Source organism: Neomonachus schauinslandi, chromosome 2, assembly GCF_002201575.2.
Source record: "Neomonachus schauinslandi chromosome 2, ASM220157v2, whole genome shotgun sequence".
NCBI lineage: Eukaryota > Metazoa > Chordata > Mammalia > Carnivora > Phocidae > Neomonachus > Neomonachus schauinslandi.
In genome coordinates, this window is record NC_058404.1 from 123,927,977 (window position 1) to 124,072,155 (window position 144,179).

At 36.2% G+C, this 144,179-nt stretch overlaps 1 pseudogene; it reads left to right on the plus strand.

The window, feature by feature from the left end:
- The first annotated feature begins 105,628 nt into the window (after positions 1–105,628).
- Positions 105,629–106,355, plus strand: LOC110572146 (annotated as a pseudogene).
- The last annotated feature ends 37,824 nt before the right edge of the window (positions 106,356–144,179 follow it).

Consider the following 144,179-nt stretch of genomic DNA (forward strand, 5'->3'; position numbering starts at 1 on the left):
AATATCCTTATTAAATTAGTTTGAATTATTTTATTTTATTTTTTTATTTTTTAAAGATTTTATTTATTTATTCATGAGAGATAGAGAGAGAGAGAGGCAAAGGCAGAGGGAGAAGCAGGCTCCCCGCAGAGCGGGGAGCCCGATTCGGGACTCGATCCCAGGACCCTGGGATCATGACCTGAGCTGAAGGCAGACGCTTAACCGACTGAGCCACCCAGGCGTCCCAGTTTGAATTATTTTATTTAACTTATAGTCAAAAGTAACTGTTTCTTTTAAAATAGTATAACATTGGGGCACCTGGGTGGCTCATTCAGCTAAGTAGCTGACTCTTGATTCTTGCTCAGGTCATGAGCTCACGGTCCTGGGATAGAGCTCTGCATTGGGCTCCATGCTCAGCAAGGAGTCTGCTTGAGGATTTCTCTCCCTCTCCCTCCACCCCCACCCTGCTTGCTCACGCATGCCCTCTCTCTCTCTAAAATAAATAAGTAAAATAATATAACATTAACGGGTGCTTATAATCATATGAAAAAATTAAAAATCAAAGAAAAAATCAAAGAAAATCAAAGGATCTACAACAGTGATATCTGAAGATGCCACTGTTGACATTAAGATGTTAACTGAAGTTTTTTTAGCTTTTTCAGATATAGGTTATATCTTTTTTAAGTGGATCTGAAAGGCTACATTTTTATACATTTATCAATAAATTTTGCTTTTTATGTCTTTTCTCTCTTACCCGATGAGTATTTTAATGTTTCTATTTTTGACTTGCAGATTTTTAAAATATTCTGAAAATATTTATTCAGTAAATATTTATTATTCACTACTATATGCTAGATATTTTGCTGGGCCTGAAGGTGGGAGCAGTAACATAGTAAGTGAAAACAGGTAATGTCCTTGACTTCGAGGAGCTTAGAGTTGAGAGAAGAACCTTAATTATAATGTAGTTATTAAAACAAATGCATTGTTACAAACTAAGTGTCCTGAAAGAAAGACCCAAGATGGTATAAGTGTTTCTAGTGTGGGAACACAACCTACTACTGATCAGCCATAGAAAGTTTTGGTGAAGTAACCCTTGAACCAGAACTCGAAGAATTCAGGTAGATAAGAATATCTTCAAATCTCTGTGGTTGGAGGGTGTGTGGTTTTCTGAGCGATTGAAACAAGGTCACTATGATTAGATCAGGAAGAAGAATGCTTCACAAAGGGAAGCAGGCAGGTTTTGATCATGCAGGGCTCAGAAGAAGGCTTGTTTCTGTTTTACGATCATTGGAAAACCACTGAAAGTTTGAGATTAGAGGTGCGGGTGGAGATAAAATCATGTTTTAAAAAAATGATTCTGACTTCGGTGTAGAAGCCCTGTTGGAAGAAGGGGAATGCTGGTGGGAAGAAAACTAAAGATGGGGGGGAAAAGTTGGCTTTGATAAATAATTGGGGGTTAAAATTGATCCTAAATTGGTGGAAGGGTAGTACAGATAATTCCTAGGTTCTTATTGAAAAGGAAAATGATGCATTTTCTTGAATGCATTTTCTTTTGACATTACTTCTGTGCTTCCCAAACATAATAACATAGATATTCCCTATATATTCTTTTTTGTATGTCATTTTCACTTACAAAATCTTAAACCTTTGATAAGTCACAAAATTACTCAAGTTTATAATAAGAAGCAAGGTTGCCCTTCAAAAAAATAAAATTTATAGCTGTTTTGTATGATTACACTAATTGTGGGAGTTTTTGGAGTTACACAAGTATAAAAAAGAGAATAATTGTATAAATTATTAACACATCCTTCACCTAAAGGATTACTACTGTGCTGTTTCTTTTGAATCTATTTCTATAATATAGAATATGTTTTGGAAAATTAAATCCTGTAACATATTCTTTTTAAATTGTTATTTTCACTTAATTTCATGCTGTGAGTGATTTTTATAGGATTACTCTTTAAAATGTGATATTTATTATTTGTATACTTCCACTGTAAGAATATATCTTAAATTATTACTTTATTTAGCTACTGTCACTATATCTTTAAGCACTGAACATCTTTAAGCAACAATATTTTAACACTTCTTTTGAATGGATTTTTGAAGTTACTGGGTCCAGAGGAGATTTACATGTCCAGCATAAAATGCTGATTTGTATATCTTAAAACATACTTTTTTATTCTTTACCCATAAGAAATCTTGTAGTATACAAACACATGTACTTATTATGCAGCAGTTGAGTTAATGTAAAGCTTACTTGCATTTTCTGAATTTAAACATTATAGAAAGTGAAAGGGTTATATGGCTCTTGTCCTTAAGTTCAATACATAACTTGACAGTGAACAATTTGATCATGATTTGATTGCTTCTTCTGTTTATTTTACCAACTGTCTTAGTCTGCCCAGGCTGTCTTAACGAAGTACCACAGACTGGGTGGCTTAAACAAAATAAATTTATTTTCTCACAATCTGGAGACTAGAAGTCCAAGATCAAGGTGCTAGCAAGGTAGATTTCATTGTGAGGCCTCTTATTTTGGCTTGTAAGTGGTCACCATCTTGCTATGCATGCACATGCCCTTTCTTTGATGCATGTGTGAGAAGACAGAGTGAGCTCTTTGATATCTCTTCTTATAAGGACACTAATCCTATTGGATCAGGGTCTCACCCTCGTGACTTCATTTAACCTTAGTACTTCTTTCCTTAGAAGGCCCATCTCCAAATACAGCCACACTAAGAGTAAGGGCTTCAGTGTATTTGGGAAAGTGGGCACAAACATTCAGTCCATAACACAAATCAAGTGTACAGCGTATCTCTGTACTAACCAACAAGTACAGTGAATCTCTGTCAAACAGATGTGCTATACCACCAACCACATGGATATAGAAAACAGACAAGAATTCACTGTAGGTAATATAGAAAACAAACATACAAAAAAAATGAATAAAATTAAATAAACAAAAAAAAACCCTGTAATGGCTCTGCTTCTTAAAGATTCCACTTCAGGAATTCCACTGTAGATGTAATTTCTATAAGTCTTTTCTTCTATATATAAGTATTTTGATTTTTTTCCTCTTCAACATTAAAGTCATGTACACTATGTAGTGTTTTACATGTGAGTAAAGTTTTACTTTAAATATGATACAAGCTGTTGATTTGCGTCAGTTTTTCTTGATGATGGTAAGAACACATCGTTATATTCATCATGGGCATATAGAGTTTGAATTCACCACTTCATTCAGCTAACATTTATTGGATATCTAGCATATGCCATGCACTGTTCTACTGAGGCAGACAGATAAATAATACATAAACATAAAATATGATTTCCCATGGATACATGTTATAAAGAAAATAAAGCAAGGTTGAGAAGTAACTTGATATGGGGACAAAGAAAGAAAACCATTTTCCACAGGAAGGTTTGTCTTAAGGTGTTAACTTGAGCAAAATTTGAATGAAGTGAGTGAGGAAGCAAAATAACATGAAAATATAATGAAAAGTGTTTTCAGCTGAAAAACTTCAACTACAAAGGCCCCGAGGTGTGTGTATGTGTGTTGGTTCTTAGAAGCAGATGGAAAAGAATAAGATGAAAAGTGGCTAAGAGATGAAATCAGGGGGATGATTTGGGGCCAGATCATATAAAGCCTTTCAGGACATGTAAAAACTTTGAAATTTATTCAAAGAGTGTGGGAAGCCATTGAAGAATTTTGAACAAAGGAATTCTATAATAAGTTTTATGTTTTAAAAGGATATATCTGTCTTCTGTGTAGAGCAGAAATAAATGGTAAATGTATGAAAACTGCCTTTCTACTGCCTATGATTATTACTTTTTTTTTACTTAATAATGTGATTAATTGCACTGCTATATGTCCTGATATTAAACCATCTGTGCATTCCTGGAGTAAACTGCACTTAATCACACAGGGTATCACATGCAGTTGACTTTAAGTTGTAATTATTTTCTCTGGGGTATTTACATTAATGAACGAGGTTGCTTTTCCAAGCTTTATGAGAAAGTTGGGAGAAACTGAGGTGGGTGCTGTTAAATTAAAACACAATTTAAAGTGAGCATCTTATTGATATATATTTGAAAGTTTCAATCTGTTTTAATTATTTGTGTGGGAAACATAAAATGATCAGAAGAAAGCTGACAAATGTAAAACTACCTTTGGATTAGCAAAGAGTAATTTAAAAATGAATAGGTTGTAATCAATGTTATTGACCCTTTGTTGCTGGATAGGAAGTGAAAATTCAGTTTACCTTCTGAAACAATATAGTATGAACACCACTCCAAAAACTAATGATGTACTGTATGTTGGCTAATTGAATTTAAATTTAAAAAAAGAGAGTTGGTTTCTACCCATAAAAAAAAAATGAAACAATATAGCATTTCGCGGACTTTGGTGCTCTCATTGTTTAGTAGAATGAAGCAGTCAATGAATGAAGGATGAATGGATGAATAAATCACCACCATTTGCATGGTACTTTTCACAAGACAAAACTCTTCAACAACATTACTCACAACAATTTTTTGCAATAAAAACCTAAGAAGTGAGCTATTCCAAGGTTTTAAGAGAGGCAGTACATTAAAATGGTTAAGAACACCCAGACTATCGGGGTACAAGTCTTGTGTTTGCCTCTTATCTCATGCACGATATCTCGTAAACAACCTTTTTGCTCCCAGTTTTCTCCATCTGTAAGATGGTGATAATAATATTTCATGGGTTTATTGTGAACATTAAATGAATAACACACTTAGAATAATGCCTGTAGACTAGTATGTGTTCAATAAATATTTGCTTTACAAAGATGGTGGGGGTAGCATTAATTGTATGGGGTAGAACTAGCCTTAAACTTAGAAGTTGTCTCATAGTGGTGTTCTTTCCATTAAATAAATCTAATAAACATACAATTAAAAGGGCATACTAAATAATTTGCTCTATCATCTCAATGTTCTCATACAAAGGAGAGAGAATGAATGTTTGGCATTTTGCACAGAAACTGGCACACAAATGTCACGGTTATTATGAGGGCATTTAGCTAACTTGAGGACCTAATTATTTTAAGGCTAAAGCGCTTATATAAATATAGCATGTTGTTAGAAGGACAGTAACAAGCGATACACTAGTCAGAGATTTGTTACTTGTCTCTCCATGGTTCTTTTCAAAGCACAGCTTGCTGTTATCACCTTAAAAGCCACTCAACCCAGTTTTACTCTACGTGTCCATATGGATGATGGTATTTTGCAATGTTAGTTATCTATTGGGAAACGATGTCATTTTCAGAGATTGGAGATTACTATATTATCTGGCCAGGGTTGTTCGTCAGTCCCCTACATTTTTCCGCCAGCATGGCAAGAGGCGATTCTGCATACAATGTCACCTGTGTGTTCAAAAGCTTTTACTCCCTTTTGCTCTGAGTTTGCTCAGTTTGGAAGCATGACCAAGCTCCAAAAGTCACACACCAGCTGGATGGGAGGAAAAGATAAAAACTGGGCCAGAAAAATTCATCCCAGGCCACCTGAAGATGTATTGCTAAACGTATCATCTGACCAGAAAATGTCCTACGTAAAATGAAAACATGTACTACCTAACATGAATGAATATATAATACCACACAATTTTTTTTCATAGCGTAATAAAATAAAATACAAGAATGTGAGTAGTTAGTTCTGTTTATGCTATCATCTCAAATATTTGGCAGTGGTAATTACAAAACCTGATATTTAGCAAGTTTTCGCTTGTCAAATAGTCATACAATATCTTTCTGTGTGTGTGTGGTCAAATCATAGATGGCCATTTCCAGCGAACATGTGGTCCCCAGAAGTTAGCCTCTTATGTGTGTGTGTGTGCGCATGCTGAGGTACTTTGTTTTTTATGGTATGTGCTTTACAACGTACTCTTGGTGCTGGGAAGCAGTGGCCACAAATTCTCCTTGGTGAGGGCTCAGGCCACCTTACTGCCACCTATTAACCTTATTACTATATACTCTGTTAATAATTTAAATACAATGAATGCATTTTATTTAATTTAATAAAAATGCAAGCCCAAATAGGGAAAGGTTGAAGCCTTGCAATTTTTTTAGAAATACACAAGCTAACATTTCTTGGAATTCATATCCACATGAAATACCTCTATAATATATTCCCATTACTCTACACTCTGGAGTAATAATTTATCCAATGAACTCTTCTGCAAGTATAAAGTCTGCCTCAACTACTTAGTGAGTGGCTTTTAAATTTAGTTACTTCTCATGTTCTTTTAAACGTCTTTTGTTAAAATAGTTTTAATCATAAGAAAATTGGGTGAACTCCTGACTAAAACTCTTTAGAGAATAGTCTTAAATGTCTGGCATCATATTTCCCAAGCAGTCTTTCTGCCTCAGAAAATGATTTATTAACCAGAGTTCAGCTGCCTTTTGCTTTTGTTGTTGATGACAAAAGGCATGTTTAAGCATGTTAAATAGGCTTAACATAGTGGACAGAAATGATGGTTTACCATAGCTGAATTTGCTGCCAATGCATATTTCTTCTTTGTTACGTATAAGGAATAGTTAATCTGACCTCAAAGAAAAGAAACATATGCTCCCCTAGATAAGGTTCTAGAGATGAATGAGTCTGTCTGCTATATAGCATTTGTTGGTCAGAGAGAAAGGAGAAAAAAAAGAAGGTGGAAAATAAGCGGAAAATGAGACCCACCGAAAGCCCGATTCTATAGGGAAAAAGTCAAGTAAAACAGAGAAATGACAGATAAAATGGAATAGAAGTGGGTTGTTTGGATATAAAATATCCAAATATTTGGATATTTGGATATAATATAAAGAGAATATAAAATAAGAGAATATAAAATAAGCACAGGTATATTGGCAGTCAGCAGTCTCTCTGGGGTCAGATTTGGTATTTGTCCCTTAGCAAATGATTCTAGAATGTTAAACAGTCAATGTGCCTGTTCTAATGAATTAGGCTGTCAAAAATAAATAAATAAGCTCAATTTGGGGACTACAGTCCATCAATTATATAATTCCAACAGGCACAACCATCATCCAAATTCTATTTTGGGCTATTCTATATGCCCCGCATGAATTAAGACTGCAGAGTTCTGGGCCCAGTTTGGTATGGTTCATGTAGCCGGAAGCTGAAAGTGGTGGCTTCACCTCATTCGTATCATTAGGACAATTCAGGATGGCTGTATTTGAGTTCCACTTTTGCCCTCTGTGAGACTCTCTCATGTTGTGCCTGCATCTCTTACTCACTAACCTGTTCCCATTTTCTTCAACTCTACCCCATTTTGTAATTATTTTGTTACATTTTATTTTGTTGGACATACATAGCCAGGCAAATCCTTCTTGATCTTCCAACATCACTCGATTTATTAAGCACCATTTTTTCTTAAAACTGATCCTTTTATTTTTAAGACACTTAATCTGCTTGGTTCTCTTTCTACCTTTCTGATCACTTCTTGTTTCCTTTCTCTCTCTTTCTTTCAAAATGTTTATAAGCTAATGATGGTCAGTGAGAAAAATGCTCTTTTGCCAAGTAAATGTGGAAAATACTACGTATTATCTCTCTTCTTGATAATTCACCATATTGTATTAGATTCTTTTTTCAAGTTCTAGAATGGAGAAATCTGTGTGTGTTTAACTCAGTATCTAGCACTATTTAAACTCTTTTGGTTTCTTGTTTATTGCTCTGCTTTAAAGGGTCTGCGGATAACTCTACATGATAGGCCCCAGTTTGCATATCAAGCATTAATCCAATATTTCCAGTTACCTGTTGGATATATAGGTCTGAGTATTATGCTAGAACTTTAAATTCAATATTAAAAGGCACATAATTTTTCCCTTTATTGAAAATATGTGTCAGTTGGCTTCAATGAGGCAGGTACTGGTAGGTGCTAAGGATAGAGTGACCAACAGCACCCTGTTTCTCTGGTGGAAATAAGTAAACAAAAAGTGGGCTGGGGGTTGGGAGAGATAAGGACAAGATGGGAGACAGAGAGCTAAACCAAGACTGAATCATGAAAAGTACTGAATATCAACCTATGGAGTTTGGTTTTCTTTGACAACTAAAGGAAGTCACTGAAGGATTTTGAGGTAAGCAATGATCTGGTTTTTTTTTAAGACCCATATGACTCCAGGATGAGGTATACAATAAAGCAATGCAAGACTGGACACTGTGAAATCAGTTATCATAAGCCAATGAGGTGGTAACTCAATGGAACTAATCACAATCTGCCTTATGTTATTCTTTGCTGTACTATTTTTATTTTTTCTACTAAATGTGAGATCCTTGAAGACAGTAAATTTATCTTGTTTATCCTTGTATACTTGTCCATCCTTGGCACATTTCTTTGCACATACTGGATGCTTTCTTAATGACTGCTTGGTGAGTAAATAAATACGAACTTGTTACTGTTTAAAACATGTTGCAGAGCACATTTCCTCAAAGGACTGATAAACAAAAAATATAAAGAAAGCAGTTAATGAGAACTGAGAGAAATAGAAAATTAGTGATGGGTGAAATACAATCATAAAGAAAGAAAATAAAATTTGTTGGTAGGAATTGCCCATTTAGGAGACATTTTAGTTCAAAGGCCTGGTAATTTAATACAAAGACTTTCACTGCTAAGTCATAGAATTCCAGCCTTTCCATCACCATTTTTTTTTTTTTAACAAACTATTGAGTAAGCGGTTATTGCTCAACCTGCTACCCCTCTCTACGATTGCCCAGTCTGTCCTGGGCTTGAAACATTCTCCTATATGGAAGATGGGTGCTGAGTTGCCACTTCGCCCTGGATTCTTCTGTGTTAGTAGGAGGAAACTTTCCCATGTTCTGGGTACACAGTGAATTTCCTTGTATTGCTTATGTATGTGTCATATGACACCTGGACAGCCCCACCAGTAAATCTGCCTCTCCCCCAAAGGTAAAGGGGTCTTCACCTGCAGCATGAGAAAGATGTTGCTGTCTGCTGCCCTGTGTCGGCTCTTGGGAGGGATCTGCTAGACATGCAGGCAGCGCATACTATAGATGCTGAGCTTGCTGCATCTCTTCTTTCTGTGAGTAAGGCCTGTTCCAACCAGTGCACTGTGTGTTGAGTTACTTTGAACCCATGAAGATGCGGTGAGCTGAATCTGTGGGTTCCTGCTTCTAGGTGTGGGCATTGTTATGATTTCTGCCGTCTTCCACGTGGTAGGAATCCTCATTTGGAATTGGTACAGTATCTTCCTGCTTGACATAAACACCATCATTTGTAAGAAATAGAGCATGCTGTAAAATCACTGGGCAGTCTCAATTTGGCCACTGTTCAGTAACCACACCTGAAGCGAAGCTCAGTCCAGGTGCAGGAAATGGGTAAAAGGGAAGCTTAAATTGCTGATGCCTCCCTTTTACTTCTGGAAAAAACAAAAAGTTAAAGGAATGTTTTGAATGTCCATTGGTTTTGTGTTTTTGAATGATTACCTTTAAGCTAAGAGTCTAGAACTATTACCCAATTTCAGTCGTACTTGGAGGAACTCTTCTATGCTTTTGGTAAATGTTAAGAAAATACAGCTTAGTATCAATAGTTTATTGAGCATTTATTATGTGCCAGTTTATGTTATCTGAGTCATCTTTACTTACCCTCTGTTATCCCCACTAGAGAGAGGAAAATTGAGGATCATGGGGGTTAAGTAACAGTTAGTAACTGGCAAAGCCTACCTGACTTCAAAGTTTGTGCTCTTAAATTCTGTATTTCATGCTTTGTGATTTTATTTAGAAGAGAAGAGAAGATGATTAGCTTTCTCATGAGTTCAACGGTGCCTGTGAACTCTTCTGGTCTATTTGGATTAAAACTGCTAAAAAGCCATTTACTTTAACCGTGTTTATTAAAATTCTGCCATGCTGGTCAACACATTAGTAACGGTGGAAACTATAAGCTACCATTAAAAAATACTGTTTCCTTTGGATATGTGTTCACCTAGATCAAAGATGTCATCTTCCTGATACCAGAAAGAATGATGCAGATTTGCCCAACAAAAGCCTGGGTATCCTATAAATTAATTTTCTAGTAGTAAAGAGTGACACATTTCAGTGTGAGCATACCAAAAAAATGTAAGAATATTGCTATTAGCCAGATCACCAAAATAAATTAAAATCAAGGTGCAAAATCTCTAATGATGATAATACCAAATAACCAATATTGTCCCCATGTTTGATGAGTATGTTAGGAAATGCCAGAGTTAATGATTCATATCTTGTAATAGATCTTTTAAAAATTCTTCTATTTTCAGCTTTTGAAATATTGTCTGGGCTTCTGGGTGGATAAAGCTACGTGGCTTTGTGTACTGTGCTTAAAAGGAAACATATATACCATTTTAAAGTGTCAGCAGGGATATATGTAAAGACAGGAAGTGAATTACTCCTACAAAGAGTAGAAGAGTTAGTGGCCTCAAACTGACTCATTAAAGCCAACTTCATTTGTATCAAAACCAGTAATCTGGGAAAATCTATGATATCTACTCTCTGGGCAAGAAATAGCTATGTCATATTTTAGGGGAAAACCACGGATCTGTATTTTTTCAACCTTCAAACACATAATAAAGGGCAGAAAAGAGAAAAGGAAGCTGTTCTGATTATTTTCCTCATGACATGGGGTAGAAAGGCCTGGACCTAATCAGTAGATTGTTTTGGAAAAGCTATGCCTGTATCAATTTCAAAGTAATATAAATAGATACTCAAACTTGAGCAGCTTAAACAAGACACCGAAGAACTTCTAGATGCCCAGAGAGCACATACGGAAGACTCAATGAACAAGGCCTTTTAACAGAAGTAGTTCATACATTTTCTCTTAAGTTTTCTGCTGAAGCTAAAGACTGAAGTAGAAAAGAAATAGACAATTCTCATCGTGGTGACATTTACTGACAGCAAAAATGATAGCATGAATAGAGCTCATTTGGAAACTGAGAAACCAAGCTTTTTAAACTGGGGAACATTTGTACAGGTAGAGGTTGTGTTGAATTAATACATAGAACAAGGACTAAATTCTTTTCTAAAAAAATCCTGGTCAGAACTGTACTTCTGTACAGAAGTTGTAGGGGACTTTGCTTCCCGAGCCATTAAATTTTCCACCTGCACTGCATTCAATGAAGTTTATGTTCCTTTTTTTTAAAAATTTATTTATTTATGTTTTTTATTTTATTATGTTATGTTAGTCACCATACAATACATCATTAGTTTTTGATGTGGTGATCCATGATCCACTGTTTTTGTATAACACCCTGTGCTCCATGCAGTATGTACCCTCCTTAATACCCATCACTGGGCCAACCCATCCCCCCACCCCCTCCGCTCTAAAACCCTGTTTGTTTCTCAGAGTCCACAGTCCTTCATGGCTCATCTCTCCCTCCGGTTTCCCCCCGTTCATTTTTCCCTTCCTTGTCCTAATGTCCTCCATGCTATTCCTTATGTTCCACAAATAAGTGAAACCATATGATAATTGACTTTCTCTGCTTGACTTATTTCACTTAGTATAATCTCCTCCAGTCCCATCCATGTTGTTGTAAAAGTTGGGTATTCATCCTAACTGATGGCTGAGTAATATTCCATTGTATATTTGGACCACATCTTCTTTATCCATTCATCTGTTGAAGGGCATCTCGGCTCTTTCCACAGTTTGGCTATTGTGGACATTGCTGCTATGAACATTGGGGTGCATGTGGCCCTTCTTTTCACTACATCTGGGTATTTGGGGTAAATACCCAGAAGTGCAATTGCTGGGTCATAGGGTAGCTCTATTTTTGAGGCACCTCCACACTGTTTTCCAAAGTGGCTGTACCAACTTGCATTCCCACCAACAGTGTAAGAGGGTTCCCCTTTCTCCACAACCCCTCCAACATTTGTTGTTTCTTTCCCTGTCAATTTTTGCCATTCTAACTGGTGTAAGGTGGTATCTCAATGTGGTTTTGATTTGGATTTCCCTGATGGCTAATGATGATGAACATTTTTTCATGTGTCTGTTAGCCATTTGTATGTCTTCTTCAGAGAAGTGTCTTTTCATGTCTTCTGCCCATTTTTTGACTTGATTATTTGTTTTTTGGGTGTTGAGTTTGAGAAGTTCTTTATAGATCTTGGATACCAGCCCTTTATTTGTAGTGTCATTTGCAAATATCTTCTCCCATTCTGTGGGTTGCCTCTTTGTTTTGTTGACTGTTTCCTTTGCTGTGCAGAAGCTTTTTATCTTAATGAAGTCCCAAAAGCTCATTTTTGCTTTTGTTTTACTAGCTTTTGGAGATGTATCTTGAAAGAAGTTGCTGTGGGTGATGTCAAAGAGGTTACTGCCTATGTTGTCCTCTAGGATTCTGATGGATTCCTGTCTCACATTGAGGTCTTTCATCCATTTTGAGTTTATCTTTGTGTATGATGTTAGAGAATGGTCGAGTTTCATTCTTCTGCATGGGGCTGTCCAATTTTCCCAGCACCATTTACTGAAGAGAATTTCAGACCGATATCCCTGATGAATATGGATTCCAAAATCCTCAACAAAATCCTAGCTAATGGGATCCAACAATACATTAAAACGATCATCTACCACGACCAAGTGGGGTGCATCCCCGGGATGCAAGGGTGGTTCAACATTTGCAAATCAATCAATGTGATAGAACACATTAATAAGAGGAGAGAGAAGAACCATATGGTCCTCTCAATCGATGCAGAAAAAGCATTTGACAAAATACATCCTTTCCTGATTAAAACTCTTCAGAGTATAGGGATAGAGGGAACATTCCTCAAGCTCATAAAATCCATCTCTGAAAATCCCACAGCAAATATCATCCTCAATGGGGAAAAGTTGAGAGCCTTTCCCTTAAGATCAGGAACACGTCAAGGATGCCCACTCTCGCCACTATTGTTCAACATAGTACTAGAAGTCCTAGCAACAGCAATCAGACAACAAAAAGAAATAAAAGGTATTCAAATATGGTAAAGAAGAAGTCAAACTCTTTTCACAGATGACATGATACGTTATGTGGAAAACCCAAAAGACTCCACCCCCAAATTACTAGAACTCATCCAGCAATTCAGTAATGTGGCAGGATACAAAATCAATGTACAGAAATCAGTTGCTTTCTTATACACTAACAATGCAACTGTAGAAAGAGAAATTAGAGAAACGATTCCATTTACAATAGCACCAAAAACCATAAGATACTTCAGATTAAACCTAACCAAAGAGGTAAAGGATCTATACTCTAGGAACTACAAAACACTCATGAAAGAAATTGAAGAAGACACAAAAAGATGGAAAAATATTCCATGCTCATGGATTGGAAGAATAAACATTGTTAAAATGTCTCTGCTACCCAGAGCAATCTATACCTTCAATGCCATCCCAATCAAAATTCCAATGACATTTTTCAAAGTGCTGGAACAAACAATCCTAAAATTTGTATGGAATCAGAAAAGACCCCGAATCGCCAAGGAAATGTTGAAAAAGAAAAACAAAGCTGGGGATATCACGTTGCCCGATTTCAAGCTGTATTACAAAGCAGTGATCACCAAGACAGCATGGTATTGGAACAAAAACAGACACATAGACCAATGGAACAGAATAGAGAGCCCAGATATGGACCCTCAACTCTGTGGTCAAATAATCTTCGACAAAGCAGGAAAAAATATGCAATGGAAAAAAGACAGTTTGGGCGCCTGGGTGGCTCAGTTGGTTAAGCGACTGCCTTCAGCTCAGGTCATGATCCTGGAGTCCTGGGATCGAGTCCCACATGGGGCTCCCTGCTCAGCGGGGGGTCTGCTTCCCCCTCTGCCCTCTTCCCTCTCATGCTCTCTGTCTCTCATTCTCTCTCTCTCTCAAATAAATAAATAAAATCTTTAAAAAAAAAAAAAGAAAAAAGACAGTTTATGTTCCTTTTAATGGGGTATGAGAAATTTTTGTTTCCACAATTAGAGGAATGGCCTAAGTATCTATGGAAGCATAATATATCAGCAAAACTCATTTATATTAACCCAAAGTTGATTCTTTTTTTTAACTGAGGGAGATAAGGTAAGAGAAGAAATAACTTCTTAGGGTTCAGATGTTGAATGGAAGAAGATGATAAGGAATATGAAAGCATGTGGAGAAGTTCAGCTCCTTAATATTGGGGCAGTATGTACTACTCTAATGTTTGCAGAGGTATTTCACCTGGGGAGTCTTACTTTAGTGCTGATTATAGGGCTCCTGGAACAGATGAGTTGATGGAACAGCCAAAATTCAAACTCATCTTTCCTGATGTTGATACAGGTAAGGCTTTCTTTTTTAAATGGAGGCATATCTTAATAATGTCAAGATAGTAGGAACATAGTCATGTTAGCTTAATCCCTCGGCACACTTTTTCCCATGGCAATATCACCAGGTATTCCCTAAAAGAAGTGAGCCAATACTGGTAGCCATGTGAGAACATCTTGCCCTCATCCCCACACATAAAACACAAGTTACTCCATAAGTCAGTGAGAAAAATCACAATTTCCCTTAAAATATTCAAATAGAATTCAGTGGAAAGGCAATATTTGTACTCTGTTTTAAGAAACTTACTAAGATCAGATGATCCAAATATAGTTGGAGCTTTATTAAGAATATGCCAGTCAATAGTTTTGTTTAACATTAAGAGAGAAGAAAAGTAACTTTTAATTTTTGTCCTAAAAGAAACCAGAAGAAGGTATATATGTAGGATTGTCCTAGAATCTTGTCATATTCAAAAGTGAATATGGACCCAGTTCTAAAACATTTGCTTGGCTTAGATTTGAAAAAAGGTTCCCTGTCATTCAAGTCAATTGGTCCTAAAAAAAAAAGCCAAGTTTTTAACCTCCAAGTTGCCTTTTGCTGAGGCTTGTTGCTCAATAGGCTTCCCAGCTGGTGCATCTGGCTCCATGACAGGGCGTGTCAGGTTCTATCGGTCATGATGCTCCACATGACATCATGGATCAGAGAAGAGTACAGACCATAAAAGGAGATGGTGTCACCTCACAATATGAGGTCTCAGCTGGGGAAAGTCTCAGAAACCCTCCAACCCATTATTAAAAGTAACACAAATTAGAGATGAAAAGTTGAGCTTGCTCGGCAACTTGAATTTTATTTGGCTTGAAATTTTATCTCAGAAAAAGTTAAGAGTACATGAGAGTAAACAGAGATTATAAAGTTGGGCTCAGAGATCTTGTTTAATTTGTCAGGACTACATAAAACTTTTGTGGATGGACTTGTTAGAAAAATGGCACATATTATTATTCTGATTTTTTGTAAGAGGAAACTGAGACTCAGGCCAACCAACAAACTGGGAGAACCAGGACATGAACCTAATTTTTAATTTCAAAGTCTAAGCCACCTTCTACTGTGTTGGATGTATAAGGAAGGAAAAATAATTAACAGATGATTTCTAGAGCTCAAGCTCTAGCAGATCAGTTTTATTAAAGGATTAATCTAATTTACTCTAAAAATAATCCCTGGGCATATATTATGGATTAATAAAATAAATTTATTCAAAAAAAAGTTTTATATAATTTAATCATTTTTATATTCTTAAGTGGTTACCAAAAACTTTTGAGGACTCTCCAGTCTATACATATTTTTTTTTTTTTAAAGATTTTATTTATTTATTTGACAGAGAGAGACAGCGAGAGAGGGAACACAAGCAGGGGGAGTGGGAGAGGGAGAAACAGGCTTCCCACTGAGCCGGGAGCCCGATGTGGGACTCGATCCCAGGACCCTGGGATCATGACCTGAGCCGAAGGCAGTCGCTTAACCAACTGAGCCACCCAGGCGCCCCAGTCTATACATATTTTGAGGACAAAAATTATAATCTCCCATAGTCCCTCTATAGAGATAGAAAGTAACCTAGATAATTGTTCAACTCTAGTGCTTTATTTGTTTTTTGTTTTTGGTTCTCCTTTAAATTTTATACATATGCTCTCTAAAATAAGTCATGTATTGGGTAGTTAGATATATAATTTCCTAATCAATATCATTCAAGATAAAAAAATCCCTCTGGGGTGAAAAACCTTTTGGGAAATCGCCTATCACATAATCTCTATAGAACTCTAAATCAGTAAACATTATGTTTCAATGTGTATTTATTGAACACTTCTGTAGTCAAGATGTTGTGCAAGGTAGTAGCCTTCCTGCCATGAAGAAAGTTAATAATCTGATGAGTGAGGTGGACAGAGAGAATTTTTAACTCATAAGGAACATATGGTGTTAGCACAGATAATGATTCCTTTTCCCTGCCTGGATGTGCAGGCTAAGCTTCTCCCAGCACTCTATCCATGCATTCATTCATTCAAAGCATAGTCACTGTGAGTCTACAAGATACCAGGAATTTTACTAGTCTCTAGCAATACTATCATAAACAAAATGAACATAAACTTAGAAACCTTGTCTCAAGAAGTTTGAATCTAATTGACATTAGGGACTGTGCAATGACAATATAGATTGACATCATGATGTGGGCGGTAGAAGAAGCTATTGGAACATACGGGATGAATGCTTTGCCTAGACTTGGGCACTCAGGGAAGGCTTTCTGAAAGAAGCATCATCTGAACTGCTAATTGAAGGAAGAGAGTACCCTAGCAAAGTGAGGGGAATGGAGGAAACATTCCAGCTTAGACAAGAGTACATAGGAAGAGCACCTTTAGCCTCATCTTAGAGAGCAAACAGAATTGAGCCAGTTGAATAAATTTTGAGAGAGGGAAAACCACATGTGAAGTGGAAGATGAATTAAATCACATCAAGTAGATGAGGAAGCACTAGGATTTGGGTACAATTGTCCATAACTCCACAGTCATGTTGGTAGGACATGAGCCCTGAGGAGAGAGACGGGTCAAGATTAAAATGAACCCTGGGAGGGTTCAGGGAGCACTGACAGGCATCATACAGAGTAATTGCTTAGACGGACTTCCTCAGATTTACAGATAATAAAATGGGGGTCCAGAGAGGTTCTGTGACTTGCCCAAAGGCACATAGCTACTTGAAAAAGAACTAGAAATATAATGCTGGTCTGTGGAGACCTGCTACACGTGCCTCACCTTCAGGTTTTTAAATTATTCAGGAAGTTTAAAATAATGACAAATTGATTGTCTATCAAGTAACGGATAGAAGTGGCTCCTTCTCTCAGGAAGACCCTTACAGTATGATCTTTTCAGAGTAAATTCTAGGATGATGTCTAGATAAACACAAAAATAAGGTAAAGCTTATTTGATTTGCCATGTTTTTTGGTCTCTTCTTCTATATCACTCCCTTTACACCTCACTTATTTTTGATTATTCATTGTCTCTCATCCTGAATATGAGTTTCAGAAGGGTCATTGTCATCTTGTCACAGACTGAGAGCCATCTCCCCTGTGTTGCCCAGCACCTGCAGCACTGAGTTAACTCTGATTCAGATTAGCTCTGGGTCAGCTGTGCTGCCAGGAGAGGGTTTTAACCCCTTGTAGACCTGGTTTCTTTCCTAGAGTGAGTCTGAGGAAAACACATTCACAGGATTCCTCTTTCCTGGTCTTTCCGCTTCACTCCCTGCCCTCTCTCTCCGGAGCAGGCTGCATTTTCTCCCTCAGCCTGCAAGCTTCTGTTTTCTGGCTGGCTGTGCTCACTGCCTTCCTATGGGCCCTCAGGGAATTGCCCTCTTATTACCACAATTACAATCTGTACACATTTCATTAAACTAATATCGCTTCGCACAGGCTTTCTCCACAGAACCGCACAGCTGGAGGCCCATTTCTTTTCCTCAGCTTAAACACTTTGACAGGTTAAGAAAGCTATTATGGCTGAATAACAGGTGTTGCAAAACAATGTGCATTTGATGTTTAAATGAGAGAGCTTCTTTATTGACTGCCTTTATTGCAGCGAAGGCTCTCCTTTTTCACAATGACTGGATTTTTATTGTTTTTACTGCTTTTTAAAGTGTATTCTGTTGTTTCAGAATAGGTCTGAAGTGACTGTGTGTGGTTATTTGTTATTCTGCTGTCCTTTCCTTTTTTATGATGATTATTATTTGCGTTTCTTGCTTTACTTCCCAGGTGAAGAATAGGTGCAGAAACAAAAGTGTGGCATTGGGTCTCTCTCCCTCTCCACTAAAAGCGCACCAGCTTCATGAACAACTCCCAGGGGGCCTCTAAGGGGCTCCTTCTCCATTATTTTGCCTGTTTATATTGCCTACCTCAGTCCACTCACCTCCCTTCCAATGACCCAGTGAATTGGATCTCAAATAAGAAAGTATAGAATATAGGGGCGCCTGGGTGGCTCAGTCGGTTAAGCGTCTGCCTTCGGCTCAGGTCATGATCCCAGGGTCCTGGGATCGAGCCCCACATCGGGCTCCCTGCTACACGGGAAGCCTGCTTCTCCCTCTCCCACTCTCTCTGTGTCTCTCTCTGTCAAATAAATAAATCTTTAAAAAAAAAAAGTATAGAATATAAATGGAAGGATAGTTTACTGTTACACCTCCTTATCTGAATATCACTGTCACATTCTTTGTTCAGGACCTTACTGCATAGAACTGCATGGTCTGTGTGTCATATGTGTATGTGTATGTATATATTTTTGGCATGTATGTGTATGTTTATGTATATATTTTTGGCGTTTATCCTTTATCTTTTGACATTTGGTTTATTTTTCCTTACACTCATCAATGTTAGGCAAATCTTTATTCCTTTTCTCTATTTGCTCACACAATATTATGCTCAGCAGGATATGGTCTATTTTATCATTTCAATAAGATGACTTTTGCTGAAGAGACAGTCAAGTGTTAAAATACCATTTTTCAGAGGCAAGTGCTCAGTGAGAGAGAACACATGATTATGAAAGCATAGAAATGGATGGAAATAAAAGATGGCTCTAAAATATTTAGAATTGTATCTTTATAGTATCTAGTGTAGTGCTTTTCATATTGTAGGCACTCAAAAATGCTTATTAACTCAACTATAAGCCATAACATACTTTTTTAAAAGCAAAACTTAGATTTCATGATCACCTGTATTTTATGGCAGCACAAAGCAGAAAGAAAACAAAAAGGAAAGGGAAAGAAAAAGCTCATTGTTTCTTTCAGCTGAATATTTTCAATTCTGTTACCATATTCAAAACTGTAATCATCATAATTACTTCCTATTCACTTTTGTGAAGCCAAATGAAGTCATTTGTGTGATTCAGCGAGGTAGACGGTTTACCCAAAACATGTATGTTGCCTTCTAGGATTGGGACCTATCTCCCTATGTGTCTTCAGTTCGTAGGACATTTCTTAGGAAAAAGCAAGTGCTCAGTAAGTGAGTGTTAAATGAATTAACCTTAGTCCCGTTGGGCCTGAGGAATTCTTCATCTGGATTTCAGATGGCTAGCTCTTGATATTCTAAGTATGATTTTGTTTGTATGCGCAGGAGCGGGGCAGTGAGAGATCTTGGTTTTCATTTGATTCTCAAAGGAATGTGACCCCCCAAATTTATGACCCCCTTCTTTAGAAAGAAGTGCTTTGTATGATAATTTAGTAAACATTTGCTAAATGAAGAAACAATTTATTGAGCCAGTAGCTCAAGTAAATTTTTTCTATTATAAAGTTCTGCCTAATTGAACATGGAATTTAGGAAACTGGGTAAGCTTTACTTGATCTTATAAAAATACACTTCAATTGTTTAATGGCTGCTCCCTAGAGCCAGAGACTGACTGTGATCCTCAACCTACAATTGTGACACAGATGGATATTTTTAATGATGCCCAAACTTGTACTCCCTGTAAGCTCTTTATAGTTTTAAAAGTTCTTTCTCATTTAAAAGACAACAAAAATCCGTTTTACTGAAGTATTGATTCACCAATATCCCTGGGAAAAGGTAAGGCCAGTTCTATTTTTGGGGACTTCCAAGTACAGCATGTGTCTAAATCTCTGTGATGTCTAACTCAATTTTAAAAAAGTTAGTAATCCTACATTTATGAGGCACATATCTCCTAAGAATTTTAATGAGCTTCATGATGTTCCTACAAATTTTGTATAGAACAAGGACCAAACGAGTAAGGAAACTAAAATGCAGATATTATTTGATGATATTTCTCATTGGTTGCCTGCTTCTAAAATAATAAATACAGAAAAAAAATAAAATAGATATTTATAGCTTTAGAAATATCTTTGCAAAAATATCTCCTAATATATATTTCTCTCTCTGGTTTAAAACTGAGAAAAAAATTTATGTCAGAAAATTGGTTTTAAAATGAAATAAAAAATATTTTTTTGTATAATTGAGCCAACAAATTTAAATAAAATGTTACAATTACCTATCAATATATTAAGATCTAGTAAAATACTGTATGTTGCAGCAGTTTATGGAAATCCACTGTAATCGTTTTTTAGAATTATATGCTTTCAGATAATTCCATACATGTGGGTGATGTATGAATTTTCAAGAAGTGGTTTTGTTTGGAAGGTTAATGAATGAAAGATGGCTATCAGATTGAGAGGATTTTGCTTTTGATTTTTCCTTCAAGGGTCAACGATGTTAACTAAATTATTTAATATCACATGGATTCTATTTTTCAGGTTTATACTTTGAGTCATTTTAAAACTTTGCATCTTTTGATATTTATGAGATATATGAAAGTATATGAAAAAGTTAAATTCAGGTTTTTTTTCTATACATTTCTCTCTTTTGAATATTATAACAAGGTATGACTATGTTTGTACAGATTCTCTGATTCAGCCTATTGAAAATAATAGAATCAGTTGTCCATAACGGTTCTGTCAATTAGATGGTATCTGTGCTGTCTCTTGTCCTAGAAATTCATCTTCTCGAAAGCTTCTGTGTTATTGGAAGCAACGGAGCCTGGTAATGCTGGCCATTACCTTTACTTCATTTGCATTTTTGTCCAATATTTTATCCCCACGTTCTGTTCTCTCTCCTGAAGTCTCCATCACTCCACTGCATCTCATCAGGTGCCCTCTCAGCCACACACAGGCTGCCTGCTGTGTGAAAAGGAATGGGTACAAACCAGAGGTGCCGTGTGCCTGGGTTTCTCGTGCTTGTTTCTTAAGCCAGCAGCAGCTGGGATGACCCAGATACAAGAACTGTTTTCCTCTCTCTGGGTTTCCCCATTTCCAGGAATGACCACTGTTGCATTACCTCTAGGATTTGAAAACACAGCATGATCCCTATGGGTGGTACAATTTCCTCTGTTGGAAGAATTGAGGGCACAATGGGGAATTTAAAGCCCCAAGAGCAGGAGGGCGAGTGTAGCAAAGCAGAAACTATTAGCACGGTGTTCCATTGTGCCAGCAAATATTCCTCCGTGTATGGAAACACTAAGTGAATTACACACTCACCTGCCTGGTTATGGGCACCAGGCACCAGGAATAAATGCAGTTTTCAAACACAATAGGGAAACTGGAGAAGTTATTCAGTTTGGGAATTAAATCTAAGCAGAAAAGGAAATGTCAGAGAGAAAAGAAAATCTATGATTAATTTAATGAGATTCATTTTCTACTCTGTAAATGCTAAATAACTTATACTAGAAAAGGGGGGGCACCTGGGTGGCTCAGTTCATTAGGCATCTGCCTTTGGCTCAGGTCATGATCCCAGGGTCCAGGGATGGAGCCCCGCTTGCGTCCTCAGGCTCCCTGCTCGGCCAGGGGCCTGCTTCTTCCTCTCCCTGCCCATGCTCTCTCGCTATCTCTCTTTCTCAAATAAATAAAATCTTAAAAACAAAAACAAAAACAGTCCCTAGTCATAGAATGAAAATAAGTAAATTTCTAACTTATTTTTTGGCTTTTGCTGAAAAAAGACTTCAGCTGTTAGTAAATATCCTGAAAAGATTTTTCTTTACCTAAACCAGTGGTTCTTAAACTCAAGCATGTGTTACCATCACCTGGGAAACTTGGTAAAATACAGAGGCTCAGGTGCTATTCTGCATCAATGTGCTGGCCTCTGCACTCTCTGGTAGCTTTCTAGATGATTCTGCTACACACCCAAGTTTGAGAACCACTGATCCAAACCATGAGGGGGAAGAAACAAAACACTTCAAGGCTGTACATTTATCTATTTTTAATTTTTTGTACTCTTTAAAAAAATGTAATGATAACTTTGGAGCCATTTTTGACTCCTTTATATACCATATCGAATCCTTCAACAAATCCTGTTGGCTCTCTAAAATAGAACCCAAAGCTAACTGACCATTTTTCACCACTTTCACCACCACCATCCTATTCAAAGTCACCCTGATCATTCACCTAGGTTACCACAATAGGACAGGTTCCTCAATCCCACCCATGCCATCCCAATCCAAGGTTATTCCTCCCTACAGCAGCCCGAGTGATCCTGCTAACACTTAAATAAGACCATGCTATTCACCTTCTAAGAATCTCCCATAGCTTGCAGTGTAACTCAGAGTAAGAGCCTATGAGTTCTGGAAAACATTACCCCTCTTTCCTTTACCCTCACTCACTTCTCTTAACCATGCTGCCCTCTTTGCTGTCCTTGGCATACGCCATTCTTGCTTTCAGTCTTGGAACATTTGTCATGGTATGTTGCCTTGCTGGGATTACTCTCTCCCAAGGTAACCAGCTCAGTCACTAGCTTGCCTCCTTCACACCCCTACTCAGATGGCTCCTTGTAGAGATGACCTCTTGACCACTTTTGGTAGAACAGAACCCCAGACCAAACTACCACACTGATTTAATTTGTGTGTGTGTGTGTGTGTGTGTGTTTTAAACACTTGTTATCATCTGGCATATTATATAGTTCTTTATTTGTCCACACTTATTAGAATGTGAGCTTTATGAAAGCCAAGACTTCATCCTTTTTATTCTGAGTGGTGGTGTATTATAAGCATTTAAGAAGACCCTGTTGAATGAATATAAGATTTCCTCTCAAAACATCCCAAATCACCAACTTAACAGTCTTCCCGAGAATTAGGTAAAATTGATGAGTGTCATTCTTTTAAAGGAGAAAACTAAGGCCCAGATCCATGTATTTATTTGAGTGTGTTTAACTAACTAGCATTTACCCAACTAGTCTAGAAGTACATTTCCCTTCTCCACACCCTAGACTTGTGTCTGGAATTCAGGCTTCTCATGAGACTTCCAAAATCTTATTACATGTCTCTTTTTGGACTTTGAATTTTATACTTAAAGGTGAATTTTTGAAATATTATTATACATGTCAATAATAAGATCTCTGTTGACACATAGAAAATGTATTTAATTACTTAAAATTGATGAATATGATATTCAGACTACATTTTACTTTGTTTAGAGCTCATATTGAATCTGTTCTCAGACAACATGAGTATGAGTGTATTTCCTTTTATCATTCTTGCACACATTTTCCACCCCAACCTCTCCATTTATAAATGTGTTCCCAGTGACTTCACATCCCTCACTATGTTTGTCCATATTTCATATTTCATTTCCACAAGGTCTTTGTCTCATAGTCAGAAACATCTAATTCCACATAAGACATTCATACCTGAAAGGTGTTAACATAACCTAGGACCCCCTTATATTGTGAATCAAATGCCAGACCTGTTTGACAAATGATTTTTGTGCTACTTCTGTTTAGGAGGTGTTTTATGAGCTTGATTTCAGGGTAAGTTTTTTTATTTATGACAATAATAGGGTGGACTAAAATATGGGCAATTTCAGATAATATATGATCATGATATCCCTGAATTATTTGATTTTTAACAATTTAACAATAACTATTTGAATTTCATTGTACAATTTTAGGTCCTCACAACTGGAAACTGTATTTTCAGATAGAAACAGGGGTGCCTTCAAAATATCTCTCAAATCCTACAAAATAAACAGTTGTATAGTCCACAATATTTTTACTACGACTTGAGGAATCAGTATACCAGGACAGAATATTTAACTACAGGCTTTGCTTATTTGGGAATATTCAATATAATCCCTAGATAAAATGCCATTGATATTTATGATAATAAATATGAGGAACCAAAGAAAATTACTAAACAAATATGTCAGTGAAGTCTTTACATCTATTAAATTGAGGAGCGAGTGGATTAAAAAGCAATTTATTAATGGCAATTACCTAAGTGGGTAATAATTGATTTTTTTCTCTCTAAAAGAGGTTTTCTACATAACCAGTCTTTGCTTCATAAGAGCTATTTATAACCCTTAATGTTATCCTACTGAATGCATTTAGAATGGTGAGCCTCCTGCTGAGGCCACGCCTTGACTAATGCAGGTGAGGGCCAGGGAGATGGCTTGGAAACTACACCACCAAACTAAGCATTGAGAACAAGAACTCCAGAACAGAGTGCCTGCCCTCCACCAAGAAAGTCAAAATTGGTTCCAACAATCCTTACATCCCCACTTTTCTCTTCCAGAAGTCCACATAGTCCTTGTGCACATTGAACCCAGAGAGAAGCCACAGATACATTCTCAGAAGTAATAAAAGAGTTCAGTAAGTTCCCTTAATGTAAGGTAGTGTATAAAAGCACATTCGTACATACTAAAAAAAGTTATAAAATAAAATTTATATTAAAGTTACCTACAATAATGACAAAAACTATAAAGCACTTAAAATTCTAGTAGAAGACATGTATTAAATGATAATGGTTTATTACTGTATGGCCTATTACTAGTTTTCATAAGTCTTCTATCTACTTACAATATATTTCCAAATCATTAGAGAAAATAGATATGTGCACTTTAGTGGAAACTTGTTAATTTTGTTGTTCCAATCTTCTGTACCCTTATTATTTTTTTCATGTGACATTTTCCAATACAATTTTTTTGTAAATGATTGTGATCATTTTTACCCTCATATGGAGTACTCAAAAGGAGTACACCCCAATGAATGCTATGGAGGAAACACAAATGTCAATACACTGCTGCTATCATTGGGATTATGACCTAAAATGAATCAAAATGTGGAGGCCATCACCTACAGATGTTATCCCTTGGAGAAAGGTAAGCAAGGTGAAAAAAAAATGAAGAAACAAAAAAGTAGTTTTTTGGGCACATTGTTAATAAAACCTCAGTACGATTGTATATTGGCATTTTTCCCCATTTAATGAGAAAAATCTGGCTTTGAAAATAAGCAAAAACTTACTCCCTCTTTGAACTTCAAATGTATAAGTGTTTTGAAGAGTATCTTATGCTCAGACTAAAGCAAACTCCATGCAAAGCAATTATTAAAACAGGCCTCATTTGCTTCTTATTCCAATTGCACTTTTTCAACTTCTTCCACCTATCAATGAAGAAAGTACTGCTTCTGATAATAGGTAATTACTTTAGATAATAAGTTTTAGGTGGTCTAACAAGTCTTATAGTTCAAAAATTGATTTATGTTTTAAAAGAGAACGGGTAAAGATGGCAATGAATCCTCAGGTTATCCAAGATACTTATTTTGAAGTAAGGTAAATAGGCAGAGTAATTAAGTTTGAGTAATTATTTGTCAAATTGATAAGATGCTATTTCTAGTACAAGACTATGGCATATTGCATTTTTTAAAAAGAGGGCATGGCAAAATTTCCAGTTCTATATTCTGTTCTAGAACCTAGCCACTTAATCAAGAGGTAGAGTCTGTTTGTCTGCCACTTAAATTTAGGCAGGTATTTGTGACTGTCTTGGCAGAATGCAGGGGAAGTGATGCTGTGTAACTTTCAAGGCCAGATTATCAAAGGTGATGTAGCTTCTTCCTGGCCCTCTCCCCATCCCAACTCTCTCTCTGTTCACCCTTGGAACGCAACAACCATGTCATGAAGAATGTTAGGCCATATTTAGTGGCCACAAATATGTGTTTTGACAAATACCCCAGCTAAAGTCTCAGCTGAGTGACAACATCAGCTGCCAGACAACATCAGCTTCCAAGCCTTCAGGTGATCTCCAGCCATTGAGCCACTTCACATGAGGTTAAGTAGAGCAGAGGCAAGTGTCCCTACTGAGACTGCTCAAATAACAGATTCAAGAGAAAAATAAATGCTGTTGCTTAAAGTTGCTAAGATTCAAGGTGGTTTTTTGCACATTAGATAACTAGAAATAGAAATAAGAATTTAACATCAAGAATCAAAACCACAAATTCTTCACTATTTTTCATATATTACATAAATTGATATGTTCATCTCTCATAATTCTATTAATTTTTGTTTTCTGTGTTTTGGGGTGATGTTATTAGATGCATGCATGTTTTGAATTTATATATATAATATATGGTGAGTCAATTCATATTAAATATACGCATATTTAGAATTATTATATATTACATATGACAGATCAATCAATATTTAGTATGTCAAAAGCATTGTATTTCTTTTTTAAAAATTTATTTGAGAGAGAGAGAGAGCACAATCAGGGGCTAGGGGCAAAGGGAGAGGGAGAAGCAGACTCTCCACTGAACAGGGAGCCCAACACGAGGCTTGATCCCAGGACACTGAGAGCATGACCTGAGCCAAAGGCAGACATTTAACCAACTGAGCCACCCATGTATCCCCCAAAGCATTGTATTTCTAATATTTTTTTTTTACCTTAGAGTATCATTTATTTGATGTTTATATAGCCATACCATCTATATTCTGAATAGCATATGCTTAGTGTATTTTATCCATTCTGATTTCTCAAACTTTCTGTGTCATTGTGGTATAGGTATGTATTTTATTTTTAAAAGTATTTAGCTGGGGTGCCTGGGTGGCTCAGTTGGTTGAGTGACTGCCTTCGGCTCAGGTCATGATCCTGGAGTCCCTGGATCGAGTCCCGCATCGGGCTCCCTGCTCAGCAGGGAGCCTGCTTCTCCCTCTGACCCTCCCCCCTCTCATGTGCTCTCTCTCTCTCTCTCATTCTTTCTCTCAAATAAATAAATAAAATCTTTCAAAAAAAAATAAAAGCATTTAGCTGGATTGTGTAGAAAATGTCAATCTTTGAATTTCAAATGGTAAATTTATTTATTTATTTATTTATTTTAAAGATTTTATTTATTGAGAATGAGAGCAAGAGAGACAAAGAGAGAGAGAGAGAGCATGAGCAGGCTGAGGGGTAGAGGGAGAGGCAGGTTCTCCGCTGAGCCAGGAACCTGATGTGAGGCTCGATCCTGGGACTCCGGGCTCATGACCCTAGCTGAAGGCAGATGCTTAACCGGCTGAGCCACCCAGGTGCCCCTTAAATGGTAAATTTAATCCACTTACATTTATTGTGATGATAAAGGTATTTGTATTTATTATACCATTAATTTTTTTTCTTTGAGTATAGTTGACACACAAAGTTACATTAGTTTCAGGTGTGCAACATAGTGATTCAACTTCCCTATATGTTATGCTATGCACACCAGAAGTATAGCTACCATCTGTCACCGTACAACACTATTACAATATCGTTAACTATATTCCCTTTGCAGTGCCTTTTATTCTTGTGACTTGTTCATTCCATAAGTGGAAGCCTGTATCTCCCACTCCTTTTCACCCAATTTGCCCATTATTCCTCCCCCCTTCCATCTGGCATTTTATTTTGTGATTTCTTTTTACCCAGCTATATCCATGCTTTTTTCTCCCTATCTTCCTTGCTATGAGGTTTTTTTTTTCTTTCATTTATTGATTTTTTTCTTCTTTTGATTGAAGTTACACATTCTCTTTGTATTTTTTTAGTGTATACTCACATTTTTAGTTTGCATATATAACAAAGTCTGAAATGAATCCACATCTCAACCCTCCTCTCAAATAGTACAGGAATTTAGGATGCTCTAACCCTGCTCATCTCTTGGCATTTTCATGTCATTCTTTTTCTGTATTTTAATTCTATCATTTAAAAAATTCTACAGACATCATTTTGTCATTGTTTTATGCAGTAAAAGTTTACCATTTATTAGCAAAAGTATTTGTCATTATTCCTTGCTCTATCTTAGTCCAGCTTTTGAGGTTTAATATTCATTTTCCTAAGATGGAGCTTTTATTTTTTATTTTTAAATTTTATTTATTTATTCATGAGAGAGAGAGATAGAGAGGCAGAGGCAGAAGCAGGCTCCCTGCAGAGCAGGGAGCTTGATGCGGGACTCAATCCCAGGACCCTGGGATCATGACCTGAGCTGAAGGCAGACACTTACCCATTGAGCCACCCAGGTACCCTAAGATGGAGCTTTTAGAACATCCTCAGTAAATCTGATGATAGCCAACACTAACTGTTTGTTAATTGGAAAATATCTTTTTTTTTTTTTTTTAAGATTTTATTTATTTATTTGAGACAGAGAGAATGAGATACAGAGAGCATGAGAGGGAGGAGGGTCAGAGGGAGAAGCAGACTCCCTGACGAGCAGGGAGCCCGATGCGGGACTCGATCCCAGGACTCCAGGATCATGACCTGAGCCGAAGGCAGTCGCTTAACCAACTGAGCCACCCAGGCGCCCGGAAAATATCTTTACTTTGTCTTCATTCTTGCATAATAGTGTGGCAGATATTGTCCATGTTCTCCAAATATCAAAATATTCATGGCCCCACATCCAGTTCAGCAGTTAGATCTAGCAATCCATCTGAAACATTTATCTCAAATCTGTCCATTCTGTTTCATCAAATTCCACCCTGTAGTCTAAATCCTTTCTCTTTATCATCTGGATCACTGCAGTACTCTCCTAATTATTCATCCTTGCTTGCCCCTAATTCTTGAGAGTGATCTCTTTAAAAACAATGGTGTGTAATCCTCTGTTTAAAATAATTCAATAGCTTAGGGAAAAATGCATTTAGAGTAAAATCCAAATCTTCCATTCTAGCTGATAAGGCCACTCATGGTTTATTTCCTGCTCACCACTTCTAACATACTGTTATGAGCCTCAAAATGAAAACTGAACTGTTTAAAGTACCCTAGAAAACACAGCTAGAAAAGTGAATATGAATGATTCTTTAATACTTTTTAGCCTGTACAAATGTACTATATAATGCTTTCTAATATTTCTTTTGTTTCAAACTTGGTTTCCAATACATATCATTAAGAGTAGCACTGTAACAATCCAGGTCTTAGATTGAACACAATTATATTTGGGGCAGCAAACATTCCTATTGTTGATGAGCCCACTCTTTAAAGCTTAAAGAGTATCACTGTGATCTACCAAATATGGCTACTCATCATGAATACTGAAGGATACAGTCTACATATGGAGGAGCCTAACTTCATTACTTCAGACAACCTTCAGTATATTTTTGCCTTAAAGCATCTTTCTATTTAAATTATATTGAAAAATTCCCAAGAAATTAAATGCCTAGTAGATAGTGGGCTAAAAACTTGTTATCAATTTTAATATATCTTTTTAAACTCACATAAGCAAATAACAAGAGCATCTTTTAAATAGGCAGGGCTCCCCAAATTCCATTTATACTAAGATTACATGGATATTCATCATCTAAGTGCTTTCTGATTAGGTGGCTATTGAGTTCCTTTGGTTGGTTGTGTTCACTCGTATCAGTTGGCCCTTCCAACCCTGTGACTACCTACTTCCCAGTGGAGGTAATATCTTTATAGTGGTCATTTCTAACATATGCATAGCTTTCCATTAGTATGTAATAGAGCAATGTTGTATAAACTTATTTGATCATATGAACTACGTAACAATCATATTAAAAATATTAATTCCATGTTCCTCTTCTGAAAAGTCTCTTTGGCAGACACTGTTAGTGCCCCATCCATATCTACTCTGGACTCGCTATTCTGGCACATCCACTATAAGCACTTCCAACTCTCCTCCTGGGGGCTCTTTCTTGATCATACAGGACAGAGAAGAAGTAATGAAGTATTAATGTTCCTGGAAATAGATCTCAGCCAATGACTAATGGGGGTTTGAAATTCCTTGCCTCTTGATGGAATAACTATTTGTAACTATTTACATGGCCCCAGAATTCTCCAATAATATTGAGCTCCAAATAACCTCATTGTAATCCGCTCAATGATCACAACTTCTTGTCTTCCTCTCCTTCCCTGGTCCATTTCCCCACTCCCTTATCATTGCTTCCTGGGATCCCCTTCCAAATATGTTCTTTGTACTCAAACACTTTTCTCAGGGTTTTCTTTTGGGGTCACCCAATTTAGGATAATCTGATGGGTTTGGAATAGGACCAGAAATCTGTGTTTATAACAAGCATTCCAACATGATTCTTGCAATAGATCAGAAGTGGTATTCTACTGCAGGATAACAATCTATTTTTTTTTTAATAACCTGAAGCTTTATTCTCTTTGAAACTTCTGTGTGGTACATAATGCAACTGTGAACTCTTCTATATACATATTTTCTTTGATCCCTTCTTATATTGCTTTCTAAAAGATTTTTATATTTTTGAGCTTTAATTAACTCTCACCCTGGTTATTGCAACCTCTTTACTATTTTTGCTTATTTTCATGGCAATCTATGTAATTATGAGTTTATCAAACATGTTAAAATATTTGTTGTGTAAACTCTTAACTTTATGTAACCTGTGATACGTTGCCAAGAAATCAACATTAATGGGATTGTGTTCTCACAATTTCACTAAATTCTATGTTCTTTTATGTGATAGCTCATATTTGATTACACTAAATAAATTTTGTCATTATACAGAGTAAATAGTGGTAGGGAAATGAAAGGAACTTCATACAAAATGAATATATAAAATATTCTTTTTTTTTTCAGATTTCCTCAGTAATGGATGTCATAATACATTGCCCAGATACCTCTTTAGGACTGAAAAACACATTTTTTTCAGCTACTAGGAGTGGTCCCGGCTTAAAGCCCTCATCATCACCTCTCCAGAAATAGCCTTCAGATGGGGGGAGCTTCTTCAACCCAGGTCAGGTTCCTTTTTCAGAAGCAAGCTACGCTCCATGACTGATACATGAATATGAAGGTCTGGACCTCTTACCACAAGCAGGTTAAATCTAAGGAGTTATTCCAGCTTCAGCTTTCTTTTAGAAGAAATCCCTGAAGAACCCAACCTGCAGCAATTGGTTTCATGAGCAGTCTTAAGAAAGGTGTGAGAAAGCAGATGCTAAGATGGCATTTTAGAGCTTATTGTCCTCCAGCTGTCTTGTGCTGGGGACTCCATCACTGGTGGTGCAATGGCTGCTGGTATAAAGTATCAAATGTAATTCTTAAAACTTTCATGGGTGGTGAACTGGGATGATATGACTGTAGAAGAGATTGCATTAATAGGGCCAGTGTATCAGGTGTTTGAGAACAATGCAGAAATAATAACTATAAGGATAATGGAATTGGATGCATGTTGCTAAGTACAGTTGATACTTTGGAAAAGGATAATGAAAAGCTGGGAGAATTAACTGGTAATTAAAACTATGAGTGGAAGTCAGAAGTCTTCCTGTTAGAATATAAAGAGGCTCTCACTTTTTCAAGCTTGAGGACAGAAAACTCTGCAGACCGGGTCTAGAATTTAATCATAAGCTACTAAGAGAGTTATATGCCAAACCTAGTCATGTCTGCTATCCAAAGGTCAGGGCCCAGAATGATCGAATGGGATGCCAGTGTTGAGGCACTCAAATACTGAATCACCAAGCATTCCTGAATTCTCTAAGCCTGTGAAGGTGGCTCACTCCTTATTAAGGGCTATTGCTTTCTTGGCCTTAAAGATGATGCAGAGACCTCTACCTACAAGAAAACATAGCACTGTTATCCCCTCTGAACTTCCCCTACTTCCATTCCTGGACACCAGGATAATAATTAGGGCTATCCCTTCATATAACCTGACTAGAGAAGTGCTGTGCCTGCTAATGGAGAAAAAGAACTATACTCACAAGGATATATAGAACTGAGGCAACATATATCAGTAGGAACTAGAAGGTGAGGTACTTATGGGATTGGGTTCTAAAAGTGAAATATCAATGGCTGGAAAGATCATAAAGTTGGATAAATTATCTATATGGGTGCACTGTCATGGAATGTGGGATTTAACACCCTAACAAGGGTCTCAGCAACACATTTCTAGAATAGGTCTTAAATGCTGAAAAAAATCAACAAAAAATAAACAATACAAAGGGTGGTGGAAATGCCAAAATTGTTACAACATAGAAGAGATTTAAAGCCTCAGCAAAGAGGGCATGCTAGAATGATTATACTATGTAAGGTCTGAAATATCACCAATGACTATGTTCCTTGGGACCACCCAGAGGGTTCATTCTGTCAGAGTAATAAGGAATGTGTTGGTAATAAGGGAATCAGTATCACAAAGAAGTTCAGTTATGCCTGTTCTCTGTTAAGCCAAGGTAGATGGTAGGATACGGTGTTATAGAACTGCATTCTCTGAGAGCAATGGAGAAATTAGGAGCCCAAAGCAATAAAAGACAGGTGGGGAGACTTAACCACCAGAAATGAGGTAGATGCAGTTATTGTAATTAGTGGCAAGGTCATAGCATAGAAGGGAGTAAATGGGTGGCTTGACACACAGAATTATGGAGATGATTCCAAGAAGAATATGTCTCCCTTAGGAGCAAGACAGAGATGGTAGCCAATAAGGGTATGGCTCAAACTAAATAACCAAAACCAATCAGGGATGATCAGGAGTTTAGGGCAGTTGTCCCAATAAAACTGGAGTCCTGGAAAATCTGCTCTAGGAACATATACAAAGAACTAAATCTGAGAAGCACAAGGACTGGAGAGGATGCTGAAATGTTGCCCATGTCTCCTTCTCCCAGCTGCCAGCTGATTACCCTCAGCTCTGGCAGTTGCGCTCAGCTGGAGAGCTCTGGTTTGTCCAACATCACATCCCTTCTTGGGGGGAAGCCTGTATTCAATTGACAGGTCAGTATAAGACTATAAAGGCTCAGTTCCCTTGCTGCAACTGTGACTGATTATTCCAGTTTCAGAGTTTCCCCTTGGGTCATTTGAGGCCTTTGCTGAGACAGCCTCAGAGCCCAATTTCTCCCTTTGCTCAGTCCTATTTGTTTCTCTTTCCTGCCACAGCTGTTGATCCTGAGAGCACTCCCAAATGCATTTTCTGCCCACTCTCCATCTCAGAGTCTCCTTCCTGGGAAAACCAATATGTACTAATTCCCTTTTCTCTTCAACTCATCATCTCCCTCTGGTAAGGTCCATTTGTTTTCTGTTTTTTAAAAAAAATATGCTGCACTAATCTCCTAATTCAAAACCTTTGCTCAGGATGTCTGGCTTCAATGCTTTCTTCTTTGGTGCCAATTCCCATTTACATACCCTGTTTACAAAGCACAGTTAAAATACAACCCACATTGATATTTCTGTGCCCTGGTCATCTATAAGACTCTTCATACTCCTCATTTCCACTAAGCCACGTAGTTTATGTTTTCATGTAAATGTGTTTTTCTGCTAAGAGAATCATTCCTTAAAATTTGAGATTATGCATTAGTTTTTTTTTTTTTTTTTTTTGGTAAATTCTCTATTGAAACCTGTGTAAAACCAGGCACATTATAAAAGAGCAACAAGTATTTGTTGATTTGTAGATTGCCTAAATGAATGTAATTCACACCCTTCCTTCTCTTCCTCTTCCTGTATAGCTCATTACATTTGAATTCTACTTTTAGGTATAGCTTCCCTTTCTAAACTATCCTTGCCACTACCCCCACCTTCAGCATCAGTTACTGAATCAACTGTGGCAAAAAGAAGCCTCAGCATTGTGGTTTCTCCATACACGTTGGCATTTAGATGAGTGTCTGAATGAATAAATGATTAAGCCGATTAAGTCAAGTTTTCCTACACCTAGAATCTTCTGACTGAGCCTTGTTTAACTGATTCTCACATAAATCTATACACATTCATGAGCCCACTTTACCCCATGTCCCCAAGTCTGGTCTATAGCCATCTAGATAAACGATCTGCTCTGCTGCACTCATATGTGGAACATAATGAGTAGCACAGAGGACCACAGGGGAAGGGAGGGAAAACTGAACGGGATGAAATCAGAGAGGGAGACAAACCATGAGAGACTCTGGACTCCCAGAAGCAAACTGAGGGTTACAGAGTGGGGGGGAGGGGGATGGAGTAACCCGGGTGATGGGTATTAAGTAGGGCACATGTTGTGATGAGCACTGGATCTTATACACAACCAGTGAATCGTTAAACACTACATCAAAAACTAATTATGTACTACATGCTGGCTAACTGAGCATAATTGAAAAAAAAAGAGTAGAAAAGTCGGTCATACAGTGACTTAGTTAACATCCCAGCTTAAAAAAAAAAAAAAAAAGATCTGCTGTATTAGCAAGGAGAATGGTAAAGTGGAAGAAGCTAAGGCTCATTCAGCTTCTTGATTATAGCATTTTCTATCTTCACATAAGACTGGGGTCTGCTGTTCTCCATTCTACTCTCTCTGGTAATCAAGGATGGTGGCCCTGCTCCAACCCTCAGTCACTGCCTAAGGTCCCGGTACTTCAATTTCTGCCAATCCTCTTACTCTAGATCTAAATCCTGCTTAGTACCTTTTGCCCATACCAGAAGTTCTTGTCTGTATGTACAATTTGCCTGACAGAATACCTCCTGGCCTTATTTCAGAATAGATTTATTGCCTAATCCTCCTTTATTGCTATATATCAGAATGTGGTTTGGAATTCTTGGTATGTACCATTGTCTAAGCTATGTTTCTTGGACCCAGGGCTTCAAGCGCAAACTTGCTCTCTTGTGCTCTTACTTCTTGGGTAAATGCTTGAGGTAGGGGAAACTTCTACAACAAACATTACTTTCTCAGTTCCATTCTGGATGCCATTGCATTGATTTGAAGACTAAGTCTTCCTAGTATATTAATTTGCGAGGGCTGCTGTAACAAAATACCACAGAATGAGTGGTTTAAACAATATTTATTTTCTCATAGTTCTGAAGTCTCAAAATCCAAAATCAAGATGTTGGCAGGTTTGGTTTCATCTAAAGCCTCTCTCCTTGGCCTGTAGATAGCCACCTTCTCACTGTGTCCTCACATGGTCTTTTCTCCGTGGGCAAATCACTGGTGTCTCTTTGTATTCTAATTTCCTTATAAGATCACCACTCAGGTTGGATTAGGGCTACTCTAAAGTTTTCATTTTGACTTAATTTCATTTTCATTTGACTTAATTACCTTTTAAAGGCCCTATCTCCAAATACAGTCACATTTTGAGGTACTGGGTGTTAGGACTTCAACATATGAATTTTGAGGTGACAGAATTCTGCTCATAACATGTAACATGCACAGTGCTCTGTGTTGCTGAGGTCTTAGCAGTTCTCACATTCAAGCCCTCCCATGTATCAAACAATCTATTCCACAGCAGCTTATCACTATTGAGAAATAAACTAAATAGTTGCCTCAAATATATTGAGGTCATTGCTGCTATTAATCCACTTTAATTTTTCTAATAGATTAGATTAATATGCTGACCTCCACTTTGATTTGTTAAGTAGCAAGTTGTTAACAGTTCAAACAAAACAAAACAAAATAAACAGAACTGTTGTTATCATTGGATCCCAAGTATTTCTGTTTATTCCAAGGGAAAATATTAAGTTTTGTTTAATTGGATACATACTCATTACAAGACAGTAAATTCTTTTTTTTTTTAAAGCTTTTATTTATTTATTTGAGAGAGAGAATGAGAGAGAGCACATGAGAGGGGGGAGGGGCAGAGGGAGAAGCAGACTCCCTGCCGAGCAGGGAGCCCGATGCGGGACTCGATCCCGGGACTCCAGGATCATGACCTGAGCTGAAGGCAGTCGCTTAACCAACTGAGCCACCCAGGCGCCCCAAGACAGTAAATTCTTAACTCTCTAAATTTGTGATTTTGACCTCTGTTAGTAATTTTTCCACTTCAAAATATTTCCATTCATTCTCAATATACTCTGTAGGAAATTATGCTTTTCTGTGTCAGTGAGTAAAATTTTATAGTTTACATAGTCAAAATATGTATAAGAGATTCATAACAACATAATGAGTGTTTGAGAGAGCAGGGAGATCCTGAAGATATGGAAATATTGGTCTAAGATATCATATATTCATACATTCCTTCATAAGTTTATCAAATCCATGGCTGAATTTCATTCCTATGGCCCTCTGACACACAGACCTAGGTAAGGTTGTAAGAATATAGAGCCACAATAATATCCGTAAAGACTGTCTCTTTGTTCCAGTGTTACGAGAAGTACCAGGATTTGTGCTGTTTTATCGCTGCTCAGAGACTGACTACTCCTGATGGCAAATTTCAGATGATAGATTTGTCAGGAAATTAAAATGCCCAGGAGTGGCTATCAAAGGGCTATCTGAAGGATCTCCATTATTGACATCAGAAAAAAGAAAACTTGCAATGATATATAATTTTAATTGGATTCTGTCATGACAGGCTGACCACTTGCCCATAGTTATCTTAAGAAAAAATAACATGAAGGGGAATAAAATTTGCTACATGTCTTCCCCCAGTTGCTCGGAACAACTGTGACTGTTTTAATTCATTTAAAATGCCCTTTGTCCTGGGCTTTCATTTTTAAAATTTCTTTGACAAAGAAGTAATGGAGGGCGGGTGTGTTCAGCCAGGGTGAAACTGTCTAATGAGAAACCTGTATAGTAGCTATTACATGGTCAGTGGAAACTGTTCTTACACTGTGAACCATAAAAAGGATCTGTTCCCTTATTTCATGTTTTTGTCTGTATCAAATGGAAATACATTCAAATCTCCCCCTGAAAATTTATTTCAATAGGGAAAACCAACGATGTAATACAGTTAAATAATATAGTGGACTACACTTCATCTAAAACTAATGATGTAATGTATGGGGATTAACATAAGAATAAAAAAAAATAATATAGTGGACTTACGATGATAACATTGATTTCACTGGGTCCTTGAAAGCTCTTAACCCTAGTGAATCTAATTATTTGTTTCTCTGGTAGTTCCTGGAGAACAGAGGTGGTATAGTCTGTGCCAAGGACCCTAGCCTTCAGGTCCATTTGGTTTGGCCCTCAAGATTTTGGCACTTATAGTACTTAAAGAAATAAACTTTTAGCCAATTCTTTTCAGATGGGGTCCATTTTCCTTGAAAAGAGTAAATTGGAAGATCTGATATAACTACTTTCTCATTCCCTCATGATAATACATCACCTGTGATTTTATGATTATTATAAAATTGAAGAAGAAACGAGTTTTGCTTTCCTTTTCCAAACAGAATCTCCTTTTTTGACTCTAAAATAAAGACTACTGATGATCAAATTTTAAGTTTTAATTCCTTTTCCTAGATACAGTTGTAGGTGAAAGCAAATAAAGTGTTTATTACCTTTTGCCTTGAGAGCCTCAAAAAGACATTCTACCTGAGATCATGCAAGAATCCACTAATGTAAGCTTGGAGTGATTATAATTATGGGTTTGATCATCACATTTTATAATTTTTCTTTTCGCTTGAGCATCTATTATTGAACACCTGTACTGAGGTCAAAACTGTACCATGGGCTTTGAGAGACACAAAAGGGGCATGTGACAGTATTTTCAAATGAGGATATTAAAAGCTATTTAAAGAATGAAAGTGCATAAATGAAATATACAAAAATAACATGAAACCAAGCAAATTTAGAATCCAATGGAAATTGTACAGATAATGTTATAACCTCAGGGAAGGGAGTTATCAACTCAAATCAGAGTGAATGAACAGACCTCAAGGAAGAGGTGACTCATAAATTTCATATGTTAGGCCTACAGTCTCAGAAAACAGGAAAGAATATTCAAAATAGCAGAAATGTAAAAGGTCCAAGGCGGAAATGATCTTGAAATCTCTACAAAGAGGCTAATTTGGTATGAACAGTTTGAAACAGGAATGAGATAGAAGGATAAATACATTTGGTATCAAAAAGGCATGATAAAATTCAATAGTTACTGAGACAAAGGAAAAAGTCTTATTTTCACAGTCTCTTTCATTTCATTTTTATAGTTGTTTTCAAATGTAGTATAACTCACTAGTGTTAATAGCCACCATGTCATTGGAAAATTCATAATAGACTGAAGAAGTCTGGTAAAATCCTAAAACCTGTCTTAAGCAACTATGATCTTAGGGCATAGAGTGCAGAAGGTACAGTAATGCTCCACTCTTGGTCTCTGGCATCTAGAACCCAGGAGTGATGAAAAAAAAACCCCTATTTTCACAAACCGTTTGGGCTAGGTTACAAAAATCAAGGTGGACATATATGTGTCAGTAACTGTACACATATATTCACTCAAAGGTAGAGAAGACCTATCCTTACTGTCAAGGATTTTACAGTTGTGTAGGAGAGATAAACATAGACACGTTAAAGTCCTCTGTATGTATGTATGTTATTTGTAGTGACAGAACTATGTAAAGACGTGGGACAGTGTGAAGATACCACTCTTGGGGAGAGCTTATAAAATGCTTCAAAGGAAAAGGTGATTCCTAAGTAAGATTAAACAGAAGAATCAAATTTTTGCAAGATACATTGAGACTAAAAGGGTATTCCAGGAGAGGTAAGTGACACAGCAAACATATCCAACACCTCTAATGTTAGGGATCCACAGGCATTTTGATATCACTGGATCCGAAAAAAAAACAGGAGGATAGTGCCAACAAATAGTCAGGGACCAGATCATAAAGGAGTCACAGCTTCTTTCTATTAGCCATGGAGAGCCACTGAAGCATTTAAGCTAGGAAGAAACACGATCAGACTTACCTATTCCAAAGACCATTCTGCCTGCCACAAAGAAAATAGATTAAATATAGTCTAGTTTAGAGGTGGGAAACTCAGGTGGCCCTTACAAGCCTCCAAGTACCAGAAAATGAGGGCTTGAGCCAAGGCACAACAGTGATCTCAGGCAAGTATGCTTCTGAGAGCTATTTAGGAAATATTAGCAGGACTTGATTAATTAGTAATAATAATGATGATGATGGTAATAATCACAACAATACCTAATTTTATTGAGGCAGGCTTCATACTGAATGCTTTCATTTTCACATTATACCTAGGAGGTAGGTACTCTTAATTCCCCTAAAACTTGTTTCCCCCTAATGGGTCCCAGCTGAACGACTGGGGCCACCTCTTCCCCAATAGCTTAGGCCAGATGCCATCATCACGCTGGTTTAATCTTTCCCTTCCACCCTCCATCTAATTCATCAGTAAGGAATCCAATCACTCCTCGCCACCTCTGGGGCAAATAGCCCTTGTTCAAAGTGTGATCATCTCTCTCCAGGATTACTTGAAACTACTTTCTAACTGGTTTCTTTTTTCTTCCCTTGTTTCCCGACAATCTATTCTTCCTACAGTAGTGACAATGACATTCCCCACGCCTCAGAGGCACCCACTGATTCCTATCACACTTTAGACCTAGATCACGAAATCAGAAATCTTTTTTTTCTTTTTTTTTGAGAACCACTGCAACAGGTCCCTCCGCCAGAAGATCAGCAAGAATATGTTTATAGAAGTCTTTATAAAGGCCATCATGCCCTACCTGAGGGACCACTGATTACCTCCTTGGCCTACCAATTTCCTCCACGTCTCTCCTTCTGCTTTTGGCATACCTCTTTGCTCTTCCATGAACACCCACAAACATGTTCCTGCTTTAGGCTTGTGGACTTGTTCTTCCCTCTGCCTGGAGTTCTTTTCACAGGATTCCCTCCCACAGACAGATCTCTGTTCAAATGTCATCTCCTAAAAGATGCCTTCCCTGATCATTCTGTAAAAAATAGCACCCTTTACCCTGTTCTACCATCACATTCTGTTTTTTAACAAACTTTCACCTTCTTCATTACAGCTATTGCTACCAAATGAATATATCTATTATTTATTTGTTAACTATCTTCCCTGGCTTTTTCCCTATTATATTCCTGGGGCCCGGGGATAGTGTGCCACATATTGTGAGTATATAAAATTTGCTGAATGAATATAAGAACGAATGAAGGAATGAATCCTCTTTTTAGAGATGAAGAAACTGAGACATAAAGAAGCAAGTAAATTTCCCAAGTTCATACAGCTATAGATGTCAAGAGCTGTGGTTCAAGTCTGTGGAATATCACTAAGAACATGCATATTTAACCTCCATAGTGGCTTTATGTGGTTGGCGACTCATGGTGAAAACTCCAGTTCACAAAAGAAGATATTAGAGAAAAGATGATTCCTTCTTTTTCCTCATTTTCGTATTTTACTTAAAATTTTAGACTAGATATATCATAGGGAGAACATATTCAGTATAGCAAAAATAGAAGAGGGTTAGAGATGGAGTCATCCATTGTGTTGTTAGAGAAATTATGACTTGGAGTCAAAAATACTGCTTTCATATAAATCTCGACTACATGGTCATATAAGTGGGCTTCATCCTCCTAGCTATAAAATAGTTAAAGATAATTCCTACTTCAAATATTGTGAGGGTCAAATGAGATATGTGAAATATTTTGTACTATATAACAATGGGGCATGATCTTGTCTGAAGTATATGATATGATTGTGGTTTAGAGTATATAATTTCTTCTCTTTCTTTAAGATTTTATTTATTTACTTGAGAGAAAGAGCACGAGAGAGAGTGAGCACAAGCAGGGGGGAAGGGCAGAGGGAGAGGGAGAAGCAGACTCCCCACTGAGCGGGGAGCCTGATGCGGGGCTCGATCCCAGGACTCTGGGATCATGACCTGAGCTTAAGGCAGACACTTAACAGACTGAGCCACCCAGGTTCCCCTAATTTCTTCTCTTTCTAATGTGCTATATATTCTGTGATTGTATACGCGTATTATATGGCTAGACACCACTTGCTTAGATGCTTTTGGCTCTTGCAGACTGAGCTGCTCTCCTAAGAAACCATGAATCTACTGGGGAAATGTGGCTCAATCTGTGCTAACTAGCTGGTGTAATTGACCTTCTGTCCTACCTTGCAAATTGCAGTCTTATACCAGGAGTTGTTAACAATAAGATCAGCAAAGAAATTCAGAAACAAACTAACCCTCTGCACTTTTTTTTCCTATTAAATCCACTGCAAATTGTTGTGACTAGATAATTAAAACAAGCTGAGAATGAGTCTCTTACGTTTGTAAAAAAAACATGAAAAGCAAAGTGGTGCCCCTAGAATTGTCCAACATTTATTCAAACAGAGGTCTTGAAAAGATTCGTTTCATGAGAGGGAAAGGGAAAGGTTTAAAATCTTATGTGTGGCCATTACAGGGAGCATGTTTTCTGTCTCTTCTTGTAGAAATGCATGCCTCTTATCCTCAATGGCTGCCAGGCTTCTTGTCAACCAGTTACTTTAAAACAATTGTTTCATTTGGAAAAGATCCCACAGCCCAAGTGATTGTCCCTTGTCAGTGACACATTCAGTTACAACAGCTCTGAATAGGAGTTCTGGAGGGCCTACTGTGCCTTGTCCTATCTTATCAGTCAACAAAGAACAACCTCCGAGACCTCAGTGCCCACTGGTGCCACTGTCAGGTGGTTTGAACATGTTGCACCTTCCCGGGGTTCCTCTGAGTCTTTCGTCTCTGTGCCTTTTACAGCCAATGACAGGCGCTGTCTCAGCAGTGTCTGGGTCTACCATGCCAAGAAAGCTTATGGCAGCAAATAAGATGGCAGCTGTGACAGTCCTGACAGCTGGCTGGAGCTCAGGGTGGCAGGCTGAACCGGACTGGGAGCAGTTGGAGCAGCAGTGAGCTATGACCACCATTACTGGTTGGCAGATGTCACTTTCCACACTACTAGTTACTACATGACGTGACGGACACACTCCCATCATGAAACAGGCAGACGGAACTTTCAACAAGCTCTGGGCACCTAGCATGTTCCACTCTATACATGGAGTTCAGAAAAAATGTGCACACTCTCATTAAAACATCAATTCCTTGCCTTTGTAGTACTTGTACAATTGGAGAAAAATTTCGTGAAGTAGCAATGGCAGAGAATTGAGACTTCCACATAAGAGCTGGAATCAATGAAAGTAAAACTGATTTCAAAGAAAGGGTTAGTGTGTTGGTTGCCTTTAGAAGAGGTACTGTGAGTTCACACACATCTCAGGATTTCTTTGTGTGGAAACTGTATGTATCCCCCATTATTTTGGAATATTCTTTCATGCCTGCTTTTCTTAGGCAAGCTCCCCATACCTCTGCCTCTTAACTATCTTTTCCTATTTTTAAGGAGAACAGATGATAAAAAATACCTATTATCAGAGGAGATAGGTACTGTAACATATATATTATCAAAACAAGTAAAATGAAAACTGTTCTATTAAATTGTGTGTACCATTGTGAGTTTGTAGACAGGGCAAAATGGATTTCTGTAGCCATGTCAAGTCTGTGCAGAGTATAGATTTGCTACTTTGTCATCGGGTCAACCAAGGTGGGCGAGCAGGCTCTTGGTCTGGAAATTTGGTGTCATGGATCTAAAGTTGAAAGCTGTCAAGCTAGATCTGGCAGCAGGTCAAGACAGAGCTGAATCTGGTCACAGAGAGAAGTCACCAAAATGACAGCAACACAAGCTGATGCTGCTGGTCTCACACCCTGACCCTTTAAGGGATCTGAGGTCTGTTCACCTAAAACCAATTCTCCTAATGTCAAAGCCTCCAAAGCACCCATTAGCCTATATCATATTCCTAATAAAAATCTGTCATAGATGTAGCATTTCATATATACGAAGATGCCACTCTAAGCATTTTTGAGGTCTCGTGTATTTTTTAACCGATTTTATAAAACTTTGTCTTCAGTGGTATGTCTTGGAAACCCTCACTAGTAGGCAAAACAGTTACTATGAGAGTTTACAAAAATGCCTCTGAGCTAACACTATTTTGGTACAAATGAAAAGTTGTATGTATATTTGATAAATGAACATTTTAGATGAATGTGTCCTTAGGCAAATTGATTATTATGCCAATTGATTTTAAGTAAATTAGTTTTAAGCAATTTGACATTCTCCCCCTAAAGGAGCCTTCCCACTCTGAAATTCTAGGACGTCTGATGTGCACTGCCCAAGACAGGGTTTGTCAAGCAGAGTGGCAGCTTTTGTTTGGCTCTATCTCCAAATAAGGCCAAGATTTCTGATACAAAGTAATGACAAAATCAGTACACAGATAAATGAGTTATTTACTGCAGGCCAGGTATACACCTATGCATTTCACATTTATTTATTCAATAAACTCTTACTGAGTATCTACTATATGCCAGGCACTGTTCTGAATGAGCTCATGTAATCCTTACACTGACCTTGTGGGTGATCCCCAAATGTGGCAGGTGGGGAGATGGGAACTGAAGCAAAGAAAAGTTAACCAATTGCCTAATTAAGTGGTGAAGGTGGGTTTTGAACCCAGGCAACCTGGGTCAATGCTTTACTGCCTCAGCACATAGGCTCTGCTGGTAAGTCATTACCTACAGGGCTCTAGGCGATTTTTTTCAAACTGGGTAAAACACCAAAGCAGGTTGTGGGGATGTAGATAACATCTCCTATATAGTTAAAAAGCAAATGTAAGGGCTAAGACTTCGCAGTGATAGCATTACCAGCAGATCAGAAATCACTCTTGGAGAGTCATTCACTTTTTCTGAGTGTATCTAATAATCTCCATGTTCTAGACTGAGATGAAAGAAGACACATATCAAAAGGAGCAAGTGATGAGCAAGAAATTCGAGACACATCCTATTAAAAGAGCAACAGCATGGCATGCTAATATTCATGTTCCTTCTCTCTACTGTCTGGTTGTACATGGAGCCCAAATTCTTGTTTCCTTGCCTCCCTACTTGGGAATACTTCTGTAATGGATGGGAGTTGAATGTTTGGAGGGTATTACTGTGAGAAGGACTTCAATGCCGGCACTTTGCTGTGCAAGGTGCCACAAGTAGGAGCTGATGGAGGTCACTTCTGTGTCTTTTATGCTGTTGAACAGGTGAATGACCAGAATAATCGGAGATCTACCACCCTCATCCAGTATCCAGCCTTTGGTGCTAAACATCAGACACCATTCTGGCAATAGAAACTGTAACATTCTAGGGGCACTTGGATGGCTCAGTCAGTTAAGCGTCTGCCTTCGGCTCAGGTCATGATCCCGGGGTCCTGTGATTGAGCCCGAGTCAGGCTCCCTGATCAGTGGGGAGTCTGCTTCTCCCTCTCCCTCTTCCCAACCCCCACTCATGCTCTCTCTCTCTATCTCTCTCTCTCTCTCTCAAATAAATAAATAAAATCTTAAAAAAAAGAAACTGTCACATTCTAATATAACTACTGATAGTACTTATGGTGTCCTTAGTTAAATAAAATTTCCACTATGAGATGGTTATAATGAATCCTAAGACATAGTTTTCATGTAAATTTGTTAGCAAATAAAACAAATAAACCAACAAAATATACATTACTAATTGGAAATGTAGGAAACAATAAACAAAAAAGCCTCAGGTTGGAATTATTTAAAGCCAGTATTGCTTGATGATTTGAGCTTTAATTTGCAAGATTAAAAAAAAAGAGATAAAGACATTTTGGTATGGCTACAGAAATATTTGCAAAAGGTAAAATGTTCTTGCACTGCAACTTAACCCACTGGGGACAGTCTTTCCACAGAAGTAAAAATGTCTTCTGGAGCTCAGCTGGCTATCAGCTTATGCCCTGAAGCATGATTATAATGTTCACCTTGAAAGGTCCTAATAAAATGAGTTTGGTGGTCTCAGCCTATATATTTTTATATGCGCCGGTGCATGCCTTGGAACATATCTTGATGGACTGTCTGCGGAATAGCCCAGCATGTGTCTGAGATTACAGTGTGACCCACCATCTTCACACTATAACTCCTTATTTTTTTCTCACATGATGCACCTCTCAAAATTCAGCCCAGAAGGGAGGAATGACTTCTTAATGACAGTCTGTACATTATTGATGGGGCAAAGAGATAACCCTAGGTGTCTTGTTTGCCAGTTGATTAACTAGCGTGAGTGCATTCCCTAGGGAAAACATGCTTTGCAGAAAACCAGTTATCCATTCAGTGTCTCTCTAATGACAATATTGCAAAATTTGAGAACCCCCTTTCCTCAAAACCTTGACTGAGTATCACTCTTTAAATCAGACTGCAAAAAAAGACAAAAATTAAAATTGAGATGCATATGGGCCATTTGAGTCAATGGGTCTTACTAAGAACTTAAGTTGAGGTAAATGACTGAGTTCTATTATTTGTATTTCATTGTAATGGTGACAGTTCTCCTGGGTAATCTTTCCAAGTTTTATCTTTTTGTCTGAAAGGGATATGAGATTGCTATTTCTATTACATTTGATTCAAATAAAATATTTAGAAGTGATCCCATGACAGGTTAAAGCCTTAGCATCTGAGGACTGACTGGTGACGTTCTCATGTGATAGTGCCACTCTTTCATGAAAACAGAGATCAAGTTGTAGTTGTCCAGTCTTCCGTATCTACTCTGGAACTAGCCCAGCGATGTCAGCGGTTTCTTCTCAGTCCCTCGGAGGAAAAGACATTTAACTTCTCCTGAAACCATTGCTTCATGACATAAACCAGCTCAGGATGTCCTTTTCTTATATTATACAAGACTGGAATGTGGGGCAAAATTCAGTGGCGAAACTTTTTTTCATAACTAAAAACTTTGCATGTCTTGCTCTGTGAATGTGAATGTCAGACTGATAAATAGATTGCATTCTTTATACTTAACTTCTCTGAATGGAATTCAAGATTTTTTTCTCTGAGGCCATCAGGAATTTATGAACCATTTTTTCTCCTCTCTAGTCTTCAGGGAAGAATCTATTTGTACAAAGAAGACTCCAAGGCATTTGTCATTTTATAGAGTGTACCCATTAGCAAGCATTAAACAGGAACCTAAGATTTTAGGAGTTCTGAGGAACTGTGGAACTGGGGCACATGTATTTAAAGAATATAGACTAAGCACAAACTTTTTATTCTCCCTCATTGAGCATCTTTTCTTCTGCGTCTTGCAGAAAACTCAAATTATAACATTATTCAGATGTTGGCAATTTCTTTGAAAATTTCTGCTGGTTATCATGTATTAGTAGGGACATTTCCACACACCACTGCTGTTTTCTCATTACTCTTAACATACTTAAGGAATATTGGGTTTAAAATCCCCTGTGACTTCTCCTCCTGACTAATGCAAGAAACTCAGACAAGACTAAAATAAAAAAGGGAAATGAATTATTTAGCTTACAGAAGAGAAGGCTAAGTGGGTTTGAGGATCATGAAGGAAATTTAATAATAGTCTTCATGTACAGAGCAGATATTATACAGAGATTGATGGCTAGCTATTCTCTACATTTACTGAGATCATAATACGAGAAAATAAAATAGGAGAAACTAAGGTAGGAATGAGGAAACATTTCCTGATGTTGAAGTTTGTTGGTTATGAATCATTCAATATTTATTAAGTTTCTATTACATGATGTCATGGTTGCCCAGGATGGAATCGTTTACTTAGGGTTCTTTTTAGAATATATTTACATTTTGTCTGAAATGATTCAGCTGGTCTTGTTTAGAGAGAGGGAAACACATAATTGGCTTTACGATTTTTGTGATTTCTTCAGACACAGCAGAAAAAGTGAGATGCTGATACAAATGTCCATACTAACATAACATGGGTTTTCCCAACATCCCTCTTCAGAAGCATAGGAAAAAACAATGAAACATGAGCACCCATCAATGGAATCATTGAGGCTCTAACATCTTTAAGTCCTTCTTTTAAGCAGGGTCCAATTATGGCTGACTAATCTCCTTGGGTTCTATTAATGTTCTCTTACAGAGCTAACCATATGAAGCCTCACTGCTTCAGTGATCTTAGCTACCATTCTAGTGGCTCCCCGTGCTGAACAAAATGATAACCATTGACATGAGCCAAGATATTTCTCTCTGTTTTGCCACCAATGCCACGCTAACCTATTTGTTACTCAACTCCAATTTCTGCTTGATAGGTATCACCCTTCTCTCTGTGTAAGACATTTACTCCTCTGACCCTAAATCTATGTTATCACTAAGGTTAGAGAGGGTCATTTCCACATTAGAAAAATCACTTATTTAAACCCTTGAATAGTGTGGACTTGCTCTTAGTTAGGACACCTACATTTTGCTGAGTTTGAGGAAAACATGTGAGTTGTAATATTTTATATGGACCTATAAGTGAAATCCTAACTGATAACCTAGAAGTATGTAATAATTGACTTCAAACAATTAAGACATTTATTTTAAATGAGTTTCTGCCTCCCAAGTTACCCCTCTTCATATTTGCTATGTTCCTGGTTATCTCCATTGCTAAGAATCTCAACTCATATATCCTGGGGCTGTCAGTTACAAAACTATCTTACCATTTTCAAATTGCAAATTAGGTCATCTTGTAAATATAGCCCTAGGTCACCAGTTTTTTAGCCATGCTTTTCCATAGTCTTACCTCTTTCATATAGTTAGGGAGAAGTACTAAATTTTAAAACCACCTGTTATAGTTACAAAGACAAAAGACGTACATCTTAGCACTCACAGGCCATCTGCTTTTGCATGACCCCTGTAGTAATTTGTAGCTAAGATATAATTAAATAGTATATACAAAGGCCAGGCCAAGGAGAAAAAGGAGCCAGAGGCATGGCTTTTTTTAAGATGACCCCCATTTAAGGGGGAGACGAACCATGAGAAGCTATGGACTCTGAGAAACAAACTGAGGGTTCTAGAGGGGAGGGGGGATGGGTTAGCCTGGTGATGGGTATTAAAGAGGGCACGTATTGAATGGAGCACTGGGTGTTATACACAAACAATGAATCATGGAACACTACATCAAAAACTAATGATGTAATGTATGGTGATTAACATAACATAATCAAATTAAATTAAAAAAAAAACAAAGGGTACCTAAAGGAAAAAAAAAAAAAGATGACCCCAATTTATAAATATGATTCTACCCTTATTGGAGAAAAATGTAGGTTTATCTAGTCAAAGCTAAAATTAAACCCTTCCAAAAACTGAATAGCTATTGAACAATATTTTCATCGATTGTAGGCTGACAATATACAGCAAACTGTCAACTTCAGGGGAAGATCAACGGATGCTTTTCTCAGGAACCTGAGATATAAAGAAGGTATGCAATTTGCCCAAGGCACACCTTGAGTGACAGAGAAGAGATTTGCATTTATGTAAGTCTGAATCCAAACACATGCTTTTTCCTCTATATTAATCAACTTTTACAGTGACTATAAAATGATCTCACTATAACTTGTAATACTTCAACCCAAAATTGTAAATGTGTGCATAGCTTCTGTTGATCATTCCCTCTTCCCAGAGGCCCTTTATTCCTTCACATGCTTTATAGGACAACACTCCTCTGGGTTTTCTTCTTGGCTCACTAGCAACCCTTTCTGTCTTCCAAACTTTTAGTTCTCGGAAGGTCCCAGGCCGTAGTACTTTGACTTACTCATATTAAACACTTATTCCTTTGGGGAATTGCTTGCAATCTTGTGGCTTTAAAAGTGATTTGTGGGCTAATGGCACCAGATTTATATATACATTTTAGAACTCTGCCTTGAACTCCAGACTTCTACATTTAACTGCATACTCAGTATCTCTAGTTGGATGTCCAATAGACAGCTCATATTCAACATGTCTAAAATTGAACTCCTAACTCTGCCCCCAACCTCTGCAAAATTGCTCCATTTTAGTCTTTGTCATATTTATGGCAATTCTGCCCCACAGTTGTTTAGACACAGGTGCTTAGAATCCTCTTATTTTTCTCTGTACCTTACATCTCATTTATTAGAAAATTGGTCTGGCTCTACCTTCAGCTATTTCCAGAAGTAGACCATGCCTAAGCATCTCTACTGCTTCTACAACCAGCTCCACAGCACCACCAACTCTTGCCTGGGTTACTACTCTTGCCTCCAACAATCCTCCAGCTTACACTCTTGCTTCCTGTAGTCTATTCCCAACACAGCAAGAAGAGCGGTTCTGTTTTACCAGGGATTATGGAACAGTTCTGCTCAAACTCTCCAAATTTTCTCAATACTTCTCAGAGTTAAATTTGTAATCCTTACAATGTCTTTCAAGGATCAACTAGATTTGGCCCTGTGTTATCTTGCTGACAGGGTTGCCCATTATCTTTTCCCATTCTCAGTTTGCTCCAGCTACCTGGGCCAGAATTTTTATCTCTTTCTCACATACTCCAAGCAGCTCTTGCCTCAAAGCCTTTGCCCTGGTTCTTGCCTTTGCACATAATGCTCTTTCACCAAATGCCTGCATGGCTCACTCCTTGATTTCCTTTAGCTCTTTCTAGCTGAGGATGACCTTAACCACTCCCTTCCTTCCTCCCTCCCAATCTTCCTTACACTGCATGCACTGTTTTACCTCCTTCATGGCATCTGTCACTTTCTAAAATGCTGTGTAATTTAATTATCATGCTTCTTTTTAACATTTTGTCTCTACTCACTAAAATATAAGGCCCATAAAGCAGGTTTTCTAGTGGCTGGTTGTTGGATGAATTCCTGTAATAGTGCCTGATACACAGTTGGCAGTCAGTAAATATTTTAAGAAAGGAAGAAAGAAAATAAATAAATGAATGGATAAAAACAGAAAGAAAAGAGAGAGGAAAGAAAAAGAAAGAAAAATGAAAATAAAAAAGGAAAGGAAGAAAGAAGAAGGTTTTTTTAAAATGGCATCTGCAATGCTTTATCTCTTACTTAAAGGGTTAGCTTATTCTCTGGATAAAACTGAAATTAAACACTTGGAATAATCAATAATATTTAGAGTCAGAATGTTTTGGGGAGGTATTTTTAAAGTAATTAAGAAGTAATTGGATGTTAGTAAAAAATAAAGATAATTCATCACAGCCAAGAAGAGCCCAAGGACACTTGAAAATTAAATGGGATTCTGGAACAAAAAAGGGTATTGGGTAAAAACTAGATATCCAAAGTATGGATTTTTGTTAATAATATCTCAGTATGGGTTCATTAATTGTAACACATACATCATACAGCTATAATATGTTAATACCAGTCAAGGCAGTGTGGGGTAAATGGAAACTCTGTGCTATCACAGCAATTTTTTTAAAAAAAAATTTTATTGTTATGTTAATCCCCATACATTACATCATTAGTTTTAGATGTAGTGTTCCATGATTCATTGTTTGTGCACAACACCCAGTGCTCCATGCAGAACGTGCCCTCCTCAATACCCATCACCAGGCTAACCCATCCTCCCACCCCCCTCCCCTCTAGAACCCTCAGTTTGTTTTTCAGAGTGCATCGTCTCTCATGGTTCGTCTCCCCCTCCAATTTCCCCCCCTTCATTCTTCCCCTCCTGCTACCTTCTTCTTTTTTTTTTTCTCTTAACATATATTGCATTATTTGTTTCAGAGGTACAGATCTGAGATTCAACAGCAATTTTTCTGTAAATCTAAAGCTGTTCTATGACAAAAAGTTTATTTTTTAAAAAATGGATGTTCACTAGAAAGAACTGATTATAAGTTTTTTTTAGGGCTTTATTTTTATTATTTATTTATTTGTTTATTTAGAACCTCATTTTCATCACATAGGATTTCTGTGCGACACCAGTCCAACCGGTTGAAAAATTTCCCAATACAACTAGTTAAAATTGTTATGAAAGTCACTTGATTTTACATGTACTCACATGTATTTTATGATTCCAAATAATTATAAAATCTTAGAAACTACCACTTATAAGAGCCTCAGAAATCTTCAATTATCTCCAAACCCCTTCCAAGAAAAGAAATTTTTAACATTATTCTTGACAAATAGTCATCAAGGAAAATTCATCTGGTGAACTGAGGAAATTTTAAAATTTTAAGATTTGTCCTTTTTTTTTTTTTTTTTAAGAGAAGGACCATGCTTGGAGTTAGCCCCTATTTTGGTTAGCTGAAATAAAAAGTAAAATTCACAAGAAAATATATTAGTATACCAGAAAATGTACAGTTAGTAATCTGAGGAAAACTTTGAAACTAAAACCAGGACATAACACAACGACGTTGGAAAAACAGAGAGATTAGTTTAACACCAACTGTTGAGTGTGAGATATACTGGAAAGTAATCGGTAGTTCCTGTGTGTGTGATTTTGGATCACAGAATATTTTGCACACACCAGCACCAAAGTTGTACACCAAACTGTACGAGAGTTATCAGCAAGGATACAGCGTATAGGCAAGAGAAAGGCAGTCTATAGCATTCTCCATATCATAAACACATACAGTTACAAGGTCATAGATTGCAAGCATAATTTGGACACAGAATTAGGTAACCCTATGAGACTATGGAAGAATTGGTATGGACCACATTGAGAGAGAGACAGAGATAGAAACAGAGATCGAGAAGTGATAGAGACCATCTTAAGATGTGGCAAAAAGGGGCACCTGAGTGGCTCAGTCCTTAAGCATCTGCCTTCAGCTCAGGTCATGATCCCAGGGTCCTGGGGTCGAGCCCCACATCAGGCTCCCTGTTCGGCGGGGAGACTGCTTCTCCCTCTCCCACTCCCTCTGCTGTGTTCTCTCTCGCACTGTGTCTCTCTCTGTCAAATAAATAAAAATCTTAAAAAAAAAAAAAAAAGATGTGGCAACAAACAATCCTGGAAGAAGTTCAGGAATGGAACAAATAAATAAATAAGGCTAAAGAAAGAGTGCTTTTTTATTTTTCATTAATAAGTAAATTCAAATATGCTTATTTGAGAATTTCTGGGATGCTATATGTGAATTAATGAGTTGTTCTCCTTGGTGATTCTGGTCAGATCAGCATGGTTAAAAAATCATCGATTCATCTGTGCTAGTAATCCTTTACTGCAACTTGGAAGAAGCCCCAACCCCTACCCACCTTTTGCCAGTTCGGGGACTTGGAGAACTAAAGTGTTCTAGGCAGCTTGTCCTGTTACTTACTTGCTGTCATCCACAGGAAGCAGTTGTAGGACCAGAAGACAGAAAAGCAGGCCGCAGTCTGTGCACTAATTTTAGGATGGTGGGATGGGCTGAGAGTACCTATGACCCGGAGACTTTTTCCGCTCTACATGGTCAGTCCAGGGGTGGGGATGGGAGGAGTTTAACCCACAGACAAATTCCACACACAGGATCATATACCGACTTGGTTACTTTTGTGAATGAGGTAGGTGATTTATCTTTTACTCTCAATAATTGCCCCACTGAGAGTAAAAACTGACCAGATTGTTGACTGTAAGTTTTGTGGTTTCTGGCATAGGACTTCAATATTGGGTAATTTCACTTTTAGATGCATTGTCACTACTGACCTCCAGACTTGTCATTGAGAACAGGTTATTTTCAATTTAGGAAGAGCACTTTACCTGACTCTAGTTTTATCTGGATAGATTTTTATTGTTGCTTTTACTATAGCAGTCTGTTTTCACTGGTACATATCTTATATTAAGTAATCAATCATTTCTCTTGTATTTCCTCTTTGTCTTTCACTTTTAAACAGTATGGGGTAGATGCACTCAAAGGGAGTTAGCCAACAGGACAGACTAACTTCAGGCAGAAAGACTGGATAATGTTTTTACAAACCTTTATGATGCTCCGAACAGAAGTCCTGCACTTTGATCAATACATCTATACTCAACCCAGTAATATTCCTTAAATGGTACCTGGAATCCAGGCAATTTGGTAGCACCTCAGGCCAAACCTCCCCCACAAAACTACTCTTGGGTGGGTCTAAAAGACATCACTAGAAGACTTGTTGAAACAATGCTGTTAGAAATATTTTTAGAATTTGTAAGGGGATTTGGGAGATAAATGAACAAAATAACCGTTGCCTCCCTCCCCCAATATCTGGAACTTAGAAGATTGACTTGTCAGAATCAGAACAATCATAACTTCCTCATTTTGGGATATGTTTGTGCTCTAAAGAGCTGTACTACTCCCACAGGTCTACTTCTAGTTAGAATAAATTTTTTTCAGAACTATGGGTGGCTCACTTTTGGATGGGAAAGATTCCAGATCTTTATCAGGCTATTTGTATGACTACTTTGGAGTTTATTGATATATATATACCTTCGTAAACAGTATTGCCTGGAATGAGCATGCTACTTCATCTGCCTGATATTTAGGCCAAAAGCAATAAAATTAGTACTTTCTTTTAATTGCACCATTTTGACTTTCTCTGACACCCCACCACCACCCCATACATCTAGAATTGGATTAATCAACTGCCTGACTTAAATTTTCTAAATTTAATAATTTTCCCTCAAGGTAATATTTCTATCTAGCTTATTTACTCTCTCCTTTTCATTCTAAGTCACCATTCTGCTCCCAAATTCCATCATTTATTTTTGTCATCTTCTGTTATTCTCCCACGAAATTAGTTAATACTACAGACTAATGTACCCTTAATGCCCAGCAAACTTTCTGGCATATAATATACACTAAAAATGTTTTTAGTGTGAATAAATAAGAACTATGGATAGTAGTCATTCTCAGATTATTATGTGAGTATCACATACTATTCCAATAAAATTATTCTAAGGTTTGTTGAAACATTGATAATGCTCTGACATCAAAAGTATAAACACTGATTTATTCTCTTTGATTTTTCTCAATATAATTTATGACAATGCATTCCAGCATACTAAAATGTGTTATGCATGATGTTTGTCACTATTTCCTTGTTCTTGTGTCGATGACTGAGTTCTTAAAATAAGGAAACCCTAAGACTATATGTGTATATATTGTTTTCTTTTGCTTTCTCATTTGAAAACATCACCTATTTTTCTCTGTATTAATTTTTATAGATATTGTTTTTTTTATTTTGTTTTATTAATTTTTGTGTTAAAATGACATTTGAAATATCCATGACAGAGTTTGGGGCTCTAGCCAATAGTTTAGCATTCAGTAATTAGTAAAAAGTTACAGGATCTGATAGTGTTTTGGTTCCAGATTTGAGGAGACGTTCTGCCTGAAATTCCCTTGCTGGAATAGAATTTAAAAGCAAATACCATATGATTTTGCTCATATGTGGAATTTAAGAAACAAAACGAACAAACAAAGGAATAAAAAAGAGAGACAACCCAGAAACAGATTTTTACAGAGAACAAACTAATGTTGCCAAAGGGGAGGTGGGTGGGGAATGGGTGATATAGATGAAGGGGATAGGAGCACATATATCGAGATGAGCACTGAGTAATATACAGAATTGCTGAATTACTGTATTGTACACCCAAAATTAATATAATTCTGTATGTTAAGTATCCTGTAATTAAAATTTAAAAAAAACCTTTAAATTACAATGTCTCTGTTCTATTTTGATATCTTGAGACTAAACATATCCTTTTTTCTTTTCTTTTTTTTTTTAAAGATTTTATTTATTTATTTGAGAGAGAGAGAATGAGACACAGAGAGCACGGGAGGGAGGAGGGTCAGAGGGAGAAGCAGACTCCCTGCTGAGCAGGGAGCCCGATGCGGGACTTGATCCCGGGACTCCAGGATCATGACCTGAGCCGAAGGCTGTCGCTTAACCAACTGAGCCACCCAGGCGCCCCAAACATATGCTTTTTTTCTTGAGAGAGAGAAGGGGCAGAGGGAGAGGGAGACAGAGATCTTAAGCAGGCTCCACGCCTAGCATGGAAACATGGGGACTGATCTCACAACCCTGACATCATGACCTGAGCCCAAGTCAAAATTCAGATGTTTAACTGACTGAGCCACCCAGGTGCTTCCCACGTCCATGTTTTGAACATATTCTTAGATCATATTCAGCTCTCTCTTGTCCTTGTGTTCTTTGTTAATACCTGCATATTATTTGTGCACATTCCTGGCTCTATTTAAAAGTGGAGAAAATATGACTTCTCCTGCCCAATAGCTAGCATAGTGTTTTGTATGAAATAGATGCTGAATCAATTTGATTAACTAAATTACAGATAACATGTGGAAGGAATAGAATTAATATTGTACTATTTCTACTAAAATTTATAATTCTTCAGTATGCTGCCAAATGGCCAAGTCTATTCTTCATTGATTTCCTGTCAATCATTAAATACATATTTTATTGTTCCATTTTACTTCATTGTTCAGAATTACCCATTTCAGCCATAATTTACTACTTGTTCTATGCTATTTAGGTCTGCTTGCTGGTTCTAAATGACCACAATATCATTTTACAGGTATAATTCACACTAGATATAAAGCTTAATACAGCTTCTCAACATTTGATCACTTAATAATGTCATGTTTTTGAATTAATGGTATATTGCATCCTATTTCACTAAGTTAAAATGAGAGTCTAATAACAATTATAGTGTCTGGAAAGTATAATTTTAGTATTTAAAATATCTAAGAGAATATATATCTAGAAGTCACATTTTTCCCTTAATTGATCACTGTAGGAACATTCTCACAGAACTGTTGTTGAATGGATGTCACTGTCAGAGAGCATGATTTAATATGATATTAGGTGACTTGTGGGGAGATAAAACTTAAAATTGTCTTTTCTGGAACCTTCCTGTCTTATCTTTCTTTCATCACAGAGAGATATAAGTACTGATTGTACTTTTTAATTTCATGTGAACTTTATTTATTTGTGATTAGATATTTGACAGAGACCATTGTCTTGAGTCACATTCTTTCTACTGGGGCTGTCAAGAGTTTAGCCAAGCTTCTCCATGGTATTGCTGCCTAGCATTCATTTTGTTTGGCCAACTGACCTGCAGGGACCTTAAACTAACTCTAGCCCCTCAGGCAGCACATACTCTAGATAACAGCCTCCAGAGTCACAAGCAAATGCAGGTTCTTGATATGATTTCCCCAACTGTGATCAACAGTCTTTCCACCCCCTAAGGTCTTCCCCTTGTGCTTAGATAAGACCTTCATGGAACTTATCAAACTCCTGCTTTTTTTAGTTTGAGTTGACCAATCTGGCTTTAGTCCAAGAACCCCAAAGCACTGTACCCATGGACTCAAATAAAGGAATGTGCCCCAGATCCTATGGCTTTCTGTCTGTATTCTGCCTTGACCTCCCCATGTGGCCGCTTGAGGCATGCCATGTACCTTCTCCAGGACATATGAGTGACAAACTGTATTTCAATTTCTCTTGTGGTCTCTTGTTGAACTGTGGCACCGTGTGCTCCTCTTAACAAATGTTAAGTTAACAAACTCAGAACATGCACAAATTCATTTGCTAAAATATAGTATAAATATCAAATTGAGCAGAATTTGGCCAAGTATTTTCTTCTAATGGACAGAACTCAGTAGACATTAAGCCCCTGAAAAGAGAACTGTAACTCCAGTGAGGAGAAATATATTGCACTAAATGGTTGTGAGAAACAATGTGAGAACACTTAAGCAAGTATAGAATGGTATGTAAAAAATTTAGCATGGATTGATAAAAAGAAAGATGAGTGTCAGGCTTAACAAACCAATTAACTTTCATCAAGCAAGAGAGTCAATGAGTTCTTGACAGGGGTAAAGCAATAGACATAATTTGTTTACAGATTAAAAAGCCTCTTTGACGTGCTACCACATCATAGACAAGAACATGAAATTAGCAAGTTATTTATGGAGAAATTATGCATCGAAAGGAAAAAAAAGTGCACAATGGTGAAGAACATTGACAGGCATTCCAGATTACATAGAAGTAAGGAAGTAAATAGAAAGAGGGGGCTACAGCTGTGCCTACATGCCATCTCTGCTCAAAGCGACATCTGCTAACAGGAACAGAATTGAAAGCTGTGATGAAACTAGCATTGCCAATCAATAGTATTGATTGAAACAAATTAGGATCAAATTAGGTCTATTATTAGAAATTTATTTCCTTGGTTTTCTACTGGCTTTGAATTCCTTAGAAAATATTAAGGAGTTTTCATCCACAATAACTATATTTTTCATGCCATTTCACACAAATGGATAATTAGAAAATTCTGTCCAAAGGGCACATAAAAACAATGGCAAATCAGATCTTTACTGCACTTCTTCAGTCATATATTTAGATATGTTTTCTCCTCTTTCTTCTTTACATCATGTTTCCCCACACCTGTAAACTCAGCCCAGGACAGTATTCTGTTATAACACATTCTGTATATCCCAATGGAGTCATATTTTTTCATATTTGCCCATCAATACTGGGTAAGACTCTACTATTTTTATACCTCAAATATTTTAAATAATTTTCCAAGGTAAGCTAAATTCTCAAGTATCTATCTCCAAAATTGGCTCCTTTTCATGTAATTCCAAATCAGATTAATGGCATAATTGCCCAGAAGATTAATTTTGATGTCCCCTTTTCCTTCTCCTATCCAGAGGCTTCCCTAATATATCTATACATTTTCTTCATTATTCTCAAACTGATATTATTCAGTTTTTTATTCAAATTCTAATACTTCTAAACTATATTATTATAATCTGTAATAATATCTTTCAATTATATGTTTATTCTTTAAAAATGAAAAGTGCTAATTATTTTATAAAATTTATTTTTCTTTCTTTCTTTCTTTCTTTTTTTTTTTTTTGAGGGGGTTCAGTTAGGGGCAGAGGGAGAGAGAGAAAATCCAAGCAGATTTCATGCCTAGTGGGGAGCCAGACTTGGGATTCAGTTTTATATATATATATAATATATATATATATAATATTCCATTGGGTTTTTATATATATAAATATATATAGAATATAATCACATATTCTTTATCCATTCATCTGTCGATGGACATCTAGGCTCTTTCCATAGTTTGGCTATTGCAGACATTGCTGCTATAAATGTTGGAAGGGACACAAATACATGGAGGTTAAAGAGCATCCTACTAAAGAGTGAATAGGTCAACTAGGAAATTAAAGAAGAATTTTAAAAATTCCTGGAAACTAATGAAAATGAAAACACAGCTGTTCAAAACCTTTGGGATGCAGCAAAGGTGGTCCTAAGAGAGAAGTATATAGCAATTTCTCAAGAAATAAGAAAAGTCTCAAATACACAACCTAACCTTACATCTAAAGGAACTGGAGAAAGAACAGCAAATAAAGCCTAAAGCCAGAAGAAGAGAATTGATAATGATTAGAGTAGAAATCAGTGAAATAGAAACCAAAAGAACAGAAGAACAGATCAACAAAACTAGGAGCTGATTCTTTGAAAAAAATTAATAAGACTGATAAACTCCTAGCCAGACTTATCAAAAAGAAAAGAGAAAGGACCCAAATTAATAAAGTCATGAATGAAAGAGGAGAGATCACAACCAACAGTGAAGAAATACAAACAATTATAAGAACATATTATGAGCAATTATATGCCAACAAATTAGGTAATCTGGAAGAAATGGATGAATTCCTAGAGATGTACAAACTACCAAAATTGAAACAGGAAGAAATAGAAAACCTGAACAGACCCATAACCAGTAAGGAAATTGAAGCAGTAATCAAAAATCTCCCCAAAAACAAGAGTCCAGGGCTGGATGGCTTTGCAGAGGAATTCTACCAAACATTTTAAAAAAGAATTAATACCTATTCTTCTGAAACTGTTAATGGAAGGAAAACATCCAAACTCTTTCAATGAAGCCAGCATTCCTTGATCTCAAAACCAAAGACCCCACGAAAAAGGAGAATTACAGACCAATATCCCTGATTAACATGGATGCCAAAATTCCCACCAAGATACTAGCCAATAGGATCCAATGGTACATTAAAAGGATTATTCACCACAACCAAGTGGGATTTATTCCTGGGCTGCTAGGATGGTTCAAAATCCACAAATTAATCAATGTGATACAATACGTTAATAAAAGAAAGGACAAGAACCATATGATCCTCAGAAGAAAAAGCATTTGACAAAGGACAGCATTCTTTCTTGATTAAAACTCTCCACAGTGTAGGGATAGAGGGAACATACCTCAATGTCATAAAATCCATATACTAAAAGCCCATCCCGAACTCTATCCCTCTCACTTTTTCCCCTAAGGTCAGGAACAGGACAGGGATGTCCACTCTCACCAATGTTGTTCAACATAGTACTAGAAGTCCTAGCCTCGACAATCAGACAACAAAAAGAAAAAAGGCATCTGAATTGGCAAAGAAGTCAAACTCTCACTCTTCAGATAACATGATACTCTATGTGGAAAACCCAAAAGACTCTACCCTAAAAAAATCATTCTTGTAAATAGCCTCCTTAAGATATACAACTAGCAATAGGTTACTGGGTCAAGGCATGAACATTTACATGGCTTTAGAAAAGGGGTCAACAAACCATAACCTGTGGGTCAAGTATGGCCCACTGCCTGTTTTTGTAAACAAAGTTATACTGTAACAGAGTTACACTCATTCATTTAGATATTATCTATGGTTGCTTTCATACTCCAAGGGCAGAGTTGAATAGTGTAGCCCATAAAGCTGAAAATATTTACTCTCTGGCCCTTTCCAGAAAAATTGGCCAACCTCTGCCTAGAGACAAAGACCAACTTATTTCTGAGAAGCAGTTTTCAGTACCTACAAAGAGTTGACTGATTTCACCATACCTTCATCTGTGATGAGAATTATGAAACTTGTAAAACATTTATGAATTGCCTTTTCTCCATTATAGTTTCACACTTTGTTCTGAAAAGAAGATTGAGAGATCTAGACCCTGTACCAAAGGGTCTGGCAGCCTAGAAAATTGCCCTGAAGCCTTGGTTCTATATGCTTCCAAAGAAAGTCGATTACTTCTGCAGTTAGCATTAGCACATCAGTGACCGCCAGGTGCTTCCTCTCTCTAGCTAATGAGTTCTATGGAGAGCACACCCTCAGCTAGTTTGCAATGCCAACAAAGTGAAGAGAAATATAAGAGCTCTAACCCATCAGACTTTGTGATATTGTCTACTTTAGCATACTGAACTGCTGCAGATGTTTTCCCTTCAAGAGCACAGTTTAATATACACAAAAGTGCCTTAAAGCAAAATTTAGGTTATTGAATAAAGGTCTGCTGACTTGCTTCAGCATGGCATTATGCTCAGATTGCATGCCAGGTGCAAAAGGGCTATCACATTTCATCATTTCTGTGTTGCAAAATCAGGTAACATGGGTATATTAGAAGTTAGATTATCTTCTTGTAATACAAAGTGACCCAATTTGCCAAATAAAAATGGAATGAAAACAGCAGCTTGTAGCAACACCTAAAATATCTTCTGAGTCATTATCTCTTTAATGAAAAGTAACGCTGGACAATTTCAACACAAATTGTGGTTTAGCATCTCATTGGCTGAAAAATGGCTTATACACACCATGCATTTCTAAGCACCTGAAGTGTTATAAAAGTGTTACACCAAATGAGTCAAGAGTCCATTCCTCTATCCATCCTCAGATGATAATTAAGATCTTTCTGTCCTTCATTATTTTATCATAATCATGTTTCTTCTTTTATTTTCCTCAGATATTCAGTACAACAGAGTAAGAGTTCCAAACAGCCTATTTGACATATTCCTAGGTATTTAAATAATTTTTCCACTGTGGATTATGTGGATGTTTGATTCTGATCTGCCATTTGACTGGCATATTTCTTTTCTTGGGGTCTAAAAATAAAAGAGGCACTGACTTTGTGTACGAAAGGCCTCCCAGAACATAAATTACTCCTGGGCATCTCCTAGTGCCAGTAAAACAAATCCTGCAACTTTTTAATTGAAGCCTACTGAGACCAGTATGTCTCTATTTTTCAGTTCATTTAAAACATCTTCCTTCAGAAGTGATATTTTCCTTTTAGTAATCAAGTAATTACTAGGCTGATTTCACTTCTTTTGCACAAACTTTGCCTTGTGTTCATCAGCCTGGTTCTTTCACCCTGATAAGCCTGGATACTGGGGCTGGCATAGCTGTTCCATACCAGGCCTGAATATCTGCAGGCATTTTCCTCCTGTTTCACACTGAGTTAGCAATCAATCCCATCTGTTCTTTATCATTAGAAATTCACAATGTGCTCAAAGCCATTCTTCAAGTAAGGTCTTAAACTTTCAAGGCAGCTTTCTAGATAGATAGATACGTACATTCATACACAGAAACATACATATACATATATATACATGCACAGAGTTTTCACACCCATAATACATAGATTTTGGATAATAAGAAAAATAGGTATCTGGAAATAATTATTTGTGAACAAACCTCATTTGTATATGCTGATTGCTTTATCATTTTCCATGAAATAGTGTAAGATGACTATATGTTTGTTTGATATACCATATTTATGCTATCACTAAAAGTAAGTTGTTTTTCAAAACATTCATGGATCTAGGCAAGATAATCAATTAGGTGTTAACTTTTTTTTATTATTTTTGCTTCAAGCAATTCTTCATTGACTTAGAAAGTATTCTTGAATTTGATGTGTTGTCAAAGTCAAGAATAATCAGTCCCAAATTTCTTCCAGTCCATTTTGTTGGGGTATCAGTGTTAAAATATAGCAGTATATAAATTAGCTAGCATATGACATGTTTCAAATAAATACAAGAAAACACTACATAAGAAAGCCCTACAAAATAGTCTTACAGCTTTATAATGAAAATAAATGAACTCTGTATAATATTTACTTTAAAATATGGACAAAGCTGAGGTACTGTGAATCCTTATGAGTACTGTTCCATTGTGTGTGGTGTGAAAACTTTGCTTCACACAATGAAACCTGTTTCCACAGGTTAGTACGAGTTTCAAGTATATACAATAATTTAATCTCTTTACTGTATCTCAAAGTCTAAGTAAGTCTTGATCAAAATACTAAATCTATTTCCTTAAGAGATTTGATAATACTTTTATAGAAATAGTTTTGTTTATTTTCATTGTCAGCATTTTTGTAAAACTATAAATGCTAATTGTACCATTTCCTAGAGCATAACAAGGTGTCCTAAGCTTTTAAAAATAATTTCAAAGAGCTGCAAAAGCTCATGGAAATCATGAACACTGAAGTATGGAACAACCCCTAAAATATCTACTTTATATAAATTATATTTCCCATCACCTGTTAAGATACTCTTAGAATAAGCATCCACTTTAATATATCAAGTTTGAAATGTAACTTTTGTGCAACATATAGGAATTTACTAGCCAAACTTCCCCTAGTAATTGCCCATGTGATTTTAAAATATGTCTCAGTAATAAGAAAACAAATTTAAAAGGCCTTGAAATAAGATCTATGACTTTTTAAAACAATGTCTTTTGCATAACATTAAAGCATAATCATTGTAACACTTTAAAGTCAGTTTACCTAAATAAAAAAAAATTATAACAGTATGAACAGAAATTAATTGTGAAATTTATGAAGTCTCCATTGGTGATTAAGCTCTGGGGAGCAAAGCAGATTTTGTGTATATTTTCTTTGATATAGCATATCGCTGTCCATTATATAATTTCTTTTGCAGGTATCTTTCTTTATATTGAACTTGGGAAAAATGTGATTTTAAAGTACAGTGGGATCTGTGATACAAATGTCTATTAGAGGTGACTGGCACATCATTTGTCTCAAAATTTCATTAGAGAGGATGGTATAGACCAGGGAAAAATTGAAAGGAGTAATAGAAGGAGCATAGCAATGTGCTGTAAGTTTTTAGATACCTGAAGATGGAAGAAAAACATTGAGTTGGCATTCACCTGATTTCTTCCAAGTACTAATGGATAGGAAGTCAACATATTGTAAATTATTTTTCTTCCTAGCTTGTGACATTTTAGTTAACTGTATTTAATAAAAAACTCTCACCTCTTAGTCTTGATTCAAGCTAGTCATTCAGTCTCCAAAGTGTAAATGATATGTGACTCATCCCAATCCTTCTTTTTAAGATCCAGTTAGTCACCAAATTCTATGGAGTTTTCTTTCAAGATACCTCTTATCCAAGTTCTTTTCACTTTATTTTCATTATCCACATCCTAATCCACACTTTCATCACCTCACTCGGAGATGAATCAAAGAGCTTCCTACGTGTTCTAACTTATCTCCTCCATCTGCTCCATCCTACATACAAATGACAGATGAACCTTGCTTAAATCTTCTTTAAAGAAATTATATCATTATCTACTCCTCCCTCACAATGAATTTCAACAGTACATCCTGTAATGTTTCTCTTTCTCTATCCAAACAACCACATATCTTATGATATCTCAAATATAACTTTAGCTTAAATTATATCAGCCTCTACATTTCAGGGTTTTGATATCTACTGGTACTTGTTTGAATTTGGCTTTGAATTGAGATTTAAAGACTGAGATAATAATACCATTACTAGAAAATGACTTTTCTAATTGTTTTCAGATGTTTTCAAGTTGATCTTTTCTTGAATCATATAATGCCTGCATTGATTGTTCTTAAAACTATGATCTAGATTTTGATTTCAATCTAGTAAGCTATTATTTATTTCTCACTCAGCATTTTTCAAGATAAAGGTATATATTAATTTATATTGAAATGAACCAAATTAGAGATGGCTAAGTAGTTACAAAAAGATCTAGATAGAAAGGGATTTTTGTTTCCCAACTATTCAAATGTTATAGTATTCTTCCTTTTAGAGGTGATTCCACATAAGACAGGGTTAAGTTACTGTTCCTTAGACCCTGAAATAGGGGAAATGTGCATGTTTAATCGAATACATTTGAGTTCAGATTTTGAGGATATTCTTCCTTTGGAATTTTGGCAAAGAAACTCAACTAATTGAGATCAGAATATCACTGTGAATAATCAGTGTTGATTTTTGTTGATAGTCAACCTAAGCATATTGAAATAGATTTCCATTTTAAATTTACTTGTGTTCACCAAAAAGATGTACTGAAGTCCTAACTCCTGGCATTTGTAAATATGACCTTATCTGGAAACAGGATATTTGTAGATATAGTCAAGTTAAGGTGAGATCATATTGAATTAGAGGGGACCCTAAACCAATGAATAGTGTCTTTATAAGAAGAGGGAAATCTGGACAGAGTAGACAGAAACACTGGGAACAACTCCATGTGACAATGGAGGCAAAGACTGAAGTGATGCATCTTGAAGCCCAGGAATGCCAGAAATCACTAGAAGCCAGGAGAGAAGCATGGAAGAAAATCTCCCTAGGAGCCCTCTAGAAGGAACCAACACTACCAACACCTTGCTTTTGGACTTCTAGCCACCAGAACTATGAGAGAATAAATTTCTGTTATTTTATGCCACCCAGTTTGTAGTACTTTGTTAAAGTAGCCCTGGGAAATGAAAAAATATTTAAGCATCTATCTATCTATCTATCTATCTATCTATCTATCTATCTATCTATGCATCCATCATCTCCAGTCATCATCAATCTACTCAAACTCCATCCATCCATCCATCCATCCAACCATCCATCCATACATCCATCCATCCATTCATCCAACCATCCATCCATTCATCCATCTATCCATCCATCCATCCATCCTAATAAAGAACACAAATTTTAAAGTCAGTCAAAGCCAAACTGCAAGATTTTCAGCAAGTTCTTAGATTTTCAAGTCATCAGTTTCCTCATCTGAAACATGAATAGATTTTAAGATTAAATTTAAAAAAAAACTTAGAATAGTACCAGAAACATTAGTGAGGAATCAATAATTACACACACACACACATATAAATATGTATACACACATATAAACACATATATCACATATGGTTTTGTAGCAGCAAATGTTAGTTGTCTGCCTATACCCATGTTCCTTTTATTTCTTAGCAATATCTATTTGGCTAACTATGAATTTTTCTATATGTCCATACATAAATATAAACATATAAGTGGTTTTGTAGCAGAAACTGCTGGTTGTCCCCCACAATCCATTGTCTCCTACTTTCTTCAGAGCTTCATGTAAGTACATAGAAATCTGGAATAAAAGCTATATTTTCAAGCTGCCCAAACTCAAAAGTTGTGACAAAAGAACTATATTCTAGCTATTAGAATATATGCGGAATTGTTGCATTAACTTCCAGTCAGAGTGCTTAATTAAGAGACTGTCTACTTTTCTTTGACAGAGCAGATTCTATTTGCTGGTGTCCTATAATTTGTGACTTGTTGATGTCCAGTAATCATTTTGACTATTTGAAGCTGCATGTTGGGAATCATAGAGCACAAGATAAAAGTAAGATTAGTTAATCATAGTTTCTGTAGTTGTCAACTAATTCTAATAGATGTCCATATTAACAACTTGGAAATGTTTACATCTCAGTATACATATGAATGGGCTGAATACAAGAGCATTTTATAAGTGTACTCATATTTAAGTATTTAACCCTTTATACTTGTAATTAAGTCCCTGATCAATGTGAAACCTTCAAACCAGCGGCGAACTGCAGACCCTTAAACATTCTGTAGGTGAGAGAAATATGGGTCTTCTTATATAGGTGGCAGTTGTGCCAATCTCTATGATTTCTAACTTAAGTGTACCCAAATGATTCACATAAAAGTGAGCAATATGCACAGTCAATTTCAAGAACCTTTTATAAGTTTATCAGTTAACCAGCTAACAAATCCTTCATATTACGAACTAGTACTGACCCTTCCATCGGCTGACTAGGGTAAGCTCTCCGTGATCCCGGAACTAGATGTATTTTTGCTTTCATTTGTGATGTGGTTTCTTGAAATTTATTATATAACTCTATCTATATCTATAAAATATACATATATTAATCCCATTCTGCTCATGAATCATTTGTATAAGGCTATGTCTTTGACTCTGTTTTGTCTGATTTTTTCTTTGAAATGAAATTTGGAATTGTCTTCCACAAGTGCATAGAAACAGCTTTGGCATTGTCTTTGTGTTTTTTTTTTCCTGTTTCCCTATACTAATCCTTCTGTCTTTTCTTTTCCTTTCTCTGTTTGCTCAAAATCATAATTTTTCTATAGGTCATTTGATAAAATTGTAGTTTCTAAGTGGGAGGCTGTACTTGCTGACCTCAGAGGTTTAATATGAGAAAAGAATAACCCGTGGAAAGAGGTCATATAAAACTACTCTGTCTCAAAAACATTTTCTGTGTTGCATTTCCTTACTCTTCCTATGACACATCCCTGTAGCAAATATAAAGTAAGATCAAAAGCATTATCTGTCCTTGGTGTTAAGGCATGGCCACACCAATCCTTGGGTGTGTTTATTCTCTATTCTTTTCATTCATAGATGCTTATGTTTAGTCACATACTAGGATCTATGTTGGGCAATGACATGACCACTGTGCATTGATCAATATAAATTCCAGCATTTCACCTTTGAACGTTGTCAACTACCAGAAGCAGTTGAGCAAAAAAATTTATCCCTGACTGGATAATAATAAAATGAGTAAATAAATTTGGATTAAGTAGAAAGAGAATGCATTAACTGACCATCGGATGCCTAATTAAGAAACTACCTCTGTGTGTATTCTTCAAAGAAATGGGCGCCTGGGTGGCTCAGTCGGTTAAGCGACTGCCTTCGGCTCAGGTCATGATCCTGGAGTCCCGGGATCAAGTCCCACATCAGGCTCCCTGCTCGGCGGGGAGTCTGCTTCTCCCTCTCCCCCTCCCCCTGCTGTGTCCCCTCTCTCGCTATGTCTCTCTCTGTCAAATAAATAAATAAAATCTTTAAAAAAAAAAAAAAAGGAATCTACAAAATATTTTTTTGAATTGTCTTGATTTTGGAAAACAAACAAACAAACAAACCAGCCACCACCAAATAACAATGATAACTCTAAACTCTATTTCTCTGAGATGATTTTCGATCATAATACCTACATATTAAAAGTCAGTCCAAAATGGATAATTTTTTTAATTGTGTAGCCTTAAAAACTTAAAGAGCTATTATAAAAACTTTTAAATAGATACATAAGATATCATCTTAAAACTAGACCATGCTTTATAAATCTATGATTATACTTAAATTTTTTAAATATGTATGCATGCAATTTGCTTAATATTTAGCAAAAAAATGGAAATATTTTACGATATTGAGAAAATGTCAAAAACATTGATAATGATGATGAGAACATTTCTATTATAGTGAGAAAGTTAACCCTGCTCCTAAGGCCAAATCTTCTATTGCTTCCTAAACTCTGCAAAATACTAGTCTTTTCAGGAAATTTGTTCCAGCTGTTATGTTTCCCTTTCCCTATATCATCATGTTTTTCCCTTGCTATTGATCATTTTATGTTTGAAAACTTACCACTAAAAACAAATGACAACTTCTGTGATCCTACATTCCAACCAAGCTGCTTTACATTTTTCTGCCTTCCTTGATAGTACAACTTCATGGAAGTGATAGTTCCTGAAAAAGATGTATTACTAATGATATATCACCTTGTGTTCTCTCTTCTACTCACTGGTATCTCACATTTCTCCCATGACTTCATAGAAAAGTCTTCTTCTTATGAACACCAGTGACCTTCATTTTGCCAAATTTTATATTCAATACTTTGTTCTCATGTTATTTGACCTGTCAGAAATACTCAGCAAGGTTGACATCCTGCTTCATATACTCTCTTCCCTTGGTTTTCGTAACACAATCATGATTCCTCCCATCTGATTTGCTGCTCAGTCTGTCTTCTTGGCTTGTTTCTCTTCCTGTGGACATCCTCTAAATCTTGGAGGCCCCAGTCTTTTTTTTTTTTTTTTTTTTTTTTTGCCACGGTCTCATTTCTGTCTATACATTGCTTTCTTGATATTCTAATTCGGTCTTAGGACTTCATGAGCACCTGGCATGTTTCTGACTCCCAATTTCATAGTTTCAGTCCCATCTCTCATGATCCACCGGCCTACTAGGTTATCTCCACTGGATGTCTGGCAAGTTTCTCAAACTTAGCATGTTCGAAAGAGAACTTTTGATTCCTCCTTCTCCCACACCCCATTTCTTCTTTATTATTGAAGTGCAATCGATATATAATTTTCTACTAGTTTCAGGTGTACATCATAATGATGCAACATCCCACACTCTATTTCTGAATGTCCCCTTTCTCTGCATCTCAGTTAATGCCATAGTCACACCCCCTCCCCTGAAACTGGTCAGGTCAAAATTTCAGAAGTCATTCTTATTCCTCTCCTTGTCTTCCCCCTAACTCACAATTCTACTTGCAAATATATCTTGAATTTATTTATTTTTTATCATCTTCATTATTACTACTCTATGTGCCTATCATCTCTTCCTAACCATTGTAATTGGCCCCAAATGGTCTTTCTTCCTGCTTTCCTTTTGTGTTCCACCAAAGTCTATTATCTTCATGGTAACTTGAGATTTTTTTTTTTAAGATTTTATTTATTCATCTGAGACACAGAGATACAGAGAGAGAGAGAGAGAGAGAGCATGAGCAGGGAGAGAGGCAGAGCGAGAGGGAGAAGCGTGCTTCTCGCTGAGCCAGGAGTCCGATGTGGGGCTTGATCCCAGGACCCTGGGATCATGACCTGAGCCGAAGGCAGACGCTTAACCATCTGAGCCACCCAGGCACCCCGAGTTTTTTTTTTCTTAAACAATGGGTCCAATTATATATTTCCCCTGCTTGAGACTCTCCAATGGCTTCCACTATACATAAATTAAATTTCTTAAAATTTATGATAAAGTCTTTCCTGGTTTGATCTGCTTTTATACTTAAATAATTTCATACAATATTCTCCTTACACCTTGCATACATGTACTCACCCTAGATTTAGTTCTATTTATCAAATATTTAAAGCTCATATTGTGTTACTTTTCTAAAGAGGACCACTTATCCAAAATTATATCCCCCTCACATATACACCTAATCTCACTGTACCAGCAATCTCTATGCCAATACTATGTCTTATATTTTATATTTTGTATATTTATATTTTATATTTTATATACTGTCTCTTCCATATTTTATATTTTGTGTATTTATATTTTATATACTGTCTCTTGTATATGTATGTTTGTATATATATGTGTATATGCTTATTTTCTATCACCCCTAACTAGAATACAAGCTTTATGAAGTCAGAAGCTTATCTATTTTACTTGTCTCTATATCAAAGTTCCTGGAACAGTATCTGGTATGTAATAGATGCTCAGTAAATATTTGATGAATGCATGAATAAACTCAAAACTAAGGCTTACTAAAACTACTTAAACAGGCTGTACATGGTTATTCTGAACAAAGAAAATTCCAGAGGACATCTGAGTAGCTGTCATTGAAATAACCTAAAGACATTTCAAAAGGGAACATAATTGTATTTATTTAAAAGTCAAAACTGTGGAAAGATGAAATAGCTTGTTTGGGAAATTTTTTGAGTAGAACCTGGATGACCACAGGGAGTGTTTCTATAAAAAGGACCTGAAGCTTAGGGTAGATAATTTAGCTGATGATATATATGGCATCTCCTTATACCCAGGAGCTCCCTTCTCTTTAGATATCATAACCTAATGTGGCATTTAGTTACCTTAAACAATGCAAGTGACCTAATTGAATAGCTTTTACTTTCCCTATCAAACCAATGAGTTACTCAGGATACTGGAAATACTATGTTTTAGATCTGTCTCAGTTGTGTACCAAGGTTTATATAGGTTACAAAAAATCCATTTCCTCAAAAAAATTATAGCCTATTTTCATTTTCTGTCCCCTCTCAACCTACTACGAGAATCTCTGGAATATCTTCTAAAGAATGTGGAAGGCATATTATTTGGAGAAGTAGTATAAATCATTTGGCACTGGGACTGTTACTTTTTTTTCCAAGAAGATCCTTTCCATTTCTTGATATGGATGCCTTATCATCTTCACATGACCTTAAACTCTGGGGAATATAGGATCTAATGGACACTTTGGTCCCTTTGTCTTATGCATAATCAGTATTAATTGCTCAATAGTCAAATAGTGAGCATAGCATAGAATTTGCATAATTTATGACCTGAGGGAAAGGTGAAAAGCACCAATAACAATGGATATGGACACTTCCTGAATAGCATGGTCTGAGGATAGAAGATAAGGAACTTCAAGCTGGAGTACTCTTAACAGTGCTGAGCACAAATGAAAAGGAACAGAGAAACTGACTAGTCTCCCAGTTACACTGAAATCATCTGAACCTAGACAGACTAGTTACTCAGAGCTAAGGACCTGAGATCAATCTGACAGGGTCTGAATCCCTGTTTAACCACATAATTAACTGTAAGACTTAAGTCTTAAGACTTAATTAGCTTAACTTCTCACTTATTTCACTGTGGAAAATGGGAATAATGATGGCATACACACAATGTGGCTTGGAGGGGAGAAACAAACAGGTTAATTCATGTAAAGCACTTATCAGGGTGCTTGATGCATTATAAATGGCCCACAAATGTTAACACTCTTATGCTTTATATGTTTTATAGAGGTTTTCCTAAGTCTACCGCCTTTACCCCTTCTCTAAATGGCTGTTTTTGTTTTGTTTTGTTTTTGTTTTTTTTTTAAATCAGTTGAGAATAAAGACAAAATGATAGAACTTAACATAAAAAATCAGGTAGAGAAAGGGAGAAGAAGAGAGAATAGAGGTTCAGGACCAGAGAAGCATCTCTCATGACTATAAAGTAATGAGGTTGACATATTTCTTCCACAGTAAATTCTGAAGGCAACTTCTTAAGAGGAATTTCATTCTAGAAATGCTCTGAGCAAAGACAGTGAATTTGAATAAATTTTGTCCCCCCAGCGTACTTCTTTGAAATAGCACACTCATTTAGTATGTCCCCTCTAATATTTACTAAAAAAAAAAAAACAAAAAAAAGTTTTATAGAGAACCTGTTTAATCCTTAAAATTGAAGAAGAATAATTCTTAAGTTTAGAAAGAAATGCACTCACATACACAGGTGTTCTCTAGGAACTGCAGAAACCCCTGTCAAGAGGCAGAGTTCAGAGTTCAGATGAAAGCACCTTCGATTTTACGGATCAAGATCCAATTACACTCTCAGCTCTTGAGTTTGGCCATATTCAAACATCAGCCTTGATATCTCAGATCGGTTTATTGAACTGTTTCTCTGCAGGAGGAGAGTCCCTTAGTGATCTAGTGAGTAGATCAGACACAGAAACAACGCAAACAACGCTGCAGCTGGTTTCTCTGATAACGCCAAATGTGTGACAAGAAAGTACAGAGGAGGGTGACAACAATCATATTAGTAAAGAAGGATTTGAGGTTTTCTTCAGGAAGTATAACTCAAGCTTTGCCTTACAGAATGGACCGAACTCTGGTAGCTGGAAAAAGGTTCAGCAGTTGACTATTTGAAGTATTCTCTAAAACAGGATTTAAAGATATTTCCAGTTAGGCCTTTGTCACTAGGCCATCTTAACTCTTCTCTCAGATGCCTTCTGGTGCCCAGTTTAATTTCCTGTTGCCCTGTTACAGGAAATCTACCCAATTACTGACTCCATCACTCCCAAATGTTAGTTAACAGGTGGTCAGAGGCCATTCTGGGAGGCCGACTTTCAGTTTTGAAGAGCTCTGAACCTGATACGAACAGAAATACGTATAAAAGATACTAACCAGATCTCTCCAAGATCAGGGGAGATAGAGATCTGTGTATCATCTCACATTTTTTTGAATACTTTATTTTAGAGCCTGGATGCTGCACCATCAGTGATCGTACAGTGAAGCCAAGCAAAAGAGATTGCTAAGCAATTCCTTGATACTCTGCCAGGGCAATCTTAAACTTAGAACCAATTCTGGTTGATGTATATGCTATTTCCATTATGTCAGGGTTCATTCTAATTAAAAGTAATAAACCTCCTATTTTTAAAAAACGATTTATTTATTTATTTTAGAGAGAGAGAGAGAGAGAGAGAGAGCACGAGTGGGAGGGGCAAAGGGAGAGGGTGAGAGAATCTCAAGCAGGCTCCACACTGAGCACGGAACCAAATACAGGGCTCGATCTCACAACCTGAGATCACGACCTGAGCAGAAACCAAGAGTTGGAGGCTTAGCCGACTGCACCACCCAGGCACCCCTAAACCTCCTATTTTAAATGACGGACAATTTTGTTTATTTTTGCTTTGGGTAAATCATACAGAGGAAACCTCATGTGGTCTGGGCCCATAAACATGGAACATAGAGGTGATGAGATAGTTCTTTTCTTTAGGAATGACTAGAAAAGACATAAAAGATCAATTAAAAGGTTTGGTAAGAAGGGAGCTCAACCAATCAGGAAAGAATTTATCACTTGGATGAGCCTAATGAGAAAAGCAGTGCACTGGCTGATGTGACAATGTTAAGCAACAAAATTATGATTAATTAAAGAATAACAAATTCAGGGGGAAAAATGGTACAAAAGAGAATTGGACAAACTCTTCCAAGAAAATAATTCCTTCCTCTACTTTGGTTGAATGATTTAAAATAAGAGGAGTTATTCTATTTTCAAAAAATTCTCTGTGAAATAAGTTCAAGTTTTATGTAACTTTAATAATTAAGAATTAGAAATATATTTAAAGGATTTTCAACTTCTATGTTCTAAACTTTATGAAAATTGTGCTATATTTATTCAGAGTACATTAAAAGTAGAAGAAAGGGTGCCTGGGTGGCTCAGTCGGTTAAGTGTATGCCTTCGGCTCAGGTCATGATCCCATGATCCTGGGATCGAGTCCCACATCCAGCTCCCTGCTCTGTAGGGGAGCCTGCTCGTCCCTCTCTCTCTGCTGCTCCCCCTGCTTGTGCTCTCTCTCTCTCTCTGTGTCAAATAAATAAATTCATCTTTAAAAAAATAAATAAAAGTAGAAGAAAAGCTGATTAAGTGTAAATATAATAAAATATATTTTACTTATTAAAATGGCAACTTAATGAAATATACTTTTACACTAAATATAGTTTGGAAATTTTAGATCATATGTTTTACAGAATTGATATGTATTGTTTGACCTCTAATTCAGAGCATTTTATTTTATTTATTTAAAAAAATTTTTAAACATTTTATTTATTTGAGACAGAGAGAGAGCAGAAGCAGGGGCAGAGGCAAAGGGAGAGGGAGAAGCAGACTCCCCGATGAGCAGGGAGCCTGATGCAGGGCTCCATTTCAGGACCCTGGGATCATGACCTGAGCTAAAGGCAGGACATTTAACCAACTAAGCTCCTCAGGTGCCCAATTCAGAGCGTTTTACAACCCTCTTTCTTCTTACTTCTTTTAAGCAGAAAATTATGTATAGTATGTTTTACTGACTTAAATCATAACAGTAGAGTATCATGGAAAAGATACTGGTCTTAGAATTGCTGGTCATGGATTTAAATCCTAAGCACTATTATTTTCTAACTATGTAGCCTTGAGGAAGTTTCTTAAGTTTTCTAAGCTTCCTGAGACTCAGTTTCCTTATATTCAAACTTGACCTAACACACTGTATATGCCAGATAATTGAGGAGGATTAATAAGGTGTTGTCTGGGGCAGAAACAAACAAAAATGCAAACCTGTCAGAGAACACACATCCACACTATTAATTTCCTCCTACCATTCCATTACATAGTCTTTTTTTTTTAAAAGATTTTATTTATTTATTTGAGAGAGACAATGAGAGACAGAAAGCCTGAGAGGGAAGAGAGTCAGAGGGAGAAGCAGACCCCCCGCTGAGCAGGGAGCCCGATATGGGACTCGATCCCGGGGCTCCAGGATCATGATCTGAGCCGAAGGTGGTCGCTTAACCAACTGAGCCACCCAGGCGCCCATCCATTACATAGTCTTAACAAAAAGTTAAAAATCTGACTTCATCCAAGGTCTAATTAATAGGAGTGAGAGAAGTCAGAGAAATTTGTTTCCTGTGATGTCAAGTAGAAAGTTATACATTCCTGGGATTGACATGTCGAAGACCAGACTGGATGGAGTGTGCTCAGCACAAATAGGATAACATCCTTTTCCTTGAGGATGTGCACATTTAGTAAATGTGGATGATAAAAACAAGTACTATGTATCTAGTCATGTGCTACAAATACCTAATCTGGAGCAATCTATAAATAGGAGCAGTTTAAATAGTAAATTCATATTTTGGCTTCCTATTTGTAACATGTATTGTTAATAATTTATTCACTTCTGTGAAACTTCATGTCTTTTGAAATACCTTCATGTGTGAGTATGTTGACTGAAAACAGAAAGACATACGGAGTTTGATGACTAGAAAAAAATCTGAAGAGTGGCTTAATTCATATAGATAATACATGCAATGATAAGGAAATATGGCTCACATTAATTTGTTAATAATATTTTATTTTTAAAAATACAAGTATGTTGCATAATCCTAGAGGCAATATGCATATATGCACAATGGGGAAATATTTTTCTCACTCGGCCTAATCAGAAAGTTCCTCAAAGTGTAGGATGGAAGCTCTTTTGTTTTTGTTTTTGTTTTGCTATGGATATTTAATTTAATTACACTCTTTTAGAAAATAAAAGTTATTTTAACACACAAAGGGTCGTTTTAAGTTAAGGTCTAAAACTGTAATTATGAATATCCTCAGCATTTTTGAAATAACAAAAATAACAAATAGGGTTAGGAATAAAAAATGGGATAAAAATTGAAGAATGAGGGTGGGATCATTGGTAGGGTATAAAAAGGCCTCTGGGAGGAAACATTGACTAATCTAGGGCCCAGGTCACTTGACTCCTGACCTAATTACTTTCCATATACTCAAAGTTTATATCCTAAGCAGAGAAAGTTTGCATGCATGCATGTATTTTAGATAGGAAAATTTTTCTGTACAAGCTCTGTTGGGGAAAATTATTATCAGTATTAGTTATTCCTCCAAGTTGTCACAGAGTGAGGCACTTGAGCTGTGTTGCAAAGTTTTTCTTCAAACATAAACGGTCCCAGGCTGTTATTTTGTTCTCAGTGTTTAACCCTGCAGTTAGGGTTTCCGTGTTTAATCCCGCTCCTCTTTTGATGTCAAGCTTTCAGGACTCACGCTGTGGTGAGTTCAATTGCCACGGGAGTCACTTCCCTTCTCAGGGGAAACAGTTGTACACTCACAGTGAAAACAGAAAGAGCCTCGGAGGCAGACAGACCTGAGCTGGACCCTGGGTCTCTTGGGTTGGGCAGATCGCTCAAACTAAATGAACTCACTTTTCTCGCCGGTAAAATGAAGGTAGCGGGACCTACTTGTTGTGTGAACTAAATGAACAAACACCATCTATAAAATACGTAACAGGATTCCTGGGACACACAAAGGACTCAACAGATCCTTTTTCTCTTCCACATTCTCCCCTGCTGTTAAAAGTATGCTTTTTATGGTTGTTGATTTTGGAGAGCACTAATCTAGCTTGATAAAATATTGCCTGAAATAATGGTAAATTGGCTCTGATTAAATGCCTGAGAGACTTTCCTATGCGTTTACATTTGTCTATTTTGGCTGCTTACTTCTAGGTTTTTGGATGCATTCCAAAGAATTGAGGTTTGTTTTTTTTTTTTTTTTTGAGGAAGTGAACTGTCACCACAGTATTGCAAAATCTTAACATTCACTGTTTTTTATCTTCCTGTGTTAAGACAGCCCATGTGCTAAATTCAGAACTTGTTTTCCTATTCACATAGAAATAAGGAAATCAGTGGAAACATGAAATATATCAGCTATTCATCAAGTAGGCTATAAAATTTCTCAGATTGGTTATTGTAATGAATATTTTACCAAAACACACTTTAATTTAGCCAAACTGGTTCCATGTATATTTTACTACACACTCTTTAGTTGGTACCAGTTTAACATTTCTAATTTATTTTTTTAAGATTATGAAAATAAATTGAGATACCCATTGTTACTGAGTTCTATGTTTTTAATAAATTTTTAAAATTCCTAAAATTAGAATTCCCACAGAAACAAATTCAAAATTCTAATTTTGAAGAATGAGAGCTCATTTTGAGGGCTTAATTATAATCTGGCACTTTTAATTATAAACTATCACTTTAAGGTATAATCTGATACCTGATTATAGAGATATACAGATAATAATAATAAAAAAGCTTAAATTCTGTCTCTTGAAATATGGATCTCTTCCCACCCTCTCTTCTTGTTTGTTTTAGGGCAATAAACTTACTTTTCTTGTCCTGACAATGAAACAATTATCCTCCTTTAACACAAACTGTATTTACTTTTAATCTTTTTTTTCCCATTATGATTTTGGTTATTCTGTTCAATAACAGAAACAAATTATGTATGCTTAATTAATATTAAATTCTTTTAAATATTGCAGAAAGAAAGCATACGGAAGTTGCAGTACAGAGATATAAAATGTATAAGATAAAAAATAGAAACATATATCAAATAAAGCAGAAAAATGTTTTCCTTGATTTTATTTGTACCTAAATTTTATGTTTTCTCATAATGATCTACTCAAGTGAATGACTCTAAGGAAATTTGATTAAGTCTTTTACATATACAGCATTTATTGAGATTTCATAAAGAAGATTATTTTGTTCAAGTAATGCCTCATTTCATAGCAATAGATGACAGGAGAGAAAATTGAAGAAATAAATACCAATGGATGCATTTTCAAACTGAAATTTCTATTGAGTCTTATAGATATGAGACCAAGACTATTAATGAGATTATTTTGATAACATGGGTGATAGAACTTTCCAAAAATAGTCAAAATAGTATCACTCATTCCATATTCTATTTTTACAGTGTGACTTTAACATTTCTTCCATCAAGAGGTATGGTCTGGGGCCCCTGGGTGGCTCAGTCGTTGGGCGTCTGCCTTCGGCTCAGGTCATGATCCCAGGGTCCTGGGATCGAGCCCTGCATTGGGCTCCCTGCTGGGCGTGAAGCGGGCTTCTCCCTCTCCCACTCCCCCTGCTTGTGTTCCCTCTCTCGCTGTGTCTCTCTGTCAAATAAATAAAATCTTAAAAAAAAAAAAAAAGAGGTATGGTCTACATTCTCTCTCCTTGAATCTGGATGTGGTTATGTATAGAGCAGAAGTGAGGTTATATGACTTCTAAGTCTATGTCACAAAATGATACAATTTCTGATTGATTTTCCTGAATACTTGCTCTTGGAACCCAGTCACTACACTGTCAGGAAACACAAGCAGCTAATGGAGAATGTACATAGAGAAGAACCAAGACCTCCTGGAGCATGGTCTTAGCTGAGCTCCCTGTTGATAGCCAGCACTACCTGGCCAGACATGTAGAAGTGTCATTTTGAAAGTGGATTAACCAGCTTCTAGTTAAGCCACCACTCCTGATGTTGAAGAGAACAATAATGAACCATCACTCTGAAATCTGCCACAATTACAGATTTGTGAGCAAAGTAAATGACTGCTGTTATTCTTTTAAAATTATTTTTAGAGAGGGGTATGGAGGGACAGAGGGAGAGAGAGAGAGAGAGAATCCTAAGCAGGCTCCATGACCAGTGTGGAGATCTAAGCAGGACTCGATCTCATGACCCGGAGATCATGACCTGAGCCAAAATCAAGAGTCGGACACTTAACTGACTGAGGTACCCAGGCACCCCATGACTGCTCTTATTTTTAAACTATTAAGTTTTGGGTGTTTTGTTACATAGATATAGATAACAGATACAGATAATTTCCTAAAACATGATACCAATTATTCTACTAACTTTGCGTAACTTTGCATAACTTAGAAGTGATCATTGTTCATTTTCTCAGTTGTGAGTCAAATAATTTGGCTTCATCAACTTTAATAAGAGAGAGAGGATTTTTATATATATGTCAAAATATATATACACATATATATTTATATATATATTTGTATGTCAATATTGAAAGTTTTTTTTTATTCACACAAACATCTGATAAAGATAAACAAAAAAGTTGTAATTTATAAGGCAAGCTAATACTAGATGAAGATTGTAATCTAGAAAGTCTTATAAAAATAGATAATTTATTTGAATTGCATAGAAATTAAAGGTTTCATTTATTTTAATAAACAGGAAATTAAAAGTGAGATTGATTGTCAAGCACATGAAGGTGAATTGGCAGATTTAAGAAAGTAATGTAGAGTGAAAATAATGATACTTCAGCTTTAAAATAATATTAAAAGTAATAAGAAGTTGAACTGACATGTAGAAAGTGAATTAATAGAAATGATAAACATACTTATGGAAAAACTTTAACCCTAAGTGTGAAAAATAAATAAATAAATATAATAATTGTATATGTACACGTATGTACACATCTATATTGAGTTACTGAGTTAGATACACTAGGGAAAAGCTGAATGGACTAATACCAAATACACAAACAACGTGGCTAGGTAAAATCACAAAGGACCAACAAACAATAAGGATTTCAAACTCATAGAAAATCAAACACAACTTACAAAAATTATAAAACTGCATATTTTATATTCTAGAGTGAAAGTTACTAAGACATTAATAATAACAAGGTTGCTGCGATTGTAGGAATTTGGGGATTCTCATACAATGCTGACAGGAAGGCAATCGGGTATAAATCCAACGGATAACATAGTAACAAGTAGTCACAAGCACTTTCTCAGAGGCTTCTATGTGCTCAGAAAAGCCCACTTCCCTTTTCCTCTTGGGCACACAGCTGGATGAGATTTCCTATTAGATGTTAGACCTACTGTTAAAGGGTCATATGACTAAGATTGGCCCATGGAGAGTAGTTAAAAGTGATGGATACCCCTGTAAATCCTGACCACTACAACATACTACATGCAATCTTTTATGCACTCTCTATAAAATATCTATCAGTTGAATTATGATAATCCAGCAAAGGATTTGAAGACCCTAGTGAATGGAAGAGCTATGTATTGGTAGGTGTCTGAGTGCCTGATTCACTGCATGGAAGAGAGCCATTCAAGACAACTGGCCGATAATAAATTCATGTGCTGTTGCACAGTTGCAAGTGAAAATAAATACTTGTGTTAATCCACCAGAATTTCAGGGTTATTTGTAACAAACACAGACTTACAGATGATTTGGTATCTTAAAGTATGGTTCTGGCACAGTAAAGACTAATATATGAGACATTAAGCGGTCAGGTGGCTCAAAGCAAGAAAACAGTAAGGATTTCAAACTCATAGAAAATCAAACACAATTTACAAAAATTATGAAGCTTCATGTTTTATATTCTAGAATGACAGTTATTAAGATATTAATAACACTAAGGTTGCTGGGACTGTGGGAATTTGGGATTCCAATACAGTGCTGACAGGAGGCTGAGAAGATGGTAATCCAGGTTATGCAGTAGTGAAACATTCAGTAAAACTCTTGCCTGTGAGGATCTGGAAGGCAGACAGACCACATGTCTTACTAATCTTGTAGCTCTAGAGAAAGTGGTTTGAAAGAATCAAGAGTGTTTGTGTGTTGTTGGCTCTTATTAAGAAAGTGATAAGCTCACGAAAGTCTTGGCTTTCTAGATGTGAAACTAGATATGAAAAGGAACTTTGAGAGCACAGAGATTTGGAGCAATAACAATTTATAAAAACCCTATAGTTTCTAAAACCTAAATAGTGAAGGATAAGATGCTTTTGCAGATACTGTAAATCTTCTAAACTGAAACGAATGAATCATTTCTGTGGTAAGGACCTAGAGGGTATTATGCTAAGTGAAATAAGTCAGACTGAAAAAGACAAATACCATATGCTTTCACTCATATCTGGAATCTAAGAAACAAAACGAATGAACAAACTAAAAGCAGAATGAGGCCTGTAAATACAGAGAACAAACTGATCATTGCCAGAGGGGAAGGTGTGTGGGAATGGGCAAAATGGGTGAAGGGGAGTGGGAGATACAGGCTTCCAGCAATGGATTGAATAAGTCACGGGAATAAAAGGCACAGCATAGACAATGCAGTCAACCATATTGTAATCACGTTGTATGGTGACCGATGATAATTACACTTGTGGTGAGCATAGCATAGTGTATAGAGAAGTTGAATCACTATGTTGTACACCTGAAACTAATGTAACATTGTGTGTCAAATATACTCAAATAATAGATTTTTAAAAAATCAGATTAAATGTACAGACTTCCCATGTATTGTTTAGGTTGACTAAAGCAATTGCCATTACGTTGAGAGAACAGCATGTGTTTGAAGAAGCAAAGAAATAAGTCTTAAGATTTTTGTTGCCTAAAAATAGCCTTGGTTGTGGTGAATGGCACATGAAACTCACCACTAGCATAGAACAGTAATCTACTAACTTTATGAGAGAATTTTATTGCCAAAAGAAACATGAGCCTAAACTTAAAAGCCATTGACCATTCAAGTGATAAGATAATGTTCAGGTTACAGTATTTGTACCAAGAGGAACAGATTATGAAACTAGGGAAGACCTAAGAAGGGTCTGTTCCTCATTGCTTACCTTAGTCTACTTTGGCTATGAATGTGACAGACAGTAACTTCTTAGTAAGTAGAACCGTGAAATAAAGCAGTTCCAGACAAAGACCAAATCATAGCCTCAAAAAGGAATATCCTGTATCCCATGTTCAGGAGTATTTATAAGGCCTATCTAGTGAGATCTCTAGATGTCTGCATACAAACGACTGCTCTGAGGCTCCCATCCGGACCTTCTCAAATAGCATTTTCTTTTGTAGCTCTCCTATCCCAACTACACCAGCATATATTGAGTGTAGGGGGAGCCAATGCTCTAATTCAAGGTCGTCGGACTAGAGTAGCTATATCTGGATCCTATAAAGAGGGCTACATTCGTATCGCAATTAATAGCCTGGACTTCAAGTTGGATGCAGTGACCAGATAAGACTTCAGAATGTATCACTTTAGAAAAAGGGTGAATAGGAAAAGGTATAAAACTGCTATTTGGGGACCTCTGTATCAGAAGCTACTATGGGTTCACCAAACGCTATATTCCTTTTTCTCTGAGGCACACATTTAGACCACATTCTTCATGTAGGTATATCCGTGTGACTGAGTTACAGCCAGTGAATTGTGGGTAAAAGTGATGTGTGATACTTCAGGCCTCCTCCTAAAAATCCTCAAGTGATCCTTCATACTTCTTTTGTAGAGAATCCACCAGAGGACTCTGAATCTTAGGGAATGCACAATGATGAAATAGGAGAAGGCTTAGGATTGAAAACACCACTTGGAGATCTGCTTTACTCATGACAGACTGCTGGATGACCCAGAAAAAACTTTTATGAATTTTGGGGCAGTTATAGCAGTTAGTACATTTAGACTAACATACACTCTGAGTCAATAATTCTATTTCATTGATTTTTTTCCCTAAGGCTGTAGTCAAGTAAACATATATATGTGCAAAAATATATACACAGGATGTTAACTGAGTTATAAAAACAATATTTTTAGGGCACTAATTAAATTGATTACAGTTCTTTACCTAATTGAATATTTTCTGTCAATTAAAATGATGACACATATATCAATATAGAAATAGACTTAAGCCATATTATTCATGGAGAAACTTTTATAATAAAGTTACAATATTTATTTAGAGTTTAAATATGTGAAATTATTTGATAACTGTACACAATAAACTGTTGATAGTGATTGAATCTGAGTAATAAAATTAGGAGTGAATTATCACTTTCCTTTTTATTATTTTTTGTACTGTGTGAATCTTTTACGATTATTATGTACTGCTTTCATTATCAGAAGTTTTAAAAAGGTATTTTCATTTTTTAAAAAAGTAAAATTGATCTCTTACCAGACACATAAGATTTAATCTGCACATCAAATCTAATATAGATTGTGCGTTTCCCAAATCAATTTTAGTGAATTTGAATTTTTCAAAGACCTCTTCCAATCATCTTAACTTGCTTTTTTTTAAATAGGTAGAGAGAATTTGGGAGAAAGTGAATATTATCATTGTCTTGCTGTGTTGGACTAGGATTTTTTTAGAGTAACCAATTCAAGCCATAATGAACTCTTCAGTGATCTTTTGAAGACTCCCTTCTATGTGTTGATTGGATTAGCTATTTTGAAAACCCATGTCCAACTCATCCAACCTTAGTTTCTTTAGTAAACCACCAAGGTCTAAGCATTAATCTATATTTATGCCATCAATCTGCAGTCCTCAGCTTTGAGTCAAACTCACAATTTTCTTCTCCATCTCAATCCTGCCATTATACTGATTAGTTTATATCTGTGTAGAAAATGTATTAGTTTCCTAGGTGTGCCATAGCAAATTGCCACAAACTGAGTGGCTTAAACAACAGAAACATATTCTCTCACAGTCCTGGAGTCTAGAAGTTAAGAATCCAGGAGTCAAGAGGGCCATGCTCCATCAAAGGCTTTTGGGAAGCCTCTACTCATCTCTACTAGGTTCTGGTGGTTGCCAGCAATCTTTGGCAATCCTCGACTTATAGATACATCATTTTAATCGATCCATCTTCACATACTTTTTTCCATGTTTGCCTATTTCTACCTGTGCAAATTTCTGTCTTTTTTATAAAGACATTCGTCATATTAGGTTTAGGGTCCACTCATCTTAACTCAATTATATCTGCAAAGATCCTATTTGTAAATAAGGTCACATTCATCAGCTCCAGGGGAAAATGAATTTTGGGAAGACATTATTCAACCTAGTATAGATGGTCCATCCAAAAGCAGTTTTCTGACATTTTCATTTTCAACAAGGTTATAATAGTCCTTAGTTACACTCTCTTTCCATGGTACCCTGGTACTTGTCACAACCTGAAGCTGCTTCACTTCTGAAATATTAAATTTAAGCTTTCTATTGTCTGACCAAAATTTTTTTCTTCTTGCTTGCTTTTCTCTGTTCCTGCAATATCTATACTTCAAATTCTTTGAGGCTTCTAGTCAATTTTTCCCTCTAATTTTCCTGATGCATTAAGCTCTTCTCATCTTTGCCCACATTCATATTCTGTCCTCAATCCTATGGTCTGTCTCTTGGAAATGTCTTCACCATCTCCCTGCCTCACTCCTGTCTTTTTGTTGAGCACATCTAACAAAACTCCAAACCTGAATGAAAAGGAATATCTATCTTTGTACCTGTATCCAAGAACCTCAGCCCATATGCAAGATAATTCATATAATCAGTTAGACTGTTATCACCATAAATTTGGTCCTAAAAAATATGAACTGGACTTTCAACATTCCTGAGTAATTACACTGTACGTCTATTCAGATCACTTTCTTATTTCCCTCAACTACAAGTTTCCATCTTTCTGTGACTTTCCTGTCAACAGGTAGCTGACACTGACATAGCCTCCTTTTAGAAATGCTCTTAACTGTAGGAAACAAACCGAGGGTTGCTGGAGGGGAGGTGTGTGGGGGGATGGGGTAACTGGGTGATCGGCGTTAAGGAGGACACGATGTAATGAGCACTGGGTGCTATATGCAACTGATGAATCACTGAATTCTACCCCTGAAACTAATAATACACTATATGTTAACTAAATTGAATTTAAATTAAAAAAAAAAAAAAGATGCTCTTTTGGCTTCCATAACTCTTTTCTTCTTTGGTACCTCTTTCTTAGTCCTCTTTGCAGGATCATCACATTTTTACATATTTTTTAATATTGATGTATTAGTGAACCTCAAAGTTCTCTCTAAACTTATTTTGTTCTCATTCTATATGCATACTAGGAAGGCAATATTACTATTTTTATATTTTCCATTATAATTTATATATTGAAGATTTCCATTTTTTTTGGAAAAAAATCTCTAATTATATCTGTCTTCTAAGCATCAGACTATATATCCAAATGCTTACTGGATACCTTCATTTGGATGTTCTATTGGTCAGTTCAGTCTGCCATAGCAAGATACCATAAACTGGATGGTTTAAACAACAGAAATTTATTTCTCACTCTTCTGTAGGCTGGGAAGTCCAAGATATGGGTGCCAGTACAGTTGGGTTCTGGTGAGAGCTCTCTTCCTGGCTTACAGATAGCTGCCTTTTCACTGTGTCCTCACATGGCAGGGACAGGGATAGAGAACATGTTCTCTGTTGTCTCTCCTTATAAAAGCCCTAATCACCTCATGAGCGTACCACCCTCATGAACTCATCCATACTTCATTACCGCAGAAAAGTTCCATCTCCAAATACCACCACTTTGGGGTTTAAGGCTTCAGCATGTGAATGTGGAGGGGGACACAATTTAGTCCATAGTAGATATCTACAGGTAGATCAACTACAACATGTTGCAAGATTAATTATACCCTGACAGACATAATTAAACTATCATCTATCCCGAACTAGAGATCATATTCGACCTTTTGACATTTCCTCTTCCTGCAAACACCAAGCTTTGTCATCTAGTCACTTAAAAAAATACTTATTTAACACCAATAGTATATCAGGCATTGTGTTAGGCGCTGGGTCAACCATAGGGTGAAAGAATAGGTGTAATTCACATCCCTAATAAGGCTAAGATTCTGGTGTTGGACAGGGATCGCAGACATTAGTCCTCTAACCAGGCAAATACATAAAATGTTACAGTGTGATGAGTATTATGAATGATAGGGACATAGCACTATAATAGAACAACTTATGGATGTCAGAGAAAGATATCCGGAGTGAAGATTGGGCTAAGATGTGAAATAAAAGTAAAGATTTATCAGGTGGAAAGGAAAGAAGGGGAACAGTATTAGCAAAGGCCTTATGGCAAGAAAAAATATTGTTGGGACAGGGCCTGGTAAGCCAGTAGGGCGGCATGATATGAACTTGGCAAGATATGTAGGGTCAGACTGAACAAGGCCTAGGAGTTCTTGTTAAGTGAATTTTATTTTCATCTTAGCAGACAGAGAGCTTTGAAGCATTTTAAGCAAGAATGTGATGTGATTAGATTTACATTTCAAAAGGACTCATTTGTCTGCGGTGAGGAGAGCCTTTTACAGAGGAGCCAAAATCTGCCAGTTAGAAGACTGCATCAGTCATCCAAAAAAAGAGATAATGGTAAGGGACCAGAGTGATATCATTGTGAAATGGAACAAAACACAAAGACTTAATAGATATTTGGGTAGTGGCTTAGTCCGCTTGGGCTGCCATAAGAAAATACATAGATTGGGTGGCATGAACAACAGAAGTGTATTTCTTGCAGCCCTGGAGCCTGAGAAGTCCAACATCAATGTGTTGGACACATTGGACATCATTCTAATACCTCTTTTATTTGGCATGTAGGTGGCAGCCACCCCACTGTGTGCTTCCACAATCTCTTCTTTGTGCTTGCAAAGACAGGAGAGAGAGACAGCAAGCTTTCTGGTGTCTTTTCTCTTAAGGGCACCAATGCCATTATGAGGGCTCCACCATCATTACTTCATCCAATCCAAATCACTTCCCAAAGGCCTCATCTCCAAATGTCATCACATTGGTGTTAGGGCTCCAACATATGAATTAGGCAGGAGGAGGGGTACACAATTCAGTCCAGAGCAGGAAGCAGAATCGCTAAGGCCTATTGCTGACCTGGATATGGGGTGGAAAAGTGGAAGATGAGGGTGTCAGGAAGAATCTGAGCTCTCTGGTTTGCACAAGTCAGTGTTCTTCCCTGTCACTCATTTAGATGTCTACAGCAATTTTCTCACTGGTTTCTCAGGGTTCCTGTTGCCCCCCCACCCCCACCAGTTTCTTTTCCTCTTTGGTCAGTATGCCCTTTCTAAACTGAAAATCTGATTTTGTTTATGCTTCTCAATGACACTCAGGATAAAGACCAACTCCTTGATGTTATCCTCAGAAGAAATACGATCATCTGAATTTTTTTGAATCTTCCAAGACCCATTTCTTGCCACATTCTACCTAAACGTCACTCTAAGCAGTAATTGTATTGAAATTATTTTCAGTTTTGTAAATGTTCCTTCTTGATCTTGGAATTTGCAAATGCTATCCCATCTAATGAGAAAGTGCTTCTACTTCTCATCCTCCTTTTCCTGGCTAATTCTTATTTATTCTTAAGGGTCAGCTTAGATGGCAAACCTCTAGGAAGGCTTCTCTTAAAGCTCCTCATTCTCAATACTTGATACAGTGCCCTGACTGGCTCACAGTCTCCTAGCACCCTGTATTTATTTTGATTGTAATATAGCCTAACCATGTTTGTTACTTTGTTTTTGGTGATTATTTATTTATCTATGTCTTCCTGGACTATAAACACTTGGACTGTAGTAGCCATATTTTGGTCATTGTATCTTTAGAACCTAGTATTATAGACCCTCAATAAACAATTGTTGAAGAATAAATTGCATACATGAATAAATGGATGAATGTAAATTTTAAATTGTATGATAGGTAATTTGGATTTAATTTGGGTGTTCCAGTGCATAATACTGCCAGTTCAACTCCAGAAGAATTCTTTAGTAAGAGACAAATTTGATAATATTTTTTAAACTTCCCTTTCTTTTTATAGCTTGGATTGTATCATCTTATTGACCAGTTTTCCAGAGAACATTCTGTATTTTCAAAAGATTGTATGTTTATAGTGATTCTTTTATGTGATTAAAGTTTTTATTTTATTAGCAATAGCTAACATTGACTGAGCAGGTATTATATGTATTCTAGGCATTGTTCCAGGTGGTTTGCATATATTAATGTAATTCTCATAACAATGTTATATAGGAGATATTATTAGTATTATTTTGTATATGAGGAAAATGAGACACCACGAGGTTAAGTAAATTGTGCAAGTTCAAACATCTAGCAAGGGCCAGAGTCAAGATCTGAATCCAGCCACGCTATTTCCAGTGTCTGTGCTCTCATTTCCTATACATATTACCTCTCAGTCTGACATACAACATGAAATAATCAGAAGACTTTTTAAAAACCATTTTGGGCTCAGGAGAAAGACCAGAAAATCCACATAGTATTAAATAAAATCAATGCATATTTTCTCCCAAAATGATACTTAGTTTCCCTCCGTAATTACATATGCTCCAAACATTTCCACAGCTTCTAGATATAGTCTAAGTACAAAAACAAAAAGGAATTTTGTTCAGGACTTAGCTCAAGAATAAATGAGTAGAGCTCATATGAAAAGGAAAGGAAGAAAACAAACAAAAAAATTAAAAGAATCTTTGGACCATATCCAAATACCTTTATACTCTAGGCAACAATAAATACACCATGAGGAGCTATGTGACTCTAACTTCTGTTTGAGATAGTATTCAATGGAGATACATGGGTAACTTTTTGATGGAGCAATTATTATTTGAAGTATTCGACAAAGTCTGTAGTTTCAGAGCTATTTTTTAGTTTATACAAAATGGGCAGAGGGGTAGTTGAATGATATCTTTTTCTTTGGAATATAATTATTATCTGTCCACATTCATATAATAATAATAGCTTTGGCAATGAGAAGCAATAACTAGCACCAATTGTTATTCCAATTTTTAGCTGTTCTACAAATACTAGAGGAATAAAAGATGTCTATTTTCTACTTCCCTTCTCTTATTCTTCTCTATGGGAGGAGAGCCTAATTTCACAGTGACTAGATAGGTTTTACATTTCATGATGGATGCTTCAAGTAACAGGAAACACAATGTCACAATTAACAAGAATGGTTGGTGAGGATATATAGATTGTATCTTTACATAGATTCATTTATTTCTCAACAACTAACTTATTTGCCAAAGTCATCACAACACTCTGATATTTTATTATATTAATCAATTAATTCATATATTCATTTAACAGATACTTGTTGAACCATCTATGTACAGGGCACTCTTTCCAGTGATGTGTATCTAGTGGTTCATAAGACAGACATAAATACTGATCCTCATGAAGGTTACATCCTTGTGGAAGAGGCCAACAATAAACAAGATAATTAAGGAAATGTATAGTATGTTAGATAGAGATAAGTTTTATGGAGAAAAATAAAGCAAAGAAAAAGAATAGAAAATGCTAATTGGAGGGTAACTAGAGGAAGTATATGGGTGAAGACTTAAAGGAGAAAGCCAAAAACATGAATATATGGAAAAAACCCAAACTTTTAAGGCAAAGCAAAGAGCCAATAGTATTCTTGCTGTATTAGTGTAACAAGGATGCTCTTTTGCCTAGAGCAGAAAGAAATAGGAAAAGAGCAACAAGAGATGAGTAAAGAAGTAATGGACATCCAGGTCTAAGACATTTTATCATGAGTGACATAGTGTGCCATTGGAGGGTTTTGAGTAGCAGAATGGTATCACCTGCTATGTTTTAACAGGATTACCCTGGTTGCTATGTTTGGAAATAGACAAGGAAGAGGCAGGGAGATTAATTGGCAAGCTAGAACATTGATACAGACAAGAAATGATAGTGTTTGAACTTGGGTTGGTGAGAAATGTTCAGATTTTGGAAATATTTTGAATGTAAAGCCAACAAGATTAAATGTGGACTGTGTGAGCAAAAATACATCAAGAATCACTCGATTTGGGGCTGTATGTTTGGAATCACAACCTTTGCTACTAACTGAGATGGGGAAAAAAATGGAAGATGAGTTGTTGTTGTTGTTGTTGTTGTTGTTTATTTTGGATGTGTGAAGTCTGAGATTAGAATTAGGCTTTCAAGGGGATATATCAAAGTAGGTAGTTGTGCCTAAAAGCATGAACTTCTGAGAAGAGATCTGGGCTTGTAATACAAATTTGGGACTCATCATCATATAGGTGATAGTTAACACTATGAAAGAGGAAGGAAACATTAAGGGACTTGAGATACAGAACTTTACTATCACGTATGGTAGTCACAACCACATAAGGCTATTGAGCATTTGAAATATAACTACCATCAATTGAGATGTGCTTTAAGGGTGAAATATCCATCAGATTTCAAAGACTTAGTGTGCAAAAAAGCATGTATAATATTTTACTATAATTTCTATATTATTAAATATTAAAATAATACCTAGAGACATTAAAATTAATTTCACCTATTTTTTTCGGTGGCTCTTATTTCCTTTGAGCAGTGTAGATATAGGGAAAAATGAAGTCTAAGAATGGAGCTCTGGGGAATTCCTAGTTTAAGATACTTGGAAAATAAGGAGAAACTAAAACAGAGATTGAGAGGGGCAGTTAGTGCTGTGGAACAGGTACCAGGAAATGATTGCATCCAAAAAGGCAAATGAACAAAGCATCTTAAGGAGGAAGGAGCAGACATGGAGTTTGATTTACTGTGCCCAATTTTTAATTGACTGTGATACTTGAAATAAAACTAAGGTTGAGAAATGACATTGAAATAGCAATATGAAGATCATTGGTTTGGGGGCAAGAGTAATTTCTGTGGAGCTGTAAGGTGAAAGCCTAATTGAAATGTTTATGAGAGAATTAGAGGAAACAGATTAGAGGAAATTAACATAGAAAGCTCTTTTGAAGTGTATTGTGGTAAAGGGGAGACAATGAAATGTTAGTTGGAGGTGGTAGTACAGTGGGGTTGAGAGACATCATTTTAGGAAGGGAAAGACAGCAGCATAATTTTCATGCTGATATGAGTGATTCAGTACTGAAAGAGTAAATGTTCATGTATGAGAACTATTGGTGATTTCCTTGTTAGTCTATAGGGGTTGGAGTCTAGAGCAAAATGCAGGTGAGTATATGCAGCTGACTTGCTCACAGAATACTTAAAATCTAAGGGGCATTGAGACAAAGCATATCTGCATGGAGGGAATTTGTTACTTAAGAATAAACACAGGTGAGGGTAAAAAGTGGAGGTTCACTCTTTAAAAATGTAAAGAGGTAAGATATAGAAGAGAGGTGGTTAAATAGTCCAAAAAATCAGAACTTTTATATGAAAATCTTATGAATCTTAATTCATAAACAAAAAATTATTCTTGGGCAATTCAAAACAAATTTGAATACTGTGTGCTCCACAGTATTATTTATTTTATTTAAAGAAGTGGTAAACTCTAGGGGAGAGAGGAATTAAAGAGAACAACAGGGTTTAATTTTAGCAATGATGGATGATACTTTGGCTTTTCTTTGCTTTACTTTCATGAGCATACTTTGAAGGTTTTGTTTTCACTACTGATTGTAGTTTCATTAAGTAATTAATAATGAACATATGTTAATATTAAAGCCAACATAAAAACTATGTTTGCTTGAAGATGAAGGAAATAGAATAGCTGCATTGCAAAATTAATACTTTTAACTTTTATATAAAGAAACAGATTCCAGGTTTTTTTTTTTTTTTAAAGATTTTATTTATTTATTTGACAGAGAGAGACACAGCGAGAGAGGGAACACAAGCAGGGGGAGTGGGAGAGGGAGAAGCAGGCTTCCCGCCGAGCAGGGAGCCTGATGCGGGACTCGATCCCAGGACCCTGGGATCATGACCTGAGCTGAAGGCAGTCGCCTAACCAACTGAGCCACCCAGGCGCCCAGATTCCAGGTTTTGTTTCTTGAATACCTATCAAATAATTAAGAACCCAAAGCACTAAGTATTTCTAAATACTTGCTTTTAAGAGGAATAAATATAATACATGTTATTTCCATGACTTAATTTTAAATTCAACATTGATTATTGAATACTATATATCAAATACTGTGATACAAAAGTGGATGAAGGCATTATCTCTGCCTTTGAGAATCATGTACATAAGCAGAAGTGTCACTCCTATAGACAAATATAATAAACGGTAATAGAGCATCAATAGAGCATCTATTATTTGTGGGGCACAGTTCTCACAAAAATCATGCAACATAAGGAAACTGATATTGTAACTTATCTAACCCATTGTTAACAATGTGGCAGAAGTAGAATTTGAACTCAGTTTGATTAGTTCCAAAACTTACGTTCTTTCATCTAATCCATATTCCCCTTGACAAGCAAATAAAATAATAATGCTATGTATCACTGATCATAGTTGAGTCATAAATTACCTCAGAGCTTAGTGGTTTAAAGCAACATTAATTATCTCAAGTTTCCATGGGTCAGGAATCTGAGAATGGTTTTCCTGAGTCCCCTAATATTGGTCCCTCAGAGGCTAGAATCAAGTGACAGCTGGAGCCACGGTCATCTCTAGGCTCTGCTGGAGGTGAGGCCACCTCCACACTCACTCACTTGGTTTTTGTCAGGATTCAGTTCCTCTCTGGTTGTCGGGCTGAGGAAACTGGATCCTCATGAGTTGCTGACCAGAGGCTTGCCTTGGTTCTTTGCCACGAGAACCTCTCTGTGGAGTATTTCACAACATGGAAGTTTGCTTCATTACAGAGAATAAGAGAGACCTAGCAAGATGGAAGCTAGAGTTTGTTTTTGCTTTTAACCTAATCTTGGATATGACATTTCATCCCTTTGGCTGTATTCTACTCATTAGAATCAAAGAATTAGGTTCTGTTAACATTCAAAGGGAACAGATTGTACAAGGGCTTGAATACTAGGACTCAGGCATCACTGGGAACCATTTTAGAAGCAGCCTACCATAAGGCATATAAAAAATACAGTAGTAGCTCAGAGAAGTTGTTAAATCTGTTAGAGTGGAGACCAGAGTTAAAAAGAAGTAAGATGTGTTTGAAATACGGGTTGAAGATTGCATAGTAGTTAAAAAGTTCTTTTGTTTTATGGGTTTATTTATTTATTTATTTATTTGCTTAGGGGAAGTATAGTTAAAACATAGAGGGGGGAAGGAAAGGCATACCTGGAAGCTGTAACAATATGGGAAAATATGCTGAGTCATAAACCTGGGAAGGTAAGTTAGAGATAAAATTATAGAATGACAGACCTTAAATTTTGGGAGTTCCTGAACAAATTTGAATAATTGATGAAAAATAATTATACTGCCCCCAGAAGAAAATTGCACATAAATATAACATTTGTTACTTTTCTGAAGGAAAAGTGGATCTGTGGATCCAGGTTAAAAACCAACAACTCCCCCACACCCCCCACCATGGTTAGTTAGGCCCAGGGAAATTTTGAAGGTCATTCTTACTAAGAAATTGAAATTGTATCCTACAAGTTTTCTGAAGAAACTTAAAGGAGGGCAGTGAGTTGATGACATTCATTAACAATGGGTGCAATGTCACTAACTGATTAGAGTAAAAGAGACAAGTTATGAAGCTATTGTAATAACCTAGACAATAAGGTAAAGAGATCTAACTCGGGCAATGATAGCTAGATAGAGAGAAAGACAACCTCTGAAAGATATAATCAATTGGACTTGTTGGTTGATTTAAAGTTTGAGCGATACAGAAAGGAGAATGATTTTAGATTTCTGGTTTTACAAGCTGGGTGATAACATTGAGTGGATAGGATACATTTGGGATGAAAAGACAAAAAAGTCATCAGCATATTATATGTACATATTAAAAAAGTATCAATTTTTAGGTACAAAAGAATAAATATAATATTGATGAAAAAATATATACTTATATTTGGCTATTTCATAAGTAATTGTTTAAGTGCAACATCTGCCTGTAATAGAAATACAAATCATGGTCCACATGGTATCTGGAGAAAATAAGAGTTGACAGGGACCATCTACAACAGAAATGAGATACAAAAATGCTGAGAATTCCAAATGGTTCTTTTAGGATATTGTAGACTAAATTAATTAATGGAATTGCACTTCTTAATTTAATTAATGAAGTTTGCAGCCAGAAAATGCTTCTTTCTGTTATTACTCTGACATTCGTTTGACTTCTGTAGGCCAAAGGATATTTTAAATCACCTTACACTCAGGGTTATTCTCCTTATTTCATTCTTTCCTTCTTGTTCCTTCTCCTCTTCCAACTTCCTTTGAAAAATCCAGCTGGGCTATGGTGGACAAAAAGAGTAAAAAGCAATAGAGGTATGAGTTGCTTTCATCCCCTTGGCAATGACAAACTGATGATATTTTAATAATCATGGCCATGTGGATCACCATAAATCTAGGATTTAGAAATCAGTTCCCTGCCCTTGTGTTCTCCAGCCACCCTCCCTAACTTCTGATAGATTTAGGGGTTATAATTTAGAGAGAAATATTTTGACCCTTATAGAAGCACTTCACAGTGACAAAATGCCATATGAATTCTGATGCTCTTTCATTTGAGCTTTGGCCTGATGATGACTTCAGTTTGATTCTCTAGGAATATTAGGGCCATTTGGCTGAACCATTAACAATAAAACATGTTTACTGAGTTCTTGTGTTAAGAATACAGCAAGGAATATAACATATTTATAAAATATGGCCATATTCTTCAATAACTGTAAATCTAGTAGATGCAATAAGAGTATATTAATAATTGTGAAGAAGAGAAAATTTATAAACATAATATTATTAATATAAATAAAGTATTATGGAGGCCCAGAGAAAGGAGACATCATACATATCATTAGGAATCCAGATATGTTTCATTTAGTAGGTGGCATGTGAAGCCATTTGTGAGAGACAGGTAGGATTTTTGAGAAGTAGAAATAGGAGAAACCATAATCTTAAGACTTAGGGATATATCACTGTTTAGTAGTTTTTCCAAGGAAAATGAAAGATGAGATTGGAAAGAGTTGAAGTAAAATTAATTTATCTTAACTGGCTTTCACTAAAAATAAAACAAAATGTTTCTTTTTTTTTTTAAGATTTTATTTATTTATTTGAGAGAGAGAGACAGAGAGAGACAGAGAGAGAGAACCAGCCAGGGGTGGAGGCAGAGGGAGAAGGAGAAGCAGACTCATTGCAGAGCAGGGAGCTCGACAAGGGGCTCAATCCTAGGACCTTGAGATCATGACTTGAGCCAAAGGCAGACGCTTAACTGACTGAGCCACTCAGGTGCCCCAAAACAAAATATTTCTTGGTCTTTGTTGTAGAAGCTGTCTGGCTGTTTACCAAACCTGTTTCCTCTTCCTTTTTTGCATAGAGCTAACTTGCATTTACCAGCATCCCCTGCAGTTAGGTGTGGCCATATGTCTGTATTTTGACAATGATGTAAGGTGTGCTACCTCCAGAACTCGCCCCTAAAACACTGAATGCAATCCTCCATGTTCTTTCCCCTTCAGAATAAATTTAGAAAACCCACATTACCTGATTTTGAGACTTAGAACAAAGTTACAGTAATCAAGACAATGTTGTTATTGGTTAAAGTATAGAATCATAACCAGTGTAATAAAATAAATACTCCAGAAGTAGACCCACATAGATGACTGATTACTGACAAAGGTGCAAAGGCAATTCAATGGAAAGAGGGTAGGCTTTTTGATAAATGGTAGTAAACAATTAGACAATCATAGGCAAGGAAAAAAAAAAGGACCTCAACATATACCTCACATTTTTTATGAAAGTTTAGTCAAAATGGATGTAGGACTAAATGTAAAACGTAAAACTATAAAGTTTTAGAAGATATCATGGGTGAAAATCTTTATGATCTCGGGATAATCAGTTATTATACAGGATACCAGAAGCATATCACATGAGAGAAAAACTGATAAATTAGACTTCATCAAATTAATACCTTTTGTTTTGTGAAAAAAGTATTGAGAGAATAAAGAGATCAGCCACAGAACTGGAGAAACCACCTGCAAATCATGTTTCTGACAAAGGACTTGTATCTAGAACACAAAAAGATTTCTAAAAACCAAACAATTAAAAAATACATAAAATTTGAGCAAAAAAATATGAATAGATACTGCACCAAGGAAGATATTTTAATGATGCATAAGCATATAAAAAGATATTCAACACAGGTAGTCATTAGAGAAATGTAACTTAAAACGACATGACATACAAGTATATAGTGTTAGCATAACAAAAAATACCTTACAATAACAAAAAAAACCCTTACAATAACAAGTGCTAGTGAGGATGTAGGGCATCTGGGACTCTCACATTTTGCTGATACGAATGTAAAATGATACAACCGCTTTGGAAAACAGATTGGCAGTTCCTTATAAGGTTAAACACACACTTGTCGTATGACCGGATAATCCTCCTCCTAGTTATTCGTGTTAGAGAAATGGACACCTATAGTCACATAAAAACCTGTTTCTGAATTATAGCAGCCTTATTCTTAATTACCAAAACCCGAAACCAAACCATTTGTATTTCAATTGTTGAATAAGTAAACAAACTTTGATACATCAATACAATAAAATTCTACTTGCAATTAAAGGAATAAAATATCAACTCATGCAATAATATGGACATATCTCAAATACATTTTGCTAAGTGAAAGATATTAAATGTCAAATGCTATATAATATTCTTGAAAATATAAAACTATAGAAATGAGAACATATCATTTTTTGATACGGATTTGGGGATTTGGGGTTGAGGAAGGGGTTGATTACAAATGAGCCTCATAAGGGAATTTGGAGAGGAATGGAACTAACATATATCATGACTATGGTGGTAGATACCTGACTCTGTACATTTATTAAACCTTATAGAACTTATACCATAAACAGTGAATTTTATTTGATGTAAATTAAAATTTAATAATTTTTAAAAATTAAAAATATACAGCACAAAATTCTGTAGCTTTAACTTTACTGGTACTACAAAACCTAACACAGTTTTAGAGTCCAGATTCACAGGGGCGCCTAGGTGGCTCAGTTGGTTAAGCGACTGCCTTCGGCTCAGGTCATGATCCTGGAGTCCCGGGATTGAGTCCCGCATCGGGCTCCCTGCTCGGCGGGGGGTCTGCTTCTCCCTCTGACCCTCTTCCCTCTCGTGCTGTCTCTCATTCTCTCTCTCAAATAAATAAATAAAATCTTTAAAAAAAAAATTTAGAGTCCAGATTCACAGATACTGTTGATGTGTTCCAATAAAATTTTCAGTAATAAAATGGATTTCTGAGAATATGCACTCTTGTTTTCAAGATAGATTAATGATGTCACTAGACAAGAGGATATAAGAAATTGGTACACTTAGGCATATCATCTTGAACTGCAAAAATATCAAAGAGAGAAAAACTCCTGAAAGAATCCAGAGGTAAAAAACAAACAAACAAAATAGAAAAACACACCTTATATATAGTGGAACAAAGATAAGACTTACATCTGACTTCTCCTCAGAAACCATGCAAGCAACAGAAGAGTGGACTGAAATATTTAAAGTGTTGAGAGGAAAGAAAAAAAAAAAAACAATAACCACCAATCCAGAATTCTGTACTTTGCAAAATTATTCCTTAAAAGTAAAGAGGAAATAGGACTTTTGCAAACAAAAAGTAAAGGAATTTGTTGCTAGTAGACTTGCCTTGAAAGAAATGTTGGAAGAAGTTCTTTTTGGAAAAAGATAATAATGAGTCGGAATCTTAGATTTACATAAAGAAAGAGCATCAATGAGGAAATAAGAAAAGATAAAAACTTTTTCTTGTTCTTAATTGAGCTAACAGATAACAGTCTGTTCAAGATAATTAAAACAACAATGTATTCAATTATGTGTGCTTATATATATATATCTAATGGATTCATATGCTTATGTATGCTTATACATAATTGAAATGAATAAAAGCAATGATACAAGCAATCAGAGGGAGGAAATTAGGATTATTTTGCTATTATAAGGTAGTAATACTACTTGTGAAGTGGTATAGTGTTATTTGAAATTGGATTTGGATTGGTTGTAAATGTGTACTGTAAAATCTAGAGCAACCACTAAAAAAGTAAATTCAAGGAGTATACTTGATAAGCTAAAAAAAAAGAGGGAAAATAGAATCATACAAAATGTTCAATTAAAACTAAAAAAGGCAAAAAAAAGTGTGGAAGATAAAAATAAAAACAAAGAACAAGGGCCAGAAATAGAAAACAGTAGCAAATATGGTAGGTATTAATCCAACTATACCAATAATCACTTTGGATATCAATGGTCTAAACACGAATTAAAAAACAGAGACTGTAGATTAAAAAAAAATGACCCAACTATAAGAAACACAGGTTATAAAAAACACATATATATTGAAAGTAAATGGATGGAGAAAATTATACCATGCTAACACTAATCAAAAACAAAACAGGAGAACCTGTATTAATTTTATACAGTGCAGACTTCGAAGGAAGGAAAGTTATCAAAGGTAAGGAAAGGTATTACATAAAGATAAAAGGGTCAATTCTCCAAGAAGACAATTCTTAAAAGAAAGCATCAAACTACAAAAGGCAAAAACTGATAGAACTACAAGGAGAAATAGATGAATGTACTGTCATAGTTGGAGACTTCAACAGCCCCTTCTTGGAAATGAACAGATCCAGCAGGAAGAAATCAGTAAGGACATAATAGAACTCAATTATATTATCAATAAACTGGATAGAATTAGCATTATTATATACTACATATATATACTACTTCATCCAACAATAGCAGAATAACATTTTCTCAACCTCATAGAGAACATTCACCAAGATTCCACATTCTGGGCTATAGTACACACCTTCACAAATTTAAAAGAATAGAAACCATACACTGTCTAGCCTTAGACCACAATGGAGTAAAACTAGAAACTGATGATAGAAAGATAACTAGAAAATCCTAAAATACACAGAGATTAAACAACTCACTTCTGACTAACAGATGGTTCAAGGAGGAAATCTCAAGAGAAATAAAAATATTTTGAACAAATAAAGTTGAAAAAAAGAATTATCAAAATTTGTGGGATGCTGTGAAAGCTGTGCTTATAAGACAATTTATAGCATTGAATGCATATATTAGAAAAGAAAGTGTAAAATCAGTAAACTAAATTTTTACTTTAGGAAACTAGAAAAAGAAGAGCAAATTAAATCTAAAGTAAGCAGAATGAAAGAAATAATAAGTATAGAGCAGAAATTAATGACATTGAAGACAAGAAATCAAAAGAGAAAATCACTAAAACCAAAAGCTCGTTCTTTAAAAAGATCAATAAAATTGATAAGCTTCTAGCCAGGTTAAGAGAAAGAGAAAAGATACAAATTACTAATATTATAAATGAAAGAAGGGATATCTATCACTACAGATCTCATGGATATTAAAAGGATCATAAAGGAATAATATGAACATCTCTATGCCCACAAATTTGAGAACCTTGATGAAATGGGCCAACTCCTTGAAAGATACAACCTGCCAAAACTCACACAAGCAGAAATAGATGATCTAAATAGACCTGTATCTATTAAAGAAATTGAATTGAATTAATCATTAATAACTTTCTGAATCAGAAAGCACCAGACCCAGATGGGTTCACTGATGAATTCTACCAAACTTTTAGGGAAAACGTTGTACCCATTCTCAATAATGTCTTCAAAGGATAAAAGCAGAGGGAATACTTCCTAACTCACTATAGAGGCCAGTGTTAATTGAATACCAAAAACAGACAAAAATATTACAAGGAAAGAAAACTACAGACCAGTATCTCTCATGAACATAGATGCAGAAATCCTCCACAAAACATTAGCAAATCAAATCCAAAAAGGTCTAAAAAGAATTGTATAACATGACCGAATGGATTTTATCCTAGATATGCTAGGGTGTTTCGACATTCGAAAATCAATTCATAAAAAAACATAAATTCATGTAATCTATCACATTGACATACTAAAAAAATCATATGATCATATCAATAGATGCAGAAAGAGCATCTGACAAAATCAAACACCAATTAATAACTCAGTAAACTAGGAATAAAGGGGAACATTCTCAATTTGATAAAGGCTATCTACAACCAACCTACAGCGAACATCATTATTAATGGTGAGAACTTTGAAGCTTTCCCACTAAGATCCGGGATAAGGCAAGAATGTTCCTCCTTGCCCAAATCACTCCTTTTTAACATTGTCCTGGAAGTGCTTCCTAATTCAATACGGCAAGAAAATGAAATAAAAGATAAACAGATTGGGAAGGAAGACATAGACCTGACTTTATTCATAGGACAGAGAATACTCAATTCTAGGAAGCTGTGGATTCAAAGCCCTATCCCGAAACAACCTCCATGTGACCTTGAGTAAGATTCTCAAGTCAGTCTCACCACCTGTAAAATGGAGTAATACTGTCCTCAGAGAGTTTTCTTGAGGACTACACTAAGGTACTGTGCTTGCAGACATTTAGGTGAGTAGAGGCATATGAAGCTTACCACTCAGTGTTAGGTGAAGCTGAATCTGAACAATTTGGTGGTAATGAATCTTTAATCAAAGTTTAATATTCAAATGATACTCTGGTGACTTTCTAGGTACTAACCTAAACAAAGAAGTAACAAGATTCAAAAGACTAGCCAAGCTTTGTTAGTAAAAATGCTCTCTGGCATACATTTGTCTTTCCCTTCCTAAAATGAATAGCTATGCATTTTAAATCTATTTCACGGAAAAATAACCCTTTTGTATTAATTTCATGCATAATTCAACAAGGTCACTTCTGATATTTAAAAAAACTTAGAGAAGGTGCTAAAGTAAGTTTTTAGGAAATAATATCACAAGATTTAGGAAAAACACAGTCATGACTTACTATTAAAAGTTCTGCATGTTCTTCATTTTACCTGAGCACAAGATACATACAAATGAACAATCATGTAGTTTGCAATTTCTTGATTTGCTATTCTCATTCACATAGACTAATAATTATAGATTTTTTTCACTCTCTAGAAATACTGAAATAATAAATATGAAAAAAAATCCTCTTTTTTTAATCAATAGTCCTGTAAAACTCATCTGATTTAATAAAGAAAGAAGAGAGAGCAAGGGAAAGAGAGTAGAGAGGAAAAGGTTGAGAAGAGCTGGGGAAGGAGAAAGGAAAAAGAAAGAACTACAATGTTAAACTAAAACTTTAACATTCAACTCCAAGTTGAGTTTTGATTTAACCTGCTAACGTCTTGATTGAAACTCAAATGCCCATCACAAATATGAATGTCTTTTGTTCCCAACAATTTACAGCATTTTATGGCCTATTTCATTGCATCATAAATGTCATAATGACCAAATGTTCCATGAAATGTCATAAAATGACATGAATTACAGCTCTCCTCTAGGTCTACGTCTGGAAAACTGAGTTTCTGGCTCATGCTCAGGTAACATGCTTTTTGTGTTTGAAATCTCTGTGTACTGTGACACTGAGTTAATTAATTTTACTTTATCGTCCAAATGTACTAAGATTCCCTCTCAAAAGGTAATTCATTTGTCTGGAGAGTACATACATAACTGGATTAAGTATCTCCCAATTATAATGCTGTTATTTCCTTAAATATCAGCTATTTAAGGATTCTTAAAATCTCATGGTAACAATGCTCTCTGGCATGATAATGCTTTACAACTAATGTTTCATTTTCATTATTAGGACATGTGCTTCTCTGGAACATATTAAGGTGTATGAGATTTTATCATACTGTTCAAATTCAGTAATAACTGCCAAGTTCTTCGGCCACCCCATATTCCCATTAATCCTGTGCATGCCAGAATGTAATTGGATAGTTTCCTAAACATGAGAAAGGAAAAAGGGGAAAGGTCATAATAATGCTATTCCCACAATTGTTCTGCCTATACTAGATTACTGACCCTAATTTCACAAGTTGGTTTTACTACTTAGCTTTGATTCAGCTGGAAGATTTAGCTTGTGGGCTAAAAACAGTTTTTGAAATGTTAATCTTCAATTTATATCAGCATTTTCTAGCATTTTGCTTCCTTTTTTTCTTAATCCAAACAAAGAAATGATGCGACTGATAGACAGGATTTTAAGACACCTATTCATTTATTCAACAAGTATTTATTGAGCCCCTTCTGAATCTGGGCACTGTGAATTAGGAGAAATAAACGTGACAATTGTTTCTGCTTTTATAACACTTATCCAAGATCTCAGAAAACAAATATGTAATCCTAAATCCAGTCCTAAGTGTCCAGTTTTGGTAAGCTAGGGTGTTTTCTACAGAACACCATGACTCCAGACCAACAGAGAAATAACAATCGAAATATTTAAACCAGCATTTTCAATTCTGCAAGCTATTACTATTCCTTTTTACTTCCTAGTGAATTTTCCCTACACTTTACCACTGGATAAATTACAGGCAATCTAATTTAATCCATCCTTCTTAGTAGGAGAGCATCTTTATGAACAACTGATTTAATTGTACCAGTGAACACTTTGCTACTTTCAATTTTCCAGTCTTACTCAGTATATTCCTCTGATAGAGGAGAGTAAGGAATAACTGAATGTCCTAAGTAATATACATCCTGGGCCTCTGCATTTATCTAATTCTCTCTCTTACTCCTACCTTCCTCAACAAAACATTTGTCTCATATCTTTCAACACCCAATTAATTATTCATGACTTGGTTTATTGCCAATCCCTAGCCTGACATACAATAGTCATCCAATAAATTAACTGATACAACCCCCAAAATAAGCTATAAAAAGTTAAAAAAAATATTTGCAGAAATGTGGTTCATTCCATTTGTCATGACACTTTTACCTATAAGGACTATTGTGTTTTCCCAAAATAATTATTTACTTTTCTGTAGAAAGAAGCTAAAATGATTTTTTTAAAAATTTTTGTTAGGGTTAAACAAAAGAGCCATGAAATAATGGGATTTGTCACACTGGAGGCTTATGTAGTTGGACAATGAATTTTAAGACAAATATAGGTGCTTGGCTTACTATGATGTCCCAAGAGAAAATCCTAAAGCCTAACTCAGGAACAATAGTCAGAGTTTATGTAAGGCAATTTATATATTCCAAGGGGGGAAATTACTACAATGCTTGGGGCACTTTAAAATGTGGAAAAATACAGTGAGAAAGACTGTCACAATAGCGCTAAGTATATATGTGAATAATTCCTTTGACTTCAATTTTTATAAAATGGATCTTAATCACCAAAGAAAAGACTGGAAGAAAAATGTCTCTTTAAGGGTTTTGTGAAGTTCTGAAACTTCACATCTGCGTTCATTTACCTAAAATCTACTTGTCATGCCAATGCACTTTATACTTTTTTTTCTCAAGGATTTTTTTTTTTTTAAGATTTTATTTATTTATTTAAGAGAGCAAGAATGAGACAGAGTACATGAGAGCGGGGAGGGTCAGAGGGAGAAGCAGGCTCCTCGCTGAGCAGGGAGCCCGATGCAGGACTCGATCCCAGAACTCCAGGATCATGACCTGAGCCGAAGGCAGTTGCTTAACCAACTGAGCCACCCAGGCGCCCGGATTTTTTTTTTTTTTAATGTTTGGCATTTCATGAAAAAATCTTACATTTAGGTAAACCTAAACTTTGAACTCCCTGTGGTTTTATAATTAGTAATTCCAACTGCAAGAACTTCTGATTCAGGAAAAAAAAATCTACAGAAGAAATATTTAAGTGCTTGAAGTAAAAGTATTGGGCAATAACAAAAGAGATATTTGGCATTGTACAAACAAGCCAATGGAAACATTTTATAGAGAGAACAATATATTACTTAACACTTGCACAATTGTATTTCCTATATGGCTTTTTAGGTTCTGGTATATCTTTTCAACTTTCTATTTAATGTGATATCTTAATATCTTAGTTTTACGTTAGCATTTTTTATAATTTTTAAAAAGAAATTCAAATATATTTACAGAATGTTTTACTTCATGAATGGCATTATGCTAGGGATATTAAAGGATATAAAGATAAAGGAGACATAGTCTATTTCACGAAAGAGCTTTATGTGGTCTATAAGGAGAGAGAGCTCAGCACATTTAATATAGAGACAAAAAATTCAGACTGGAATATGGTAGGAGATGTTCTGAATGTTAAGTACACTTTTATTTTCAAGTATGCTAAAATTTTCAATTGTTAATAATAGAAGGAAAAAAAAACATTAAGAGTTCATCTCCAAAACATGAGTAACAAATATATGTGCATTCATTATAGTCCCACTATTTCTCAGTTCCTTTGTTTTGAAAGAGCAGATCACAGGCAGAGATTTTCAGGCCTTTTAAAACATTTTACACATTTTTGTATATGCAAAATTTGGTTGTCTTCTCTATCTTAACGTTTCCTCTTGAAGTCTAGCATTTCTTCAAAGACAAAATTAACATTTTAATGTTTATTGTGTGCTGTACCCTGTGATATTCAAGACTCATGAAAACTGAATGAAAGTCAACTTGGACTTGAATGAGTTGAAGGAAAAGCACCCAGATAATAATATTGTTACAGGAAGAGTTTTTCTGTATGCTCATTTGATCTTAAAAAGAGGGGTCATTTATTGTTTGGGAGAAAATTTATGGTTTGGAGAACTGCCTAAAGAAAGCTCTTCCTTTCATTATTTGTACTAGGCCAGATCCAAAGAATTCTCCGACTGCATCACTTTGTTAATTCACTGAACATAAATTCACAGAAAACATATGCTATGTGGCAAAGTCTATGCTAAGTATTGGATGTACAGAGGTGCAGGATCTGGTCTCTAGGCTAAAGGAACTTACAGGTGAGGCTGGGGGAAGCATAAGTGAAAAAAAATATGTAAATGTAACATGGAAACTGTAAATTTTACCAACACTTCAAAGAAGCTAGAGTTTTCTTAATTTTAAGTTTTCCAGATCTTCTAACAAATTCTACAAGTTGAGCAGAAATCCTGATAGCAAACAATAGGAAGAAAGCAAAAAAAGAATATTTTCACATTTAAGCAAAAGTGTGATACTCAAAGTATTAATAAGTACAACCTATCACTGTATTAAAGGAAAAACACCTCATGAAGGAGTCTCATGGCTTCAAAAAGTAGTTGATGCAAGGAAATCTATTAATGTAATTTTTCCAAAAACAAGTTAAGGAGGAAATAAAATAGTATCATGATATTGATCACTATTCCAAATCATGTTAAGAAGTTTAGTACCCATTAACTAAAAAAAAAAAAAAAAATTGGTAAACAAAGATGGGATAAAGAGTAAGCACCTCTCAGAAAACTATTACAAATCATATATTCTGGTGATCCGTTAAGAAGTTTTTTTTACTCAAGTCAGGAACAATACATGCATGGTTACTCTTAATATCTCCTCTTCCATGTTGTACTAGATATTTGCCTAAATGTAATTAAACATGGTTGATAACTTAACTCCTCCTAAAACTTGTTTAAATCTCTTTCTTTAATAATACATCATGTGTTCTTAATCCTTAGATCCTTGGACTTCTCTTGAGCTCCTTTATGGTGAAGATTAGGTTGGATTTTTTACCACTCTCCCCCCAAAGAATCCTCAAAATATGGGTTTGCAATACAAAAGACTTGATAATAAATTAATTTCTTGTTATTTGGAATGCATTTTCCTATAGAAAACTGTTTCTGGACTAGTATACAAAACCTATTAATACTAGGGAATGAACTTAATGAGAAAAAGAACTAAACTACTATGTAAGTGAAATGCAGAATACTGAAATAGTGAAACAAAATACTGTTACACTACAAATAATATAAAATATATAAATAAAACATATAGTGGAAAAATTTCAATTTGAAGCAAGTAAGGTGAGTTTCTAGGCCATTAAAAATCAATGGCACTTCTTTTGTTTTGTTTTTCAAGTATGATTTCACTTCAAGAGTGGATTTCTTAATTATTGAAAAATTATTTTAATTATTTTAAAAGAAGTTTATATTTATCAATTATGATGCTAGTCTTTCATTGGCTTACAACAGGTTTTTCCAAAAATAAGCAAATGATTGAATTTATATAACTGAGAAAAAGTCAGAGGACAGACAATAGAGAATATACTTGAATGAGATCGTTTCATATAATATTGAAATAAGGAGGACCTTGATGGAGAGTATTTGTACCACTGCCTTGAGGGAGAGGAAGAATGATGAGTTAGTTGGTTCTTTAGCCAGCCCCTAGGTTCTATCAGCAGAGGTCATCTTGGTTATGGTCCAAAGCAGGTGTGAATAGTCAGGAAAAACGTGAAGATATGCAAATAGTCATTTAAAACTACAGAACATTAACCAGATGCACACTAGCAGAGTTTTGACAACTACATAACTAAATGGACTAATATTTCTAACAATTTTGCTAGAATTAAAATGTATGTATTAGCATGCTGTCGCCAAATTTTAGTGGTCTGTTATCCAGCCTTAGGCTAACTTGCCAAACAACAGTAATTTGCTATTTTGGAGTAAAAGCTAACTTAAATGTAATGTGTTTCATCTTTCCTTTTAATTGAGCTGTGCAGGCCTAGCCTTATTTAAAAAAAAGTTATAATCTGTTCAACATATCATTTTTAGAGTATCTAGTATTGGTATTCAACAAAATACATATAGTTTTTGCTGTCTTAGAATGATACTAAACAAGCAAACAGAAATAAATCCATAGTTGAAATGTGTGAAAAATGCAATGAAGGAAAAGAATAGGATACAATAATACACACTAATAGGGAGAATGACTTTTAGGGGTCGTGGATATAGAAGATCTTGTTCAAATGGCATTTAAGCAGCTTTTTGAAAGGTGACTAGGAGCTATCCATGAGCAGAAAGAGAGGATGTACATTTCCGGTGGAATGAATAGTGCATTAATAGTAATAATAATAATAATAATAATAATAACAGCAACAATCAACTTAGATGAAGGAAGAGCGAGTGGAAAAATTCCATGTTGGCTGGAAGATATTTGAACAACTGGAGTAGTGACAGAGTAGAAGTTGATGCCAAGGCTTGAAGCTTTTACAGTATTCTGAATAAAATGAGGACGATAAGGCTGCGATAATATTGTAGTCACTTTCCCTGCCAGCTTGGTTCTCCGTGGCGGCGGCACGCCTGGCCAGAGAACTAACCGGAGTTGTCTCCTGGCGGGCGCAGGCGAGAGGATGAGAGTGGGAGCGGTCTAGGGAGCCAACCTCGCCTCAGCCAGCGCCCTGCAGCGCCCCACCTCACCAGAGCAGATGGAGAGTCGCCCCCGAGGCTCCCGCACGCCCGCCATCCCGCACTGGCTGGCCCTCGCTAGCTGCTCCAATTTCCCATTTTCCCCACCACCTAAGCCTTGTCTCCCACGTCAGCGGCATTGCGGTTTGAAAGAAATGGAAGAAAAGGAGCGATGTGACCAATTCCATTCCGTCCTCCTGCATTGAGGCCTGGTTGGCATTTGCAGAGAGGAAAATACAGTAAGAAAACGGATTTTTCTGGAAGGGAAGGTGGGAGAAAGGAAACAAGGTCTTAGACTTTCTACAGTTTTTTTTTTTTTTAAATTCTGCTTTGACAGTGGTGGCAAAATAATCTGACGGTAGTGTATTAAAAAAAAAAGAGGTGGATTTTTTTTTTTTTTGTCCTTTTGATTCCAGGCTTTTCTCCCCATGACAAAACTTCATAAATAAATAAATCCATAAATCCATAAATCATGGATGCCAGAAAATGAGGTGGATTTCAGGAATCCTGAAAAAATTGAGACGCTTACGTTCTTCCCCTGGAGGGAAGGGTGGGGTGTTTTTAGCTCTTTCTGGAACTTCAAAGGAAAATCGAGTTGGGTGCCACGGAAAGGAGACAAGGCCAAATCTGAATCTTTGGAGCTGTCCCAGGCAGCACCCCCCACAAACAGACCATGAGAAACAGAGCAAGGAGCTGTGTGCCCTGCATGCCCTCAATAATGTCTTCCACGACAACAAGATCTTAACCCAGGAAATGCTGCAAGAGATTTTCCAGAGAGTGTCTCCAAACACCATGGTGAACCCCTGCTCCCCCCAAGAAGAGCATGCAAGGAAATGGGAACTACCATGCGAACGCCATTATGGCAGCCCTTCAGACTAAAGGCTATGAAGCTGTGGGGTGAGACAAGCCCAGGGAGGTCAGTGCCATGGCTCTCACTAACATCATGGGCGCCACCATGAATCTGCCCTCCAGCCCATACTGGCAACTGAAGTTGCCTCTCAAAAGGCAGCACTGGATCTGTGTTTGAGGGGTAGGAGATGTCTACTACAACCTCGACGCCCAACTGAAGATGCCCAAGTAGACTGGAGGAGAGAGCAAGCTCAGGAGATTTCTAAAACATCACTTGGGATGAAAGAACTGTGAATCCTGCTGGTGGTGCCAGAAGAGGTGGGGGCCCATTGAAGTTGGAGGGCTGAGGTGTAATGCAGTTCTACCCAACCTTCCCTCACCTCAGCCCTAAGTCCTCTGTAGTGTGCTGGGGCCTATACAGTGGGTCTGCCCCTGTCACTTCGCCAAACATCTCATTGGGCTTTCCCTTCAGATTTGACAGTTGGGGGGCGGGGGGAGGTATAAGGTAGTCAATTTTAACTCATGCTGTTAAGTCCAGAAAATGTGGGAGGAAAAGCACAAGAGCTTACAGGCAAGGTAGTCCATATGGGAACTAGAATTACAGAATCTGTCATTATAAATAACAGAAACAAAACAAAGGGAATTTATGAACACACGCAACAGGAAAAGTTAGTGACTGGTCTAGTTTCGTACACATGAGTCCAGGGGCTTAAACAATGACTGCAGACAAAGCTGGTTTCATTATCTCTAAGGTGTTTTTGTGTGTGTGATTGTACCTTTCATACAGACTAATATGTGTGGCCAACAGCACCTCTGAGTTTATATTCTATCAGCTAAGTGACCCCAACAAGAGAGTAATTCTTTCCTCAGGCAATTCCCATAATAAAAGTCTCCTTTTAAATGCAGATCATCTACCCATCCTTGAACCAATCACTGTGGTCTGGAAACAAAATACCCTGCTTGTCCAGGCCTGGCTCCCATGCCCAACCCTCAAATAGGCACGGGGTCGGGCTTTTCTGAATCACACTGGCTCAACATGACTAAGGGTGCAGAAGTTGTTCACCAAGAGAAACCAGGATGATATTATTGGAAGAAGTAGAAATGTACACTGGGTGGGAGACAGATATGGAAGTGGGGGATTACAGAGGCAATCAGGATACTGAGAATAGGAGAAGGACCAGAAGAAATTGGAGGATAGAGATAGATTCCAGGGGATTTCTTTTGTTTTTTTAAGATTTTTTATTTATTTTTTGACAGAGAGAGAGAGACAGTGAGAGAGGGAACACAAGCAGGGGGAGTGGGAGAGGGAGAAGCAGGCTCCCCGCTGAGCAAGGAGCCCAATGTGGGGCTCGATCCCAGGACCCTGGGATCATGACCTGAGTCGAAAGCAGACCAGGGGATTTCTAAACACAAGTCTGAGAATAGGATAAAATTATATATTCCTCATCTCCACCCAAGGTCTACTGAATGTGAGCCAGAAATTCTAGAGGTTTGTCCTGTCAATATGCATTTAAACAATAATAATAAAATGATTTTTTTCAGCACTCTAAAGGTTGAGAACCACTGGATTAAAATTATAACCATGAGAAGGTCTGAGTCTCTCAGTAATTCAATGTGTAGACTTTCTGTGAGCTATGAAATTATATGATTTTTATGTTGCTTGTTATCTGGAAAAAAATAGTGAGTACAAAACGGACCTCCTACATAATACTAAAATGTTTTTAAATGTTGGTACTTCTATTAGTGCATTTGTATGTAGAGCAAAATCGACCAAAATCTATTTAATATCAGAAATACCTCTTGGAGATTTTGTTTGGACCTACAACGTCTCAGAAGATTTTCTCCACATAGTAACTTTGAACAGATGAATTGAGTTTTTGAAGATGGGGCAAAAACTTAAAAATGAATACCCATGAGTATCTTTAAACATGAATAAGTTGCAAGATTTTGCTTTGACTCTGAATTTCTTACTCTGCTTAGACTGGAGTTAAATATTTAGCACTCCTTCAGTGTCAAGTGTGTTGCAGATCCTCTATGTTTTACTGCAACAACAGCTCATCACTGGTTACTGTGAAATCTGTTGAGATTTAGCCACCAGGTGTCAGTAAGACTTGCAAAACAATAGGGTTTTGCAAAGTTCAGTGATTTTGTTCATTCAGTCTCTGGGAACAAATTAATATAGTCTTTAATTATATCTTTTTTTTCTTTCCAGGGAAAGGGATGCAATCCATTGACAGACCCACTGAACACAGCAAGAATCTAAATCTACCCCCCGCCCACAACCCCCCCCCCCCCCCACACACACGTTAAAGCCTTGCTTCACCATACTTTCAGAATATGGGCTGGGTTTTAAATTTCCAAGAATTGAGTCCTTCAGGATTCACAGTGAGTGAAGTAGTTTAGCCCAACCAGAAGGAAAAGGATGTATCTGTGGAAGGTGATAAGACAGGGAATTTTGCCAATTACATGTAAATTCCATGAAATGTCAATTAACAAGGAAGCAGTAGAAAAGGTGAGTACTCTTAGACTATTTATAATATTGCCAAAAGCAATACGCTGGGACAATTGTGAAACAGAAATAAAATGAAGTCTTTTAAAACTATTCATCCAAACTGTTGCATTAGCAGTCTCACTTATTGTTGATGTAGTTGCTAATATTATTATTATTGTTTGCGACATTAGCTTTTCCTCTTCTGTTGTTGCTTATAAGACTTAAAGATAAAATCATTTGACCCTTGTACCAAGCCACCTGAACACCTGTGTTTATTTTTCCTATTTCATATAAACCTTGAATTAAAACTTGACATTAAGGGTGCCTGGGTCCCTCAGTCAGTTAAGTGTCAGACTCCTGATTTTGGCTCAGGTCATGATCTCAGGGTCATGAGATTGAGCCCTGCTTCAGGCTCTGTGCTGGCTGTGGAGCCTGCTTAAGATTCTCTCTCTCCCTCTCCTTCTGTCCCTCCCTCCTCACTCTCTCTCAAAGTTTTTTTTTTAATTAAAATTTTCAAGGCATATTATATCAATGATACCATTACCAAGAAATATTCTATTTCCTATTGTTCTGGGTAGAGATGAGATTTTTGTGAAATGTATTAACTCTCACCTTCTTGAGAATTACTCTAATAGTCACTGTGTTCTGGTAAATCATTTGGTTCAATTCCTGTTTCACTCTGAGTTTCCTCAGAAGCGGATATTTCAAACACTTGGTGTAGCCAGCCTACCTAGTTAAAGTCTGAGCAAGGTCACATAGTCTGTTGACTCATATGGCAATTCCTGTGTAGAACACAAAATTCTACATCATCTTTGAATCAAATCCAACAGAGTAAGATCCCAGCTGTCCTGGTATCTGTTGAAAGCATAAGACTGACCTAGTTTAAATTGTTTCATGGAGTTATTTTGGAGAATTAGTCTTTTAAGACTACAAGAATAATACAAGTTTATTTTAGAACATTTGACAAATGAAGAAAATACTAAGATGAAAAAGAAAAGCAACTGTTAATACTTTGACCTACAACTCTCTCAAGATTTTGTTTTGTCATCTTCTTTGTTTCAATGTTTACAGTATTTCAGACAGCAGCAGAAGAAAGTACTAATTTTGTACCAGAAATTACCTATTTCTGAATGAATGGAAAGACTTGATAGAGCGTCTATTCTCAGGATAATAAATGGTGAGCTACAATGGCCAGATTGTATTGTTCCTTTGCCTTGGCAGAGTGAGGTACCTGACAGCTACTTCCAGACATAAAGCACTAACATACATCTTTTTCCTCCTTCAAATACAACACATTTCTAGAAATTGAAGTAGGAAAGAATGATTGCATAAAAAGAGGTATGTGGCTGGGAGAAGGGTTTAAACAGCTTTGAATGCTCTATAAACTAGGTCCAGTATTATACGGGTGTGACTTATTTCCCTCTGGTTACAAAAAAGTCTGGGTCTGTAGGGAGTGAGTGATTGCAATACCGGGGAGTATCATGTTTTTTCCTTTGTGTGCACCTGCTGTTTTGCCTCAAGCCTTCATCAGAACTTTGGTTGGTGGACATTCTATTGATATTTGACAAATTTAAAAAAAAATTTGTCAGTACTTTTAAATCTTACCATATCACCTTTTATTTTGTGCTGTGTTTCAGTGAGAATGTGAGGAGTGGCTAATCAGGCATTACTAACCTTCTGACATTTAACTTAGGGAGGCCCTCTTTACTGTCACTATGGATGTTCTCACTCGGAGTCATTAGTGGGCACTTTTCCTTTTATGGCTTTTCAGTATGAGTCAGTCAGATGCATTTCTAGTGCCTATCACTGTGCCCAGGACAGAGCAGATGCTGAAAAAATTTGGAAAGAGGCAATAAAAATAATTTTTTAGGAGATAGCAATCTATTACCAGATATTAATAATATAAAAGAAGTCATATTTCTCATTTGTCATGTTTCATCAATGTAGTTGGGACATCTGGTGGATATAATTCAAGGCAGACACTGTTAATATATATGAGTGGCAAGAGGCATGCACAAATCAGAATGATAAATATTGGACAGAATTGTAACAAGACAATATTGAACATTTAGATTATATAGAACATAAGTACAGTTTCATTCTGGGCAATGAATAATAATAGAACTAGAACTCAGTGTTTGGTATGAATGCATGAATGGAATCCCAGTTGATAAAAAGTGATATTATCAAGAAGGAAGCCATACTTGGATAGTGTGTAGGGGAGAAATTGGATCACAAATTGAACTTTGGTTATACTCAAACTGTGAAGTTGGAACATGACCTGGGAATATCACTAGATTTATCACTTTTGATGGTTTTCAGATTGCTTAGGCGGCCAGGATGCCCTTTTAAACTCTCTATCTGACTGACTGTCTGCATCCTTTCCTGCAGAGCACAGGACTTTGCTACAGTGATCCCTGCATTTATCATGTTCAGATGTGTCTATTTCAATGTGTTTTTCTGAAACTGGAGCAGAAAGCCATGTGGAGATTGCATCTGGCACCTGATGCAGTATCTCACCTCATGATATAAGATAATCTTCAAGAGAACATTACTCAGACTCCCATGTACACAAAGAGAAAACATTCCCTAGGGAGGATTATCTAGCTCGCTGATGAATATCTAGTTGAATATTTGTCCAAAATGATATGTAACTTCTAGAAAGCCCCACAAATATCCTAAAATATTACAAATAGCACACAAGTCACTTTCAAGAGAACTTGTAAATTATCAGGACATTTTTTTATTCAAAATACCTCGATTTGAAATATTACTTTAAGAAGGAAATAATTTGTATAGTAACATCTTCCTTGGCTATAGGCATGCATCTTTTCTCTTCTAATGTGTTTTGGTTCTAAGCTGCATTTGTGACCTTGGCTTTATAGAATATAATTGTGACTTACTGTTTTTCTCATTCATTCACTAAATGTTTACTTAGCACCTCTACCTTTAAACAAGTGTACTATACTCCATAGGAGATACAAAAACGTTTAACTCACAAAAATAAATAGACCCTCCAGTGCTTACAGGCCAAGAGAGAAAACAAGAAAATCACACAAATCTTTTAAGACATATATATAAAAAAGTACGTTCCCTGAGAAAAGTGCAAATCAGTTATTCTCAGTTGGGCCAAAGGGAGTGGTGGAACTTTCTAAACATTTTTCCTGTAAAATCACATTGAATTCCTTAAAATATGATGAATTTGAAATCAAGCCAAGAATTAATTGAAGCTGAGTACCAGTAAACATAACAGTCCTGAATAGTGAGGCATATGCATTTATATTTAATTGGCAAAAGTTACCTGATTAAAAATCTGTCAATCATGGTGATATGAATGGCTGACTCAACCACCTGAGTGACTGATAGGGCATTCAATGAAAAGTACTGTTGTAAAAATGACTAGAAAATGAATCAGCCAAAAGTAAATCAATTGGTTGGCTGGGGATAGACTCTGTCTCAAATTTATACAGCAAGTAGGAATCTCTGTTTTGTAAGTTTATTTTCTATAACTCAACTACATTTCTGCCAATATGGCAGAAAGATAATTTTATTTAAGATACAACCTACCTTTCTTCTTTTTCCAAGGTAGTGCTAAGCTTTGGAAAATCTCCCATAGGACAAGGCATTGGAGAGTCTCACTAGGTCTTCAATATCACCTTTCTGTATCGGTTAGGTCTATCGTTTTGTCTGCATCCATCTACCAATCCATATATGTTGCCACACAGGGATTTTTTTATTCCTCCCTGCCTTACCCAGTGGCCATATTTCCTATAGTTTCATGCTACATTGATAGGCACAAGATTCATACTGCTATTTTCATTCAGAAATAAGGCACAGAAATCCCTGGAAGCTTGCCTAAGGGCTTGCTTTCTTCTCCAGTTCCATGGTGCTATCTGGGAAATAAAGCTCAGACTCTTTTTGTCTGGGAGGGGACCACCCATTTAATATCCTGACCTCATCATGTGCCATCACTCACTTGCCTCTCTTCCAATGGAAAATTTTCTGTTTGGAGTGAGAGTGAAGATTCCCATCTTCAATCTACCCCTCTTTAATATTAATTATATACATAGTATTTCTCCATTTACTTACTAAGGGACTTATGCTCTTGGAAAATAATAGGCAGAGCATGTCTCCTTTCTGCCTTGTTCCATGAGGTGTTGAGTAGCAAAAGGTCTAGCTGCTTGAAATGAAGGACAAAGCCAAGTAAAAGGGAGAATATCCAAGGCGGGGTGCACAGTCCTATTTCAAATATGTTTATTCCTACATATTATGATCACCTTATGAGTTTTTTGATCAAATAAAAATCAAATATATATTAAGCAAAGCAATATAAGTAGAATAACTTATATCAGAAAACATTCATTATTTTGATATCAAGCTTTAAATGGACTGTTTCTAGTGGCTTGGTATGCAAAACCAAATTTTCTCTCTCTCTCTTTTTTTTAGAAGCTTATATGACCTAGAGGGCAATGATAACACATAGTGCACAAAAATATTATAGATTATGAAAATATAGGAAAAGTAGACTCTAGATAAAGGTTTAGGAATGGTCAATTCTATTTGGATGAGGAAGGATTAGGGAAGTCTTCATTAAGAAGTTCTTCAGTGTTGAAGAACACTGCATGGTTTTAGGGGAGGGGGTTAATAATACTGAAGTTGATCCTAGGCATATCATGTTGGCTTCAATTGTGGAGGACAAGTGTGAGGTTAGCACAGATAGAAGCAGAGACAATTTTGGAGACTATTTCAGAAGTACAGGCAAGCCATATCATTATATGTTTAAAAAAAAAAAAAAAGATAGTAGGAAGGGAAAAATCAAAGGGGCTAAATCAGAGTGGGAGATGAACCATGAAAGACTATGGACTCTGAGAAATAAACTGAGGGTTTTAGAGGGGAGGCAGGTGGGGAGGTGGGTTAGCCTGGTGATGGGTATTAAAGAGGGCACATATTGAATGGAGCACTGGGTGTTTTGGCAAACAATGAATCATGGAACACTACATCAAAATCTAATGATGTAATGTATGGTGATTAACATAACAAAATAAAATTAAAAAAAAAAGAAAACCAAAATAAATAAATAAAAGGAATCTGCAATAGTGGTGGGGAAGCAGAAGCTTCACAGCATTATAAGGAGGCTGAATCAACAAGACCTTGAAATCCAATGCACATAGTAGCTAAATACAAAGTAAAACCCTAGAATGATTCTAGATTTTTAACTCAGGTCTCTGATGCATGGTGATATATTTCACAAAGATAAACAAACAATTAAAAAGAAGAAAGCAGTCTATCTGGGGAAAAAATTAATCTAGTATAATAATGAAATCTAATTGATAACATGAATTTGACCTTTTTAATACTGAGAATGTTGACTTTTTCATATTCTTATAATAAATGAAGGCTTTGAAATGCTGGGTTTAGTGCACATAATACCAAACTGACTATATATACTTTTCTCAGTAATCCATTGTGGATAATTTCAGTATTCTATATTAAAATTCTAGCTGCCACTTGGAGGTTATATATCTGATCAGACCTCAACATCTAGAATCCATTTCCCTCTTAACCTGTAGTATACTAAACTAATAAATACTTTGTGTAAGTTAGCAAACAAGATTTCAAAACTACCACACTTCTACTTCTTTTAAAGATTTATTAGCTTAATATAACGTTTTATTTCAGCTGGGGGATTGGCCTGTGTCATATTCTGGACTGTGTTCTTCATCTAATGTCCCATTAACATTAAACCAAAGCCAACAATAACAACAAAATCTTATAAAAGAAGGTAGTGAAATCTTTGGGGGATGCAATTATCTTTACACATACAATAGTGTACTGCCCTTTATGGTATTTTTAAATTGACAGAATTTCATCTTTTTTTTTTTTTTTAAGATTTTATTTATTTATTTGACAGAGACAGAGACAGCGAGAGCAGGAACACAAGCAGGGGGAGTGGGAGAGGGAGAAGCAGGCTTCCTGCTGAGCAGGGAGCCCGACGTGGGACTCGATCCCACGACCCCGGGATCATGACCTGAGCCGAAGGCAGTCGCTTAACCAACTGAGCCACCCAGGCGCCCCGACAGAATTTCATCTTAACTCAGCACCTAGACAGATGGTATTGACTAGTAGAAGTCTATTTAGTAAATGGAATAATTTCTAAAGTGGTGTATACAGAAAGGTGGCTATAGCATTTATGAAAGCTGTTCTGACTCCAGACCTGTTAAAGGATGGAGGAGGGAACAGTAGCATATGGAATTAGTGTCAAGTTTGTTTAGCTGTCACTTTAATGTTAGGGCCAAAAAACATACTATTTTTTGGTCTCTCTTTCTCTCACCTTACCCTTTTCTCTTGTGTTTTTCCTTTCTGATGCTTGTCCCTTTCCAGACATCTCTGCCATAAATGAAACCAATCAATTGACTCTTTCACTTATTTTGCTCTTCAAAAAGCATTCATTGAGCCATTCAGTAAAGGTAGGAAAGCAGCTATAAATTGGTTTATAAACTGCATGGACTCTGATGCAAGGAACAACTTTCTATTGGCCATTGTTACTTGATTACTAGATTGACTAATTTTCTTTGCTATTTTTTTTCCTTCCCAAACAGAATAGTGCAATCAGAACAATTGTAACGTATTTCTACTTTTCATGAGTGTGTGCTGTGGAGTGAGTGCATCAATGAAAAGAAGTAATTGCTTCTGGAAGACAGTCCCAGGGGAGGTGGCCCAGTGAGGAACAGGAGATGACAAAGCCATTCAAGGGGATTGTATGTAATCAAGACATGGTATCACACCATTGTGGGTCCCAATGATTTCAGAGAGGTAGCCTAACCTTGTTAACTTCTCCTGTGAGGAGGAGCAAGTCACAGTTCTAGAAAGGGCATAGCTCCAGGGAAAACACCCAGCTTGTAGGAGTATCACAACTTGAACCAGAGACAGGAGATTAAGTCGGGAAAAGCTTACTGGGGCCAATAGCTCACTACTATAGTGGCACTGTAACCAATATATATCCTATTTCTATTTCTATTAGTTATCTATCACTGTATAGCAAGTTACCATAAACTTAGTGGCTAAGAAGTCACATATTTATTGTCTCATAGTTTCTGAGTTTCAGAAATCTAGACACAGTTAGTGGACACTCTCTCAAAAGGCTGAAATCAAGGTGTTGACCAGGGCAAGGGACTCATCTGAAAGTCAAATAGAAAAGGATCCACTTTCAAACTCAAATGGCACTTGACAGGATTCTGTTCCTTTTTTGACTATCGGGCTGGGGCTCTCAGCCCCTGGCTGATGGTTGGCCTGAGGCCATTCTCAGTTCCTTGCCATCTGGGCCTTTCTAATGGCTAGCTTACTTCATCAAAACCAGCAAGGGAAAGAGTCAATAAAGAGTATCTCCTCACAAAATAGAAATTAGAATCTTAAAAGTGACATCGCAGCCTTTTGCCTTATCCTCTTATTTATAAGCAAATAATAGGTTCCTTTCATACTCAAGGTGAAGGGATTACACAAGGGTGTGAATGCAGAGATAATATGAAGTCACTTTGAAGTCTGTCTCCCACAATACTTATATTCACATTTTTTTTTAATTACAAACTATTTCTAATAAATAGCAGACTAGAAGAAGCATCAATGATAAACTTTGGAGCCAGAAAACTTGGGTTCAAATTCCAGCTCTTCTACTTTCTAGCTGTGTACTTGATATTCAATTATTACTTAACTTCTTTGTGTCTTAATTTCCCTATATATAAAATAGGGAAAATATTCATGATCATCTCTTAAGATTGTTACAAGGATTAAATGAGTTCAGATGTTTAAGTAGTAGAGCAGTCTCACTAAATGTTTGTTATTATAGTTTGTGGGTAATAGGTCTGAAACAGATCTGTAGTCATTACCCATCTAGACTCTGGATCATCCACTAAAGGGCATGTTTGGGTTTGCAGAGAAGACAATAATATCCAGAATCACCAAATCGCTGATTTACAGACCTGTCTCTAGAAAGTAGACCCAGGCTTTGGCTTTCTTTATGGAGAACAGGGTATGGAAAGAATTATAGCCATCCTAAGTGTCCTTAAGCTAAAATGAGGATGCAGAAGGAGCTGAGTCACACATACTCTACTTCTCTTAGGTAAAGGGTTAAGAGTCTTCATACTTTGTTTCCCTCCTGAGAAATGAAAATTCCCACCTTTCTATAGAACCAAGAAGAATATGAATCATGTGGTGTCCTTAGCCCCCAACTCAATACTTACCATGACCTATAAGGCACTGCATAACTCTGGCTCTATCTACTCTCCATCATCATGACAATACCCTCCTTACCTCACTCAACTGTCCCCAGACTTCCTTTCTGTTCCCCACAGGAACCAGGAGCTTTCTTATCTCACAGACCTTGCATATCCTCTTTCCTCTGACTGCTTTCCCTACATCTCTTCACACTGTCATTGTTTGGTTTCCCCAAGGAGGACTCTGCCTGGGGAAGTCTCCACCATCCCACGGAGCTGTCCAGCATATAAATCTTGCTTCTCTAATTTCTTTACCTTCTCCCCTTATTAGATTGTAAGCTCCATGAGTCCCAAACTGTTTTCTACCCAGTTTTCTGTAGTACTGGCAATATCTAGCATATTAGGTATGCTGGTAGTAACATTTGTTGAATGAATTAATTAATGAGATAGATGCAAAGATATGATTGTTGAATTCAACCATGTCTTTACAAAGGAGGAGAAAAATCATTTTTGCCATTTTAAACTCTCAGGATTTTCAAATAAAATACACTCAATAAAATGGTCACATAAAGGTAATTATTTTTTCCCTAACAATGATCTAAAGCTGTATCTTATTATTCATATGGAAACATTTTAATAAGTGATAAGTTAATTAAATTAATAATTTTATTCAGGAGCTTAGAAGCGACAATTTATCAATTTGCATTCATATATTATCCAGGAGGCAGAATTTAGCAATTAGCAATTAATCATGTACTGATTGGTTTTGAAAGAACTAGTTGTTTGATCTGATTATTTTCATGTGGAATATCTACTGGAGTTCTACATTCTGCATGCGCAGCACTGGACTGCCAATAAAAATCGTGTTTCTAATATCATGGGGAAATTCTCACAGTATACTGTTAAGTACAAAGAGTAGTATACAAATTCTATACACTCTGTGAACTCGTTTTTTTTAGAAAGAAAGATTCTTTAGAAATATAACCAACTATTAAAAGTGGTTATTTCTAGAGAGTGTTTGGGTTGCAGGTGATTTTAATTGTATTCAACCTGCTTTTATGCTGTTTCACAATCTTTGTACTTCAGATTATTTTTAATAAAGAGTTTTCTAATGCAACTGCAAAGAGTTTCTCTGTGTGTGGACATCTTCATAGTTGAAAATCAATGAATGGTTGAGGTCAATATGGATTTCAGTATTAAAGTCTTTTTAGAATGAAAAAGGGACATGAACCAGCTGCATTCAGTAAAGTCCAGGACAGGGACAAATGGACCAACGATGGTTGAGCAAAGTTTGGACAATAATCTCAAGGAAGTGTTTCAACCAGTGGGCGGTGCCTGAGTAAAAAACACCCCGCCAAGAGGAGCAGTAGAACAGTCCCCTGGTGCCACTTCAGGAGAACAGAAAGAGCACTTAACAGGAGAGACCCCTGAGGACTATGACTATATTAATGACTAAACCCACTACTGAAGTCAGGTGGGAAATTGGCCGGGACTCTGCTAAGTCTCAGGTGCTTGATGTAGCTGCCTTTAGACAATGACACATTTTCTGGAGCCTGTGCAGGCCCAGTTCACAGAATTTGGTGGGTAACTTTTTTTTTTTTTTTTAGATTTGTCCTTTTCAGAGACTTAGTCCCACACATTAACTCAAAATTATTTCTGAGCCTTCATAGTTGCTAATTAATTTTCTAACACATAGAACAAAGAAAGGAAAAAAGCCCTTCTGTTTTTTATAGCTCATTCATTTTTATATTTCTTTCTCTGCCCTACCCCTTCTCTATTAGCGCAAAGACTCCTTCTATTTTATATAGCTGTAAAAACCAGCAGGCTTCTCTCTTAATCAGTGTTGTCTGGGTTCATCGCCTGAGGGCCTAGGTCATTAGTAATAAAGGTCATTAGTTGATGTTTCCAACATACAGAGACTGTCAAATGATCCCCTCATTTAATCTCCCCATGATTAGAAACAGGCCTGAGCTTGTAGTATTTAGTCATTTTATTTTCTTGTTGTGGGAGGTAAAAGGCTACCTCTTGGAAACAAAAGCTTTTAAAAACTAATAGCTGCTTCACTGTAGACTTGAAGGAATAACAGACTATATAAAGGCACTCAGAACCGAAACAAGGGAGAAAATGCAAAGAATTGGTATCTGCTTCTCCCCAGGTTTCTTCAAGGAGCTGAATTAAACGTGAAAGGAAGAGTCCCATCGAGCGGTAGGCAGCCTTAACTTGCCCGCCCTTGTTACCTTACATCTTAGCACTGTCTGATTTCCAGCATTCTAATTGAAAAGACACTTTGTAGTAAAAAGCTCTGTTTGAGTCACTTTGAAATCATGATCCTCAGGTTTTCTTTCTGACAAATGTTTCTTAGAGATCACTGAGCTTATTAAACAGTTCTGTGTTCGGAAGCTTCTAATGTGGGAGCAGGCATAATCCAGACACCTTGGTCTAGGACAAATAGCAGCCAATTCCCCATGGACTCTTTGGACAGAGGCTGTGCGCCGGTTTCCCTCCCTTGACATGTATCTTTAGAAGCTCAGTGCCATGTACACAGGAAGCACCTGGTAAGTATCTGCTGTGGCAGATAATTATATAATCATCATTAGTCATAGAACAGATTAATTTCTCTTCTTCATCTAATTTCCTTTGTGTGCCCAAAAGAACAATGAGGATTTATAAAATATCACAGATTTTGTAAAGAAGGAAAAACAGTTGTATTTGAGTGGAATTTAAATGATCTTTAGGGAGATAAAAGCATTTATGAAGTTTGGACACCTAACAACTTTTCACAACTCATTTTGAAATGTTGAAAATGAGATTAATGAATGCAATTATAGATTTGTTTCTCTTTTCTTCCAATATTTTCCTCAGCATTACACAATGAGTATTTTGATGTAATAATTGTCCTAAGAAAGTGATTTTTAATGAAGTCTTTGTTTTCACAGTTATTTTGCAGTACAGAAAAAACTCTTTTAAGCTTTAAAGTTCCTTGAGACAGGAGATACATGAGCCAGTTAAAAAGAAAATGGCAAACTTACAGGATTTAAAGCTCAACCTAATAAAAAAAAGCATAATCAGTTTCATCAGAGGTGACCACCTTTGATCAAATATCGATAATTTATCTCAGTTGAACTAACCACTCCTGGAGATTTACTTCCACTCTGTATAGTCAGCATATTTGTGAGCAGTCAGGGTCTCACTAACTCCAAACTGAGGCAGAGAATTCCAGTCACCTGCTCATTGATACACACTAATTTTTTTTTAATATTTTATTTATTTGACAGAGAGAGACAGCGAGAGAGGGAACACAAGCAGAGGGAGTGGGAGAGGGAGAAGCAGGCTCCCCGCCCAGCAGGGAGCCCGATGCGGGGCTTGATCCCGGGATCATGACCTGAGCCGAAAGCAGACACCCAGGGACTGAACCACCCAGGCGCCCGATACACACTATTTTTTTAATGAAGAGGATTTGTGATAAAGGAAATGAAGGGAAAATACCCATGTTGAGCTTCTGTGTACCAGGTACTTTCCCAGCTTTATCTCTTTTAATCCTAATAAGAATTTTATCCTACAGGGTACACATCATTATTTCCATTTTACAAATAAAGACAGACAGACTAAGAAGAAGCTGTGACTTCCCCAGGGTGATAAATTTGGGTAGGATGGGAGATAGATTTCAAGCCCAGATGAGACTGCCTCTAAAGCTTATATCCTTTCTTCTATTCCATATTGGTGAAAGTACTCTTGAAAAGATACATCTACTGCATTTATTCTCCCCACCCCATTCAGAAGTTTACATTGCCTGTTTACTTTTCCAACTATTTATATACAACATTATTAATTCTAGCCATTAAGGATATATTGATTTTTCTTTCAGTGTAAATTTTCACTTTGTCTTACTTTATTTTTGCAATTTATTTCCTTTCTCCTATTTTCTTTTTCCATTGCACTATTTCCTTCTTTCTCCTTATCCTTTCTTTTACAAAAGCAGTTGACAGGAAGGAGGGAAGAAAGCAAAAAAGAAAAAAAAAGAAAAGAAAAAAGAAAAAAATTCCCAGTAGCCCAAGTGAAGAAAGAAAGAAATATACGAGACTCAGGAAGTAATCCTGGGAGGTTCACCAAGAAGACTGTACATGTGCCCAGGCCAAACACCATTCATTCAACTCATGTATTGAGTTCCTAGGATGTGCCTTCCATTGTGCTGGTCATAGACCTTAGCATCAGGAAATACAGAGTTTAATGGACAAGATTTAAACATGAAGAAGGTAATGACAAAGAGGACAATATGGCCAAGGTGTTGAGGAGAGACACTGGCTGGGCCCCTAACCAAACTGGGTGCCAAAGATGGTGGTAAACTAGAGCTCCATAAAGAGTTGAAGCTTTTGGGGCGCCTGGGTGGCTCAGTTGGTTAAGTGACTGCCTTCGGCTCAGGTCATGATCCTGGAGTCCCGGGATCGAGTCCCGCATCGGGCTCCCTGCTCGGCGGGGAGTCTGCTTCTCCCTCTGACCCTCCCCCCTCTCATGTGCTCTCTCTCATTCTCTTTCAAATAAATAAATAAATAAATCTTTAAAAAAAAAAAAAAAAAAAAGAGTTGAAGCTTTGAATGAGTCCCGGAGTCTCAAAAGACATAGTTGAGTCCAAGGTCCACTATGTGAAGAAGAAGATTTACCTGTGGTTCTAGCCTAAAATTATGACAGCAGCTAAAGACTGTGATTCATCAATATTAGGGTCTAGAGAAGAAAATGTGCTTCAAGCTTAATGGAGGTGCTTTTGGATTTTGTGTTCTTTACCAGAAGGGCATGCTTGGAGTTATAAGGCTAAAACATATTTTACTCTGCTAACTGTCCTTAATCAGCACAAGACTACATTCTTAAGTTGTGAATTATGCTTTAGTATTCATAGACAGAACAAAACAGCTCTGTTCTTTTGTATTTACCTAGTTACTTACGTTGACTTTTTACTTTTTTTGGATATCTTGCTATGTGACTGAATAATGTAATGGTTAATCATAGGGCAGTCAGATAGAACTCCTCTGTCTGACTAAAGGCTAGAAAACGGTGACATACATAGTTTTATCCAAAAGATATCCTAGTAAGCAAATTATTCAATATACTTTTAAAATTAGAAATTTTTCTCTAAATAGAATTTATAACTTTATGTAGAGTTTCCATTAGTTATGGCATTACGTTGAAAATGATAAACAACAAGAAAATAAAAACAGAAAGGAAGTAATTCAAATTTATTTTTATTTTATGTCTAAGAATCACTGAAGTTTGGAACACACTCAATAATTTTAAAAATATATGTGTCACCATTACTTTTTTGGAATTACTGTTTATGGGTCTACTAAAAAAAAAACCTAAGAACTGACCTTAGTGTAGACTTTATTCTTGAAGGTGATTTGGGGAATAAAGCATGAAGACATGGCCTAACTTAATACTTTATTATTTTTTTTATTTACTTATATTTCTAACTTAATACTTTAGTCAATAAAAATGGACTACTGTGTTTATAAGAAAAAAAAAATCAGTGTTAATACCCAATTTCCATCTCCAAAGCTGGTGGAAACAGAAAATGTACATTCTATAAGCAGAAGAGATATAATCTCCAGCATTTCTTTCTTTTCTTTTAAAGGTTTATTTATTTATTTGAGAGAGAGAGAGAGCACGTGCATGCGAGCACGAGGAGAGGCAGAGGGAGAGGGAGAGAATCTCAAACAGACTCCCCACTGAGCCCGATTCGAGGATCAATCTCAGGACTCCGAGATCATGACCTGAGCCAAAATCAGGAGTTGGACGCTTAACCAACTGAGCCACCCAGGTGCCCCCAGCATTTCTTTTTTTTCTTCTTCTTCTCCTTTTCCTTACTCTTGTTTCCTCCTCCTCCCCTTCACCCTTTTTCACTTTTATGCTGGCTATCTGCCTGCTAGATATACGTTGATAGGGCTTCAAGAAAGTTTTGGTTTAACATATTCACCCTCTCATCCTTCCAACTCAATTGAAATTTCTAATAGCCCATAAATCCCACATGTAGCATTTCTTATTCAAAATAAATTTACAATGAAAATGTTGACATTTTCACTTTGCAAATCAGAGAAAGTTCAAAACTTCCCCTAAATAGCATTGTATAGATGAGCCAGACTGAACAAAGTAATCAGTGGCTGTTGATTTAGTTTGAGTTCCATCTTTAGGTGCCTCTCCCTAACGTCTTCGTCGGCTGAGTCGACTGCTGGTCTGAGGGGAGAAATCCCCAGCAAGAGGATGCCAATAGTCAGAGACGTCCTTGACATGTTTGAAGCAGCAGTAGAAATCAGGAGTACTAAGGCAAGAAAGAATGAAGAAGTGAAGAAAACCAGCTGAACATAGGCAAAAGAGAGTTTGGGCAGGCATATGCTAATCAATAGGTTACTTTAATTAACGAAATCATTGTTTATCAGCATTTACATCTGATCTGCTTTTGAATACTCATGAAGAGATATAAAAAAAAATACTCCAGTTCTACTCTAGGAGGCACTATTTATAGAGAACAGAATGGGAATGATGTTTCTGGAATTGTACATCATGGTAGCCTTCTTGAACACTTACAGATTTGCAGATTTTCTTCATTTTTTACAGAAGCTTTTTGCTATGTACATATCAATCTCCAGTACAAAAACTCTAGAAAAGAGGTAACTTTAAAGAAACCCTATTTAATTATTAGATATTATTATTATATAATTATATTATATAATTATTAGATATTCAGGATGCTAATTATACAGAACTGATAAGCCAGATTTCTGGTTGAAACTCTTTAAAATAACCAAAAATTCATATGAACCTTTCCATAGATTTAGAACTCATATTTGATATAACTTGATGAAAATTATATTGTTATGGATGAAAAACTCCTGTTAGAATTAGATGTAAATTTCCTTAAGTATATCAGTTTATATATTTATGATGTCCACTACATATCTGAAAGTGATAATGTTAAAACCTAAGTTCCTAATCATCTCCCAGAAATCTTGGTCTATTTAAAATCTTCTCCATCTATGTTAAGGAAACTCTATCCTTTCAATTTTTCACACCAAAAAACTTGCGAGTCATCCTTAGCACCTAGAAAATCCTGTTAGTTCTTCCAAATTGGTTTAGAATCTACCACTTCTTGCCACCTCTATTGTTACAAGTTTGGTACTAGTCAACAAAAAGAATGAGGCAGCCCTATTAGTAATAGTATGGAAAGATCAGTATGATATATTAAGTGAAATAATGAAGCTGCAAATTAATTTTCTTTTCTACCATTTGTGTTTTGTAATTTCTCACTACATATAGTAATTTATTGTATTTATATGTGATTTTATTTTGCCTGTGTAGAGAATAGGTAAGACAGAATATCTTTGTAAGACTCCTGGAGAAGCTGGCTGCAATAAAGATGACTTGGGGAAAAAGTGGGAGAGAGCTTTTTCTTTTGATTGTATAATTTCTGCTACCTTCTGAATTTTATACCAAGTGAATGTATTACCAACTTTTAAAAATGAAATTTTGGAAGACTATAATTGCCCAAGAAAACATTTCATTTATTTTTCTTTCAAGGCTTACTTAACTAATTGGTACTTTAGAAAGTTAAATATCTTAAGCTATAGTTCCATTTTTCACAATAAAATAGGTGAAAAATAAATTTAATAATACGTGGTTAAGGTAAAATCGCACTATGATCATTTTATATCACTATCTTATGGAGAGAATGTAGTTGGAAAGTGGAGATAAATTACTTAAGCCATTATGAGGTCTCTTATCTAGTGAAAATTAAGTGAAATTAAGAAAATGGAATGTATGTTTTGTGTATAAAAGAAAAAATCATAAAACCCATTAAATTAATAAGGGGTCAAATGATCTTTCAGGGAAAGTGATAGAAATCATGTCTCTGGAGACAACTGTAACCAAAATGGACCAAGTACTAGAAATAACCTTAAGGGAATAATCTTGCTATGAGCCAGGAAAGTACATGACATCAGAGAATGATTTCTTTCTTCTTCCTCAATGATCCAGTACTATGATTATGAAGAGTAATTAACTCTAAAACAACAGGGAAGTTGGATGGAAAGAACCATACCTAAAATGTTGGATAATTAAAGTGAATGAAACAGGAAGCATGCACTGGGGACATAAAACGTGCTACTCCAGCAGAGCTATTAACTGTTGCATTAGAGCCCCTAAATCATATGCACTTTTTACCTTCATTGACTTAGGTCAGACTGGATCTTTCCACTAAAGGAGCCAAATGAGTTTAATGTTTTAGCTGGTTGATGCCAATGGCAAAGAGACCTTAAGATGCACTTCAGGAAAGATGTATGATCAAGGAGGCATATGCTTTTCTCCATTAGTGTAACAAGTCGAAAAATCATTTATTTCTGGAAGTGTTTTTTATTGTAACGGATATGGCTCATCATTTAACTCAGTTCACCAAACATCACACACTAGTATTTTATTATAGTTTTAGGAAGGGAGAGGGGAGGTCTTTCAGGGGTGATTCACTGACATTTCTGAAAAATAATATCACTGCTACAGAATTCTTAAAATGTTAAGTATAGTTTTGAATTTAGAACACGTGGGCACTGAAATTAAAGGTTTCTGTTGCTGTTTTAACTGTGTATTATATAATACATGCTTATAAATCCACATAAAACATTGTGGAGTTTCAAAGAAGAGACAAAGTATAATCAATCCTACCACCGAACACCAAAGGGAAACAATGAAATTGGAGTAAAATATCAGTAAATATTAATGTAATACTAATAGGTACACTATGACTATTTGAGCTGTATATGAATTAGGGCCCCTTTCTCATGCCACAGATTATCCACATGAAAAAAATCAAATATTCGCATGTTATGATTTCTAATCTCTAGTTTCTTGGTTTCATACAGGAGAAAAAGAAAACTTTCTGAGAGTTCAACTTTTCAGTTGTCTCTTTTATAGGTTAGTGACATGTAGATAATACAGATTCTCTGGTAATAGCTACACACAAGAAGTTTTGAGTCATAGATAACTGAAATAATTTGGAGTGAACTACGTAACTGAGTAGTTATATTGTGAATCTAGAAGGTAAAATGGGCATTTATAAATGTGTTATAATAATGCATAAACATGGAAATTATCAGGTATCAATGAAATATTTTTAGGATGCCATTTACTGTAGAAATAAGAACTGCAGAAAATCATACTTAAATCATTTTTTTTTTACTTTGGAAATTGAACAAGTATATAAACATCTCTGAACCTCTATTTACTTAGTAGGAAGTAAATAATATTAGGAATAATAATTCCTACATCATAGGGATATTATGGATAAATTAAAAGTAAAAGGCAGTACTTGGCATAAAATAAATGCTCAATAAATTATAGCCATAATTCTGTGCGAATTTTGCTATGTTAAGCATTTCTTGTAAATGTAATTGTGAATGCATTTTGTTTCTTTTGACAGTTAGTGACCTAACTCTCACTATTAATCAGGTGTTAGCCTGGTAATGTATAAGTATGGGGTAGGCTTGCCTTTAAGAGAGTGAATGGTCATTAAGCTGCATAAAGAAGCAGATCTGGCTCTGGCTTGACGATGAGGTTGGCTTGCTTTTTTCCATCATGCTTTTTGCAAGATTTTGCAGTTCGATCCTGTAGATGCACCCTACCAGTCACCTGGAGTCTGTTAGTTTTCCCTCAGGCAATGTTACACAATGGTTAGAGCAGGGACTCTGGTCAGAGTTCTGGCTGTAAATCTCGTATCTGCTGCTTTCCATCTTGGAGCATGTGACTTTTCTGTAGCTTAGTTTCATTATACTAAAATGAGGATATATAAAAAAAAGAGGATATAATAGCACCAAACTCAAAGTTTAATTGAGAATTAAATGAATCGATGCATGTGAAAATAACATAAAGGGCCTGTCACATAAAAGCTGTTCGTAAATGTTAGCTATCGTTTTAGTGACTGCTATAAACTGATTTTTCTCAGTTACTGAAAAGTGAATCTGAGAATCTAAAAGAAGTCTTTCCTGAAACCTACATTCAAGCACTCATGAAGTGATATTTGTATAGTTCAGGAATCAATTTTAATCTTATTAATAAAATTAAACACATATTTTAAAATGTGTTAGTAATAATATTACCTAAACTTGATTATGGTGCACATTCTTTCTATTTGGCTTAAAGCTCTACAGAATTTGTTTTCCACCAATCGATTGGCCTTGTTTTACCCTCACTATTCTCTATTTGCAAAATAGATAATGAACTGAATTATAATTTCTTTTTTTTAATATAAATATACAGACATAACCTTGCATACTTTATGTATAGCAAAGGTTGACTGTTACGACATTCAAGACATAACAATTAAGATATAATACATGTATCTTATATCTTAAGATACAATATATTTAGTTTATCTTTTGTGACTTGATGTAACCAAATCATTTTTAGGTATTTACAATTACATTACATATGAGTAACTACTTTCTTAATTAGAGAAATGGAATAACTATCCATTTAATCACAGATTAACATATGATACATTTTAAACTATGATTGCTTAATAATTTTTATCTATGTACCTGTGTTTATGTGGTAATTGCATGATTCTTGTCTTCACTTTGCTAGTACCTAAATAGTCCTCAAATTCTAGAGAAATTAAAACATTTTCCCTTCATTTTGCATGAATATGTTAAGTATACATATTTTTTTAAATATTTATTTATTTGAGAGAGAGAGAGAGAGAGAGAGAACCCTCAAGCAGATTCCCCACTGAGTGCAAAGCCTGACTCAGGGCTTGATCTTATGACCCATGAGATCTCGATATGCGCTGAAACCAAGAGCCAGACGCTCAACTGACTGAGCCCCCCAGGTGCCCGTAAGTATACATATTTAAAATCAAAGTAAAGTAAAATAGAATTAGTTTAAGAAAGGCAAAATGCGGGCGCCTGGGTGGCTCAGTCGTTAAGCATCTACCTTCGGCTCAGGTCATGATCCCAGGGTCCTGGGATCGAGCCCCACATCCGGCTCCCTGCTCTGTGGGAAGCCTGCTTCTCCCTCTCCCACTCCCCCTGCTTATGTTCCCTCTCTCGCTGTGTCTCTCTCTGTCAAATAAATAAATAAAATCTTAAAAAAAAAAAAAGAAAGGCAAAATGTTTATGTGTACAAAAAATGTTATATGAAAAACATACATAAAGTTTAAAAAAGAACTTGGAAGCCCAAATAAAATAAAGAACTGCTTCAATGTATTTAGTTCAAAGTCGGATATAAATTCTTGTAAATGCATTACAGAAAATTATGTGACAAAACTTACTAGACAGTATGGCTCTACAATTAGAACACTAGGTTCCTTTTTCTTGGGTCAGGAATAATTGACCATATAGGGCTGAAAATAATGAGGATGGGCTCACTTAATTATGCTCTCAGAATCTTAACTTCGTATTTAAATACTATTTTCATTATCCTTCTGATTCTTTGCCTCTCATTAAAACAAATTCCCTCTTCAGAATATGGAAATCTATTTTAATAGGACAAATGAAACTAAGTTTTTAAATCTAGGCTCATGTTAACAGAATATATGGACAACTGGGTATATATTTTGAACCAGGTAAAATACCGACCTCTGGTTATTTCTGGGTTCTAGAAAATGTATACTTCTGATACGTATGGTAATTTTTCAAACCAAATGATATAAATATATGTTTGTGTTATACCTACCTATGTATTTTAGGTTGTATGATGTTTTCTAATTATAGATTAAACTGAGATTCCATATATGAAGGAGATATTAATTTATTCTATTTTTTATATGCAGTAATGTCTTCACTTCTCATCAGCAAGTGACAACTTTTTTATTTATTTATTTTTTAAAGATTTAAAATCTTTAATCAATGCGTCTGACTACAGTGCATTCAAGCTGCTCCAAATAAAAAAAAAATACTGTAATTTGCTGTAAACCTCTTTTGGAAAAGAGCCACTAGGAACTAACATTGTCTTAGTCTCAGAACCTATATTTTGTTTCTACCTCAGTTGCTACTATACATCTTCCATCAAGCTTTAATGCATCTTGCCCCTAAATTCGACCTTATTTTCATAACTGTAATTTAGCTCCTCTGGCTGGAGAATTTGATGATCCATCCATATGTGCAATACTTTGAACCAATGACCTTGCCAGCCTGATTCCCTGTCTCTGGGTATGTATCCATAGCCCTTGATAAGCTTACTCCTCCCAATAAGTTCCAGGCACCAGACTTAAATCCTAGCTCCTGGTACAGTTGTGGTTAAAATGGTAATCAAGGCAGATATTTTCATACACATAGTAATAGTTTTATATATGTTGTAAAGCAAACAAAAGAAAACGCAGTTTTGAAAAAAAAAAAAAGGTTTGTTAGAAAAGTTACCGGTTATATATACCATCCTATCATATTAAACTGTTACACTATTTTCTCAAATGTTTGTGTACTACATTGTAAACAGTCTTAATGAACCTTCATAAAATAAACAAAACACTTCCTTTAGGCCAGTAGAACCCTGTCTAGTGTGCATATAATTAGCCATGTGTATTTTCTGAATCTAATACATTCTAAGTGAGAATTCATTTCTCTCTCTCTTCTCTCTTAAAACAGTTAAGAGTGATATTTCAGGAAGCTATACTTACCTTAAAGATTCTCAAGTCGCCCTTAGCTATTTTTACACAGGTCAAGATACAGCTTACATTCTAGCTTAATAAAAGAGGAAATGATTTTCTTTCCTTTCCATTCTCACATAATTTACCTTGAGTGAGAGAGTTGTCTTCAGCACATCTGGTTCCAAGACAGAACAATGAGATGTTTATAACAAAATAATGTTGCATAATGAAGCACTTCAGGTATATGAAAAGTGAATCTCCAAAGAGATTAGAGCTGTAATTTATATTTTGTTCTGAAGATGAACACCTGTAAGTCATTTTTCCTTATGGTAGCGATCTTTATAAAATTAACAGTGATTTATATTTATATTTGAGGATTAATCCATATTAAATTTGAGTGCTAAAGCAATTTCAAATGAGTAAAAATGCTTTTTCTCTAGGTCAAAAGCAAGTATTGTGAGGATGTAAAACTGTCCTTACAAATGAAAGACAAGTGTTAGAAAACACTTTCTTTGGCTAATAAGTTTCTCTTTGAACATGCAAATGCGTATAAAGAAAGGAGACAAGTGGTGAGTGGTTATTTGTCATTAACATTGTATTGTGTCTGTTTAATCAAATGCTTTCTTCTGAACACCTAACTAAGATGTAATGGAAGAATACTCATAAAATATCATTGCTTTTTTTTTTCTTTTTTACGAAAACATTTCTGAGTTGATACTCAATGTATAAATATATACCAGTTCCCTCCCAAAATTGAAACATACTTGAACTTTGATTACTGTAAAAGATGAATATTCAGGATATTCCTAAATTGTTGTTAGGTAAACAAAACTCTGAGTGGTATCTGCTGAATTTGTAAATTAAAATAATTCGAAAGAAACAATTCATTTCGGAGCCTGCATTTGACTGCACAACCCCATATATGGTCACTGTTAAGCAAAATAGCGTGGTAGTTAGAAGCACTGTCTCTACAGCCCATCTGTGTGTGTGTTTCGATACAGTTTGTGACCCAGTGCAGTTGCTTACCTTCTCTGAGTCTCGCTTTCTCATTTCTGAAAGAGGGATGACAATAAGTAGCTTCCACTTAAGAGGGCTGTGATTGGAATTCAATGCATCAGTACATGCGAAGTTCAAGAATAATGCCCAGCTCGTAATGTAATAGTTATCATGATTACAACTTCAGAGATGGCATATAAGAACAACTTAATGAGAAGTCATATTTTTATCATAACTAAATTATTTTGAAAGTGAGGACAATCGAGACTTAACCTTTAAGGTGCTACAAGGTATTTAAAGTACCCAGATATTATGGGCTGAATGTTTGCATACCCCCCCCCCACGCCCAACGCCTCTGATAAACTGAAATCCTAACCCCCAAAGTGAAGGTATTGGGAGGTGGTGGTTTTGAGAAATGATCAGGTCATGAGGGTGGAGCCCTTATGAATGTGATTAGTGACCTTATAAATCAGACCCCAGAGAGCTTTCTAGACTCTTCTACCATATGAAGATCCAGCAAGAAGACAACCATCTAAGAGCCAGAAAGTGGGCTCTCACCAGATACCAAATTTACAGGAGCCTTGATCTTGGACTTCCCAACCTCCAGAACTGCAAGAAATAAGTTTCCATTTTTAATAAGCTGCCAAGTCTATGGTATTCTGTTATAGCAGCCTGAAGAGACTAAGACACAAGGTCTAGACTCTGACCTAATACTAAATGCAAATATCTCCCTCTTCCTATCTCCCTCCATCCCTCTCTCCTTCCCTTCCCTCTTTCTTGTGGAAGCTTAACCTCTAAAAATATAGACAAATGATCTTGGCCACAACCTCAACAAGATTAAATAAAATCATGTCAGGACTTAGGAAATTATTGGTAGTTATGACTCTGTTTACTGACAATAAAAAAAAAAAATCTTTTATTTTTCCTGACTTTTCTCCTGTTTTGATAGGATTATTTAACTGGGATAGTAAAGGAGGGCCATAGACATCTGGATTTCAACAAGGCTGCTGAAAATGTCTTTCATTATGTTTTTGTGAGAACTGACTTAATTGAATTTTAAATAAGAGTGACCTAGTGATTTTAATTGACTATAAGCTCATACTGAGACAACACTGAGCTGCAGCTGCAAACAGAGATAAATTACTTTAGGCTGTATTGGAAATGCATCTCAAGCAAAGGAGGTGAAAGTTTTCAGCCATATCTTGATTTCTCTGTTTATTAGAGGAGCACACTTTAACATGAATGTGGCAAAAGAGAAACCTATTATAAGGCCAGAAGATTGGAAAGAGCAGGTTAATTGTCTAAGAGCTCTGTCACATGAGGGGAAATGGAGGGAGCTGGGGATGCTTAGCTTGAGAGGAAGAGAAATAGGAAAGGTATGTTTATTGGCTCCCAATGTGTAAAGACCAGTCATACGGAGGAAGTTACTCTGATTCTGTGTCATTTTACAGGATGAAGTTAGGGCAGTACGTGGGAGCACGTGGGGAGTATTCAGCTTGAAGGAGGGCAAAATACAGCACCCCTGATTATTTTGAATTAAAGTTATTTAAGAGGGGTGCCTGGGTGGCTCAGTCAGTTAAGCGCCTGCCTTTGGCTCAGGTTATGATCCTGGGGTCCTGGGATTGAGCCCCGTGTCAGGCTCCCTGTTCACCGGGGAGCCTGCTTCTCCCTCTCCCACTCCTCCTGCTTGTGCTCTCTCCCTGTGTCTCTCTGTCAAATAAATAAATAAAATCTTAAAAAAAAATAAAGTTATTTAAGAAACAGCAAGTGCAAGGACATTCTAACCCTCCATTGTCCCCTTGAAAGCAGGAAATATATGTCCCATGTGAAGGTACTTTCCCTATACCAGGAGAGTAGGAGACATCCTTATTGCCAGAGAGAGGGAATTCAGGGCCATGAAGGCTGTACAAACATTTCTACTTCCTCACAAATTTGCTACCCCAAGCCCAAACTTCTTTGCCTTGTCAGTTCTTCACAAGTTTATTGTTTCTTTCTCTAAAAGGTATAAAAGCTGCCTGCTTTGGTCATTTCTTTGAGTCTCATATCTTTAGGGATCCTGTACATACAATATTGAATTTGTTTTTCTCCTGTTAATCTGTTTGTCAGTTTAATTATTAGACCAGCCAAAGAACCTAGAAGGGGAGAAGGGAGAAGTTTTCCTCCCCTACAAGCTCAAACTAAGAAATTTTTTTTTTTGCTTTTTCAAAAAATGACAGCTTTTTAAAAAAAATATAAAGAAAGAAATATTCTTAGGTTCTGAAGTTTACACAAAACTGGTTGATGATCTGTCAAAAGTGATATAGAGATAATTTCTTCATTAGGTGCTAGATTGGGCTAACTAAACTCAGTCTCGGTTTTCATGATGGCCTCTGTGTAACTTATCCTGAGATAAGTGGGACTTCAATCCCAAGTGTTATCATCCTGGTCTATGTTTGTACAATCCTTATATGTTGTGGAAATTATACTGAGATGAAAATATTTTACACAAGGTTTTGTGATATACCAGTATTTTTTGGTGTAAAATGCTTTGAGACCATGCTGTGTGAAAATGTTTACAAATAAATAAAGAAAAAAAATTTTAAAAAGTTGCTATAATGCAATCAACTGAGTAGACTAGTGCTTATCCTATGAAATAAGTCTTTCAGTTATATTACATAGCTAAAGGGAGTAATTGCTAAACACAGCAACAACAACAAAACTTTTCCTAGTAGCTCGGCATTCTTACAATGTCAGCGGTTATGTCACTAACATCATACTCTAATCACCAGAATTGACCAAATACCTGAAAAACTGGTATTCTGGATTATTTGAGATTAATCTATAGATACCATAGAGTTTATTAACACTCTTGGATTTCATTTAAAAAGTTATTATTTTGTGCTTTTCATTTGAGAAGTCAACATTTATACTATGTGTTACATTTACTGAATTGAAATAACCATAAAGTCAAATATAAAGTCATATTTTCTTATTTAGTGAAGAATCCTATAAGGATAAAGTATGACAGATGTTTCATTTATTAATAAAAATCACTGAATGGGAAACGAATTGTTCTTTCTACAATTCATAATATTATTTTCAGATTTTTAACGTTATGCTGTCTCTTCAAAATCTGAATCATTAGGATTTCCTCAAAAAGGTTTTAGCTTTCTGCCTGTATCAACTTGCTAAACTAACCGTTCAAAGTTTACGGAATTGCTCTTTTGTTATTTTAATATAATGTCAAATAAACCTGCCTCAATTATCTTTAAAAAAACACATTTAGTAATACTTTTCTACCCATCATTGAGCCTATATATGGCATTCTATGAACCAAGCTGTCCATGAGCATGCATAATTAAGAAGCAGTGAAATTCAGGGATTATACACAATCAAAATATAAAGGCAATGAGAAAATAATTAAACATCTGGTCACATGCAGGCCACTGAGCCAGAAATTGCTAGTTACTACTTGATATCCTTTCTCTCCTTTCTTAAGAAAAGATGCTCCCCCACTTCTATCCTCCATTTTATTTAAGTGGTCCTGTGGTATAGCTAAAAAATTATATTTACAGTTCTTTCTTTACTAGTTGTGGCCATGTGTGTAAATTCTCATTGATAAGATATAGATACATGCTATTGGTAGGACTTCTAGAAAGCCTCCTTAAATGGAACTAAATTAGCTAGGAGGAGTCCTTTGTCCTTTGCCCCTTCCTTCCCTTTGCCCTTCTTCCTGCTGCAACATGTACATGGAATTTGGATTTCTGGTACCATCTCACTTTGTGGATAGGTACAGAAAGATGTGCATGCAGCAGATAAATAGAAGGAGTCTAAGTTGCTTAATGACATTATGAAGTCATCTCACCCACCAATCTAGTAATGCCTACTGATGTTCTTTTCTGCGAAGATAAACACTTGTTCATTTTAGCTACTGGAGTCTGGTTCTAGTTATAAGTAACAAAACACAACACCTAACTGATAGAGACACCCAGTGACATAAAATGTGAGTGGATGCAACTTTCATGTCTATAAGAGTTGCAAAATGATTTGATTTATTTTGCATGAGGTCACAGTGTAGAAAATATTTGGGGGAAGGTGTGAGTGTATTAAATTATTTTTGTGTGATTTAATAGATCAATCATCAAAGAAATATATATATAGAAATTTGTGATTTAATAACTATTTTTCCTTAAGTAAAATATCCACCATAGTTCAGTTGAAAACAACTGGGTCAGGGATAGGTTTCTAGAATATTTGTGAACTGATTCTTAAATATTTCTGCCAAGAAAATTATGGCAAGGAGGGACCACCTGCATGACACAGATGATCCTGAATTATCACACAGAAAAATGAACCTAGCATTGGAAAACCAGCCATCATGCTTCTCAAAACACTGTCCAACAGACATTAATGTCTCTAATGGATTCTCTGTTGCTTTTTTGGCATGAGAATTGATTAGACTTGGATAGTAATAGAATATATTCTAACAAAAAAATGAGGTCATTGGAAAACAACTGTGTCTAATTCAGTATTTGACACAGCAAAAATGCCTCGCTGATGCTCAAAGATAAAATGCTAATAAATACACTAATTTCCACTACTATACTCCATTTCGCCTCTCCCCAACTTACCTCCAGACAGAGAAAGAAAACTGATCATAACTACAACAGATTTTTAAAAATTTACAAAATCATATGTGTCCCCTTTAAGCAGTAATTCTCAAACTTATAATTTTGACCTCTGATACACATTTAGGCTTTTCCCCTTTATTCTTTCTCCAGCTTCTAGGTGTTTAGCCCATAAAATAAACGAAGCCAGAGCAGGTCCCATATGATGCTAGTTGCATTTGATGGCAGAGATACCAGGAAGCTGTGAGTGATGAGCCAGTGTAAACGTTTGGCCTTGGCTATGATACTTGCAAAAGCTCTAAGATGGGGGCGTTCTCCTGGCTGCAAAGTTGGAGAACGTGAGAGGTGAACAGAGGCAGACCATTCTTTTAACACATGAGAGACCATAAGTAACCATCTCTCATTCTTATCATACAACTTGAGTTGAAATATAATTTAGTTCTGCAGTTTAAAAAAATAGCATAACTTTTCAAAAGAAAGCATATCATAGACTTCTAGAGTCTAAAAGTGATAACAGCCAATAAAAATGGAGCTCCCCTGGTTAAGGTTTGAAGGGAATAACCTAGTCGATCTTCCCCACTTTCCCTTAAGCAGCTTTTATGGTTTTCCCAGAAAGCTCTGAGTTCTACAGGACCCGCAGAATGGACAGAACATAGTTGGAAACTTCTTGTCTAACTTCCTTCCATCTCCTGCCATTGTACAACTTGGGTGCTGGATGAAGAAACTGAGGCCAGAGAGTTTCAGGAATTTCCCCACACTTGCACTATTAGAGGGAGAAGTGAATCTAGACTACTGATCTATGGTTTATTTGTTTATTTTTTCTTTTTGTTTTAAGATTTTATTTATTTATTTGAGAGAGGGAGAATGAGAAAGAGCACAAGAAGGGGTAGGGTCAGAGGGAGAAGCAGACTCCCTGCTGAGCAGGGAGCCCGATGCGGGACTCGATCCTGGCACTCCAGGATCATGACCTGAGGCAAAGGCAGGTGCTTAACCAACTGAGCCACCCAGGTACCCTTGTTTATTTTTCATTATACAACACTGTCTAGATATAAAGGGAATAATTCTTAATATCATTTCAAACTGCTTTTTGAATCATTTCCCATCTGAGTATATTAAACTGCAGAGAGTGGAATTTGTCACATACTTTGGTTTACTTTAGAAACTGAAGGCTATCATGCTTAATCATCAAGGGAGTAATTCAGGGACATGATCTTCGATTGTATAAAAATTCAAGGCAACCATGGACAGTTAAACCAATCAGAATATTATTTATTCATTACCAATTGTTTTCCCAGGATTCTGGAAGACATAAAAGAAGCATAAGACATGGTACCTGACCTTAAGAAGTGGCCTATATTGTTAGGTAGACAGTGTGTGTGTGTGTGTGTGTGTGTGTGTGTTTAGAAGATAGTTATCAACTGACCTGTGTAGAATTTAATAAAAACTTCATTGTTGTTAATGAAAGAGAGGAAGACAATCAGATTCTCTTATCAATTAAAAAATGAGTGAAAGAGAGAGAGAGAAGTTCAGAAATTTGGCTTTGAAGTTATCAGAGGTTAATTGATCTTTGGTTGTTCAAAGTCTCCTGGTCTGTCAAACTCCTGGAAAGCAGAAGCTAAGAATTTTGAGGAGAATGAAGGGTAGCATGGTGTAAAATAGATTATATATGAAAAGAGAAATAGAAATAGAGAATTTAGAAATGGAATAAGGAGCTCAGAATATTCTAACTACTATATTTCCTGAAGTTAGACTGTGAAATCTCCTTCAAAACTTTCGACTCATGAGTCATTCTCTAAGCTTGTGTGAAGGGTTTAAGTTGTACTCAATCAAACTTTTCTTGACTAAGTCAGAATAAATGGATACAAATTACCTAGTAGAGTGTATAGTACATAGAATGCAAAACATGATATATATCATTATTATGTTGAAATATAATTCCTGGCACTCAGGATTCCACATGGTTAGAATTATAAAAACAAAAATGCAAAGCTGCTGTACTTCTCAATGTGTTGTGTATAGGAAAACACTGAGTGGAATTTGGGAGCTAGGAGCTTTCGTCCCATTTCCTCTACCAAGTGTCCAGTTGCCCTTGGTTAAGACTGACATAAAGAAACCTCAATTTTCTAATGACAAAGGAGAAGATGAGTGATTTCAAAGATAACTTCCATCTTTAAATTTATGTAAAACTGGGGTTGACTCCAAGGACTGGTATAATCTGCAAATATTTCTTATATTTTTCCTGTGAAATCTTTCATGCATAAACTTATATGAGTTCAAAATGAGGGAAGACATGTTTTTCTTTTTTTTATGTGAACTTTTTCATATTAGCTTTCCAGCCTTGTGCTGTATGCATAAACTCATTTCAGAGAATTATTTAATTATCACTGATTAAGAGATAGGGGAATTTTAGTTTCTAAATCATAACATGTGGGAAGTATATGCTTGTTTTCCTTGACATTAACAAGATCTTAATTCCATCCAAAAAGCTGACTTAACACAGGTTTAATCTTGTATATGTGTTATTATTGAGAATGGATCTGCTTTTCCATTTGATAGAAAATATGACTGTGCTCTGATGAGAGTGACATTTAAAATTAGTTTCCCAGACCTGGTGTGCCCATTGAAGCCTCACAGATGGAAGAGGAGAAAAATGTCAGAGAAACTCATATACTCGGATTTCTTTCTGCTGCCTACACTTTTCTCCTGATACCTGCTCCTTGGCATTGCCTCTAGTACCTCAAAGGGAAAACATGTTGCAAAATGATATATTAGAGTACTGCGCACTATTTTAATACAGTTTTAAAGGGAACAACTTTCTTTGCTCTCCTATTGCCGACCTCTCCACCCCTGTATTCATCTTCCTCCCTTCCCTTGATTCCTCAGGACACTCGAATGTTTTCCTGGGGGATGAAAGCAAAGAGAAACTCTTGGTGCTTTAACAGGCTTAGAGACTGCAGGAAATTCTCATTTCTCACCGTGCCCCTTTTGATAGCAATTCAAGGACTCACTGTTGCAAAGACTGATGTGTGTATTTTGAGCAGAAACAACAAGGAAAAGCAAGAAGTTTTTCTGTATGTCACAGTGTTTTTAAAATTGCCCATCACTTGGTTACCATGTCTTCCTCTCTAAGGCAAAACTTTATGGAGGTTCGTCTTCTAGTATAAGCCCATGACAAGTGACCTCTATGGTGTTGGTGGTTGGAATTGTTTTGTAGCTTGTAAATCACATAACATAAGGGAAAAATCTGACCCATGAAAAAACCCCAAACAAATACATTTATTTGCTAGACCATATTTTTTGGGAAGAAAAACAATTTAAAATGAAACAAATTGATTTAATCTGGCAAAATTTTGGTTCATCTTGGATTCGTGTATTGCTAAGTAATGACTTCATGCTTCCTTTCTTGTTCTCCATTGGGATTGCTTAATTTTATGTGAAAACTTGACTGGGCTAAGGGACGCCCACACAGCTGGTAAAAATTATTTCTGGGTGTGTCTGTGAGGATGTTTCCGGAAGAAATTAACATTCGAATCAGTAGACTTAGTCAAGAAGATCCACCCTCACCCTCTAATCCTTTGAGGGTTCTAATAGAACAGCAAGGCAGAGGAAGCTTCAACGCCCCACCCCACTCTCTTGAGCTGGGACTGACAGCTTCCCTTGCCCTTTTTCTCAGGTCTTCGAACTCTGGAACTTGCATCAGCGACCCCCTCTCCCCTGCATTTCTCAGGCCTTCAGACTTAGGCTGAATTGCACCACTGGCTTTCCTGGTTTTCCAGGTCAGAGAAAGTGGATCGTGGAACTTTTTGGCCTCCACAACTGTGTGAGCCATTGCTGTAACAAATCTCCTCTTACATATATATCGATATATATCCTACTGGTTCTGTTTCTCTGGAGAACCCTGACTAATACACCTATCATTCTCCCCTTTTCTGGGTCTTGGATACAAAAATCCATGTATATTTATCCATTTTCAGTGACACTGCTCTCAAAAAAAAAAAAAAAACAACTTATGTTTGACTTCCATGAGATACTAATCTCATCCAAACTTCAGTACAAAACACAGGGGTCAACATTAAAATTGCTAGGATATCTTACCTTTCTCTGCAACAGAAAAATTATTATTGATGTTCTAGCAAAAATGCACATGTGTTCTTTCTGTTCAATTTTCCAGCACCCTTAAAACTGTGACTTAGCCGAGTAGCCTGAAACTACGTTAGTTTTCACAGTAGTTTCTGAACTAAATGCTTGAAGTAACAGAAACCAGAGGAATAATACTGTAGTGACCAGGTTCCTTTAACAAGCTGCAGCACTCAGCGTGGGAAGATTCCAATCTGGCCACTGAAACTGAAGCAAAATTGCCACTGTTACAATTTTGAAACAGGAGGAGATAAGAGGTTAAAAGTTAAATAAGGAAAATCCTTCTAAAACTGAAAAGCAAGCCAACCCAAATGACAAACTGAGTGGAATTTTTTTACAAAACTGTGAGCTCCCCATGACTGGAAGTGTTCAGACAACATATGGATACTAATCTAGAGGAATCCTGCAATGGGTGGGGGTTACACCAGGTGAGCTGTAAGCCTCTTCTAATGCACAGATTCCATGGTTCTAGGAACCATATGGTGAGGGCATTTAAAACAGGACTGAGAGAAAAGAGACAGTGTCAGTCCCCCAGTGTTTTTCCATTTTCTCTCTACTGGCTGGCTCCTGGGAAATGCAGTCTCTCCTTTATAACAGAGATGCTAAATTTAATTGGTATGCCTACCCTCACCTATAATCTCCTAAGCTATTTCCCAAGTTTGTTTCTGTACAATTATAGACACCATTTAAACACGATTGATAATTGGGTCCATTAGCTATGTTTTTCAAATGTTCTGAGACACAGTCTCAGAGATGAGGCATGAGAGGTGGCTGGAGCCTGAAGTAGATAAGAATATGAATTGCACTCAGTCTGTGGCAGAAGGGAAGAGCATAGGAGACTATTCCCCAGTTCACTTGATTTTTACCTGATGATTTACAAGGTATGTAAATTAGGAGACAACCACAGAAGGTACATTTAATGACATCTTAATGCATCACAGAATTTACGACAAGGCATGAATAGCTTGTGCACTCAACCATTGGAAGCAGATGCTGCAATAATTCTACTTAATACTTAGAAGCAAAGTAAAGCATATTGTTTTTTGTACAAATGTTTATGAAACATTAATAAGAATAATATGCACCATTCAGTGCTGAACGTATAATCTGAAATCCTTTCCTATAAATATTTATAAAGGAGACATTTTGGTTCTCAACATAAATTGATTTTAAACCCAGATTCTGAAATACTGCATGGTTTTCTTTCCCTGAGTATGTATTTAACTAGAGTAAGACTAACTGACTTAAAGGACGGCACTACTTTTTACTATACCTACTTACTGTTGAGTCTAAAGAGAATGCTTTGAATCAATTTGTAAAATACACTCTTTGCTACAACAGCTCAGCTAGTTGCTTGGAAATGGAATTTTTACTATTGTGTTAGCTAGTAAATGCTTACTGTGTTGGGAAGAATTAATGAGCTTCATTAAGTTCAAGAAAGTACACAGTTTCTAAATTATGTGGTAATACTTGATATTTAATAATATAAATAATTTAAAAATGCTTTTTCCATCAATGCCTCAAATGTTGGCTTGGCTATTCACAATGACCAATTATGTGTATTAAAGGAGCTAGAATATATTTGAGGAAAAAAAAAGAACTTTACATTCCCTTAGTACAGTAAACGTGATTTACTATTCAAAATGCTATAGTTCTTCACTGCTAACTACAGTTGCAAGGCTTAGTCACACCATTTTCTTTCTGACAGTATCTTTTCCATTTTCAGTTGTATTATGTTTCTTTTAATGACTTTTACTAGCCAATGTCAGGTTTTGTTTTGTTTTTCCCCTCCCCTTAATGGGGAGCCATTTTAGAGAAATAGGATACTCTAATGGTAATTTTCTTCCAGTTAAAATAATCCTAATTGCTAATTGCTCTTCAACTTTGCAGTGCTGTCTCTCCTTAGTTTCCTGAGTTCGGTCAAAAATGTCAAGATTATGAAATGAATTATTTTTGTGACTTTATTTGTGTAAGTATTTAAATATGGAGAAAGTTTAACACCGCAAATTTAGCTTTCTCAAGAAATACAGTGAATTTATTGAAAAGCATCAGACAAAATGTGAGCCTTGGGAAAAGTAAAAGGACTTTACGGTCTAAAGAATATCCCACAGCAACACAGCGGAGAAAGGACAGAATGAGAAGGTTGTTAGGAGCTATGCATAGGAGCGATTTTAAAAGTAATACAGATTTTGCTGCATTAATACCACTTAAATCTGTCTAACCCATTTGAACACAATATGATTGGTCATTTGAATCAGCCTTGAGACATTTGATCATAGCGTTATGATGTCTGCACTCTCTAATCTATTGGCTCATGTCTTATCATCTAAAGATGCTAGGATTTGTAACATCTTCTCTGACCTTTGTGTTCGTCTTGGATTTCCAAATACAGATATGCACACTAGATGTCCAAATTCAAAGAGATCTATATCAAGTATTAGAAAACTATGCCATATCTTAAAATATATAAAAAGCTATTTTGATCTGCTCTTGTCCTACTAATTACCAGAAATTGAGACACTGTAAAACAGAATCGGTGAGAAAGTTCTTCTTTTCTATTGCCATGTATCCACTGTATGTTATGAACTTGTGCAACATTGAAAGCTTTTAACAAATTTAATCTCAATTGTGTCTAGAATACCCCTGGTGAAATAAATTTTAACACTAAAGTAAATATGTGTTTATAAAAAGTATGTATAAAGGGGTGCCTCGGTGGCTCAGTCGTTAAGCGTCTGCCTTTGGCTCAGGTCATAATCCCAGGGTCCTGGGATTCAGCCCCTCATGGAGCCCTGCATCGGGCTCCCTGCTCAGCGGGAAGCCTGCTTCTCCCTCTCCCACTCCCTCTGCTTGTGTTTTCTCTCTCTCGCTGTGTCTCTCTGTCAAATAAATAAATAAAATCTTTTTTAAAAAGTGTGTATAAAAATTTCTGCTTAAGTACCAGTGACTTTGAAAAATTTTAGTACTAAATTTTAAGTCATTGGTACTCAAGCGAAATTTGTTCAAAATGGAATAAATTAGGATAAATTGAGTTTGTATCAGAAAATAGCTATGATTATTTTGAAGTACCAATTGATATTGTAAAATAAAGGCTTCACAAATATTTAAGTTTAATCAAATCACAAAACTTGTCATGCAGTGGGAAGAGAAAGAATGGAAAATAATGAATATATTCCACAGCCCATTTTAAAGTAGCTAGAGGCAGAGATTATGGTTTAAATAAGCTTTAGAGTAAGCCTAGGATAACAGTATTCCTGAGCCCAATTGTGGTCTAGGCTTGCTTAATAAAGTTGTAAATGTCCTTCTTTTAAGACCATACTCTTAACTGCCTCATTAGAGTCCACATTCACAACATTACCAGGAGGCTGCGTCTGGTTTATCGCCTAGGTTCAAACCCCATGCTAGCCCCTGCTTATTCACAAATACTGGATCATGGGGCTCCAACAGTCACTACAAAACGAGCCTCCTCTTCTCTACTACTTTCATCATTACCTTGATCTGAGGTGAGGGTACCTCCTGTCCTCTAGTTATTATCCCAGCCCTTCCTGAGAATGTCTTCTCTCTGCCATTCTCCCTTGAAGTCTGGTAGAGATAAGGATGGTAATGGTAGCAGTGGGAAGGAAACACAATTTTATATATTTATTGCATTTAATATTCATCATAACTCCATTTGGAGAGATCAGAGTAAAGACTTAGAGAGGTTAAGTAAGTAACTTGGCCAAAGTCACACACCAATGAAGTGATGTGCCTGATATTTCTGATTTCAAAACCCCTTTTCCCTTACTGGATCATTGTGATGCCATCATGAATGCCTGGTGAGTATGTGCTCTTACATGCAAAACTATTATTTTTCCAAGGCCAGTACCATGTCTACCATGATTCCTGGTTCCATCTAGGGTGGATCAAAAATTATCAGAGCATTACACCATTTAATTTGATAACAGATTATGAACTAAGCCTAACATCTTCAATTAGTTTGGAAAGTAGATTATTTAAATAAGCAAATGTAAGTCTTTTTCAAAGCTAGTTTTAAATAGATATTTTTAAGTATAAAGTAAACTCCAATGATCAGAGTTCTGTGGCCAAAGTTCTTAATCAATTATTTTCTAAATTTTTTTTTCTCTGAAAACTTACCTTAATACTTGACATTTGGCATGTGAATAGGAGTTTGAAAGAGAGAATAAGCTGGGGGTAAGAAAGAAATAAATGATTCTAAGAAGAGGCCTGAGGAAATGTCAAACTGATTGCTGGGACTGTTACTCTTATAATTTACTTTCCTGGATATACCCTTTGACATACTTTCATAAATATTTTCTTTGTCTCTCCAAATGAAGTTCAAACTCCTGAAGCTTGTAGGGCAGATAAAGTGCTTTATTAACATTACTTCCTCAGTGTCTCACATTTAGTTGATGTTTAATAAATATTTATTGAATAAATGAATATAAATGAAAGAGCAAACTTTAAGGTTTGTATATTGTATGTTATACCATATTTGCTTGACTGTAAACTGTCAATTGTCTTTGAGTCAATAAGGAACAATAATAAAACCTATGAAGCAAAGATATTAATCAGAACAAAGTCTTTTAAAAATACATTTGTAAGTTTGCCTGTATGTGTGCAAAGGTATATGAGTTACAAGTATGTGTGCATGCTTAGTGTTTGTAGTCATCTCTCTTAGTGTGTTTTCAAGTGCATATATTTTTTTTTGTAAGTTATTTGAGTGATCAACATTCATATTGTGCTTTTACTATCAGCTATTTGTATAAGTAATCTAGAACTAACTCTGTACCTTAGGAACTCGAGAAGAAAGTTCATGGATGCTAGTTCATCATACCAGTCAGTAGCTGATAAAGGTGACAAATTTGATAAGAAGGTGTCAGAATCTCTGGGCTCTGACATTGCTGATGGTGAGAGAAGAAAGGCCATTACTCCTGAACACAGGTTAAAATCATTAAGTGTTAGGTTTGCCCAGAGATGCTTACATTTTGTTTTTTAGTCATATCATAATTAGACAACTTTTATTGTTGAAATTCTAATCACTAATTACTGTTTTATATTGAAACAACACTTTTTAAATTATGAGAAACACAGTATTTATTAGAAATGTCTTATACTTTTTAAAAT